Source organism: Rana temporaria, chromosome 2 (assembly GCF_905171775.1).
Source record: "Rana temporaria chromosome 2, aRanTem1.1, whole genome shotgun sequence".
Lineage (NCBI taxonomy): Eukaryota > Metazoa > Chordata > Amphibia > Anura > Ranidae > Rana > Rana temporaria.
In genome coordinates this window covers 520,029,604-520,163,317 of record NC_053490.1, presented here as the reverse complement: position 1 = coordinate 520,163,317, position 133,714 = coordinate 520,029,604, and the positions used below count along the sequence as shown (strand labels likewise).

Sequence of the window (133,714 nt, the reverse complement as noted above, 5' to 3'; positions counted from 1 at the left end):
TAAGAGTCTGGGGTATTATCATCATATCCTCTAATGAAGGTAACACATAAAAGTAGTAGCTTAATTCCTCTTAAGCTTAATTGATAGACACAATCCAGATACTATAAGCATAAATATAGTTTAGGTATTTGCATCAAATAAAGGTAGTAGAAATTACTGGTATTGTAGTATCTCACCGCACACGTATGAATAGTATGAAGTACTCTGCTGTATCTGGTGCTAGTATATAGTAATAAGTATAGAGTCTAGGATATAGTTCAGGCATATACTAGCAATCACTATTAGCAACAAGATGGTATTACATATACTTGCGGTTTAGGAGGTGGTCTGTACCAGGAAAGTCCGCACAGGTGTTGATGGTACCTTATACAGCAGTAATGTGGTTTAGATATACTTGCGGTTTAGGAGGTGGTCTGTACCAGGAAAGTCCGCACAGGTGGTGGTGGTATCTAGCCTGTAGTGAGCAATGGTGGTGAATCTCCAGCAGAAGGTAGTGATGTCTTGGGTCTCTGAACAGGTGCGCTGTGAAGAGAGGTGCTACAGGGACTCTGTAGCTCGTTCTGGGTTCCCAGGTGGCGGCAGGGTCCAACTGGAATATCCGAACACCGAACTGCCGCCATTCCCGGGAGTTTAAATAGCCCGGGCAGTGGCTGAGCTGAGCGCCGCACGTTGGAACGCACTTCCGCGTTCCAACGTGGAGCGCAGACGTCCGCGCACCGGAAGTGACGCGGACGTGTATCTGAATGGAGCGCAACTGTCATAAGTGACAAGTCTGCGCTCCATGTGGAAGGAGTAACGCTGACGGCGTTACATACCCCCCTCCTCAAGGGGGCACCTCCGGAGCGCCCAGTGAGACATGGTTTATCAGGATATTTATGATGAAACTGCTTAATGAGCCGAGGAGCATGAATATTTGAAGAACATTCCCAGGAATCATCTGTGGGAGAATAGCCTTTCCAACGAATCAAATATTGAATAGAGGATCCTCTTTTCCTAGAATCAAGAATCTTCTCTACCTGATATTCAGTTTCACCAAAAACTTGAATTGGAGGAGGAGGTTGTGGATCTCTATTTGGAAAGGGGTTAGATTTATAAGGCTTAATTAGTGAAACATGGAAAGATGGATGAATCTTCCAATCTGGAGGTAGAAGTAATCTAACAGCATTTTTATTTATTACATGAGAAATTGGGAAAGGTCCTGTATATTGACGACCAAGTTTCTTTGAAGGAATATTAAGTCGCAAATTCCGAGTGGATAACCATACCAAATCTCCAATCTTGTATGGAGGTGATATTGTTCTATGAGAGTCGTAATATTTCTTTTGTCTAATTTGAGCAGTCTTTAGATTAGAACGAAGAGTGTTTAAAGTGTTTTTTATGGTTGATAAGAAATTCTCAACAGCCGGAACATTACTTGGAGAAAAAGTAGAAGGTAAACTATTAGGATGAAACCCATAATTTGCGTAAAAGGGTGAAAACTGAGAAGATGAATTGGAAGCATTGTTATATGCAAACTCTGCATGTGGAAGTAAGTCAACCCAGTCATCTTGAAGATGGGTGCAATAACAGCGCAAATATTGCTCAAGAGTTTGGTTAACACGTTCCGTTTGCCCATTTGTTTGGGGATGATAAGCAGTAGATCTACGATGATCTATTTGTAAGGTTTGGCAAAGGGCTCTCCAAAACTTGGAAATAAACTGTGACCCACGATCCGAAATGATTTGGGATGGAAGGCCATGCAATTTAAGAATATTAGATACAAAAGCCCTTGCTGTTTCTTGAGAAGTAGGTAACTTTTTCAAAGGTACAAAATGGGCCATCTTGGTTAATATGTCAACAGTGACCATGATGGTGTTAAATCCATTTGATCTAGGAAGGTCTACTATGAAATCCATGGATATAACATCCCAAGGTCTGTCAGGTATTGGGATGGAGGTTAATAACCCATAAGGTGGTTTCCTCGAATGTTTGTTGATTGCACAAGTGTGGCAAGAACTCACATAGTCATGAACAGTCTTTGTCATATGGGGCCACCAATAATTTCTCTTCAGTAAAAGAATGGTTTTACTCATACCAGGATGACCTGCAAGTGGGGCATCGTGGAGTTGTTTTAATAGTGTGAGTTGTAAACTTGGTGGAACGTAGATCTTGTCGTTGAAAGTTAATAGTCCATTAGCCTGCTGTTGTAGACCTTTAGGGAGTTGAGATTTATCTTTAGAAAGAGTTTGAATGAGCAATTTATCGAATGTCAAAGTTGTTCCAATAATTCGGTTGGAAGGAATAATGGAAAGTGGTGGAATGTCCATGGATTGATCTTCATTCATACGAGATAAAGAATCTGCTTTGATATTTTGAGTACCAGGGAGGTATGAGATGACAAAATCAAAACGATCAAAAAATAAACTCCATCTGACTTGACGGGCAGAAAGAGTTTTACAAGTTTTGAGATGCTGTAAATTACGATGGTCAGTGAGGATAGTGATAGGGTGTGTAGAACCCTCCAGAAGGTGTCTCCAGTTTGCGAGAGCGTCCTTTATTGCTAACAGTTCCTTCTCTCCGATCGGATAGTTCTTTTCAGCTGGTGATAAAGTTCTGGAATAAAAGGCAACAGGATGTAGTGGGTGTGATAATGTGGGTCGTTGGGAAAGTACAGCACCCAAGGCAAAATGTGAAGCATCAACTTCCAACGTAAAATGAAACATTGGATTGGGAAGTTGGAGAATGGGAGCTGAAGAGTAACTAAGCTTAAGTGTTTCAAAGGATTTCTGTGCTTCCTTGGACCAAATGAAAGGTATCTTAGAACTGGTTAGACTAGTAAGTGGTCTCACAATTGATGAGAAATTTTTAATGAATTTTCTATAATAATTAGAAAATCCAAGGAATCTCTGAAGGGCCTTTCTGGACTGGGGAGAAGGCCAAGACAAAATGCAATCCACTTTAGTATGGTCCATCTGAACTCCATCTGGAGTGATTTGATAACCAAGAAAGGAGATAGTAGTCTGACTGAAGACGCACTTCTCAAGTTTCGCATATAGAGAGTGAATTCTGAGTCTCTCCAGAATCCAACGCACATGTTTGTGATGTTCCTCGAGAGTATCAGAATAAATTAATATGTCATCTAAGTAGATAACAACACAAATGTCAAGCAGATCATGAAAAATATCGTTAATAAACCACTGAAAAGTTGCTGGGGCATTACATAAGCCGAAAGGCATTACACAGTACTCGAAAAGCCCGTATCGAGTTTTAAAAGCAGTTTTCCACTCATCTCCAGAGCGGATCCTTATGAGATTATAAGCACCTCTGAGGTCTAGCTTTGTGTAGATCTTAGCTGTTTGTAACCTTTCAATAAGTTCTGGAATGAGTGGTAATGGATATCTATTCTTTATTGTGATGTTATTGAGGGATCGATAATCTATTATCGGTCGAAGTGATCCATCCTTATTTTTTACAAAAAATAGAGCTGCACTGGCAGAAGAAGTGGAGGGCCTTATAAATCCTTTTTTAAGGTTCTCATCCAAGTAAACTTTTAGGTGTATAAGCTCTGGTTGTGAAAGGGGGTAGATCCGAGCGGTAGGGATAGGACTGTCAGGAATTAAGTCAATAGGACAATCGTAAATCCTATGTGGAGGGAGTTTCTCCGCGTTAGTCTTACTGAACACATCAGCAAAATCTTGTAAGTAATCTGGTAAATTAGTAGGATGAATCTCTGAGAAGGAGATGATACATGGAGGATGACAAAATTCTGTACAGTAAGTAGACTGTAAAGAAAGAGATCTTGTGGGCCAAAGAATAGTAGGCTGATGAAGATGCAACCATGGTAGACCTAAAACTATAGGGAAAACTGGAGATGAAATAATATCAAAATTGAGAGTCTCTGTGTGGCCATTGGCACAAGAAACTATTAAAGGAACTGTCTGAGATGTAACTGGACCGAAAGAAGAGTTAGAACCATCAATAAATGTGAGTGACACTGGAATCTGCTTTAACACACTGGGAATTTTATTTGCTTTTACAACATTTGAGTCAATGAAGTTGCCACATGCCCCGCTGTCGACCATTGCTTCAATGGAAATCTTTCCTTGATCCCACTGTAGGGTGAGAGGAACAAAAATATAATGATTAGATATGGTTCCGGGTGAATCTAATTTACTAATGTGGGAGAAATTACCTTCTGAATTCTTCTTGAGAAGAGGGCAGGTGGAAACGATGTGGTCAGGAGCAGAACAATATAGGCAAAGATTGTTAGCTCTGCGACACTGTTTCTCTGCAGAGGTTAAAGGTCCTTTAATAACACTAAGATCCATTGGAGAATCTTTGGGAGGTGATCTAGATCTCCTGAAGGGAGTGACAGAATAGGTAGTGGCACGTTCGGTCTTTCTTTCGCGAAGGCGACGATCAATAGTGACTGAGAGGTGCATAAGATCTTCCAAAGTAGTGGGTAGGTCAACACGAGCTAGCTCATCCTTCATAGCTTCAGATAAACCCAAACGGAACTGGTTTCTGAGAGAAATATCAGACCATTGAGTTTCTCTGCACCAACATTTGAATTCTGAAATAAAATCTTCAACAGGGCGTTTTCCCTGTCTAAGACTCCTGATTGAATTCTCAGCTGTTAACTGTTTGTTGGGATCTTCGTATAACAAAGACATTTCATCAAGAAATGTGTCAAAATCTCCTAGGAGATCTCCGTGTTCTTCTACATAGGTGTCAGCCCATACCCTGGGCTCACCTCTAAGAAAAGAAATTAATGTAAGGATCTTTATCCTATCAGAATGATAAGTACGTGGCTGTAGTTCAAACATCAGTCGACATGAACTAATAAATTGTCTGTAATTTTTTCTATCTCCAAAAAATGGTTCCGGTGAACAGGCCTTTGGTTCAGGTCTTTGCCTGGCTTGTGCCAAATTTTGATCTCTTAAAGCATCATTCTGCATACGTAACTCATTCATGTTGTTAGTAAGATTATCAACTCTTTGAGAGAGTGCAACTAAATGATTTGCAAGGTCAGCTGGATCCATTTAAAAGATATATGTAAATATATCCTTTATCTTTTGGGTTCGGATATTATGTTATGACCCTGAAAATGATAAGACTCTACTTAGTGTTTAGACCGCAGGTGTAGAGGCTTATCAGAAATTAACCACCACTTCACTCTCACTGAACAATAAGAGTCTGGGGTATTATCATCATATCCTCTAATGAAGGTAACACATAAAAGTAGTAGCTTAATTCCTCTTAAGCTTAATTGATAGACACAATCCAGATACTATAAGCATAAATATAGTTTAGGTATTTGCATCAAATAAAGGTAGTAGAAATTACTGGTATTGTAGTATCTCACCGCACACGTATGAATAGTATGAAGTACTCTGCTGTATCTGGTGCTAGTATATAGTAATAAGTATAGAGTCTAGGATATAGTTCAGGCATATACTAGCAATCACTATTAGCAACAAGATGGTATTACATATACTTGCGGTTTAGGAGGTGGTCTGTACCAGGAAAGTCCGCACAGGTGTTGATGGTACCTTATACAGCAGTAATGTGGTTTAGATATACTTGCGGTTTAGGAGGTGGTCTGTACCAGGAAAGTCCGCACAGGTGGTGGTGGTATCTAGCCTGTAGTGAGCAATGGTGGTGAATCTCCAGCAGAAGGTAGTGATGTCTTGGGTCTCTGAACAGGTGCGCTGTGAAGAGAGGTGCTACAGGGACTCTGTAGCTCGTTCTGGGTTCCCAGGTGGCGGCAGGGTCCAACTGGAATATCCGAACACCCTGCCGCCATTCCCGGGAGTTTAAATAGCCCGGGCAGTGGCTGAGCTGAGCGCCGCACGTTGGAACGCACTTCCGCGTTCCAACGTGGAGCGCAGACGTCCGCGCACCGGAAGTGACGCGGACGTGTATCTGAATGGAGCGCAACTGTCATAAGTGACAAGTCTGCGCTCCATGTGGAAGGAGTAACGCTGACGGCGTTACAGGTGATTACTCAGGCTGGGTTCACACTACTACACTACTTTCATCCAACTTTGCTCTGCTACATCGGTCCTACATTTATCCTACATTTATCCTACATTGGTCCTACATCGACATTGAACACAGAGCAAAGTAGGATGAAAGTAGTGTAGTAGTGTGAACCCAGCCTCAGGCTGGGTTCACACTACTACACTACTTTGATCCTACTTTGCTCTGTGTTCAATGTTTCCCTATGAGAGTGTCTTGTAGTGTCCTACACAAGTCGGTCCGACTTTGAAAATGCTCCCTGTACTACTTTTGGTCCTACATTGATCCTACTTCAGGCCCATTGAATATCATTGAAGTCGGACCAAAGTAGTATCCTGTTCATGAAAGTAGGATGGATGTAGGACCAATGTAGGATCAATGTAGGACCAATGTAGCAGATCAAAGTAGGATGAAAGTAGTGTAGTAGTGTGAACCCAGCCTAAGGCAGTGAAACTGATCAAATCACCTGTGCAAAATAATGGAAATCCTGAAAACCTGACCTGTTGGGGGGGCCTGAGGACTGGAATTGAGAAACACTGGCTTAAGTGAATCCACAGCAGCACTCGTGGTCGGCTCCGGTATACTGATATAGCACAGGCCGGCCTTCAACTGTGCAGTTCGCTGCTGCGGATTAATCCGCCCAAAGCTGAAAGTAATGAAATAGTCCGCTTTCTATCCCCCACTGAACACAGGGGGCCCGGAGAAGTTTTTTTTTTTAAAACAGTTGCCTAGTTGAAGATTAGCTTATTGGTGGATAGGGTTTTGGAGTCCCCACCCGTTCTTCCTCCGCTGTCACTGAAACCATCCCACTGAGCCATCGGCCCACCGGGAAACTCCTGGTAGTCCCGATGGCCAGTACATGCCTCCCCTTGCCCTAGGCGCTGAATGGACCTGTCCCGGTACCAAATGAAGACATCACATTTAATTACTTGCTCACTGGGCACTTATACCCTCTTCCTGCCCAGGTCAATTTTTAGCTTTCAGGTCTGTCGCACTTTGAATGACAATTGCGTAGTCATGCAACACTGTACCCATATGACATTTGTACTGGCATACCACACTTTTAAGTACACAATGGGACCAGAGCATGTATGTAAAACGAAAATGTACTTATAGTGAAACAATACCTTTTTTGACTTATAGGGTGTAGTGGGGGGTCAGGGGGTGTAGTGGTGGTGTTAGGAGCTGTAGTTAAGGTCTCAGGGGCTGTAGTGGGGGTGTCAGGGGCACACTGGAACAGGGCGGGCTATGCTTTCTGAGCTTCAGCTCCTTCTATTGTGGCTGCAAAATGTCTGTACAGTGCTTGTAAAGCACTTTACATACACTTGTGGGTATGTCCTTACTCGCGAGTGTATGTAAAGTGAGTGTACTTAAAGCGGGGTATGCCTGTATACATTTTTTCCACACAAATAGAGCTTTCTTTTGGTGGTATTTAACCACTTGCCGCCCGCCCACCGTCAAATGACGGCTGCACGGTGCAGCTCTCACTCTGGGTGGACGCCCCCGGGGGCTCGCAGCGATCGCAGCCGCGCCGTGTTGCTTGGACCAATCACATACGGTCACATGTAAACACGGAGATGCCGGTAATCGGCTCTTCTCACCTCACATTGAAAGAGGAGAGCCGATCAGCGACATCTCCTCACAGGGGATAGAAAGGTATGTAATCAGGGCACTAATCATCAGTGCCCCGATTACAATCAAGTTCCCACCAGAGCCAGCAATCAGTGCCAACCAGTGCCCACAATTGCCACCAATCTGTGCCGAAAAGTGCCAGCAACCAGTGCCCACAAGTGATGGCTATTAGTGCTGCCATCAATGCCCATCACTGCTGCCCATCAATACCCATCACTGCTGCCCATCAATGCTTATCACTGCTGCCCATCAATGCCACCAATCAGTGGCGCCTATCCATGCCGCCTATCTGTGCCCACCAGTGCCGCCTATCTGTGCCCAGTGCCCATCAGTGTCGCCTATCAGTGTCACCTATCAGTGCCCATAAGGCCCCGTACACACGAGAGGATCCATCCGCTGAAAAATCTCAGTGGATCGGTTTCAGCGGATAGATCCCCTGGTGTGTACGTTCCAGCGGATATTTATCCGCGGATATTTCCGAATTCCAGCAGATACAAATTTGTAGACATGTCTACAAATCTATCCGCTGGAATCGGCTCCAGCGGATCGATCCGGTGGTCTGTACAGACTCACCGGATCGATCCGTCCGAACCCATCCCTCGCATGCGTCGTAATGATTTGACGCATGCGTGGATATCCTTATATGACAGCGTCGCGCACGTCGCCACGTCATCATCGCGGCGACGGCGCGACACGTCACCGCGATGGGAATTCGGCGCGGATTTCAATCCGATGGTGAGTACACTCCATCGAATTAAAATCCGCAGAGGATTTATCCGCGGATAAATCCTATCGTGTGTATGGGGCCTAAGTGCGGCATATTCGTGCCTCCTCATCAGTGCCGCCTCATCAGTGCCCATCAGTGAAGGAGAAAAATTACTTGTTTGCAAAATTTACTGACAAACTAAGAAAAACTTTTTTTTCAAAACTTTTGGTCTTTTCTTTGGGGGGGGGGGGAAAAAAAACCTAGGAGTAATTAAATACCACCAAAAGAAAGCTCTGTTTGTGTGAAGAAAATGAGAAAAACATTACATGGTTAGAGTGTTGCATGACTGCGCAATTGTCATTCAAAGTGTGACAGCGCCGAAAGCTGAAAAATGGCCTGGGCAGGAAGGGGGAAATTTTTTTTCCCTAAATAACTTCCTTTACCTTAGTACAGTCCTCCTTCACTTACCTCATCCTTCCATTTTGCTTTTAAATGTCCTTATTTCTTCTGAGAAATCCTTACTTCCTGTTCTTCTGTCTGTAACTCCACACAGTAATGCGAGGCTTTCTCCCTGGTGTGGAGTGTCGTGCTCGAGTCAGGACACTCTCTACGTTGCAGATAGAGAAAGGAGCTGTGTGTTAGTGGGTGTCCTGACTCTCCCGTAGTCCAAGGGAGGGGGCGAGCACGACACTCCACACCAGGGAGAAAGCCTTGCATTACTGTGTGGAGTTACAGACAGAGGAACAGGAAGTGAGGATTTCTCAGAAGAAATAAGGACATTTAAAAGTAAAATGGAAGGATGAGGTAAGTGAAGGAGGACTGCACTAAGGTAAAGGAAGATATTTAGGGGGGAAATTTTTTTATCTTTACAACCCCTTTAAGTGCCCGGTATTGAGGTGGTTAATCATTGCTGGTTTTTTTTTTTTTTGACTGATTTTTTTTTTTTTTTAAATAAATAGTTTTTTATAGTTTGTTATAGAACAGGTAATTTTTTCTCATTCATTGATGTGCGCTGATGAGGCTGCACTCATGGTTACTGATAGGAACAGATAAGGCAACCCTGATAGGCACTAATGAGGTGGCACTGATGAGGCTGCAGTGATAGTTTCCACTGAAGGACACTGATAGGCGGCACCGATAGGAGGCATTGCTAAGCGGCATTCATGGGTACTGATAGGCACTGGTAGGTGGCCCTGATAGGCAGCAACGATGATGAGGCACTGATGGGCACTGGTTGGCAGCATTGATAGGTGGCACTGGTGGGCACTGCTTAGCAGTACTGGTGGGCACTGGTGGGCACTGTTTGGTGGGACTGGTGGGCACTGCTTAGCAGTACTGGTGGGCACTGGTAGGTGGCACTGGTGGGCACTGTTTGGTGGGACTGGTGGGCACTGCTTAGCAGTACTGGTGGGCACTGATAGGTGGCACTGGTGGGCACTGCTTAGCAGTACTGGTGGGCAATGGTAGGTGGCACTGTTTGGTGGGAAGTGGTGGGCACTGCTTAGCAGTACTGGTGGGCACGGATAGGTGGCACTGGTGGGCACTGGTAGGTGGCACTGGTGGGCACTGTTTGGTGGGACTGGTGAGCACTGCTTAGCAGTACTGGTGGGCAGTGATAGGTGGCACTGGTGGGCACTGCTTAGCAGCAGTGGCTTTCACTGTCCACTTACACAAGTTGTTAATCAGCATAAAACAATTTCCTGCTTCTGTTTACATCATGTGAATAGCTGTCATTGGCTGACAGGTGATCACGTGGTAAAGGGTTGGGATCGGGACTTTACTCCGATCTGTGACCCAGGACACGGTGATCACGGAGCAAGTCGCACGAGAGGACGTCCATGTACGCCCTCCCAGCAATTTAAGGCATCTTTTGGCTATTGTGCGGGCATCAAGTGGTTAATGATGGTAAGCTGCCATATATTACATTTTTAGTTTTGGCTGTAATTTTATTGCCATGTCACAAAATGACACTTTATTTAAGTCCACGCACTTAATGACATTGTGACGTGCTGCGGTGACATGAGATGGGTGTTTTTTTTTTTTTTGTGTTTTTATGCTGTACACACCGCTCCTCAACTCAAGGTTATGGGGTAGAGAGGGCACATAGAAAACAATTGTTTCCCTTGTGTTAAGTCTGCATTGATCCCTGCAGATCAATGCAGTGCAATGGTGTGGTGTGAATGGGCGTGGTGTGAATGGACGTGGTGTGAATGGGCACGGTGCGAATGGGCGTGGCGTGAATGGGCGTGGCGTGAATGGGCGTGGTGTGAATGGGCGTGCCGTGAATGGGTGTGGTGTCAATGGGCGTGGTGTGAATGGGCGTGGTGTGAATGGGCGTGGTGCGAATGAGCCCCCAAACCACAGAATCGTACTGTACTGTGTTTCTACTACACAGCCGCCCTGATATCCATCTGCAGCTGATGCAATTTGAGTCATATGCAGCTGTTAAGCTACGGCATGTAAATATCTGTAGATCTATGCAATATAGAACAATAGATGGCATACAAAGCAGCGTCATGATACTTCAGTATCATTGGTTTGCTGGTGCTTTATGTTGCCATACAAGTCCGACAGCATGTAGGTTCCAGTTCTTGTAGTAAAGGGTATGACGTATCATGGAAGGACGATCTGCACAGTCAGGTTTGTTTTTATGATGCTGGGAAAGTACGGGGAATTCCAGGCATTCCATTTCAATTTCAGAATAAAAAAAAAAAAGAAAAGTAATTTCAGTGGATGAATTGTAATTCTATTATTATTAATATTATTATTAATATTATTATTATTATTAATATCATTATTATTATCATTATGAATATTATTATTTTTATTATTATACATGATTTATATAGCACCAATAGTTTGAGCAGCACTTTACAAAATGAAGGGAGACTATACAGCTACAATACAATATAATACAAGAGGACTAAGTGGGCTTGGCTCATAAGAGCTTACAATCTAATAACATAGCTCCCAACTGTCCCTGATTTCAAGGGACTGTCCCTGATTTGGAGCAATGTCCCTCTGTCCCTCTTTCCTCCTAATTTGTTCCTCATTTTGGTCTGATCTGCAGTATATATAAAATGCACTTTTTCTCTTTCAAAATTGTATCCCAGCGTTTAGGCACACTGGGTGCGGGAGGTGCGGTGGTGGTATAGCGGCGCAATTTTTTTTTCTGCAGAGGCGGCATTGCCAGCGGTATTACCGTGGTTTCCCATTGATTTCAAGGCAGATTAGGAAAACATTTTTTTGCAGGATTTTGGTGTATTTTTTTTTTTTTTAGGGTGGAACTCCACTTGATTCACAAAGCACTTGCCTGTAAAGTTGCGGCGTCGTAGCGTAAATCCCTCCAGCGCAAGCCCGCCTAATTCAAATGATCCGGGTAGGGGGCGTGGATCATTTAAATTAGGCGCGTTCCCGCGCCGAACGTACTGCGCATGCTCCGTTTTGAAATTTCCCGCCGTGCTTTGCATCCAAATCTTAAAGCGGTGGTTCCCCTAAAAATAAAATTTTAACATTGCTTTTCCCAAATAAATACGATTAGAATCGGCCGGTTTTATAAAAAAAAAAAAGGTCCGTACATACCGTTTGTTGTTTTCGTTCCCACCGCCACTTCCGGGTACGATGCCGGCGGTGGGCGTTCCTAATTGATGGACAGGCATCCGACCGACGCATACATCGCGTCACGAGATGCCGAAAGAAGCCGAACGTCGGTGCGGCTCTATACGGCGCATGCGCACCGACGTTCGGCTTCTTTCGGCATCTCGTGACGCGATGGATGCGTCGGTCGGATGCCTGTCCATCAATTAGGAACGCCCACCGCCGGCATCGTACCCGGAAGTGGCGGTGGGAACGAGCAATCGCAGGTGCCCGGCGGCGACCACGCCTGCCAGGCACGGGGTCGAGGGCGATCGGGGGGCGCCCCTAGTGGCCTGCACGAGACCCGACGTTATATTACGTGCTCTCGCGCAGGGGAGCCAACCTGCCACCGTAAAACGACGGCGGCAGGTCGGCAAGTGGTTATGAGGCGTGGAAAGGGGGTGTGTCCTATGCCTACATACGTTTGCTAGTAGTTGTCCCTCGTTCCCATCTCAAAATGTTGGGAGGTATGCAGACAGACTTCCAGGTGGCACAGAACCCCGATCACCTGACTCTACCTGAGTATATAGGCTCTCCCAGCAGGCCAAGGGATCCAAGAAAACCCTTGCCCATTGGCTGAGACACCCCATATACTCATAATCTGACCTTGCGTTTCCCTTCTCATATCTAGTATGACCAAGTAACCGGCCACCTAGTGGTAGAAGAGAAAAAGTGCAGCAAGGCCAAACTTAGGGAGAAATCAATAGGGGCCGGATTCAGAAAAGAGATACGCCGGCGTATCTCCTGGTACGCCGTCGTATCTCTGAGTCCGGCCGTCGTATCTATGCGCCTGATTCAGAGAATCAGTTACGCATAGATATGCCTAAGAACCGACAGGTGTAAGTGTCTTACATCGTCGGATCTTAGGCTGCAATTTCACGCTGGCCGCTAGGTGGTGCTTCCGTTTGTTTACACGAGGAATATGCAAATTAGTATTTACGTCGATTCACAAACGAACGACCGCCCTGCGCTTTTTTTTTACGTCATTTGCATTCGGCTTTTTCCGGCGTATAGTTACCCCTGCTATATGAGGGGTATGTGTGGCGTATCCTATGTTAAGTATGGCCGTCGTTCCCGCGCCAAGCTTTGAAATTTTTACGTCGTTTGCGTAAGTCGTTCGCGAATACGGCTGGACGTAATTTACGTTCACGACGAAAGCATGACGAGTTGCCAACGTCATTTGGAGCATGCGCACTGGGATTCAGTCGCGGCTGGCGCATGCGAAGTTTGTTCGACGCGGGGACGTGCATCATTTAAATGATACACGCCCCCAACCCGCCGAATTTGAATTCCGCCGGGTGGATTTACGCTACGCCGCCGCAACTTTACAGGCAAGTCCTTTGTGAATACAGCACTTGCCTGAAAAACTTGCGGCGGCGTAACGTAAATGAGTTACGTTACGCCAGCAGAAAGATCCGCTGATCTTTCTGAATCTGGCCCTAGATCTCGAACAATCAACCAGGATAATTATTCCCGGCAAGAAAATTTGAGGAGCTCCCTGCCTAAACTCCAGGGTGCTACAGAAGATATACAAACCCAAATCTGTTATTTTTTGTAACTGTGATTGTTTTATACCTCCCAACTTTCTGAGATGGGGACAAGGAACACCTATTGGCAAAAGTGTGTAGGCATAGGACACACCCCCTGCCACACCCCATTACCTACTGAAGGGCCAGAAGGTTTTACCCCATTAATGACCAGGCCATTTTTTGCGATATGGCACTGCATTACTTTAACTGACAATTACGCAGTCATGCAATGCTGTACCCACACAAAATCAATGTATTTTTTTCCCACAAATATAACTTTCTTTTGGTGGTATTTGATCACCTCTGTGTTTTTTATTTTTTTGCGCTATAAACAAAAAAAGAGCGACAATTTTGAAAATGAAAAACTATATTTTTTACTTTCTGCTATAAATCATATCCAATAAAAAAAAAAACACAAAAACTAAAATTACAGGTACGTCGTTTCATGCAATTGAGCCGACCTGCCGCTGTATATGTACTGTGGCTGGTCGGCAAGGTGGTTAAAGTGTTACTAAACCCACAACAGTAGAATCAGTCTGTATATTGTTGAATGGGGGAAGAGAGGGGACATTTTTGACACGTGTCATGTGTTATGTCAATAGTCTCCTTCCCAGGCGCTTTGTTCCCAATATACAAGATTTAGGCTTTCTTCATAATTACGAAGTTTATTCTTCAAGAAGGACAAGCAAACAGTCAATGCTTACATAGTTACAGCTGATAACACATGGCATGATGGTAATTCAGAAGGTTTAAGACGGAGGATCTCTGCTGGGTTTCCATAGAGAAAGCTTCCTGCTGGGTGGGCTTCCTACCCCCATCTCCCTGTAGGGTTGGGTGACCCTGAGGTCCTTAGCTAGCTACTCACACCACATGGATTCTTATACTGTTTTAAAAGCCAAGCTAAGCATGTTTACATTTAGAATAGCTCCAAGAAAGGTGGTGAGCTCCTGTCACAAACGTAACACCCACTTGAGTATATTTAAGTAACACATCTCCACCCATTGTCTTGACGTAGATCTCCAAAAATACATGTAATGTGCTGCAACTGACCTTGTCTGTACTCAACAACCCTCAAAACTACCATGTTTAAATATTGATTCTCAGAAACTTTTATCACTATAAAGTAGTGATAAATTCAAAATCTAACAATATGCAGTAAAGCATGCTTGTTATACTCACTGTGGAACCTAAGGGATTAATCCTCTGTATTGTGTAAAAAGGCTGCTTGAGCCTGTCTTCTCTGATCCTCCCCTTCTTCCACTGTCCACAATCCATTTGCTGATAGTACAGAGACGTAAGGGTCATTCTGCACATGCTCAGTTTGGAATGTATTACTAGATTTATTTATTTTTTTTCTTGGGAGGGTGTGCGTGTGATCAGCACAGGACCAATCAGCACTGTCCAGACAGAGGGTCAGGGGTCCTGCAGCCTCATAGGACTGTCAGAGTAGAATGAAAACTCCTCCTACAAGCTTTAAGCAGACACTAATAGAAGTCACAAGACTGTTATATATTGCTGATGAGAAAAAGGCATTTAACAGTTTATATTTACTAAAATAATTGCATTTCCATGTTCTGTGTACTGTGGCATTTTCCGAACTCCAGTCCAGTACCCCCAACAGGTCATTTTTTCAGGCTTTACATTATTTTGCACAGGTGATTTGATCAGTTTCACTACCTTAGTAATTATCACAGCCATTTCATCTAAGGGAAATCCTGAAAACATGACCTGTTGGGGGGGGGGGGGGGGTACTTGAGGACTGGCGTTGAGAGAAACATTGTACTGTCGGAGACCAGATATAGTGAATGCAGGGCTTAGAAACACGTTGACCTGGGCTCAGAGAAAAAAGATTGAATGATGTTGGCCAGCGGCCATCAGACTGAGGACATCTAGTGGCAGAAAAAATGTATTGCAGAAGAAACCTCTGTATTGAAGGTGAGTATTGCATCAATTTTCAATTTTTGTTTATTTTATCTTTTATTTTATCTTTTAATATGTCGTTCATTTTTTTTATCTTTTTATCCCTTTGCCGAGGAAAAGAAAATGTTTATTTAATTAACAGCAAAGATTAAAACGTGTCATTCAAATAAGGAGTGATTTGCCTTTTCCTCCTTAGGACATTAAATCTAAAACCTCCAAATAAATACATGTTTATAGTGTATTTTTATGTTTTCTGACTTTTTTTTTAATATAAACTGATAATGGCTTTGTTTATAGGGGTACCTAGCAGCAGAGACCAGGAATTGGGACCTTCGGTAGCGGAAAGCAAGAATACAGTCTCTCCGTACGTATGACATCATTTCTATATTAAAGCAGAACTAAAGGGATGTTAATACTCACCTTTTCAATGGCTCCTCGATGGTGCCAGCATCTTCTCCTGTGTGCCAGTCTTCGGCCATCTTTATTGGCTGGTGTCGGATGATGTCACTCCTTCCCATGTGCAGAAGGTGGCCGGTCATTCTAGCACACAGAGACAGACCTGGGGCTGTAAGCTGAGCTGCGCATGCCCAGTTCAGTTTATGGCACCGGAGAAAACAGCGGGTAGGAGCAGTAGGCAGGTAGGGGCAATTATTTGCAAGTCTGTTCTGCAATAAAAGCCTCTACTAAGATCGATATATTATAGTGGAGGAGCGTTTGGTCCCTTTTAAGTCACTCCTTGTAACCTTAAAGTGTATCTAAACCCTAAAACCAACATGTAATATATTACAAATCCAGAAAAAAAAACATTGTAAAAGTAGCAGTGACATCACCAGTGTGCTGTACATAGCCTGTGCAGAGCACAGAGCTGTGGGAGGTGCCCATCAAGCTCCACCCACTACAGGCTAACTGCAGAAAACTACAGGAGGAGGTGGGGTCAAGACCAGTCACTCTGGAGGGAGAGCACAGCTGTGGGAAGGACCCATCAAGCTCCACCCACTACAGGCTTCCTGCAGAAAACTCCAGGAGGGGGCAGAGACAAGACCAGTCACCTTGTACAAAGAGAGAGAGAGCAACAGTGAGCGGTCTTTATTACAGGAAGTCTCACACTGGATTACTGCACAGATCTTGAAGAAATATACAAAGCACATCAAGATTCAAGAAGAATACACACAATGAATATATTTAGACATTATTTGCTTAGCATACAGTTCAGCTTTAAACAGTGGGGTGGATTCAGGTAGGGGCGCGCAAAACTGCGGCGGCGTAACGTATGACATTTACGTTACGCGGCCGCAAGTTTTACAGGCAAGTGCTTGATTCACAAAGCACTTGCCTGTAAAGTTGCGGCGGCGTAGCGTAAAAGGGGCCGGCGTAAGCGTGCGTAATTCAAATGATCCCGTAGGGGGTGTGGATCATTTAAATTAGGCGCGTTCCCGCGCCGAACCTACTGCGCATGCGCCGTCCCTAAAATTTTCCGACGTGCATTGCGGTAATTGACGTCGCAAGGACGTCATTGGTATCGACGTGAACGTAAATGGCGTCCAGTGCCATTCACGGACGACTTACGCAAACGACGTAAAATTTTGAAATCGCGACGCGGGAACGAGGTCCATACTTAACATTGGCTGCGCCTCCTAATAGCAGGAGCAGCCTTATGGCGAAAACAACATACGCAAACGACGTAAAAAAACTACCGCCGGGCGCACGTACGTTTGTGAATCGGCGTAAGTATGCAATTTGCATACTCTACGCTGACAACTACGGGTGCGCCACCTAGCGGCCAGCGGCAGAATGCACCCTAAGATACGACGGCATAAAAGACTTATGCCAGTCGTATCTTAGGCTACAGTCGGCGTATCTAGCTTTCTGAATACAGAAAGTAGATACGCCGGCGCTACTTAGCAATTACGCTGCGTATCTATGGATACGACAGGCGTAAGGCTCTTACGCTGTCGGATCTTAAATGCATTTTTTTTTTCGCCGCTAGGTGTCGCCTCCATCGTTTTCCCCGTCGAGTATGCAAATTAGCTAGATACGCAAATTCCCGAACGTACGTGCGGTCGACGCAGTGAAGTTACGATGTTTACGTAAGGTTTGCGCGGCGTAAAGTTGCCCCTGCTATATGAGGGGCAACCAATGTTAAGTATGGCCGTCGTTCCCACGTCGAAATTTAAAAATTTACGTTGTTTGCGTAATTCGTCCGTGAATGGGGCTGGACGCCATTTACGTTTACGTCGAAACCAATGAGGTCCTTGTGACGTCATTTGGAGCAATGCCCCCTGGGATATTTTACGGACAGCTCATGCGCAGTACGTTCGGCACGGGAACGCGCTTAATTTAAATGCCCCACGCCCCCTACCCGGCTAATTTGAATTAGGCAGGCTTGCGCCGGGTGATTTACGCTACGCCGCCGCAACTTTACAGGTAAGTTCTTTGTGAATAAAGCACTTGCCTGTAAAACTTGCGGCGGCGTAACGTAAATGAGATACGTTACGCCCGCTGAGTTTTGCGTGATTCTACAAGAATCTGGGCCTCTATGTAAAGGCAATGAGGACAGAATGAGAAGTTTGTAGTCTAAATCTAGAGAGCAGCCTAGGGTGACAACACGGCTCCTCCATAAAAACAGTGCAGTGAGTGAGCGTTGTCACCCCTACAGGAAGTGTATTACTGGATGGATCACCAACTGCAAAATAAAGTGCCTTGAAAAAGTATTCATACCCCTTGACATTTTCCCAAATTTTGTCATGTTACAACCAAAAACATAAGTCCAAAGCACTCGCATATCAAAGCGAGTTTCCCCATAGAAGTCAATGGAAACAAAGATAATTTGTTCTGCATTGACTTCTATGGCATGCAATACCGCATGTGGCCAGAGGTGGGGGGGGGGGGGGGGCGCCGGAGAGCCACCCTTGAAAAGGTTCTGAAACTCTCAGGAACAAAGTATTTCTGAATATTTCTAAATATTTCCGAACGGCTCCGTGTCAGCGGCGCCCCCGCACCATTGGCCAAATGCGGTACTGCACACCCCATTAGCTTCAATTCTGCTTGTTTTGCGAGACAACACTCGCAAACTGAGTCAGAATTTAAAAAAAAAGTTGCTCGTCTTTCAAAACGCTTGTTAACAGCGTTACTTGTAAATCAATGTTCCGCTGTATTTGATCACCTCTGGGGTTTTTGTTTTTTTTATTATGTAAACTAAAAGTAGCCCTCAAATTAGTCACAGATGGTTCCCTGCCAGCCTGAAAAGGCAGCACAGCACCACCATCAGTTTGATGGACAAACTGCAGCCCAATACCTGTACACCAGCACATATAAATGCAACCCCCCCCCCCCCCCCCCCCCCCCCAGTTCATGGTATTAAAGCAAGAGGGTCAGAATAAGTGCCAAACGAGATTTTGACTATGGCAGACTTCAAATTTCTCAAATTAATTTAACCACTTCCCGCCCGGTCAATAGACAATTGACGTCCGGGAAGTGGTTCTGTAATCCTGACTGGACGTCTATTGACGTCCAGCAGGACAAAATGCCGGCGCGCAGCACGGCGATCGGTGGTGCAAGGTGTCAGTCTGACACCCTGCATCTTCGATCTTGGTAAAGAGCCTCCGGTCGTGATCACGATGTAAACAGGAAGAGCCCTTGACCGGCTCTTCCTCACTCGCGTCTGACAGACGCGAGTAGAGGAGAGCCGATCGGCGGCTCTCCTGACAGGGGGGTATACGCTGATTGTTTATCAGCGTAGCCCCCCTGCGGATGCCCACACTGGACCACCAGGGAAGCCACCAGGACCACCAGGGAAGGGGGCAACGTGGATGGCCAGGTATGTACCACATGGCCAACCAAGGGCCAACCAAGGGCCGTCTTAATAGCATTATGGGCCCTTGGGCAAAGTAATGCTCTGGGGCCCCTACAATGATGACAGTGCAGGTAAACAGACATCAAGTATTTAGAAGGTAGACTGCCTCCCCTGTGTATCTATCACTCCCAGTGCCATCATGGGGCCCACAATTTCGGGGCAGTGTGGGCTCAAGGACCAGTAGCTTTTGGGGAAGTGCAGGGGCCCCCCATGCAGGTGGGGCCCCTGGGCAGTGCCCAGGTGTGCTCTCTCATTAAGACAGCCCTGCCTATGAGTGCCCATCAGTGCCGCCTATGAGTGCCAATCAGTGCCACATACCAGAGCCGCCTATCATCAGTGCCACCTCATTGGTGCCACCTTATCGGTGCCCATCAGTGCCGCCTTATCAGTGCCCATCAGTGCAGCCATATCAGTGCCTGTAATTGAAGAAGAAAATTTTCTTATTTACAAAAAAAAATTACAGAAAAAAATAAAAACATTTTTTTTTTCCGGTGCTTTTTTAGTTGTTGCGCAAAAAATAAAAATTGCAGAGGTGATCAAATACCACCAAAAGAAAGCTCTATTTGTGGGAACAAAATGATAAAAAACTTGTTTGGGTACAGTGTAGCACGACCGCGCAGTTGTCATTCAAATTGCGACAGCGCTGAAAGCTGAAAATTGGCTTGGGCAGGAAGGTGCGTAAGTGCCCGGTATGGAAGTGGTTAATTACAAACACTTTTTGTTCTTTCAGGGAGATTTGTACACTGATGTCTACTGAACATGAGGCAACAACCGGCTAATGATCAATGAATACGATTAATCAAGACACATTAGGACAATTCAGTTTTGTGGTCCTGGCTCTTTGAACGTTTACATTTCGAGAACGTCTTGGGAAACATCAGTTAACGTCCTAAAAGTTGATGCAGCGTAATCCTCCGATTCCATAATACATTTTACAACGTCATAGAGATCCCAGGAAACATTGCAGATATTGGAGCTACACAAATTATAGACCTATCTAGGGAAAAAGAACGTGTTTATGAAAGCCATTCTGCCTCTCTCATTCTGGAAGTGAATGGCGTTTACTCTGAAACATTCTAAACTTGCGTGCTGTACTCTGATGTTTTATTATTTCATAGTTATCAAAAGGGAATTGTACTGTCGTTGGGAAAGCAAGAACAATCTGGCATCTTAACAAGGTCATCAAAAGACGATCCTCAAAACGAGATGTGGTTTTCTAAATTCTCCATCTTTAAACATTTTGGAGCATAGACCCTCCGCGGGTCAAGCAAAGCCGGTTTGCTCACATTTCTTACTTCAAAGGGACCATTTCTAGAGGAGAAGCTGGCATGCATTCATCCCATTCATCTAAACTTCTTCTGTAAAGTTGAAAAGTATTTACTGCTTAACCAAGTGGCTTCTTCGGTATATTTTCACATGTGTCAAGAGGATGACATCCCACAAATTAGCAAAAATGCTCCATTTATGAACAAACAAAACCGTAAGCTAGACATCCGCAATTAATGTTGATAAGCTGGACTTGCAAGAAAATTTCTTAAATTTTTCCTGGAGTGTTTTTGTTCATCTTTATGATTTAGACCCGGGTGAAGGTGTTGTGGAAGCTGCGACCAAAACGAAACATCGTAATGTGCCAAGATAAAAGAAGAGTTCTGGTTGGTTGTTATAGATTGTTGTGTACTGAACATCACTCCATCATTGTTTGAACCTCCTCTACTTATAATGTGAACCAAGGAAAGGGAATGGGCATGGAGCAAGAAAACTGGACAGTTTGGGTTATTCTGATAAAGGGACTTGGTATTAATTTGTCATGGGGCCTGTACATGCCACTACTTGAATAGCACCTTTCTCTCAAACCCAGGGAAGACCTCATAGTAGTGGTTTTGTGAGTTAACCCAACATTTAATTCATTAGACACTGGAAGGCCAGCACTGTGCTAGTGAGCACCTTTTGGCTTTATATTTCCTTATAAATTATTGATCCTACCAAAATATTACACCCTAAACTGCATATGGCCAACAGGTCTAAACAGTACTCAAGGAACCATTGTACAGATAAGTGCCCCAGATAAATCTACTAACCCAAAAAGAATGTTAACCTTTCCCATGGAAAGAGTGTGCTTGAATATTTTTCACAATATACTGTATTTTTAAGCTTACTGGTACTGAAAGTGATTACCCCCTGAAATCAGGGTACGTTTCAGCGTATGTTATAGGCTCAGTGGGTGACCCAATACAACCCCACCCACTATCTCAGCTTTTCTTTGCCCCTATATAATAATTATAATAATAATAATTATTATTATTAATAATAATTATTATTATTATAACAGGGCAAAGTTAAAATCATATATTCTGCTATCTTATATTAGATGCTATTTTGCATTGGTATATTATGGTTGCTATTGTTTGCTTTTTTTAATTACTTTTATACTTATTTTAACTTTAAACCACTTTATTTTTGGTGTTAGGTCCAGCTAAGATCTTTCACTAAGGTTTAGAACAGGGGTGCCCAACCAGTGGCCCGCAGAGCCCTCTGATGTGGCCCGCGACCTCCTGCTCTGGGATGGAATAGAATACTGTTATTAAAGGTCAGTTTATTACTAAAATCACAATGTATATATATGGGCATATCTGTTCTGAAGGGGTTACTGGGCTGCTTTCAAACTGATTTGAAGATTCAGAGCAGCGCACCTGCGGGTTACCTGCACTGAGCCATACACATTCTGAAAAATGCACCAAACATGCATAATATAATAGAAGTCTATTGCAAAGTGCAGGAAAGCCAAAAGGTACACCGAGTTAGTAAATCACAGCGCATCAGTGTGAAAGCAGCCTTGGGCCCCTTTCATTGGGTCAGAATGACCCAATTGGACCCTCCATTCACCTCTAAGGAGTGGCAAATGTAAACCGACTTGTGTTCTACCTCCAATCCGATATGCTAAAAAAGAGTTTAGTGGGCTGTGTCCGTGTCCGCTCTGCATATGCAGAGCAGACATGGGCCTGCCATCCGCCCGCTCCGTTTATTGTGACCCGCGATCGGTTACCAAGTCGCTTAAGTGACCCTCGCACTTCAAAAGATTGGGCACCCCTGGTTTAGAACCTATAAAAGTCTCCTCTTGATGCATTCAGTTTTAACTAGGTCATAAGAGTCACTCATTTCCTGATATCTATAGATAATCATACTATTGTATATTTAATGATCAGACATATAAAATAGATATTATGAAATCTAGTGGTCTGCTACCATTCCAGGTTCTGTTCTCTCCCCCCTTGGGGTTTTGGATCTTTCCATTTCTCCTGTTACATTATTCATATTTTAAAGTTAATCTAGGTGCTCAGGCCACCAGGGGAGGTGAAAAGAACTTGGAATCAAGCAGCACTTCTCACTGGTTTTCCAAACAAAAAAACGTTAGCATTTCCAGTTTTGGGTAGACTCTTTAACTTGTGTCTTTTCAGAATATTATTGTATTTTATATATATAAAAATATGTAAGCTATTTTTTATTACCAAAGCTTCCCCTTGTGTCTTTATTTCTGCCAGTATTCTGGGTAATGTTCTCTTGCATGAATGTTGTAATTATTTGTGACTACAGAATTAGTATCTGGTCATATATTACTGAACAAATGTTGTAACCATTAGTATATGTTTTGAACAAGAACAACAGTATACGTGATCAAACAGCCTAGTATTGAAGCCCATCTCTGGGCAAGTTGTTTCCCCCCAACCCCATAACTCCCGTCCCCTTACCTTTCTAGAGGAAGCCCCATTTTTATTCCTATACCTAACTTGCCTCCAAAGCTGGACATTTTTTAAAAAGTCTGAGTGACATCATCCTATGGCTTTATCTGGCTCAAAGATCTTTCAACTCCAGTAGAGCTGGAGTTAGAAGTTGAGGAGGCCAGTTGATGGTGTTTGACAATGGATGCACAAATAGGATCAGTAGTTAGCGGATCTCCCCACCTTCTTCGCCTGTTGCGTAGACTCATCCCCTTCATCCCAGAAGGAGACAGCAGCAGTAGTTGGAACACTCATCAATTCCCGACTTGACTACGCAAACTCCTTCTAGCTAGGACTTCCCAAATACCAAATTTCACATCTACAAGTCGTCCAGAACACAGCAGACAAACTGGTAACTGGAAAAAAACCATGGGAATCAATTACCCTTTCCCTGAGGACCCTCCATTGGCTAGCCGTGAAGGATCGGGTTATATTTAAGACCCTCTGCCTGACTCACAAATGTACACAAGAAAAAGCCCTGCAATACCTCTGCAACAAAATAAAGTACTACACCCTAGGTCGCTCCCTCGGGTCAACTAACCATACCTTCCCCACATCCCCAAGACCCGCTACAAATCAAAAGGCGAACAAAGGTTTACAGTCCAAGGACCCTGGCTATGGAACGCTCTACCAACGGACATTCGCTCGGAATAAAACCATCTGGCCTTCAGGAAGAAGCTTAAGACCCACCTCTTCTGAAGACACAGGCGGACACTGGCTGAAAAAGCGCCTTGGGGCGATTTCGTTATTTAGTTCACGTTTGTAGCGCTATACAAGTTACTCATTCATTCATTCAACTTCTAACTCCAGCTCTACTTTAGTTGAAAGATCTTCGGGCCAGATGAAGCCAAGGGATGACGTCACGCAGACTTGAAAGAAGATTCCAGCTAGCCGGTTTGGTTGACAGGTCTTCTCAACAAGAAATGCTGCCTCTACAACATTTAGCAGGTGGAATTTTTTAATCATATAATGGTAAAAAAAGTTGGGCACCAATTAAAGAAGTGTCGTGGGGGCACTTGCTTTTAAAAAATACCTTTAAATTGCCAACTTTTTTCCTTTTGCTGTCTTGCTTGTGCACCCTCTCTCTCTCTCTCTCTCTCTCTCTCTCTCTCTCTCTCTCTCTCTCTCTCTCTTCCTCCCTTAAAGTGGAGTTTCCATCCCCAATTTTTTTTTCATTATTGTGCTCATTAGAACTAAAAAAGTAAAAAAAAAAAAAGTTTTTTTTACTCATCTGGAAATGCCTGTTGCTATGCAGTCGAAATCTGCCTTTGAAATCACCTAGGATTCTGACATCATCTCCCTCTAATGCTCCTGGGAAATGTGTGTCATCATTTCCCAGGATGCAGTGCGCTGTCCAATTATCACTCCCCATCCAAGACTTCCAGGAAGTAAGTGCTTGTGGGCTTCACAATGCCCACAAGCAAAATGACAACGGTGTAGACATAGTTTTAGATGAGGAAGGGTTAGCACATCTGCATTTTTTTTTTCTTTCTATGGCTTTCTGAAATGGACCCTGTTTTTTTATAAAAGTTTCACATGGTCATGAAGTGAAAGATAATCTCCCCAGTTGGGGTCACAGGCAGCTCTTTCCCACATTTTTTATTTCATGTAATAGCTTTCCGTTCTATATTCACTATTTTCAGCCATGTACATTTCATTATCTAGCAATATTTTATAATTACTCTGGAATCCATTGAGCTTTTGCTGCACATATTCCCTGAATAGCACTTTACCCATGTGCCAACTTTGAGGCATATCTTGGGGTCATAAAATTTAATCAAAAATGTATTTTTAAGGGATATTAAAGGTTCTTAAAAAAAAAAAAAAATAACTCTCTTGCTTTGTGCACTGGTTTTGCACAGAGCAGCCCGGATCCTCCTCTTCCCCCGTCGGCACTCCTGGCTCTTTCTCCTTGACAAGTGCCCCCAATAGCAAGCTGCTTGCTATGTGGGCACTGGTTTGGGTTTGCTCCTGAGACCTGCTCTATTTGTAGGGTGACCACGTGTCCCGGATTGCCCGGGACAGTCCCGCATTTTACAGGTCTGTCCTGGGCACCTTCATTCCAGGACAATACAATGTCCCGGGATGAAACTGGCGTATCTGGAGATACGTCGTCGTAAGTCCTTTCTGAATCCGGCCCTATATTACCAAAAGTATTGGGACACCTGTCTTTACATGCATGAAATTTAATGGCATCCCAGTCTTAGTCCGTAGAATTCAATATTGAGTAGGCCCACCCTTTGCAGCGATAGCAGCTTCAACACTTCTGGGAAATCTGTCTAGGAGTGTGTCTATGGTAATTTTTGACCATTCCTCCAGAAGTGCATTTGTGAGGTCAGGCACTGATGTTGGACGAGAAGGCCTGGCTCGCAGTCTCCACTCTAATTCATCCCAAAGATGTTTTATCGGGTTGAGGTCAGTCAAGTTCCTTCACCCCAAACCCGCTCATACATGTTTTTATGGACCTTGCTTTGTGTCTTGGTGCGCAGCCATGTTGGAACAGTAAGGGACCGTCCCCAAACTGTTCCCACAAAGTTGGGAGCATGAAATTGTCCAAAATGTCTTGGTGTGTTGACGCCTTAAAGGAGTTTTAAAGGCAGAAGGTTTTTTTATCTTAATGCATGCAAATCAGTTGTAGATTAGCTGGAACTAAACCCATCGATTTAACGGTTTAAAAAAAAACGGTTACATTCCCTGCATTCCAACCACAATGTGTACACCGCTCTGGCAATCAGTAGGTTGCTGACCGCTGCAGGTGCTTCCCCCGGCTCGCCACTGGAAATGCAAATTAAGAAAGGAAGACAGTAGCACACCACAGTTGAGTCAATACCTTTTTTTTTTTTAATTCATTTTTATTGAGTTTTAAAAAATTTGTACAAAACACACACAAACAATAAAAAAAAGAAAAACATGGCTGACACCACAGAGTGGGTGATAAGTGTGAACACTCACCATTCAAATAGTATACAAATAACCCAGCAATATGTTAGACAGATTAATAGGATCAGTAGTACCGTATAGACTCGAGTATAAGTCGACCCGAATATAAGCGGAGGCACCTAATTTTCCCACAAAAAAATGGGAATATTTATTGACTCGAGTATAAGCCTAGGGTGTCCATCTGCATGCCTCACTGTGCCTCACTGTGTCCATTAGGTGGATTCAGAGAGAGTTAGGCCGACGTATCAGTAGATAAACCTAAGTTTCAGTGTATTCTAAAACTGAGATACACTTAAACCTAGCTAAGATACGACAGCCTGCGCCGTCGTATCTTGGGGTGCAATATTTAGGCTGGCCGCTAGGTGGTGCTTCCATTGAGTTTGGCGTAGAATATGTAAATGACTAGATACGCCTATTCACGAACGTACGTGCGCCCGTCGCAGTAAAGATACACCGTTTCCGTAAGAGATACGCCGCCTAAAGATAAACATGCCCCCTAGGTGGCGTAGCCAATGTTAAGTATGGACGTCGTTCCCGCGTCGAAATTTGAAAATTTTACATCGTTTGCGTAAGTCGTCCGTGAATAGGGCTGGACGTAATTTACGTCCACGTCGAAACCAATACGTCCGCGTCGAAACCAATACGTCCGCGTCGAAACCAATACGTCCTTGCGGCGTACTTTGCCGCAATGCACACTGGGATATGTACACGGACGGCGCATGCACCGTTCGTAAAAAACGTCAATCACGTCGGGTCACAGTTAATATGCATAGAACACGCCCCCCACATCCTCATTTGAATTAGGCGCGCTTACGCCGGCCTGTTCACGCTACCCCGCCGTAACTTAGGAGGCAAGTACTTTGTGAATACAGTACTTGCCTCTCTGACTTACGGCGGCGTAGTGTAAATACACTATGCTGCCGCAAAGACGCTACATGACTAGACTGACGTTTAACATGGGAGTCTATGGAAGGGGTTCTCAGCTTTAAAAAATCAGTGCTTCCCAGCCGTAGGTCCCTCAGACAAAAAACTTTGCACACTTGTAAAGAAAGGGTGGGGCTATATGTGTGGCCAGGGGACCTATCACTGGCCGGTACCGAGTCCCCAAAGTCACCGGAGAAATGACCGTTTAACATGGGAGTCTATGGAAGGGGTGCCCGGCTTTGAAAAAACGGTGCTCCCCGGCCGTGGGTCCCCCAGACAACAAACTTTGCACACTTGTAGAGAAAGAGGGTCCCCAAAGTCCGGGAGATCAGGCGCAAAAAGGTGACTCGAGTATAAGCCGAGGGGGGCATTTTCAGTACACAAAAAAATATACTGAAAACTTAGTATATTTATTTATACTCGAGTATATACGGTATTTCAAAACAGCAACAGCAAGTTTTTCGTACATAATAAATGAAACAAACAAGGTTCACCCACCTCCAGTATAGATAGCAACATATTCTTAATATTACAAGAATAGAGAAGTAAAACATTAGAACCATAACATAACCTTGTTACACTCATTCTCACAGCCATGAACCGATGAAAATTTTGCACATACCATTGCTCATTAGGGAGTCAATATCTTAGACGTTCTTCATTGTCACCATGCCAGACAAGAATACAGGAACATAGTTGACGCGTTTCACACAAATCACTTGTGTTAACTCATATGAGTTAGCCCAAGTGATTCGCGTGAAACGCGTCAACTAAGTTCCCATATTCTTGTCTGGCATGGTGACAATAAAGAACGTCTAAGGCCTTGTACTCACGAGCAGACATGTCCGATGAAACCGGTCCGCGGACCGTTTTCATCGGACATGTCTGCCCGGGGACTTCTGTTCGATGGCTGTACACACCATCGAACAGAAGTCCGCACGTAAACAATACGCGGGGCGTGTCCGCGGTGTCGCCGCGTCGATGACGTGGGCGGGCCTGCCTTTTAAATGCTTCCACGCATGCGTCAAAGTCATTCGACGCATGCGAGGGATGGCCGGCGGCCGGACATGTACGGTAGGTCTGTACAGTCGACGGTACATGTCGGGGGGACAGGTTTCCAGCGGACTGTTTTAAAGCAAGTCCAGGAAACAGTTGTCCGCTGGAAACCTGTCCGATCCGCCCGAAAATGGTCCGCTCGGGCCAACACACGGCCAAACATGTCTGCTGAAACTGGTCTGCGGACCAGTTTCAGCAGACATGTTCGGTCGTGTGTACGGGGCCTTAGATATTGACTCCACTGTGGTGTGCCACCATCTTCCTTTCTTCATTTACATTCCCTGCATGCCAGGAATGCCAACTGTCACAGTTGCTTGTGCTCTCGACCAAACTGTCAAATCATCAAATGGCCAGTGTCATAACGGATCACATGTGCAGCATCATGGCAATTGCAGATCAAACGGAGGCCAAGACGGCAGCTTCCTTGCCGGAAAAAAATAGGAGGGTTTAGTTCCACTTTAATATAACTGGAAAAATCCTCTTCATTGTAGACTTGATGATCAAAATAAGGAAATGTGCTTTCGGCATATGAAGTATAAAAATAAAAATATGTATTTCTTTTTTTTACTCGGCAGACGTTGTTGCAATATGTAGTGTTACATATTTTTACCTAATTTCTGTGTATGCGTTTAATTTAATTATGCCTTTGGTTTTTCTTCTGTGTTTGCATTTACATATTTCTTTTTTTTTTTAAATAAATCTATTTATGACTGAAGTTTTGTTTGTGTCTGTTTTTGTAGCCTAAATTAATTGCATTTTGTAAATCACAGGCAGAAAAAAAACTATGCGATATTCAGGTGAAGCATTACAATAAAGCAGAGATTGGAACACTAGAGGGTCTATTTATAAAAAAAAAATTGCTATCGCAAAGTCTAAGTGCAACGGTCAGGGGTTAACGCCGTTTACGATATTCCATTCCACCAACCCAAGACAGCTTATCCGACACTCCACAATCCAGCAGACAGGATCCATATGGATTTTCCCAGAATAACGAGACACAAGCTCTGTTTCTGGTTCCAAACGAATAAACACTTTAATGGCAAACTCAGGCTGGTTATATACAGTTACAAAGCATTCTGCAGTAAGAAAATGACACACTCCACCAACAACGTCACACAAAGGGGTGCTAACGAGTCCCCCTCAATCCACATCTTAGACAGACTTTCTGACTCCACGATAAGTTATTCCCACCTGCTACATAATCCACATTCCTTTAGTAAACATGAGTCAGACGTCTGACCTTTAGAGGATGCCAAGTCACATCACATATTATCATCAATAGAACTTCACACAATACGGTGTCATTAGCATCACACAATGAGAGGTCCTTCAGAAGCCAGACTTAATTAGCACAATAGACAATGAAATATCTTAGGAGCCAGACTCAATTAACACCTCAACAGTATGTGTCCCCACATGAATGAATACTGTCCTATTGACCTGTTGGGGTCAGAATAAACCACTTGTAATATTTCAAGATATCCTGCAATACATGAATTATCATTACTGTCCCATCTCATGTAATCCGAGATATCATTTCTCAGTCATCCTATGCCCCTATTGGACATAGGATGACCCTAGACATAAGAGTCATTGGTGAAGCTGGCACAGGAGTACCCCGCATCCTTCAAAAGTCTCTGGGTATCACGAGCCATTCCGTTACACTAAGCATTCCCACAACCATCATGAATAATCCTTGTGTAATGTGTTTGTTTATGTCCTTTGATGGTCAGCTGGGGATGGGAATCCCTGCGATCGTTTCAGGTATAAAGCGGGGAGATGCTTGTGTGAACAAGCATCTCCCCGCTCTGACTAGTCACAATGACACTGATCTCGGCTCCGTGTACTCGGAGCGGAGATCAGTGTCATGTGACACAGAGCCCATCCCCCCTACAGTAAGAAACACTATGCAGGGAACACTTAACCCCTACAGCGCCACCTAGTGGTTAACCCCTTCACTGCCAGTGACATTTACACAGTGATCAGTGCATTTTTACAGCACTAATCACTGTATAAATGCCAATGGTCCCAAAAATGCGTCAAAAGTGTCCGATGTGTCCGCCATAATGTCGCAGCCCTGATAAAAAAAACGCAGATCGCCACCATTACTAGTAAAAAAAAAATGATAAAAAAAATGCCATAAATCTATCCCGACGCTGTAACTTTTGCTCAAACCAATCAATATACGCTTTTTGCGATTTTTATTACTAAAAATATGTAGAAGAATAAATTTCGGCCTAAACTGAGGAAATAATTCGCTTTTATTTATTTTTTTAATTGGGACTATTTATTACAGCAAAAAGTACAAAATATTGGCCCGGATTCACATACATTGGTGCATATTTATGCCAGCGTAGCGTATCGAATATACGCTACGCCGACGCAGCGCAGAGAGGCAAGCACAGTGGGCCTAATCCTCAAAAACCCGGCGCAACGTAACTTTTGGCATTTAAGTTACACCGCCGCAAAATCTCTACCTAAGTGCCCGATCCACAAAGCACTTACCTAGAAATTTTGAGCGGTGTAACTTAAATCCTGCCGGCGCAAGGCGTTCCTAATTTAATGGGGCGAGTCCCATTTAAATTAGGCGCGCTCCCACGCCGGACGTACTGCGCATGCTCCCGACGTCATTTTCCCGACGTGCTTTGCGCGGTTTTACGTTGCGCCGGGTTTTGAGAATCGCGATGGGTGTAAAAAAAAAGTACGAGTTGCGACGGGAAAAAAAAAAAATTGAAAAAAAAAAAAGACAGCGACGCAGGATAGAAGGGTCTACTTTTACAAGGCCTAAACAGTTTAGGCCTTGTAAAAGCAGCCCTAATATTGCGACGGCAAACTAATACTTACGGAGAAAAAACGAAGCGTAAAAGCTTTGTGGATCTCCGTAAGTGCTAATTTGCATACCCGAAGCGGCATTCCGACGAGAAATGCCCCCAGCGGCGGCTGCGGTACTGCATCCTAAGTCCCTTACACATGTCGGATCTTCTCCCTATCTATGTGAAACTGATTCTGTGGATCAGTTCCATAGATAGAAACAGGGATACGACGGCGTATCCCTTTTGAGGATCAGGCCCAGTATTCACAAAGCACTTGCTTCCAATTGCTCCCAAATCTACGCTGGGTTTCGAAAGCGTAAGCGTAAGTGGAAGTGGGCGTGAGCCATGCTAATGAGGCGTGACCCCATGCAAATGATGGGCCGAGCGCCATGAAGATACGAATAATGAACCGCACATGCGCCGTCCCATGGCCGCATTTCAGTGTGCATGCTCAGAATCATGTCGGAACTACTCCCTAAGATACGACGGATCACTGCCTACGACGTGAACGTAACCTACGCCTAGTCATATTCACGTACAACGTAAACGACATAAGATTTGACGGCTTGCGTTCCCTGGTCCATACCTTTGCATGGGTTGCGCCTCCTATATGGGGAATAACTTTACGCCGGACGTACAACTTACGCAAACCGCGTACATTATGCGCCAGGTGCATGTACGTTCGTGATTCGACGTATCTCCCTCGTTTGCATATGTGCATAGAAAATCAATGGGAGCGGCAAATGCGCCCAATGTAAATATGAGCCCACGATACGACGGCGTAGGCAAGTTACGTCGGTCGTAGGAAGCCTATTTTTAGGCGTATCTCAGATTGTGGGCACGGCGCATAGATACGACGGCGCATAGCTACACTTACGCGGCGTATCTCGAGATACGTTGGCGTAAGTGCTTTGTGAATTCGGGCCATTGTGTTTTTCTCTAAATTGTCGCTCATTTTTGGTTTATAGCGCAAAAAATAAAAAACGCAGAGGTGATCAAATACCACCAAAAGAAAGCTCTATTTGTTGGAACAAAAGGACATACATTTTGTTTGGGTACAAAGTCGCATGACCGCGCAATTGTCAGTTAAAGCGACGCAGTGCCATATCGCAAAAAAACGGCCTGGTCATTGAACAGCCAAATCTTCCGGGGTTGAAGTGGTTAAATTGCCACCCAGTCTGTGTTATTATTTCAAGTAGAAGGATCGAAGTTGACAAATCCTTTAGTTAAGTCATTGTGACAATCTTCTTCACATTCCTAATAGAATCTGGGAATTTCCATCATCAGATAGACTGGCACTGATTTCTCACTTTAGTCCAATTTAGTCAGAAGACTTGAAGAATGGGATTTTCCATGCCTATAGCTGTGCTGCCAGTGTCCCTTATCACGTGTAAACATGATGAACAGAACAGAACACGCCTTAAAATAATAAACAAAAGCAATACAGTAATGGAAATTTTCTTGGAAAGAAACACAGTACAGGTATTGTCATATAAAATGCTGATCCATTTTTTGGGTTCTCATCACCATTACAAACATATTATACTCAAACAGACCTGAAAAAATGATTCAATTAATAAAACATTTTTTTTTTTATGGTTTTTAAGCTTTTAAACTCGTTTTTTTTGATCATATCATTGTTTTACAAATAAACATTTAAAATATGACAAAAGAATTTATTGGTAAATTAACCACTTCAGCCCCAGAAGGATTTACCCCCTTAACCACTTAAGACCCGGACCATTATGCAGGTAAAGGACCTGGCACATTTTTTGCGATTCGGCACTGCACCGCTTTAACTGACAATTGCGCGGTCGTGCGACGTGGCTCCCAAACAAAATTGACGTCCTTTCCCCCCCACAAATAGAGCTTTCTTTTGGTGGTATTTGATCACCTCTGTGGTTTGATTTTTTTGCGCTATAAACAAAAAAAGAGCGACAATTTAAAAAAATATATATATTTTTTACTTTATGCTATAATAAATATTGCCAAAAAATATATACATTTTTTTTTTTTCCCTCAGTTTGGGCCGATACGTATTCTTCTACATATTTTTGGTAAAAAAATCGCAATAAGCCTTTATTGATTGGTTTGCACAAAAATTATAGCGTCTACAAAATGGGGGATAGTTTTATGGCATTTTTATTAATAATTTTTTTTACTAGTAATGGCGGCGATCAGCGATTTTTGGGACCATTGTCAAAAGTGCTATAAAAATGCACTGATTACTGTGAAAATGACACTGGCAGTGAAGGGTTTAACCAGGAGGGGGCGCTGTAGGGGTTAAGTGTGCCCAAAGGGAGTGTTCTTACTGTGGGGGGGGGGGCATGGCTGGATGTATGATGTCACTGAGGCCACGTACACACCGGCAAACATGTACGATGAAACCGGTCCGCCGGACCGTTTTCACCGAACATGTCTGCCCGGGGATTTCTGTACGATGGCTGTACTAACCATCGTACAGAAATCCGCGCGTAAACAATACGCGGGGCGTGTCCGCGCCGTCGCCGCGTCATCGTCGCGGCGACGTGGACGGCCCTGCCAGTTAAATGCTTCCACGCATGCGTCGAAGTCATTCGACGCATGCGAGGGATGGCGGGCGCTCGGACATGTACGGTAGGTCTGTACAGACGACCGAACATGTCCGAGCGGGCAGGATTCCAGCGGGCTGTTTTAAAACAAGTCCAGTAAAATCCCCGCTGAGCCATCGGCTGACAGGGCGGTCCCCACACACTGTGCAGGGACCGCCCTGTCTTTCCTCCGCTCTCCCCTATGGGGGGATCGGATGAACACGGACCGTATGTCCGTGTTCACCCGATCCGATCCGCCAGACGGAAGAAAAATAGGATTTTCTTCCGTCCGGAAAATCGGATCTTTGCGGAGGCGGGTGATTACGGGTGTCAGCGGATGTTCATCCGCTGACACATAGGGACCAATGTATGTCTCGTTTTCATCCGCAACGGATGGATGAAAATGGGGACATACGGTCCGCACATGTGAAAGGGGCCTTACACAGGGAACAAACGATCACTGACAGCCACACTAGGAAGCACGGGGAGGTTTGTTTACACTTACCTCTCCCCGTTCTTCCTCTCTGTGACCCGATCGCGGGACACAGGCGGCGATCGGGTCCGCAGGTCCTGCGGGCGCAGTCACGGAGGACAGGACCGAGTCGCGAGCGTGCCGCCGACGCCGCGCTCGCGACCCACGGCTGGGCTTTTTAAAGTGGGGGTTCACCCAAAAAACAAGTATATAACATTACATTCAGTATACCACAAACAAGAAAAGTATGCCGTTTTTTTTTGGGGGGGGGGGGCGTACATACGGTATTATCGGTATTTTCCTCCCCGGCTTCCGGGTACTCACTCCCGCGGGACTGGCCGTTTCCGTGCAGTGCCGCAACGTCATCTGGGACTTCGCTCATATGACTGATGTGCCTGAGAAAAACTCCCACCGGCGGATAAGGCGTGTCATGACTTTCCGGAAATAGCCGAACTGCGTATGTGCACCCCCCCCCCCCAAAAAAATGCATACTGTACATGTTTGCGGTATACTGAATGTAATGTTATATACCATATTTATCGGGGTATTGCGCGCTCCGGCGTATAGCGCGCACCCCTAAAGTGGACCCGCATTCCTGTAAAAAAAAAAGATTTTAGTACTTACAGTTTTGGTGTCTTGCGCGGCATCCATCGGCGGCCTCGTTGGGTCCGGCGTCCGTCTGCGGCTGGTTTCCCACTCGAACCCCGCTTCCCACGCTGAGTTTGAACTACTGCGCCGGCATATACCGAGCGCAGTACACTTGTGTATAGTCGGGCAGGCTCGGCTTCTTTCGCGGTCACGTCCTGTGCGTCCTGTACGTCCAGGACATGACTGCGAGAGGAGCCGAGCCTGCCCGACTATACACGAGTGTACTGCGCTCGGTATATGCCGGCGCAGTAGTTCAAATTCGGCGCGGGATGCGGGTATCGGCGTATATCGCGCACCCATGATTTTGCCCTGAATTTCAGGGCAAAAAAGTGCGCGGTATACGCCGACAAATACGGTACTTGTTTTTTGGGTGAACCCCCGCTTTAAAGGGGACGTACCTGTTCGTCCATATGCCCAGCCGTGCCATTCTGCCGACGTAAATAGTCGTGCGGCAGTCCCTAAGGGGTTAATGACCAGGCCATTTTTTTACAATACGACACTGCATTATTTTAACTGACCATTGCGCGGCCGTGCGACGTTGTGCCCAAATAAAATTGATGTACTTTTTTCCACACAAATAGAGCTTTCTTTTGGTGGTATTTGATCACACCTGTGGTTTTTATTTTTTGCGCTATAAAGAAAAAAAGAGTGACAATTTTGAAATAAAAAAACATACTTGAGGTGATTGTAAACGTATTAGTGCAATTGTGATAGAGAAAAATTAGTACAGTGGAACCTCAGTTTAAGAGTAACTTGGTTTGAGAGCGTTTTGATTTGCGAGCCACTTTCTTTTTTTTTTAATTCTGACTCGGTTTGCGAGTGTTGACTCGCAAGATGAGCAGAATTAAAGCAAAACAGGCCTGCAGTACCTCATTTGGCCTAAGGTACATGGGCGCAGGAGCCGAGCAGAGCCGAAAATAGGCTGCAGTACCTCATTTGGCCTAAGGTACGGGGGCACAGCAGCCGAGAAAAGCCAAAAATTGGCCTGCAGTACCTCATTTGGCCTGAGGTACAGGGGCGCAGGAATTGAGCCGAAGTGTCTTCGGCCGGTTCTGGCGCTCTCTGGCGCCCCCCACTTCTGGCCGCATTCGGTATTGCATCCAATTGAAGTCAATGCGGAACTAATTATTTTCATTTCCATTGACTTTAATGGGAAAACTCGGTTTGATATGCAAGTACTTTGGATTACGAGCATTCTCCTGGACGGATTATGCTCGTAATCCGAGGTTCAACTGTACTGCCGTGATACTTTTTTTATTTGCACTAACATATCATTTTTCATGGACAAGCTTTCGGGGTGTGTCCCCTTCTTCAAGGTCCAAGCAGTACTGAAAAAAAATATATATATTTTTTACTTTTTGCTAATAAATATCCCCCCCCCAAAAAAAAAATAAAATATATATATATATATATATATATATATATATATATATATATATATATATATAATTGTTTCCTCGGTTTAGGCCGATACGTATTGTTCTACATATTTTTGGTAAAAAAAATTGCAATAAGCGTATATTGATTGGCTTGCACAAAAGTTATAGCGTCTACAAAATAGGGCATAGTTTTATGGCATTTTTATTATTATTTTTTATTAGTAATGGCCGCGATCTGCTATTTTGATTGTGACTGCAACATTATGGCGGACACATCGGACACACCATTTTGGAATCATTGTCATTTTTACAGCGATCGGTGCTATAAAAATGCACTGATTACTAAATGACACTGGCAGTAGGGTTGCCACCTGTCCAGGATTCACCCGGACAGTCCGGGTTTTGAATCATGTGTCCGGGTTTCAGGCGGACTTAAACCCGGACACATTATTCATGCAGGCTTGAGGAAAGAAGATTGGGACAGCCGCACTCCAAAAAAATCCTGGTTTATTAAAAGTTGATCACAAAACAACATGCCACGGCCAAAAAACAGAAAAAAGCTGACGTTTCGCTCTATAACTCAGTGCTTATTCATAGCTAATATACAATCTGGCCATGGCATGTTGTTTTGTGATCAACTTTTAATAAACCAGGATTTTTTTGGAGTGCGGCTGTCCCAATCTTCTTTCCTCAAGCCTGCATTACTATTGCATTGCCTGCACCCAAGGTTCGGATCCAAGGATAGTGGCTCTTCGGTTTCCCTGAGCGGTTATCTTTCTCCGGACACATTATTTAGATTGGGCTGTGGCTCCCCAAGTAACCAAGATAGTCACACACAAATCTGTTGCCGTCCGGGAGCTGTGGGCAGCCGTCTGGGGACAGGTTTGGCATCACTGGGGGGGGGGGGGGGTAATGATGTCAGAAAGAGCAATTTGGCCACACCCTCTGTTCGCTGTGGCACGCTATGCGCACCACATTACTACTCTCCTTGGGGCTCCCAAAGGTGTCCCAGGTTGCTAAAGTGTTCGGGTTTGGCTTGAAGAAAAGGTGGCAACCCTAACTGGCAGGGATGGGGTTAAACACTAGGGGGCGATCAAGTGTATCCTAGGGAGTTTTTTCTAACTGTGGGGGGGATGGGCTACCACTGACATGACAGCGATCACTGCTCCCGATGACAGGGAGCAGTAGATCACTGTCCTGTCACTAGGCAGAACAAGGAAATGCCTTGTTTACATAGGCAGCTCCCCGTTCTGCCGCTCTGTGACACGATCGCGGGACACCGGAGGACATCGAGTCCGCAAGACCCGCAGTCACACTCACAGAGCATGCGGCAGGCGCACGCGCCCACTATGCCGCACTTTAAAGGTACAGTTATATCCCGTTGCGCAGCCGTGCCATTCTGCCGACGTAAATAGTCGTGCAAGCGGTTAACCGGCAGAAAAAAAAAAAAAAAAAATCAGGTCTTCTGGGGCTGTATACCTGTATTGTGTGGCAAAGCTGTGTAAATCTCAAAACTGGATAGACAGAAATACAGATCCAGGTAAAAGAGTTCTCATGTATGGATTACATCTGTATCTTTAGCTAATTGTCTGGAGTCATCTAAATCACCTGATTACCAGGAATCAACTCTAACTTGCAGCCTTTATGGAAAATGAGAATGGGTTTCCCCAGCTACCTATGGAAAACAATGACTTGGTGTCTTATCAATAGTTTTTTATTCTTTGAAGAGAATGACATCATTGAAGAATGATGGGAGGATTCCAAGAATTAGTCGGTAAAGTCTTTTCCTTTCTAATTGCTGGGGGAGGGGGAGGACATCTAGGTGAAGGTTCCAAGGTCTATTGTTGTCCAAATGTTGAAGGTGTCAGAATGGTGCCACCTACAGCATGTTTAATCCTTCCACAACCAGTTCAAAGGCTCAATAAACTTAAAGGGGTTGTAAATGTACAATTTCTCTTTTTCCTAAATAGCTTCCTTTACCTTAGTGCAGTCCTCCTTCACTTACCTCATCCTTCCATTTTGCTTTTAAATGTCCTTATTTCTTCTGAGAAATCCTCACTTCCTGTTCTTCTGTCTGTAACTCCACACAGTAATGCAAGGCTTTCTCCCTGGGGTGGAGTGTCGCGCTCGCCCCCTCCCTTGGAATACAGGAGAGTCAGGACGCCCACTAACACACAGCTCCTTTCTCTATCTCGCAACGTAGAGAGCATCCTGACTCTCCAGTAGTCCAAGGAAGGGGGCGAGCACAACACTCCACACCAGGGAGAAAGCCTCGCATTACTGTGTGGAGTTACAGACAGAAGAACAGGAAGTGAGGATTTCTCAGAAGAAATAAGGAGATTTAAAAGCAAAATGGAAGGATGAGGTAAGTGAAGGAGGACTGCACTAAGGTAAAGGAAGCTATTTAGGAAAAAAAAAAATTGTACCTTTACAACCCCTTTAAACTCATTACTGTACCTATATATTTCCCCCAGTAGGATGTTAACTCCTTTCAAAATCCCAGTTTATAATAAATCAAACAGTTTATGTGTAATACTACTTTAACTGCTTCTCGACCGCCGCACACACTTTTACGTTGACAGAATGGCACTAGTGCGCAAATGGGCGCATATATACGTCCCCTTTAATTTGCGAGCCACGTGGTCGCGCGCGTGCCGCGACCCCGTCACAAGCTTTGTGACCGTGCCTGCAGGACCCGCGGACTCAATGTCCGCCAGTGTCCCGCGATCGGGTCACAGAGCTGAAGAACGGGGAGATGTCAATGTAAACACAACATCTCCCCGTCCTTCCCCTGACACTGTCACTGATCGTCTGTTCCCTGTCATCGGGAACAGCGATCACTGACGTGTCACGGCAAGCCACACCCCCTAAAGGTTAGAATCACTCCCTAGGACACGTTTAACCCCTTCAGCGCCCCTTACAGGTTAACCCCTTCACTGCCAGTGTCATTTACACAGTAATCAGTGCATTTTTATAGCACTGATCGTTGCAAAATGGTGTCAAAAGTGTCCGCCATAATGTCGCAGTCACGATAAAAATCGATGATCGCCGCCATTACTATTAAAAAAAAATATTAATAAAAATGCCATAAAGCTATCCCCTATTTTGTAGACGCTGTCACTTTTGCGCAAACCAATCAATAAATGCTTATAGCGATTTTTTTTAACCACAAAAATGTAGAAGAATACGTATCGGCCTAAACTAAGGAAAAACATTTTTTTTTATATTTTTGGGGGGGATATTTATTATAGCAAAATGTAAAAAATATTGCATTTTTCTCAAAATTGTCGCTCTATTTTTGTTTATAGCGCAAAAACTAAAAACCGCAGAGGTGATCAAATACCACCAAAAGAAAGCTCTATTTGTGGGAGAAAAAGGACGTTAATTTTGTTTGGGTGCCAAGTCTCACGACCGCGCAATTGTCAGTTAAAGCGACGCAGTGCCGAATCGCAAAAAGTGGCCTGGTCTTTAGCCAGAGAAATGGTCCGGGGGTTAAGTGGTTAAATTAGCTGGAAGAGATGAACAATCAGCCGTCTCTTAGTAACTGTTATGGACAACAGAATAATGGGTTTCCCCAGGAGCCGGGGTGTAACAAACCAATCTCTTGACTTTCTTATCAACAGTTCTGGAGTCTAGAAGATGACAAGAAGATTCCAATACATGGCCGGAAAATCGCTTCCTTCTTCACGGGGACTTCCCAGTGTAAGTTCTCAGAAATATAGATAACATGGCCATCCAAGTGTTCAAAGTCCAATTTCAAAAAGTTAAAACTTTGATCTGAATAAGCCCCCTGGTGGTTCTATAGGTCCTAAAAACAACAGATGTATATTATATAATGGAAAATATCAAATGCTTTCCATAATATTTCATTCCTGACTATTTTCATGTCAGCAGAATCACAGTTCAGCTCCTCCTGTGACCCCATAGGACCATTAGCTAACCTAAATAAAAGAGCAACAAGAACACCTTTTGCATTTTGTCCTTGACGCCACGTTAGGCTCCCTCCTCCTACTTTCCCCACCACCAGGCTAATAGGAGAGAGAAGCCGAGCCTCATGCATGCACTTTAGGGTTCCCGGCTTGAAGCCGTAAGGCTACACTGGCTGTGTTCCCGTACCCGCAATGGCGGCGGCAGCCCCCGACAGCTGATGGAATCATCAGCTGCAGGTGACGACATCACCGGACACAACAGCAGTAAATACAGTAAAAGCATTTATTCAAGAAGTGGTGTACATACATGCATGATGATAAACGATAGCATTGCCCATAAAATATTGCACGTGATAAAAGTAACATTGGTACAAGAAGGTATCATAAAGTAGACACAGGCATCAAAGACGTATTTCTCGAGACGTGGCTCGCTTCCTCAGGGGTGGATACAGAGGCGTAGCTTAAAGCTTGTGGGCCCCCTAATGCAAAAGTTGACCTCCCCCCCCGCTCACTACCACCCACCACTTCCACCGTGCATGTAGATGCACCCCCAGCCCGCCAAAATACTCAAAGTGGCTTAAGAGTTTTAAGTTCCCAGAGTTCCTCCTTACAGGGCCGGCCCTATGATGGGACCGGGTGGTACCATGGTACCAGGTGGCACTTTTAGGGGGGCGGCAAACCGACGCCCCTCAGCCAGCTCGTTCCACTGCTGTCTGTGACGAGCCCAGCCAGCGCCGCTGCCTTTGAGGACACTAGCAGCCAGGGGGGAGCAGTCAGGTGCCACTGCCTGCGTGGAGCCCGGCGCCGCTGACGTTAGTGGTGTGTGGCGGGCTGTCAGAACACTTGCAGGGGGGGGCAGTCAGCAAGTGAGGCGCCGCTGCCTGCAAGGACCCCAGCGCCGCTGCTGTTAGTGGTGGGTGGCGGGCGGGCAGAACACTCGCAGCCGGGGGGGGTGGAGTTAGTGAGTGAGCCGGCAGGGGAGCAGAGAGATGATGTTCACTCTGAAACACAGCAAGTGATGATCCGCAACATGTGGCAAGTGACAATCCGCAATGTGTGGCATGTGACGATCCGCAGCGTGTGGCAAGTGACAATCCGCAATGTGTGGCATGTGACAATCCGCAATGTGTGGCAAGTGACAATCCGCAATGTGTGGCAAGTGACAATCCGCAACGTGTGGCAAGTGACAATCCGCAATGTGTGGCATGTGACAATCCGCAACGTGTGGCAGCGGAGGGGGGGGGGCAGCATTTCTTTCTTGGTCCAAGGCAGCACAATGTCTTGGGCCGGCACTGCCTCCTTACAGCAAAGGACAGGGATCGCCGCTGGAGAATCAGAGGACAGGGATTACCCCTGGTAGGTCACTTGGCAGAGCTCCTTTCCTATCCCAGCACTATATACAGCTTCTAAACACACTACACATGGCTGAAATCACATTCCTTTACACACAGTCTTTCAACCTTCAAAGGGTGTATCTGTTTTTTTTTTTTTTGCCGTTCTGACCTGTGAAATTCTCTGGTCAGAACGGCAGTGTAGTCGGAGTTGGCAGATATACCCTGTGCAGATCGTGGCTGACTTGCTGTGTTGTAAAGGAATGTGATTTCAGCCTTGCGGAGGAGGAGCAGTATAGAGTGCTGTAATGCAGTGGGTCTCAACCTGGGGGTCGGGACCCCCTCGGGGGTCAAATGAAGATTTGCCAGGGGTCACCAAATCTTGGGCTGTTCCTGAAGCCTGCACCTCTCACCCAGCCTTTTTTCGGTGGCAAGGCAGAGCTGTCCCTGGAGCCCGCGGCCATGGCCACCCAGCCTCTTTGCGGCCGCCCATTCAGTTCACAGCAAGGCTGGGGGGCAGAGACTAGAGGTCAGATGACTGGTGAGGAATGTAAAGTGGGAGGGGCTGGAGGAGACCCTATCTCCTGATTTCGGTAGAGGTGTCACTGCTACGAGACACCACAAAGTCAGAGACACAGTGAAGCCGGAGACACAGTGAGTAACACTACCTGTGATTATAGTTCCCATTAAAAGTCCCCACTACAGTTCTCAGATCAGCAGATGACCTTGATCAAGAGCACCTAAGTTGGCTGATCAGAACTCCCCGCAGCACTGCCACCGATCCCAACTCCCCACCAGCACTGCCACTCATCCCATTCCCCGCACCCCAATCCACCAAGGAGTAAGAGAAAGAGTAACAATAGAGAATACATGGAAGGGAGAGGAAAAGAGGGGGATGAACAAAGAAAAACGAAGAGAAAGAACGAGAAAGATGGCTAGAGAGAGGAATGGGGGGAAAAAACAAGAAATTAGTATAGAGAGAGATAAAAGGGAAAGAAAGAAGAACAAAGAGAAAGAGGGGTACGTCCTAAAATGTACCATAAGGGGGTTTAATATTGTACAAAAGGAAGGGACTCAGGGAGCGCTAAATGTCAGCGGATTAGGGGCGCAAATTACTTGTCTTGCCTTGGGTGCTGACAACCCACCCTACGAAAATAATTTTACTGTTAGGGGTCCCCACAACTTGGGAAATTTTATCAAAGGGTCACGGCATTTGAAAGGTTGAGAACCACTGCTGTAATGGGAAAGGAGCTCAGCAGCCGGATATAGCATCCAGGGTGGGGGGGGGGCACAACTTAGATCTGGGGGGGGCAAAGCCATGTGACACAAAATCTGGAACCTTCGGCCCTTCAGGGGGTGTTAAGGGATTTCTTTTAGCAATTTCTGAAGGTTTCTCTGTCAGTGTTGGTAGGTGTTGGGGGGAAGGTCACGGAGGTGTATGTCTTCTCCCCAGTTGTCAGGGAAGTGGGGTAAGCGCACATCCCCGGGTGGGGTACAGAGAATCCCAGTTGGTGACTAGGAGACACGGATCGGCGTCTTACCTCACCAGTGACATCAGTCCCATTATGGCTACAGGACGGCACTCTCCTCCTCTTAAATCGCTGAGCTTGGTTATGATTCCATGTTGCCAGCACACAGCACAGACACTTCCCCATCCTGGGCTGTTCTCACCCCGTGCCCCTCCTAGGGTGACCACATGTCCCGGATTGCCCGGGACAGTCCCACAGTGTCCTGGAATGAAACTTATACAGCCATTCCCCGTGCCAATCTGATGCCCCCAAAAAAGGCCACCACATCATCGCTTTACTCACTGACAGTACTTGTCCTGGTCGGCAATGCCTGGAGGAGCACAATCCCCGCCCCCTGCTTGTGATTGGAGAAATCATAAATCCTGCCTCTTATGTCCAGTCATTGTGCTGTGATTCGTTACAGCACAAGCTGATTTTTGGGAAGGGGGTGTCCCTGAATGGTAGTTTGGAAATGTGGTCACCCTAGCCCCTCTTCATTCAGGAAATACCTCACAGCTTCTCCCCAGCCAATGAGAACAGAGGGGTGTGGACTGTGGAAGGCATGTACTGTACAGTACTGGAGTGTGGCTGTGGGGCCCTAGGGCAGATCGGAGCTGGACATTGTGAAGGATATGATCATATGACAGGGAGGCTGCAGTGGCCCCCTGGGGTTTGGGGTGGGGTTGCGATTGTGACCCCTGCAACCCTTTATGCTACACCCATGGGTGGATGCATGTGTGCGATATCTAAATTGAACACGAAGATACAGTGGGGATCGAAAGTTTGGGCACCCCAGGTAAAAATTTGTATTAATGTGCATAACGAAGCCAAGGAAAGATGGAAAAATCTCCAAAAGGCATCAAATTACAGATTAGACATTCTTATAATATGTCAAAAAAAGTTAGATTTTATTTTCATCATTTACACTTTCAAAATTACAGAAAACAAAAAAATGGCGTCTGCAAAAGTTTGGGCACCCTGCAGAATTTATAACATGCACTGCCCCCTTTGGCAAGTATCACAGCTTGTAAACACTTTTTGTAGCCAGCCAAGAGTCTTTCAATTCTTGTTTGAGGTATCTTTGCCCATTCTTCCTTACAAAAGTCTTCCAGTTCTTTGAGATTTCTGGGCTCTCTGTCACGCACTGCTCTTTTAAGGTCGATCCATAGATTTTCAATTATGTTGAGGTCAGGAGATTGTGAAGGCCATGGCAAAACCTTCAGTTTACGCCTCTTGATGTAATCCCCCGTGGATTTTGAGGTGTGTTTAGGATCATTATCCATTTGTAGAAGCCATCCTCTCTTTAACTTCAGCTTTTTCACAGATGGCATCAAGTTACCATCCAAAATTTGCTGAAATTTTATTGAATACATTTTTCCTTCTACACGTGAAATGTTCCCTGTGCCACTGGCTGCAATACAACACCAAAGCATGATTGATCCACCCCCATGCTTCACAGTTGGACAGAGGTTCTTTTCATTAAATTCTGTGCCCTTTCTTCTCCAAACGTACCTTTGCTCATTCCGGCCAAAAAGTTCTATTTGAACCTCATCGGTCAACAGAACTTGTTTCCAAAATGCATCAGGCTTGTCTATATGTTCATTTGCAAAGTTCAAACGCTGATTTTTGTGGTGAGGACGTAGAAGAGGTTTTCTTCTGATGACTCTTCCATGAAGACCATATTTGTACAAGTATCTCTTTATAGTGGAATAGTGTACCACAACTCCAGTGTCTGCCAGATCTTTTTGGAGGGATCGTGCAGTCAAACGTGGGTTTTGAATTGCTTTTCTCACAATCCTGTGAGCTGTTCTGTCTGATATTTTTCTTGGTCTTCCAGATCTTGCTTTAACTTCCACTGTTCCTGATGACTGCCATTTCCTAATTACATTCCGAACAGAGGATATTGACATCTGAAAACGCTTTGCTATCTTCTTATAGCCTCCTTAGCTTTGTGAGCGTCAACTATTTTCAGTTTCAGTTTTCTAGACAACTGCTTAGAAGAAGCCATGGTGCTGATTGTTGGGGCAAGGTCAGATGAGTCTGGGCATTTAAAACCTTTGAGATTGACATCACCTGGTCTTCCCAGAAGATGATTGAGAACAATCCATGACACTGGCAGGTCTCAGCTTTGCAAAGGGGGCAGTGCATGCTATAAATTCTGCAGGGTGCCCAAACTTTTGCAGATGCCATTTTTTTGTTTTCTGTAATTTTGAAAGTGTAAATGATGGAAATAAAATCTAACTTTTTTTGACATATTATAAGAATGTCTAATCTGTAATTTGATTCCTTTTGGAGATTTTTCCATCTTTCCTTGGCTTCGTTATGCACATTAATACAAATTTTTACCTGGGGTGCCCAAACTTTCGATCCCCATTGTATGTGTGACACAGTGATAGATATTATATATAAAAGCAAATGGTGAAAGGGGCTCAGTGGTATAGAACCCCTCTATTGCATTGTAATGTAGGAGAGAAATGTTAGAATTGGTCCGGTAGGCCAGTGGTTAATTTAATGTCTAATTTCAACTTCTTCAGACCCGGGCCATTGTAAAAAGACAGCCACAAGGTGGCTCTATAGGTCCGGGAGGCTGTCTTTTTACAGCCTCGGCTTCTACGGCCACTGGGGGGGCGTGCGCGTGCCTGGCGCATCACTGAGATGCTGATGCACATGCCTGGCGGCCGCAATGTCCACCAAGTACCCGTGATCGGCTGTTACACAGCCAAGGACGTGGATCTCTGTGTGTAAACACAGCGGTCCTGTCAGGGGAGAGAGGAGACAGATGCTGTGTCCCTTGTAAATAGGGACACAGATCGGTCACCTCCCCCAGTCAGTCCCCTCCCCCCACAGTAAGAATCACTCCCAGGAACACATTTAACCCCTTCCTCGCCCCCTAGTGTTAACCCCTATCCTGCCAGCCACATTTATACAGTAATCAGTGCATATTTATAGCACTGTTCGCTGTATAAATGTGAACGGTCCCAAAAATGTGTCAAAAGTGTCCGATGTGTCCGCCATAATATCGCAGTCCTGACAAAAATCACAGATCACCGCCATTACTAGTAAAAAAATAAAAGAAAAAGAAATGTCAGAATTCTATCCCCTATTTGCGCAAAGCAATCGATATACGCTTATTGCAATTTTTTTTTTTTTACCAAAAATATGTAGAAGAATACATATTGGCCTAAACTGAGAAGAAATTGTATTTTATTTTTTTAAATTGGGATATTTATTATAGCAAAAAGTTGTGTTTTTTTCAAAATTGTTATTCTTTTATTGTTTATAGCGCAAAAAATAAAAACCGCAGAGATACCACCAAAAGAAAGCTCTATTTGTGGGGAAAAAAAGGACGTCATTTTTGTTTGGGAGCCATGTCGCACGACCGCGCAATTTTGATTCAAAGTGTGACAGTGCCGAAAGCTAACATTTCGCCTGGGCAGGAAGGTGATATATGTGCTCAGTAAGCAAGTCTCTTTTTTTTTTTTTTTTTAATACAGAGGACCTCAGAGCAGCCAGATACACCTGGTTTATGTTAGTGACCAATAATTCACCACGTTACAATAATATTAGTAACAACAAGGCACACAGGAAATCAGTAACACATAGCACAGGAAGTATCACTTTAAAAATAGAGACATTGGCTGAGACCATTTATTTCTCATCTTGCTCATGAGAACATCTCACCTGCAGACAAGGGCCCGGATTCACAAAGCACTTACGCCGACGTATCTCGAGATACGTTGCGTAAGTGTAAATATGCGCCGTCGTATCTGTGCGCCGTGCCCACAAAACTAGATACGCCTGAAAATAGGCTTCATCCGACCGACGTAACTTGCCTACGCCGGGGTATCGTTGGCGCATATTTACGCTGGCCGCAAGTGGTACTCCCATTGATTTCCTATTCACCTATGCAAATGAGGGAGATACGCCGATTCACGAACGTGCTTGCGCCCGGCGCATAATATACGCACTTTCCGCAAGTCTTACGTCCGGCGTAAAGTTATTCCCCATATAGGAGGCGCAAGTCATGCAAGGGTATGGACCAGGGAACACAGCCGTCGTATTTTACGTCGTTTACGTTGTACGTGAATAGGGTTAGGCGTAGGTTACGTTCACGTCGTAGGCAGTGATTCGACAAATCTTAGGCAGTTGTTTCGACGTGATTCTGAGCATGCGCACTGAGATGCGTCCACGGGACGGCGCATGTGCCGTATGTTTTTTTGTAACTTTATGACGCTCAGTCCTTCATTTACATGGGGTCACGCCTCATTAGCATGGCTCACGCCCACTTCCACCTACGCTGGCTTACGCTGAGGAAACCCAGCGTAGATTTGAGAGCGACTGGGGGCAAGTGCTTTGTGAATACTGTGCTTGCCTCTGTGCGCTGCGCCGGCATAAATATGCGCCAATGTCTGTGAATCCAGGCCTATGTATTTTCTGGCTAACTTCATGCTTCTATACCTGGGTGCAGCGTCCTCAGATGAGAGCTTAAAGCGGTGGTTCCCCCTTAAAAACAACTTTTTTTATTCCACTGCCCCCCCACATTCCATCACGATTAATGCTCTTAATATTTTTTTCCTGCTGTACATACATTAGTACAGCATCTTCATCCGTCCATCCGGGTTGCGAGTCCCGCGGGAGTGGGCGTTCCTCACAGGCTGTTGATTGACGTTTTCCCCAAAAACGAGCTCTCCCCCCGTCGCGTAAGCCGCGTCACGATTGGCGAAGGGAGCTGAACGGCGATGCGCATGCGCAGTATAGCGCCGACTCGATTGGCGAAAGGAGCCGAACGGCGATGCGCATGCGCAGTATAGCGCCGACTCGCCGTTCGGCTCCTTTCGCCAACCGTGACGCGGCTTACGCGACGGGGGGAGAGCTCGTTTTTGGGGAAAACGTCAATCAACAGCCTGTGAGGAACGCCCACTCCCGCGGGACTCGCAACCCGGATGGACTGGTGAAGATGCTGTACTAAGGTATGTACAGCAGGAAAAAAATATTAAGAGCATTAATCGTGATGGAATGTGGGGGGGGCAGTGGAATAAAAAAATTTTGTTTTTAAGGGGGAACCACCGCTTTAATATTGGGGAAGAGGAGGGGGCGGGTGAATTAGAGCTTTCTTTTGGTGGTATTTGATCACCTCTGCGGTTTTTATTTTTTGCGCTATAAACAAAAATAGAGTGACAATTTTGAAACAAACACAATATTTTTTATTTTTTGCTATAATGAATATCCCCAAAAAATCTATAAATTTTTTTTTCCTTTTTTAGGCGGATACGTATTCTTCTACATATTTTTGGTAAAAAAAAAAAAAATATCGCAATAAGTGTATATTGATTGGTTTGCACAAAAGTTATAGTATCTACAAAAGAGGGGATAGATTTATGACATTTTTATTAATATTTTTTTTACTTGTTATGGCGGCGATCTGCGATTTTTATTGTGACTGCGACATTATGGTGGACACATCGGACACTTTTGACACATTTTTGGGACCATTGACATTTATACAGCGATCAGCGCTATAAAAATGCCCTGATTACTGTGTAAATGTGACTGGCAGAGAAGGGGTTAACCAGTAGGGAAGGGGTTATGTGTGTCCTAGGGAGTGATGCTAACTGTTCGGGGGCGTGGCTACAAGTGACACGTCACTGATCACTGCTCCCGATGAGAGGGAACAGATAATCAGTGTCAGTGTCACTAGGGAGATGCTTGTTTACACTTGCCTCTCCCGGTTCTGCAGCTCTGTGACCAGATCGCGGGACTAAAATATACAAGTATTATTTAAAGCGGAGGTTCACTCTAAAAAACAACTTTGTACCATGCCATCCAGCATACTAGCGTCAGCTACAGTATGCCTTTATTTTATTTTTTTGCGCTGTACTTACAGTTTAATCCTTTAGTTTCGTTTCAGACTCCCGCGGGGAAAGGCGTTCCTATGAAGAGGGGAACATGATTGACGGCCGGCTATGGCGCGTCACGCGTTCCGAAAATAGCCGGAAGTAGCACTCGGCTCTTCACAGCGCCTGCGCACAGACTAGGAGCTGACTAGTATGCTGGATGGCATGGTAGACCAAGATTTTTTTTTTTTTAGGGAGAACCCCCGCTTTAAAGCGGAGTTCCGGCCACAATTTCACTTTTTAAATATAAATACCCCTGTAATACACAAGCTTAATGTATTCTAGTAAAGTTAGTCTGTAAACTAAGGTCCGTTTTGTTAGGTTGTTACAGCATTTAGACACTTTATAAAATAGAAATTGACTGGGGCCATCTTAAGTGTGGGCATCATGAAGCCAGACTGTATGACTTCCTGGATTTCAGCCTTGCAAATGTCGCACATGCTCAGTGCTGCACAAGCAGTGTCAGATCAGGTTTCAGCACCTGTGCTGTCCAAGTCACATGATTCTTTGAGACTGGGGAATGCACAGACTCCTGGAAAGTTACACCCACTACATTCCCAGGAGTCTGTGCGGTGTAGGTTAGGAAGCATTAAGCACCTAGGTGCAGGAAGAGGGAAGATTAACTATTCTACCTAGCAACAACACTTTGAAGGCATCTAAAAAAAAATATAAAAAATTCGTAAAGGACTAATGACATTTTTTTAAAACTACTGATGTAATGTTATATTTATGGGTGGAACTCCACTTTAAGTATAAGAACTGTAAATATATCTTGTAATATAGATTTTGCATAGAAATGTATGTTAATATTATCTGAACATTAATCACCATTTATCTCTGATATGTAGAAGTATATCTATTCGTGGACTTCATCCAGACTGGCCTACTTTGACAGGTCTCTCCGGACAACTCGATTCCGAAAAGTACGTCCGCCCGGCGCATTGATTTACGTTGTTTACGTTAGTTTTTTTTCGCCGTAAAGTTACCCCTGCTATATGAGGCGTAGCCAATGTTAGGTATGGACGTCGGGACAGCGTCGAATTTTCTGTCGTTTACGTTGTTTGCGTAAGTCGTACGCGAATAGGGCTGTGCGTAAGTTACGTTCACGCCGAAAGCATTGACTATTTGCGACGTGATTTCGAGCATGCGCACTGGGATACGTTCACGGACGGTGCATGCGCCGTTCATTAGGAGCATCAATTACGTGGGGTCAAGGCTCATTATAATACAACACGCCCACTGCTTGGACAATTTGAATTAGGCGGGCTTACGCCGGCCCATTTACACTACGCCGCCGTAACTTAGGACGCAAGTTCGTTGTGAATACGGTACCTGCCTCACTACGTTATGGCGGCGTAGTGTATCTGAGATGCGCTACGCCCGCCTATAGATAGGCAATTCTATCTGAATCTAGCCCTGCATCTTTTTATGGACTTTCCCACCCTGACCACGAAGCTACAAAGGTAACGTGCAAACCCAAAATTTAACCAGCAGCTCCTACGGGGGTAGTGCTACACGAACATTCAACCTGGAGAGAAAATAGCCTTGTAACATTTGATTTTGTACAACAGTTCACATAAAATGAATGTAAATGCGGTTTTGTAAGACAAAGAGCTCTGCAAAAAAAAAAAAATTCCACAAATTCACCACTTAGTGTAGCAAAAGATATATTTTCTCAAAATAAATGTTTACGTTTTCTTGATGGTTTTGCTGGTGACCACTAATTGTCCACAATGTGTAAGTTCCAAGAACACCATTACACGTACAGGATGTGCGATTCTGTTCATAGCTGTGAGTATCGGTGACACTGTCATAGCACGCTGCTCTTTTTCAGTGTCAACATCTTACCTGCAGACAATGTATCTTCTGGCCGTTTTGCTGCTTCTATACCGGGATGTATCCTCCATAGGTGAGAGCTTTGTATTGGGGGTGAGGAGAGGGGGTGGGGGCAGGGAGGTTACTGTTTTGAAAAGAGAGTTTGCATTTAAAGTGTCTGTAACGCATATCAGTTTTGGACAGTAAGGAAATTGTCCCACCAGGGAGCTCTCCCTTCACTTCCTGTTCCAGAGACCCAACAGGAAGTGAGGGGAATTCTCCCCAAAATGAACAGGAAATCCCCTCTTACATATTTGTCACCAAAACAAGTGTTCCCTATAGATGGTTTTCTCTCATCTTCTGTTCTGGTGACAACCTAAACATTTTAGATTTCCCATCACTTTCTGTACTGGGGAACCGTCAGCAGGACAAATAGAGAGGAGAAATCTTAAAGAAATCTTACAGAAATCTTACAGAAATCTTTTTAGCGGCGCTATACCGCCACTGCGGCTCCCGCTCTCTTCTCTTTTATACTCTGGAGCTCCTGCTGGATTTTGCTTCTAATCCCCTTGTGGAGACTTCCATTTGTGGATGGACATTTTATGGTTACACAACCAATCACATTGCTATAATCTTTTTATATGGACTATAAACTGAAGGACTTATGAATAAATGGTTGTGGAACGAATCATTTGAGTTTCCATTGTTTCCTATGGGGAAATTCGCTTTGATATACAGATGCTTTGGATTACAATCATGTTTCCGGAATAAATTTTTTATTGTGATTCGGAAATTAGAATACATTTGAATCTCCAAATAATAAATTTCTTTTTACGAATTTTGATTTGTAAAGAAATGAATTGCAAATGTCTAGTCAGTCAGGCACCTCTCATTAGCAGATTAAGAATGATAATCTACATTTTTATTCCATGTAAGGTTTCAATATATATGTATATAATTATTAGACAAAATCTATGTGATTAAATGTAAATAGTCCTGGTGATAACAAATGACATTGGATGTCAATGAACATTACACTTAAAAATCTTCTGAATTCCAGATGTTACAGTTGTGGGGAGAAGAGGGAATTCTACAGTTCTACAATGTGGAGGAGATCCTGGAGACCCAATAACGGGAGTTATATGGAAGATCCATCACATGAATAATTCTCGGTGTTTATTCTCATATGCTCCATACAACAGAGGAAGACAGATATACAGCAACTGCAGTACAAGAATTACATTCACCAATAGAACACTGACCATCCACAACACCCAGATCTCTGATGGAGGAAATTATACCTGTGAGATGTCATCTCTCGAAGGGACCTTCATCACTACAACTATTTTACAAGTATTAGGTGAGTAATATCTGATTCCACCATCGTAGGAAAGACAGTTAAATTTAGCACTATTTATGTCCATTGTATACTGTATATGCCTATCACAAACCAAAAAATATATATGTAGCGCCTGGCTATTTTCAGAGCCGGTGCTATTTGAAATTTAGGAGAAAGTTCAGATAAATAGTTGGCTCTGAACTAGTCTAATTGTTTAAATGTGGGTTTCTGCTCTAGCTTGGCTGTGCTGTGTGCTATCCCTTTGTCCAGGGAATCCCGTCACCCCCGGACAGCAGGATGCAGCAGTGGGGTCAAGTGTGTCTGAGTATCACTCCTCAGCAGCCAATCAGGTGTTGGGCCACCTTGCTGTGCATGCTGGGGAGGGGTATTTAGGGGGCAGACGCCATTTCTTCGGGGTTCTTCCTCGTGTGGTGCCCACCATTGGGGTAACCATTCCACCCCTGCAAATGGCCCTCCTGGCCGGGGTGTGCAGGTGTCACAGTTTTCCAGGTTCCGGGACCACGTTGGCCCGGAGCAATTGATCTGCTGTGTGGACCCAGTGATCGAATGGGTCCCGAATCTACAAGGGGTCCTGAACTGTCCGTCCAAAGTAGGAGGAAGCTAGCCGATGAGGAGTCTGTCTGAAGGATACCAAGTACGAGGCTGGTGTTCCAGGAGAGGCCTGTCCATTCATCGGAGGACAACCTTGGTTCTGAGAGGCTGGATGTTGGTCGCCTCTCAGTTGCTAATTCGACCAAAACTAACTGAAGGAGATCCGGGTGCTGAATCTACTGAAAGAGGATTCCGGACCATAATTTTCTTCAACCTCTAGGAGGGTCTGTGGCAGAGACTTAGGCTTCATTCACACCTAGGCGTTTTAACGCCTGAAGCGCGACGCTTCAATACGCCGGAGGGTCGAAATTACATTAGTCTCTATGGACACTGTTCACATCTCAACGCCGAACGCTGAAACGACGATCGCCTGAAGCTCAAACAAGTCCCGGACCCTTTTTTGTCGCGCGTATCGGGCGGTGTGGGCGTATTTGAGCGTTTCCATTACCCATAGAAAGTAATGGAAACGCTCGATTCAAGCGACTTGCGCGACAACGGGCGTTTGCTATGGGCGTTTCGTCGCTTTAATCAATAGAACTTGTCGCCCATGCAGAAGATTAAAAAAATCTACCAACATAGCAACAAGTGATGAAAAGATGATAATTTTTCCTATTGGCTAAAATAAAAAACGTCGAAGTGCAAAACGTCGGAAAACGCTGTATGCAAACGCGCAAATAAGCATGAATACGCGCAACAAAACGCCGGAAAAAAACGCAGAAAAAAACGACCGAACGACCGACGCTCAGGTGTGAATGCAGCCTTAATCCTAAGATCGAGTGACACTCTGGCTGCCAGGCTGGTGAGTAGGGATGAGCCGAACACCCCCCTGTTCGGTTCGCACCAGAACCTGCGAACACACCAAATGTTCGTGTGAACTTTAGAACCCTGTTAAAGTCTATGGGACTCGAACATTTGAAATCTAAAGTGCTAATTTTAAAGGCTAATATGCAAGTTATTGTCCTAAAAAGTGTTTGGGGACCTGGGTCCTGCCCCAGGGGACATGTATCAATGCAAACAAAAGTTTTAAAAACTGCAGTTTTTTTTTGGAACAGTGAATTTAATAATGCTTAAAGTGCAACAATAAAAGTTAAATATTCCTTTAAATTTCGTACCTAGGGGGGTGTAAAGTTAGCATGTGAAATAGCGCATGTTTCTCATACTTAGAACTGTCCCTGCACAAAGTGTCATTTCTGAAAGAAAAAAAGTAATTTAAACCGGACTTGCGGCTATAATGAATTGTCGGCTCCCGGCAATTCAGAGAGAATTCATTCATAAAAAAAAAAGGGTTGGGTCCCCCCAAATTCAATTACCAGGCCCTTCAGGTCTGGTATGGATATTAAGGGGAACCCCGCCGTCAATTTAAAAATAAATGACTTGGGGTTCCCCCCAAATATCCATTCCAGACCCTTCAGGTCTGGTGTGGATTTTAAGGGGTACTCCACCCCAAATTAAAAAAAAATTGCGTGGAGTTCCCCCAAAAATCCATACCAGACCCTTATCCGAGCACGTAACGTGGCCGGCGGCAGAAAAGAGGGGGGACAGAGAGCGCCCCCCCTCTCCTGAACCGTACCAGGCCACATGCCCTCAACATTGGGAGGATGTCCCCATGTTGATGGGGACAAGGGCCTCTTCTCCACAACCCTGGCCGGTGGTTGTGGGGGTCTGCGGGTGGGGGGCTTATCAGAATCTGGAAGACCCCTTTAACAAAGGGGACCCCCAGATCCTGACCCCCCCATGTGAATTGGCAATGGGGTACATTGTACCCCTACCATTTCACGAAGGAGGTGTAAATAGTTGTAAAAAAACACACACATCGTGGAAAAAAGTCCTTTATTAAAAATAAAAAATAAATCCAGCAGTGGTGATCCACTCGGTCATGGCTCCCCGCTCCAACGTTGTCGGTATCCAGCAACGGGTGATCTCCTCTCCGCTCCAGCGATGAAAAGATCGTCTGGGATCCAGAGCTCAGCATCGGAGGCAGCCGGCGAATGACGCTGCTGAAGCTGTGACATTTATTTTATAGGTGAGGCGGGGCCACCCATCACATGACCCCACCCCCTCTGACGCGAGTGGGAAGCCTGGGCTTCCCCAGTGACGTAGCACAGGGTGCATCAGAGAAGGACGGGGTCACGTGATGGGTGGCCCCGCCTCACCTATAAAAGAAATGTCACAGCTTCAGCAGCGTCATTCACAAGGACTTTTTTCCACGGTGTGTGTGTGTGTTTTTTTTATAACTATTTACACTTCCTTCGTGAAATGGTAATGTACCCCATTACCAATTCACATAGGGGGGGCCAGGATCTGGGGGTCCCCTTTGTTAAAGGGGTCTTCCAGATTCTGATAAGCCCCCCCGCCCGCAGACCCCCACAACCAACTGCCAGGGTTGTGGGGATGAAGCCCTTGTCCTCATCAACATGGGGATATCCTCCCCATGTATAGGGCATGTGGCCTGGTACAGTTCAGGAGTGGGGGGGGTCTCTGTCCTCCCCTCTTTTCTGCGGCCGGCCAGGTTACGTGCTTGGATAAGGGGTCTGGTGTGGATTTTTGGGGGAACTCCACGTCATTTTTTTTAAAATTGACGGCGGGGTTCCCCTTAATATCCATACCAGACCTGAAGGGCCTGGTAATTGAATTTGGGGGGACCCCACGCTTTCTTTTTTTTTTTTTTTTATGAATGAATTCTCTCTGAATTGCCGGCAGCCGACAATTCATTATAGCCGTGAGTCCGGTTTTAAATGACTTTTTTTCCTTCCGAAATTACACTTTGTGCAGAGATAGTTCTAAGTGCGGGAAACATGCGATATTTCACATGCTTACTTTACACCCCCCTAGGTACGAAATTTAAAGGAATATTTTACTTTTATTGTTCACTTTAAGCATTATTAAATTCACTGCTCCCGAAAAAACGGCCGTTTTTAAAACTTTTTTTTGCATTGATACATGTCCCCTGGGACAGGACCCAGGTCCCCAAACACTTTTTAGGACAATAACTTGCATGTAAGCCTTTAAAATTAGCACTTTAGATTTCTCCCATAGACTTTAACAGGGTGTTTCGAATTTGCCGCGAACACCCCAAATTGTTCGTTGTTCGCCAAACAGGCGAACAGGCAATGTTCGAGTCGAACATGAGTTCGACTCGAACTCGAAGCTCATCCCTACTGGTGAGAGAGGCCTATCCAGATGCACTATACCCACTCTGGCTGGAGTGGCGAAGTAAAGTTGTCGTTGGGAGCAGGACTGTTTCCCTATCCAGTTACACCTGAATTTGCCATTTCCTTTTCTCCTATCTCTTCACCCATTTTTACTGTTATCGTTTTTACCCAGCTGGGTAATAAAAGCACAGAAAAGACACCTGTCGTGTGGACATTGCCTTTATTGCAACTCTCATCAAATACCCTAGATGGCGGAGATACAGAGGTAAACGTGCCACCCAAAACAAACCAGCAGCTCTTTCGGGAGTAGTGCTACACACAATTGTCCTAATAAATTATGTTTTATTACAGATTGTTTCAAACATAAAACTAAATTCTGATGCCTTTAATACGACATGTAATAATTGAAGCTTTAAATGGAAATATCTATTTAAAACATATCTAAACCAAAAGCAAAAATATATTGCAGATTAAGAATTCTTTGATGTAGTGGCATCATTAAAACGGCCTTGCCTACACACGATCATGAAAAAAAAATGCTCTAGCAAAGCGTGGTGACGTACAACACGTACAACGGCACTATAAAGGGGAAGTTCCATGCGGATGACGCCACCCTTTGGGCTGATTTTGTGTTAGTAAAAGACGATTCGCACTTTTCTGTCTTTTACAGCGTGATGAATGTGCTTACTCCATTACGAACGCTAGTTTTACCAGAACGAGCGCTCCCGTCTCATAACTTGGTTCTGAGCATGCGCTGGTTTTTCACGTCGTTAAAGCCCACACACGATCATTTTTTACAACCCGAAAAAGGACAACGTTTAAAACATCGTGAAAAAATAGAGCATGTTCAAAAAAAAATGTGCCCGTTTTTCAGAACCCGAAAAATGCTCTGAAGTCCACACACGATCGTTTTAAATGACATTTTAAATAAACGTAGTTTTTTACAACCCGAAAAACGATCGTGTGTACGTGGCATTAGATTCACCTTGTGAAGCAAGTCTGTAATTTTTCAACTTCCTTTAACAGACCGAGCTGTACAGCAAAAGTGCCAGTTGGAGACTTCAGACAAACCATTTACCACTGATAGGTGCTTACCATAATCTGTTTTGATTAATTTATAAAAAAAAAAAAAAAGTGTTATCTCAAAAGGAAAAAAAAAAGAATATAGCTTTAAGGCTGGGTTCACACGATTGCGAATTGGATGCGAGTTCCAAGCACATGATATTATTATAATCAATGTTCAGTAGTCCGCACAGTCTCAGTCAAGATGCAGAATACGTGTGCATAATGTGAATATTTCACAGAAGATGTACATCTGATAAACCATTGGCAGCAATAATTTAGTAGTATATGGTTTAGTAATGAGTTAATTTTTTCCCCCAGCTCAGCCCTCTGTGTCTCTGGATATGAACAGCGATGGATCTCCGGAGTGTAGAGCCATTGGTGGATTGCCGGCTGCAGAGATCTCCTGGATCCCACACTCAGATGATATAAACACATCAGAAATGGAAGATTTGGATGATACCTGGACAGTGATCAGCACTTACAACAAGTCTGATGGAGACAACGTGACATGCCTTGTGTCTCATCCCACATTTGGGAATCTCTGGATCCAGTCAATTGTATCACCAGGTAATATCGGAGAGTTTATTTTAAGAATGTTAGATTCCCCTAACACACATAGACATCCAGCCTTCTTACTCTACATTCAAAAGCCGAAATGTTGGAGGATGCCAGTCTATGGACATCAACGTTTTTTCCCCATTGTAGCGCAATCAGACACAGCTCTACGTTAGAGAGGCAACACTGCTCCAAACTCGGAAATGCAACAGCATTGCCACCCTATCACAAGAAGCTGCATCATTTGATTTGATGCAATCTGTTTTTTGCTCATCTGGCACCAATATCCTAATGCCTCGTACACAAGATCGGATTTCCTGTCTGAAAAAAGTTGGATGTTTTTTCCGACGGAATTCCGCTCAAGCTTGTCTTGCATACACACGGTCACACAAAAAGTCTCAAAACCTTTTGAGCGCTAAGAACGTGGTGACGTACAACACTACGATGAGACGAGAAAAAGAAGTTCAATGCTTCCGAGCATGCATCGAATTGTTTCCGAGCATGCGTGATTTTTTTCCCATCGGAATTCCATACAGATGAACACATTTTTTCAGTTGGGAAAATAAAGAACCTACTCTCTATTTTTTCCCAGCAGTTTTTTCGTTGGAAAAAGTCAGATGGAGCATACACACGGTCGGGATTCCCGGCCAAAAGCTCTGTACGGGGCATAAGGTCCCTGAGCAAAACTGTGAGGGCCTCTCTCTGCCTGATGCTTAACCCTTCCTCCTCTTCTCTTGGAGGCTGGGCCCCCTGACAAAAGCTCCCCCTAGGATTCCTACACCCACCTAATTCCTTCCCCGCTCCACTCTCTGGCCCCTAAGGCCCCGTACACACGAGAGGATCGATCAGCTAAAATTGATCCGCGGATCGGTTTCAGCGGATAGATCCGCTGGTGTGTACGATCCAGCGGATATTTATCCGCGGATATTTTTCGGGCCGACCGATTTCCAGTGGATAAAAATTTCCTAACATGCTAAGAAATCTATCCGCTGGAATCAGCTCCAGCGGATCGATCCGGTCGTCTGTACAGACTCACGGGATCGATCCGTCCAAACCCATCCCTCGCATGCGTCGTAATGATTCGACGCGTGCGTGGAATTCCTTATATCACGCATCGCGTACGTCGCCGCGTCATCATTGCGGCGACGGCGCGACGCGTCACCGCAATGGGAATTGGGCGCGGATTTCAATCCGATGGTGTGTACACTCCATCGGATTAAAATCCCCTGAGGATTTATCCACGGATACGGTCCGGCGGACCGTATCCGCGGATAAATCCTATCGTGTGTACCCGGCATAAGTCATCTTGGGTCCCTTCAGTAGACATTGTTGGTCAGGTGCTTCATTAACGCCCCTGTGATTAGCTGTTCTGGGGTTTGTCTGTAGAGTGTTGTAGTATTTTTTTTAATTCCACACTACACGCCATACACCATGAAGTAACACCTACCTTATTGGCCACACCCCCAGGTCCTGGCAGGTGGTGTGATATGTACTATATGTATATCACGGTTCCTCTTATTGAAGTCTCTTTTTGTTGTTTTTATATGTTGAATGTCTGCCTCCTGTTCCCAATGCCTCGTACACACGACCGTTTTTCGTGTTCTAAAAAATTATGTTTTTTTTTATTGTCATTAAAAACGATCGTGTGTAGGCTCCAGAGCATTTTTCACGATCTAAAAAAATGGGCATTAAAAATTTCGAACATGCTCTATTTTTTCATGATGTTTTTAACGTTGTCGTTTTTAAGGTGGTAAAAAATTCTCGTGTGTGGGCTTTAACGACGTGAAAAAAACGTGCATGCTCAGAAGCAAGTTATGAGACGGGAGTGCTCGTTCTGGTGAAAAAAAGCAAATCGTCTTTTACTAACACGATATCAGCAAAAGCAGCCCCAAGGGTGGCGCCATCCGAATGGAACTTCCCCTTTAGAGTGCCGTCGTACGTGTTGTACGTCACTGCGCTTTGCTAGAGCATTTTTTTTTCACGATCGTGTGTATGCAAGGCTGTTTTAATGATCGGGTTGAAAAAAACATAGTTTTTTCTAGACCCTTAAAAACTTAGGCCCGGATTCACATAGCACTACGCCAACCTATCTCTAGTTACGCCGCGTAAGTGCACAGATGCGCCGTCGTATCTATGCGCCGGATTCTTAATGCAAGATACGCCTGAAATTTGGCTTCCTCCGACCGACGTAGGTGTCCTACGCCGTCGTAGCCTGGGCGCATATTTACGCTGGCCGCAAGGGGCGCTCCCATTGATTTACGCGTAGAATATGCAAATGACTGAGATACGCTGATTCACGAACGTACTTGCGCCCGTCGCAGTAATATACGCCGTTTACGTAAGGCGTACGTCTTGCGTAAAGTTATTCCACCTATAGGAGGCGCATCCCATGCAAAGGTATGGACGGCGGAGCAGCCGTAGTATTTTCCGTTGTTTACGTAGTACTACGTGAATAGGGCTGGGCGTAGGTTACGTTCAGTGATTCGACGTATCTTAGGCGTCCTTTCTGACGTGATTCTGAGCATGCGCACTGGGAGCATCCACAGGATGGCGCATGCGCCGTTCGTTCGACCATTCATTTGCATGGGGTCACGCTTCATCTACTTGTATCACGCCCACCTTCCACCTACTTTGAATTAGGCGGGCTTACACCGACAAATTTACGTTACGCCGGCGCAACGTAGGGAGCGAGTGCTTTGTGAATGTTGTTCTTGCCTCTCTGTGTTACATCGGCGTAGCGCATATGAGATGCGCTACGCCGGCAGAAAGATGCGCCGATCTACCTGAATCCGGGCCTTAATTTTATAGAACCCGAAAAACGGCATAAGAGTTGTGGGTTTTAGGCCATCTTACCATTGGATCCCATTCATGTTAGGGACTGGGTCAATAGAGATGGTTGGGAACTCATGCTGCAATGGAAAGGGGTTTCCTGCCGGGGGCACTGCACTGTACAGTGTAAATTGTTTATGTTTCTTTAGATAACATTATTAGATCATTGTCATAACCAACCCAGACAGGATTGTAAATATGATTAAAAAAAGATGACAGTAACCTTCACTGTGCCATTTCCTTTGCCTTTAGGTTGTACTCATTTTTGGAGAATTATTGCCCTCATCATCTTCAGTTGTCTTGTCATAGGAGTCTTTTTATACTGCAGATACAAGTCCAAGGCAATACCTGTGTAGGAATAGAAACATAATCTAAAGTGGAACTCTGGAGAATATTTGTAATCCCAAGAACAAAGTAAAGCAAGCAGAAACAAATGACCAGAGGCCTCTCACCACTCCTGATGATTCAGTGATAGACAATGTCTGTAGACTCCTCTCTGTATCTCTGAAGTCTCTGATGCAGCATTACTGGAACATCAGCCCAGAACAGAAGAACAGCGGGTCCCTGAAATATCTCACAACAGATATTCTCTCCGGACTCAGCACACATTCAGTCTGTTTTCTAGGCAGCATAACCAACCCGCAGCTGCCCGAGGCACTGGACACCCAGCAGCAATCAGTAACCGTACAGCCACATGTTTCTTTCCAGTAGACATGTGCAATTCGTTTTGTTTCTAATTCGTTTTTTGAATTTTCGTATTTACGAATTTTCGTATTTACGAATTTTTTATTCACGAATTTTCGTTTACAAATTTACGAATCTTCGTTTTTCCGAAAATTCCTACTTACGAATTTTCGTATTTCCGTATTTTTTTTACGAATTTCGGAAATTTGGATTTTCGGAAATACGAAAAAATTTCGGGTTTTTCGAATTTTCGAATTTTTCAATTTTCGAATTTTCGAATTTTTCAAGTTTCGAATTTTTCAAGTTTTGAACTTTCGAATTTTTCAAGTTTCGAATTTTCGAATTTTTTATTTTTCAAATTTCGAATTTTTCAAATTTTAAAATTTTCAAATTTCGAATTTCGAAAATTCGAAATTTTGAAAATTGAAAAATGTTTCAAATTTCGAATTTTTCAATTTCCAAATTTCGAATTTTCGTATAAATCGGAAATACGAAAATTCGAAGTTCGAAATTCGAAAAAAAATTTTGTTTTGAAAATTTCGAATTTGAAAATTTCGAAATTTCGAAAATTGAAAAATTCGAAAATCGAAATTTCGAAAATTGAAAAATTCGAAAATCGAAATTTCGAAAATTGAAAAATTCGAAAATCGAAATTTCGAACAATTCGAAAATGGAAAAATTTGAATTTTAGAATTTTTCAAATTTGTAAATTTGAAAAATTCTAAAATTCAAATTTTTCCATTTTAGAATTTTTCGAAATTTCGATTTTAGAATTTTTCAATTTTTTGAAACATTTTTCAATTTTCAAAATTTCGAATTTTCGAAATTCGAAATTTGAAAAATTTAAAATTTGAAAAATTCGAAATTTGAAAAATAAAAAATTCGAAAATTCGAAACTTGAAAAATTCGAAAGTTCAAAACTTGAAAAATTCGAAACTTGAAAAATTCGAAAATTCGAAAATTGAAAAATTCGAAAATTCAGAATTTCGAAAATTCGAAAACCCGAAATTTTGAAAAATTCTAAATCTTCGAAAATTCGTACATTTCTGAATTTCGAATTTCGAAAATTCATTTTTTTTTCGTTTCATTCGTTTTTTTCGTTTCATTCGTTTTTTTTTTTCGTTTCATTTGTTTTTTTTTTTCGTTTCATTCGTTTTTTCCGTTTTTTGCTTTTTCGGAAATCCGAAAATTTCCCGAATTTACGAAAAAAGAAAAAAAACGAATGAAACAAAAACGGGAAAAAATAATTTTTCGAATTTCCCGAATTTACGAAAAAATAAAATAAACGAAAATAACATAAACGAAAACAACAAATTTTTTGGCAGTGCACATGTTTCTTTCCAGCAGCCTAAACTCTGGCATTCCCCCCATACTGTGTTCTGTTCCATCCATTGGTGGGGCGCTTATTCAAGCACCTCCTTGACCTAATATCCAAGTACTGCTTGTATTCACAGTGAAACATACATACATTAAAAAATGTATCTAGTAGAATGTGACTGACACTGGCTATATAGGGTGACCACGTGTCCCGGATTGCCCGTCCATTTTGCAGGTCTGTCCCGGGCACATTCATTCTAGGACAATACAGTGTCCCGGAAGGAAACTGACACAGCCACCCCCCCCCCCTCCCGGGCCAATCTGATGCCCCCAAAAAATGGCCGCCACATTACTTCTTTACTCACTGACAGTACTTGTCCTGGCCGGGAAATGACTGGAGGAGCACAATCCCCACTTCCTGTTTGTGATTGGAGAAATCATAAATCCCGCCTCTTGTGTCCAATCACTGTGCTGATTTTTGGGAAGGGAGGGTGTCCCTGAATGGTAGTTTGGAAATGTGGTCACCCTATGGCTATACCATGACCTGGAAAAAAATAAGAACCTAGGGGTTGATTCACTAATACTGGACAGTGCAAAATCTGGTGCAAAGTCTGGAGAACACCTGCACACTGTCACTGGGACTTTTATGGATTTGGCGCGGGGCACCATGTTACATATTAAATCATAAAAAATAAAATGAGTAGTTATGGACTGATCTGGGATGGGTCCTAAATCTATATGTACATATAATACAAAGGTATGATGTATAGCCACAGCATTAAAGCAATCCATTTTAACCACTTGAGACCCGCGCTATTGACAAAAGACGTCAACAGCGCGGCTCTCAAGTGCCAAGTGGACGTCTTTGGACGTCTTTTTAAAAGCATTACCCGCGCGCGCCACTGGGTGGCGCTCTGCGGGTAAACACTGTCCCGGCGCATCGCTGAAGAGCCGATGCGTGTACCTGGCGGCCGCGATGTCCGCTGGGTACACGCGATCGGCGGTGACACAGCAGGTGACAGCAGGGACGTGGATCTGTGTGTGTAAACACAGAGCTCCACGTGCTGTCAGAGGAGAGGAGACCGATCTGTGTCCCTTGTACATAGAGACACAGCATCGGTTACCTCCCCCAGTCACCCCCCTCCCCCCACACAGTTAGAACACACCCAGGGAATACATTTAACCCCTTCCTCACCCCCTAGTGTTAACCCCTTCCCTGCCAGTCACATTTATACAGTAATGAATGCATTTTTATAGCACTGATCGCTGTATAAATGTGAATGGTCCCAAATTTGTGTCAAAAGTGTCCGCCGCAATATCGCAGTCCCAATAAAAATCGCAGATCGCCGCCATTACTAGTAAAAAAAAAATAATAAAAAAAAATCATAATTCTGTCCCCTATTTTGTAGGTGCTATAACTGTTTTACAAAAATACGTAGAGAAATACGTATCGGCCTTAACTGAGAAAAAAAATAGTTTTTTTTTTTTTTTTAAATGGGATATTTATTATAGCAACAAGTAAAAAATGTATCCATTTTTTTTAAATTGTCGCTCTTTTTTTGTTTATAGCGCAAAAAATAAAAACCGCAGAGGTGATCAAATACCACAAAAATAAAGCTCTATTTGTGGGGAAAAAAGGACGTCAATTTTGTCAGTTAAAGCGACGCAGTGCCGGAAGCTGAAATTTCGCCTGGGCACGAGGGGGTTTATATGCCCAGTAAGCAAGTGGTTAATATACACAAAACATATACACGTAAAGCATAAACCCTCCTCCGTCATATTCAGACACAATTTATAAAGATACCCTTGTGGATGCTTGATCATATCTCATCACCTGGTATATACATTCAAAAAGAGATAGTCCCATATGCATATGGTAATAAAAAATTATTAATTGTACCAAAAATATTGAGCAAAAAAACACGCATGACACGCATGAATTTTGGAGGATCCATTAGTTGTAAACATTGTATCCATTATGGCATGTGTAGTTCCCCTTTGGTGCTGGATGTACATTCTCCATATAGACTGTATCATCCTGGAAGTCTCTAGAAAACTGTAAACTCCGACCATCTAGACCAGTGATGGAGAGCCTTGGCACCCCAGATGTTTTGGAACTACTGTAGCACTACCCCCGAAGGAGCTGCTGGTTTAGATTTGTTCCTTCCGTTACCTTACTGTTCCGTGCGTTCGTCTCTGGGGTCCTCCTTGAAGAAGTGGTTAAAGGAAGAAATGTCTGCCCCAGACACCAAGTGGCAGATTGACAGAGATCGGCGTATCTCTGTGCGGGCGTAACGTATCTCATTTACGTTACGCCGCCGCAAGTTTTTCAGGCAAGTGCTTTATTCACAAAGCACTTGCCTGTAAAGTTGCGGCGGCGTAGCGTAAATCACCCGGCGGAATTCAAATTCGACGGGTAGGGGGTGTGTTTCATTTAAATGAAGCGCGTCCCCACGCCGAACGAACTGCGCATGCGCCGTCCCTAAAATTTCCCGGCGTGCATTGCTCTAAATGACGTCACAAGGACGTCATTGGTTTTGACGTGGATGTAAATTACGTCCAGCACCATTCACGGACGACTTACGCAAACAACGTAATTTTTTTAATTTTCGACGCAGGAACGACGGCCATACTTAACATACTTAACGCCTCATAGACCCAGGGGAAACTTTACGCCGGGAAAAGCCTAACATAAACGTCGCAACTTTACTGCGTCGGCCGCGCGTACGTTCGTGAATTCGCGTATCTAGCTAATTTGCATACTTGATGGGGAAATCAACGGAAACGCCACCTAGCGGGCAAAAAAAAATTGCAGTTAAGATCCGACAGCATAAGAGACTTATGCCTGTCGGATCTAATGAATATCTATGCGTAACTGATTCTTTTTTTTTTTTTTTTTTGCCCATTCAAGCAGCTTTATTTGCCACAATAAATTATCCAGTGAAAGCCAACAATTCACAGATCACGGCAGTTATTCAAAGAACTTGAAGTAACGAAAACATTTGCCCAGGAAAGCTTCCCCTTTCCTTTTCAATCTGCAGCCACTATCATTTTCTGAAAACACAATGCAGTATGGCTACCTGGATTTGTTCTGTGCACAACTCACCAATTTCCCCAGAAGTCTGCACTAGGATACAAGTCAGATTTCAGGCATCCCCTCACAGAAATCACCTCACAGATATCACCTCACAGATATCCCCTCACAGAAATCACCTCACAGATGAGATATCACCTCACAGATATCACCTCACAGATATCACCTCACAGAAATCACCTCACAGAAATCACCTCACAGAAATCACCTCACAGAAATCACCTCACAGATATCACCTCACAGAAATCACCTCACAGAAATCACCTCACAGATATCACCTCACAGAAATCACCTCACAGATATCACCTCACAGATATCCCCTCACAGAAATCACCTCACAGATGAGATATCACCTCACAGATATCACCTCACAGATATCACCTCACAGAAATCACCTCACAGAAATCACCTCACAGAAATCACCTCACAGAAATCACCTCACAGATATCACCTCACAGAAATCACCTCACAGAAATCACCTCACAGAAATCACCTCACAGATATCACCTCACAGATATCACCTCACAGATATCACCTCACAGATATCACCTCACAGATATCACCTCACAGAAATCACCTCACAGAAATCACCTCACAGAAATCACCTCACAGATATCCCCTCACAGATGAGATATCACCTCACAGAAATCACCTCACAGAAATCACCTCGCAGATATTACCTCGCAGATATCACCTCACAGATATCACCTCACAGATATCACCTCACAGAAATCACCTCACAGATATCACCTCACAGATATCACCTCACAGAAATCACCTCACAGATATCACCTCACAGATATCACCTCACAGATATCACCTCACAGATATCACCTCACAGATATTGTGATAGACGTGAAACTAAAATGAAAATTTTATGTTATGATTAGAAATATTAAAGTGTATTTCGGTTAATATTTCTTTAGTATATTGCTTATTTTCCTTGATAAGTTCTATCAGAGATTGTTTTAAAGGGATTTGATGTTTTGTGAAAAGCAGAACTGTTTTCCAAATTAAGAAGCAGAGGCTCGTGTGGACTTTTCAAAGGAAGCTAACCCATTCCCCCCCCCCTGCATTCCTGGAAACTTCACTTTGGATAAGCAATTGTGGATTCTCTATAGGAAACTGACTTTGCCCATCCCCCACATCCTGACTTTTACAGACCCCAGAAGGAGCCTGTGTGACTGTTGGAAGAGCTGAAATGAACTCGTGAGGAGAAACCACCCTTCTATATGAATTGACCAATAAAAGACTCACAAGGGTGATGGGTAGTGTTGCTCACGAATATTCGCATTGCGAATATTCGACTCGAATATAGCATATTCGAGAAATCGCGCTATATTTCGAATTTCGCGGTGAATATTCGCAATTCCAAATATTCGCATTTTTTCAATTTGATTTTTAAAACAGATCACATCCTATCGACGTCTAAAAGCATTGCTGGTATGATTAGAGACCCTGGGCCGAGTAGCTAAGCTGAGGCGATCCTTTTATGTTGCCGAATTGAAAAAAAAAAATTGCGATTTTTCGCTATTGCGAATGCGAAAATGATTGCGAATTTTCGATAACTGTGGTAGGAGAACTCTGATTGTCTCTGATGCAAAAGGGGGGGGCTTTGTGTATGTGTATGTTATGAATATTTGTATGTTTGATATTATTTTTTTTTGTAAGAAGGAAAAAATTGCGCATACCTTAAAAAAGGGGAGAATACAGCAGCAACTCAAAAATGTTATACAACATAAATTAATACAAGACAGAAAATGGAGTCGCTCTACAAGAATAAAAAATATGTCTAGTGACAAGACATGTGGGCAAATTATAAAATAAACAAGCGCAAATAACTTGTGAAATACACAGTGAAACAAATATATAAAGAAATATAGTCCCAATAATAGAAAAATAATCTTTCATAAAAATGTCTTTGATATGTGAAGTGAAAAAAAGTCCAAAGCATGCAGCATGAACGTGTTCAATCTTCAAGGTGTTTGATTGACAAACGGCTGTGACAGATGGATAGAGTAAAGAATCACCACCAATGCAAAACACTTTTTATTTTGTATTGTAAAATATCACGAATATTCTGAGCCAATCAGAGTGCTCCTTCCGCATTTGCCGAATATTCGCAATTATTTTGTATTGTAAAATATCAAGAATATTCTGAGCCAATCAGAGTGCTCCTTCTGCATTTGCCGAATATTCGCAATTATTTTGTATTGTAAAATATCAAGAATATTCTGAGCCAATCAGAGTGCTCCTTCTGCATTTGCCGAATATTCGCAATTATTTTGTATTGTAAAATATCAAGAATATTCTGAGCCAATCAGAGTGCTCCTTCTGCATTTGCCGAATATTCGCAATTATTTTGTATTGTAAAATATTAAGAATATTCTGAGCCAATCAGAGTGCTCCTTCTGCATTTGCCGAATATTCGCAATTATTTTGTATTGTAAAATATCACGAATATTCTGAGCCAATCAGAGTGCTCCTACAGCATTTGTCGAAATTGCGCAATAAATATCGCATTCGCATGTTGCGATATTTCGATAAAATATCACGAATATTCTGAGCCAATCAGAGCGCTCCTCCAGCATTTCTCGAAATTGCGCAATAAATATCGCATTCGCATGTTGCGATATTTCGATAAAATATCATGAATATTCTGAGCCAATCAGAGTGCTCCTACCGCAGTTATCAAAAAATCGCAATTATTTTCGCATTCGCAATAGCGAAAAATCGCAATCATTTACTTTCGATAAAATATCACGAATATTCGAATTTAGCGAATATATCTCGAATATTCGAATATATATTCGAGATATATCGCGAAATCGAATATGGCATATTCTGCTCAACACTAGTGATGGGGAGGGATTGATGGGTGTGTATTTTGTGACATCATGAAGTCAATAAATCTAAGAGGAGAGGGCCGCCTCCCTCTCCTCTTTCATTCTTTTACTACATTCTCTGTGTGTGCATCTGTCTGTTCTGCTCTTCTCTCATCTTCCTGCTGTGCACTTCAGCTCCAGACCACAAGAAGCTGTGTGTGTGTGTGTGTGTGTGTGTTCGTTTGTCTTTGCTTATTTCCACAGATTATACCAGTGAATCATTACAAATCTAAATCAATTGGCGCCCACGTGCTTCTTTTGGACTTCAGGGACGGACTTTGTGGACGCACAAGGAACTGGCTGAGAATTGAGGGACCGTCTACCATTGAAAGGGGCGTCATGAACCCCTAAACACGGTAAGTGCGAGTTTTTTTTGGCGCCCTTACACCGTGTTACAGGCTAGACGGCCTCTATTCCCATCTAGTTTGTCTGCAAATTCCGAGCCTTTGAAACAGACGGAATAATTCTGGTCCAGAAGTGAACCCCGGCTTGTGCTGATTCACTGCTATTAATTTTTTTTGGTGTCTTGCTGTCTGTGAGTAGAAGGGTGCGCTGTAAGGGTGTGAGTAGAAGGGTGCGAGTAGCTTGAGTAGAAGGGTGCGAGTAGCGAGTAGCTTGTGGGTTGTTTGCTGTCTGTTTGTGGGGTGTGTGAAATCGGCTGACTAAGCTAGGTACTGGCTGTTGCAAAGAGATAAAGGTGGTGTGCACGGGGAGTGCATGCTGGCTGGGTTGAGTCTGGGATTCAGCTCTAAGGAAGTTAGCTGCGAAGTTTATATATGGGTTTGTTTTATTTTATGCTTGTGAAAAATATTCCAAACCTAGGTTAATTGGGGAACTGGGATTCTGGGGTTTATTTGAGTATGTCTGTAGTGAGATATTGAGTCAGTTTTTCCACATTTTGTCCTTGCTTTGAATTACGCGGGGGTTTTGTTTACAGAACTTCCCTGTGCTAGTGGGACTGTAGGCCATACACTCCACCCAACAACCATACTCCAGGTACAAACATAAATAAATACACTGACCCATCATTGGCGAATAAAGGCCGCGGTAATTTTATTGGTTTAAACACAAAATAATTTCAAATCATCATATCAATTTTATTCCATAACTTCAACATCAAAAATTGCCATTAATAAAGCAAAACCAAATAAGTGCAACTGCTCAGTTTTTGTCACTCAAGCAGCATTTAACTCATTAATTGACATATCACGTCCCCCCTGGATCCCAAGGTGACGCCTACCACATAAATTTACCGCGACAGGGGAGGAGGGAGGGAGTTCTTCAGCTGCTGCTGCCAGGGGAAAAGAGGGAGATTCCCAGCCCAGCCAAACCTTTTATAGCCTCTGCTGCTCCCAGAAGCTTCCGACACCTTCCATTGGCTGGCTGATGGTCCCAAATTTAAAGGCACAGTACATAGGAATTACAAGGCAAACATTAACCAATTACAAGCTAACTTCAGCACTTAATCACCTATTAACCCCGTGCTGGCCACAATCCCACTCAAGTGGGCTCCTAATGTGCCCCCTTTCTTATGGGACTGTAGGCCATACACTCCACCCAACAACCATACTCCAGGTACAAACATAAATAAATACACTGACCCATCATTGGCGAATAAAGGCCGCGGTAATTTTATTGGTTTAAACACAAAATAATTTCAAATCATCATATCAATTTTATTCCATAACTTCAACATCAAAAATTGCCATTAATAAAGCAAAACCAAATAAGTGCAACTGCTCAGTTTTTGTCACTCAAGCAGCATTTAACTCATTAATTGACATATCACGTCCCACAAGCCGGGCATGAGCATCATGCCCGGCCCCACCCCACCTCCGCGGCCTGCTCAATACCGTACTGCAATCCCAAATTAAATATATCAATCCCCACGTCCGAGAGGTGGACGCCATCCTGCCTGTATAACCTGGTAAAACCCCCTTCTAGATCCACATGTCTGTATGCCAGACCACCCGGCTGGGGCATGAACTTGCTCATGGCCCGATTTATACGCTTCCTCATCTTCTCCATGGCCCTCCTCTGAGTAGAGGAGAGCCAAGAGAGGCGCGGAACGATTTCTGAGAAAATCAAAATTGTACCTGGAGAGGCTAGTGAAAACCGCTGCAAATCCCTTTGAATCATAAATAACAAATCCAAAGTCCTTACTTTACCCAAATCATTCCCACCTGCGTGAATTAATAATACATCCGGCTTAGGCCATCGCTGACTAAGCCCACTTAAGTGAAAATAAAGTTGATGCCACTGAAGTCCCCGCACACCTTTCCAATAAACCTGGAATGATTCCGGACGAAAAGATAAATTAGTTGAATACCTACGCAAGGCCGCTCTCTCATGCGCCCAGTGAATATAGGAGTGTCCCAGAATCCAAACTGTGCGGGGCTGACCTGAAAAATTTAAATAAACAGGTTAGGGCGAACGTAAATCCTAAAACAATTTGATTTCCACCTCCCCATCTCTTTAATGGCCGATTCACACACCCCTCTGCGGGCCGCCTCTGATGCAGCGCCTATCCTAAATGAGTGGGAGGATATACGCATGTTCTGCAAACCCAAATTTTTTAGACACTTATGCAGCACTGCATCAAATTGGTATTTGGTAAGTGGCCCTCCATCCTGGTGGATTAAGAACAAACCCGGAACCGGGGGCCTAATGCTTAAAAATTGAGACACCGTGTCCACGGGGCAAATCGACTTATCGTTGTTCGCCGCCAACCGAATCCCAACGCCTTTACCCAACGCGTCGGTCTTGGAGCGACTTAACCACAACTGAATTCCCGTGGGGTCTACCCTTACGTGATCGACTAAAATTCCCGACCCACCCCGTTTAGATTTTGGGAGTAGCTCTGATATCCGTAAAGCCCCATGAAAAGCGAGCACGAACGCCGTTCTAAAAAGCAGGGATTCAAAACCCGAAAAGCAAACGGACGACGCTATCTCGCACAGTTTACCCAAAAGATCCAGTGAAATCGGCCTTCTGTCATCTGGAACGAAATGAGCCCTCTTGTACCCTTTTAAGGCCTGTTTCACTGAAAAGTAAGCCGTGCACGGCGGAAAACCCCGCAGCCGGCAAAAAAAAAGGATATTCCCGCCAAGGTTTTTGAGATATGGCTAAAAGAAAAACTTTGCTCCATAAGGGAAGCCACAAACGCCAATAATGACCCCTCGGAAGGGCGGCCATCACTAACTCCTAACCCTTCTGCAAAGGACAACCAGCTCTTCCAAGAAGCAGCATAGCACAACCATGTCTTGGGTGCCACCGAACCCTGTATTGCTCTTGAAACTATGTCCAGATTAGGTCCCACAGATATTCCGGGCAACGAATCCCTTCCACATCCGCATCTGGCAGCAGCTGGCGAAAACGGTCCATCTGAAACCGAGATAACGCATCGGCAAGATTATTTTGCACTCCCGGCGTGTGCTTGGCTTTCAGCCACACATTAAAGTGTAAACAAAGAAACACAACCTGCCGTAAGATCTTGACCACCAGCAAAGACTTTGATGAAAGGCAATTTATGGCAAAGAGGACCCCTTTATTGTCTGTTTCCACCAGAATCCTTTTGTTTGCAAACTGAGCTCCCCACAAAGTTAACGCCACTAATATCGGGAACAGCTCTAACAGAACGATGTTTCTTGTAACCTCCTGAACCACCCAAGATTCTGGCCATGCTGCGCAGCACCAGTGCGTTCCCCATATTGCAGCAAAGCCCTTGGACCCCGCCGCGTCCGTGAATAACCTGAAATCCGGCGCCGCCACAAACTCCTCCTGAAAAAACGATCTCCCGTTATACGTCTCGAGGAAACGTGCCCAGACCAACAAATCCGCCTTAATCGAACTAGTCAGCCTAACGTGGGCAAACGGCGACTTTAAACCCGCTATTGCCAAGTACAGACGACGCGAAAAAATCCGCCCAACGGGCATAATCCTGCCAGCAAACGCCAGGACGCCCAACAGTGACTGCATCTCCTTGAGCAGCACTTTCTTTCTTGACAGAAAGGAAGATATTAATGAATTTAATTTCACCAGTTTTGCCTCCGGCAAACGAAACTCCATCCTACATGTGTCTATGCAAATGCCTAAGAACTCGAGCGATGTCACCGGGGTACATGTCTTCTCCTCCGCCAGCGGAACGCCAAACTGCGCCGCCGTTTCCTGGAAAGCCTGCAATAGCTCCTGACAACACAACGAATCCCGAGGTCCTAAAAACAAAAAGTCATCCAGGTAGTGGACTATCTTGTCACTACCTGACTGAAAACCAACCACCCAATGCAGGAAAGACGAAAACGCCTCGAAGTACGAGCATGATACTGAACACCCCATAGGCAGACATCTGTCAAAAAAGTAGGCCCCGTCAAAATAAAAACCTAAAGAATTAAATGCCTCAGGGGCTATGGGCAACAGTCTAAAAGCCGATTTTATATCGGCTTTTGCCAGCAACGCACCGGGACCACACTGCCGCACTTTAACGATCGCCTCCTCAAAAGTCGCATACGTGACCGAGCAAAGCTCCCCATTAATCTCGTCGTTCAGCGAATCCCCTTTAGGGAATGATAGGTGCTGTATAATCCTATAAGCATTCTGCTCCCTCTTGGGCACCACCCCTAGGGGCGATATGCGGAAATTATCAAACGGGGGGTGCTCAAAGGGACCAGCAATGCGCCCTTCTGCAATTTCTTTGCCAACCTTCTCCCTCACGATCTGTGGAAACTGACTGACTGATTTTAAATTACCCACAATTGTGCATCCCGCCCCCGAGAATGAAGGGAGGGGGAAACCAAATTCAAAACCTCTACTGAGGAATTGCGCCGTCACCTGGTCTGGATACATTTCCAGCCATGGGCGCATACTTTCCAGCCTCACTGGCGTGCAGGCTTTTTGGAAAAATATCCCTAGAGCTCGAGCTAGCCCCGGCATTCGCCGACTTCTTTAAACACTTGGCCGCAGGGTGAGCCCCTGCGCAGTACGAACATTCGTGTCTGTATTTACAAGCCGCATTCCAGCGGCACTGGCTATCGTTGAACGCGAAACAGCTCCCTTTCCTGAAAACTGCGCCGGAATTGGAAACCGCAGCTGGCTTTGGCATGGCAGACCTCTGCGGAGCCAGCAGATTTAGCCACAGGCCAACGTCTTTCATACCCCAGCGCAACGAGGGGTGGACCGCCAATTTCTGCCTAAAAGACTCGTCGTAGTAAAACCAACCGAGTCCGCCAAAACTCTTGTAAGCCTCCAGAATGTGATCCACATGCTGGAACAAACCACTACTGCGTTCCGGGTACTTGTCCGTCATGACACCTGCAAAAACGCAAAACGCTTGCAACCAGTTATTAAATGACCTCGGTATGGGTCTGCGTCTGTCGTCCTCATGTTTGTCGTTTTTCTCTGATTTAGCCATAAAATCCTTCTGTGAGGGTAACAGGGATAGAATGTCCATAAATTCCCCCCTCCAAATTTTTTCCTTCACTGACGTGCTTAGGTGATACCCCAGGGGAGACATTTCGCAGGGCATAACTTCCTTCATGCATGCCTCTGGCATGCTAACCCTCCCGGGGGAATTAACTTCCCCCGCCAAAGCCCCCGGGGCCATAACCACGTTGGGGGTTTGAATCACTGGAGCAATAGCAGAATGTGTGCTATGTATAGTATTACTGTTCAAATGTGACACAGGACTTGCAGACACAGCACCAGCAGGGGTCAGTGTTCTAACCAGGGAAGACAGTGAATCCATAATAGCATTTAAAGTCTGCAGCTGCACACACTCACCCACTGCTGGAGGCTGTGCATTGATGGCTGGACCAGGCTTCTCTCTCAGCATGCCTGCTGCAGGCTCCTGCCTGATAGGTGAGATGTGCTGCTCCTGTCCCCAGACGGAGACCTGTGGCTGCCTAGGTGAACGTGGGGGGAGCGGACGCCCCCTCCCCACTCTTGCTGCGGGCTGCACCTCTCTTCCTCTCCTGGCGTTTCCCCTAGCAGGGGACTGGGACATGTTCCTCTTCTGCCGTACCGAACGGCGCACGTTTGTGGGACCGCCCCCGCCATCTTCCTCCTCACACGCGCCGCGCCTTCTCTCCGCCTCCTCAGCTTGCTGGGATTCCCCTGCATGCTCCGGAGGCTGGCTCCTCCGCGCTCTGACAGGGGAAACCCCACTCACTGACGCGCTCTCCCTCAGCTGTTCTGAGGGAGACACAGACCCAAAGCCTGTAGCCCTTTCAGCTGGCTGGTCTGCAGGGACAATGTCCCCCATAACTAAGCAGCGCTTCAGCCACTCTTCACCCCCCTCACTGCCTGCCTTCTCCAAAAGCTTCTTAAAAGAGACTCCATACTTTACCAAGAGAAGGGGGGCAGCAGGAACCAAAAGTCCTAGTTCTTCAGCTGCTGCTGCCAGGGGAAAAGAGGGAGATTCCCAGCCCAGCCAAACCTTTTATAGCCTCTGCTGCTCCCAGAAGCTTCCGACACCTTCCATTGGCTGGCTGATGGTCCCAAATTTAAAGGCACAGTACATAGGAATTACAAGGCAAACATTAACCAATTACAAGCTAACTTCAGCACTTAATCACCTATTAACCCCGTGCTGGCCACAATCCCACTCAAGTGGGCTCCTAATGTGCCCCCTTTCTTAGAAAGGTGGGGGCTGAGCTGGAGGAGGTTGTTTTTGTGTGGCTTCTGCTAGCTGGCTATCTGTGTATATTTTTGTGTCTTAAATTGCTTTTTCCCTTACACTTCTGCCTTTTGTCAACAGCTGCATACTAATTAAGGGTTTTCTAACCAGCATACTTAACTCTTTCGTCTCTGGCTTTCTGCTAATGTGTGCCTGAAACCTTTTGCCTTTTGTCACAGCTGCATACTACTTAAGGGTTTTCTAACCAGCATACTTAGCTCTTTCGTCTCTGGCTTTTTGTTAATGTGTGCCTGAAACCTTCTGCCTTTTGTCACGGCTGGACAGCAACTAACTCTAGAGTCTTTCTAAACTATTATATTTATCCCTTTGCTGTCTAAAAAGAAAACCTTTTTCATTTTTGTGCCTTTCCATTTCTTAGTTAATTTTATATATATATATATATGCTTATGGGGTTTTTGCTGGAAAGCACTGTGTTGGTACAGGAATAGAACGAACCCTTTCCTTGCCAGTCTGAAAGGACCGCATGGTTAAGCAATTACTTGTTTCTGATAAGCATAGATATATCTGGCTTTCTTGTTTTATATATCAACCAGTTGACATTGATTTCTGTTTTTAATATCTGGCTGAAGGTTGAATTTTTCTATTTCCTTCTCTCCTTGCTTTGTTTTTATTTTTTTTCCTTAATTCCTGATCCCCCCCCCTCCGCCATCTTCTTCTTAGCTCCTCCCTTTCTTCTCCAAATCCTTGCCGCTTTTTTTTCATAGCTCCTCCCCTCTCCACCATTTTCTTCTTAGATCCTCCCGTCTTCTCCAAATCTTTGCCGCTCTTTTTCATAGCTCCTCCCCCCTCCGCCATCTTCTTCTTAGCTCCTCCCTTTCTTCTCCAAATCCTTGCCGCTTTTTTTTCATAGCTCCTCCCCTCTCCGCCATTTTCTTCTTAGATCCTCCCGTCTTCTCCAAATCTTTGCCGCTCTTTTTCATAGCTCCTCCCCTCTCCACCATTTTCTTCTTAGATCCTCCCGTCCAACCCTTTCTTTGCTGCCTACTACACAGCCCCCTATCTTCCCCTCCCTCTATGTAGCATGCTGATTGTACTGACTGTGCTAGAAGTGATTTGATTGCGTCTAATGGTACATTGTGTCTGTAACATATAACTTATGGTGTCTTTCTTTGCATGCACTTTTCGTTTGGGTTCTCAACTCTGTGCTGGAATCGAACTCTTTCTTTCTTATTTCTTTCTCCTTTCTTCAACCCTTTTTTTCTTCTTCCCATTGAAATTCATTGATCCCTTTTCCCAATTCCTTGTTGGCAAGTGGTGAATGAATTCTTCTTCTTATTATTATTTTTGCTGGTTTTTTTTATATTTCTGGGATGCCTCCCTGATATAATATATACTCCTGCCCCTCCCTGGTGGGGGGATAGAACTGGGTGTGTGAGGAATGTGGGCGGTCCAGACCCCTGCATCCTGCCCGCCCTGAGCTCTGCCACATTTGCAAGTTGGAGGATAGCCCCCTCTTCCCCCCCCCCAGGGACGACAACCTAGGAGACAGTTTTTTTTGTAACACAGAGTTTTTTTAACAAAAGGTTGACTTGGGATATTGCACTGTCTATGTCTGTTAGAGTCTACGATTTCAGTTGCTTTGTCGCAATTAATAAACGGTAATCAGTAAATAATGGGATATTTCTCCTGAGGTTTAAAAAATATGGAACAGACATCTGATGCACATAATAAGCAATTGTTAAGTCTTTATTTTACAGTTAAAATCTTCTACAGAGAATTAATTTAGGTGAATTATTTCGTCCCGTTTTTTTATCCTTTTAATCGGATAGATTGAATGCGTGTTCTGTGGGGACCTGTCCCATCTGGGTTGCCCACTTACACTTACACTGACGATGCCATGCACTGTATTTTGACTTGATACATAGAGGGCTTTTTGCCAGTTTGGTTGTTGTAATGTGATACCCAGGGCCTGTTATTGTCTTAATTTCCCTCATGTTCTGCCCACGATGCCTCCTGGAAGCATGGGCCCCGCCCGACTGCTTGAGGCCGTGCCCCTTCCTTCCCCTCACGTTCTGCCCAACTGTATGCCCGGCTGGAGGAAGCATGGGCCTGCCCGGATGCTCTTCCCTGCTGAAGGCTTTGCCTCGTTCTGAACGCATATGGTGTCGCCTCCTGCCCGCTGCCCGCTGCCCATACTGGATTCTGTGCCCTCCGGCCCACGGGCCTTCTTCTTCATGCCCTCCTTAGTCTGTCCAGGGGGGGGTAACTACAATGCCACTTCGCTGGACAGACACGTAAGGGAGGAGAATGATGTAGATGGGAGTGGCAGACCTACCTGAAGGTAGAATCCGCTCATATGCTGTCATGTGTGCCCCGACCTCAATGCCTTGACCTCATGGGGTGCCCAAAAGCGGTAGAGAGAGTGTGTAAATCCTGGCGTTCATGACTACAGAAGCTGTGTTCACAAGTCACAAATGAGGGATGAGGATATTCTGGGTATCACATTGGAACAGTAGAACATTTTACATAGTACATTTAAATGGTTTTATTCCACATGCTGTGCTATGCCATCCTCAGGGTTAAGTGGGTAAGTGGCCCCAAGGGGGGAGCATTCAATACATTATCCCTTTCTGAAATCTTGTTTGAGACAGTCTCTAGATTAGATTGTTATGAGCTATGATTATGTGACCACTTTTGAAAATAGGTAACTAATATTCGTGTACGAGTTTTTTTTCTCACATTTCTGATGTAGGTACCGATAATTACCAATATCCCCTGGGTGATGATTAAAAGGTTCCTTCGAAAATATTCTCTGGAGATGAGTGATATGATGGACTGTGCCCACAAATCTGAATTAAATTATATATCTTTTTTCAAATACATGGGATTGTGACCACTGGGGTTTGTGGGTTGGAATATCTCAAAGGGGGGTCCCGGTTACATGGGGTAATTAGTTAAATAATGTCAGAGTGTAAAGAAGTTCTCTAATGAGATAATTAAGTTTAATTCTGCCTGTAAATGTTTATGAATATGTTTACCCCAACAACTGAAAATGTATTATGACATGTCAAAACATGCATGGGATTAGAACAAAGGTTTAATGGGAAAATTGTTGATTGAGATTGTGTGAAGAATTGTATACAATTCAGTAAATGGTAAACAACATGGTATTTTATGTTTAACTGAAATCCTACAGATCTGGTTGTAAGAATTAATAAGTAGAGGTTTGAGCAATGTTTACAACAGATTCTAAACTTGGGTTTGGTTTATTATAAGGTTCCCCAGGAAAAATATTAAAATATGAAAGTTATGTTCAATCTAAAAACTTTATAAAAAAATATTATTATAAAAATTGTAAAAATAAAATTAAAAAATAAACAAGTGTTAAAAGTTATTATAAAATGACATTTCTGATAAAATATAGATTGTGAGTAATTATGAGTGACATTATCGAAAGAAAACAATGGTCGGTTCATGCGCAGGGACTGGTCAGTGGATTTCATGAGATTTGTCCTCTAAGCGATCTTTTTTTCGTTATTATAGTTGGGAAATGTCGTTGTATAATGTGATGTACATGATTTTTGGCAGATGTACAAACCAAATATGTTTTAAAATTTTTGAAAAAGAGTTAAAAATGAGAAAAACGATGCAATTCGATTGGATTGTATATGGTCTAAAACTTGTACAATCTGCTCCAAGCATGGGGGGGGGAACAGATGTTTCCTCTTAAGAGCTTGTTTAAGTGATTTTCCCTAAGAATATGCTGGAGATCAGATTACATGGTCTGACACCCAGTGTAAACATCCTCAACTTTGCCTAGTTTGAAGGGAAAAATAAATAAATATCAGAGTTTATGTTAAGTAAACTATGGAAGCGTATTATGAGGGTAAATCTTTCTTTAATAATAAAAGGTAATTTGTACACAATCATTAGAAGATCTGAAAGAAAGCCCTTATTAATAAAGTATTATTTTTCTCTTTCTTTTCCTTTCTTTCTTTTTCTCTCTCTCTCTTTCTTTTGCTCTTTCTTTCTTTCTCTCTCATTCTTTCTTTCTCTCATATGTTACTAAACTGTGGGTTTTTGCACCATTTGGTTTGAAGAATACCTTACTTTGAGGGTGTCATTTTAAAGAGAATGATAATGGTGTTAATCTGCATAGCTTAACCACTTAAGCCCCGGACCAATATGCAGCCTAAAGACCCAAGGTGTTTTTACAGTTCGGGACTGCGTCGCTTTAACAGACAATTGCGCGGTCGTGCGACGTGGCTCCCAAACAAAATTGGCGTCCTTTTTTCCCCACAAATAGAGCTTTCTTTTGGTGGTATTTGATCACATCTGCGGTTTTTAGTTTTTGCGCTATAAACAAAAATAGAGCGACAATTTTGAAAAAAAAGCAATATTTTTTACTTTTTGCTGTAATAAATATCCCCCAAAAACATATATAAAAACATTTTTTTTCCTCAGTTTAGGCCGATACGTATTCTTCTACCTATTTTTAGTAAAAAAAATCGCAATAAGCGTTTATTGATTGGTTTGCGCAAAATTTATAGTGTTTACAAAATAGGGGATAGTTTTATTGCATTTTTATTTTTTATTTTTTTTTTACTACTAATGGCGGCGATCAGCAATTTTTTTCGTGACTGCGACATTATGGCGGACACTTCGGACACATTTTTGGGACCATTGTCATTTTCACAGCAAAAAATGCATTTAAATTGCATTCTTTATTGTGAAAATGACAGTTGCAGTTTGGGAGTTAACCACAGGTGGCGCTGTAGGAGTTAGGGTGCACCTAGTATGTGTTTACAACTGTTTGGGGGTGTGGCTGTAGGAATGACGTCATCGATCGTGTCTTCCCTATAAAGGGAATGACGCGATCGATGCGCCGCCATAGTGAAGGACGGGGAAGCCGTGTTTACACACGGCTCTCCTCGTTCTTCAGCTCCGGGGAGCGATCGCGACGGAGCGGCTATAAACAAATAGCCGCGCCGTGGTCCCGGATCGCTCCCCGAGCGGACCCGACCTCCGCATGTAGCGGGGGGGGTCCCGATCGGACCCCCCACCCGCTAATAGGCGAGGACGTACCTATACGCCCATGTGCCTGTACGTGCCATATTGTGGACGTATATGTACATGCGGTGGTCCTTAAGTGGTTAAGAAAGTCAGTTAAAATAGTTTAAAAATAAAAATACAATATGGATAGATGATGCAGATGATGATGATTTATGGATTAAAATGTCACTTTCTAGGCTTCAGATTGACGAATGTATTAATGGAAGAATAATTGATCTCTTATATTTGGATCCATGTAGGGGAACAATGAAACTTCTGTATGTTCGTTTATGCTGAAGGCTGCTATGTTTGTTTAAACAGACATGCGACAAGAATATTCATGCTGCATGATCAGTCCTGAAAACTAGTGTAATGTAATAAAGTTTCTTTAGGAAATAAAATATTTAGGACAGAGCCCAATATAAAATTAAAATGCTAATGAAGGGAAATATAGTAATTTGGTGGGAACGGATGCTTTTATGAAATTTAACTTAGTAATGTAAATGTAGATTGGATAAATTCTGGTTGCTATGGTCAATAGAGGTTTGTTAACTATAAACAAGGATGCATTCCAGTATATTACTGAACACCTAGAGGCCACTTCACAAATGACTTTGTATAAAATTATGGCCTTATACAGGATATTAGGTGAACAAGGGGGGGCATTTAGAATGTCACCTGCGGACAATATTTTGGGTGATAACACATTTGTACTCAAATAGGTATAGCAATTCTGTTTATATTGGTTATGATAATGTTTTGTTATATGGACCGTGTCCTCCATTACCGTCCTTGTCTGTTAAGAAATAACAAAGAGAATAAACTGATAAAATATTCATTTCAAGGGGGGGCTGTGATAGACGTGAAACTAAAATGAAAATTTTATGTTATGATTAGAAATATTAAAGTGTATTTCGGTTAATATTTCTTTAGTATATTGCTTATTTTCCTTGATAAGTTCTATCAGAGATTGTTTTAAAGGGATTTGATGTTTTGTGAAAAGCAGAACTGTTTTCCAAATTAAGAAGCAGAGGCTCGTGTGGACTTTTCAAAGGAAGCTAACCCATTCCCCCCCCCCCTGCATTCCTGGAAACTTCACTTTGGATAAGCAATTGTGGATTCTCTATAGGAAACTGACTTTGCCCATCCCCCACATCCTGACTTTTACAGACCCCAGAAGGAGCCTGTGTGACTGTTGGAAGAGCTGAAATGAACTCGTGAGGAGAAACCACCCTTCTATATGAATTGACCAATAAAAGACTCACAAGGGTGATGGGGAGGGATTGATGGTGTGTATTTTGTGACATCATGAAGTCAATAAATCTAAGAGCAGAGGGCCGCCTCCCTCTCCTCTTTCATTCTTTTACTACATTCTCTGTGTGTGCATCTGTCTGTTCTTTCTGCTCTCATTTCTCTACTGCATCTCCTGTGTCTGTCTGCTTTGTGCTTCAGCTCCAGCCCAACAGAAGCTGTGTGTGAGTGTGTGTGAGTGTGTCTCTGTTTGTTTCTGCTTATTTTAACAGATCATACCAGTGGATCACTGCAAGCCATCCCTGTTTTGAGGCAGGAAAAGATCTAAATCAATATCACCTCACAGAAATCACCTCACAGATATCACCTCACAGATATCACCTCACAGATATCACCTCACAGAATCAGTCGCATAGATACGACGGCCCAGATTAGGACTTACGACGGCGTACATGGCGCTGCGCCGTCGTAAGCCCTTTGAGAATCTGGGCCCAAGTCTCTTTTTCTCTCCCTGCAGAGAGTTTTTTTTTTCTTAAAGTCAACTTCAGAAAAGAGGGTTGGAGGTTTAGGGGAGATTCAGGCATCTGACTTGCAAACCACAGATACTCTTTATAGGTCCAGAGGAACAGCCATTTCCACGCTGGACTCAGCGACCAGGGATAGGCCCACTCTCACTGATCTAGCAGCCGGTGCAAAGCTCGATCAAAGGATAGTCTTTGCCACAGACTTGGTGAATTGTAAAACTCAGCTCTCAGTGCCAGGATCTTTCAGCCGTTCCGGCAGCACTGTGAGGTAAACTTTGAGATCCGGACATATCCTCCAATTGAGTCCTCAATTGCTCGGTCCCTTCCAGCAGGTAAGGCAACACAGGATCATCCCTGGATCAGTAGACCCCAGCAGCTCCTGGGCCCACATCTCAGTTGTGAGGCCTCAGGCCAACGTGGCCCTGAGGCGGTAACTGCCAATACTTTCCTGAGGCCAGGAGGGCCCTCAGGGTGGGATCGGAAGACGAACCCCACAAAATGGTGTCTGCCCCTTAAGTACCCTCTCCCAGAATGCACAGCGGGTTGACCACGCCCTCTGGGCCGCTTCTGGGAAAGAGATACCTAATGCATCCAGCCTGTTGCCTTTCCAACTCTGACCAGCAGCGACAGCCTGTTGCTTTTCCAACTCTGACCCACCGTCCGAGGGAAAATCGTGCAACCAGCTAAACTGGAACAGAGCCATGAATTTGAACAAAATCTCTCTGGGCCAAGCTACTGCCCAGGCAACTAAAATTTCAACATATAGTGCCCACTCATTGGGAGCAGGGTGCTACACTACATTTCCCATGATGCTCATGCACTCTGCAGTGTAGTTGAGCATCATGGGAAATGTAGTTCCAAAACATCTGGGGTGTCAAGGTTCACCATCACTGATCTAGACATTTGTTGACTGATATTTAAGATGAGAACTAATGCTCTTAATACAGTGTGTTCCAGAGGAGGACTTGATATCAAAATGTCACATGGGTATGTTTCCGCCTCCCTTGCACCCTGTTATGCCGCGTACAGACGATCGGACATTACAACAACAAAGCCATGGATTTTTTTCCAACAGATGTTGGCTCAAACTTGTCTTGCATACACACGGTCACACAAATGTTGTCGGAAAGTCAAGAACGCAGTGACGTACAATGGCACTAAAAAAAGAGAAGTTCAATACCAGTTGTGTTACTAGAAGTTTGGTGAGAGACGGTTCGCGCTTTTCAGCCTTGTGCGTTTCAGTCCGTTACAGCGTGACAAATGTGCCATCTCCATTACGAGCGCTAGTTTTACCAGACCGAGCGATTCCGTCTCGTACTTGATTCAGAGCATGCGTGGAATTTTGTGCGTCAGAATTGTCCACACGATCGGAATTTGCGAGAATGGATTTTGTTGTCAGAAAATTTGAGAACCAGTTCTCAAATTTTTGTTGTCGGAAATTCCAGGGTGGGGATGGAGACAGGGGTTGTTGGTGGCACCGCAGAGGGGGATGGAGGCAGGAGATGATGGAGGCAGGGGGTGATTGGAGGCCGGGGGCTTGGGGGAAATTGGAGGCAGGGGGTGATGGTGGCTGTGGTGGCACTGCAGAGGGGGATGGAGGCAGGGGGAGATTGGAGGCAGAGGGAGATTGGAGACAGATGGAGATTGGAGGCAGAGGGAGATTGTGGCACTGCTGAGGGGGGTGAAGGCAGGGGGTGTTGGTGGAAGAGGGGAATAGAGCCAGGGGTGATGTGCTAAATAATTTGCCCTTATTATATCGAAAATAACAAAAATATGTTTTTTTAGTTTAATATCTACCTTAAATCACATTGTTATTTGCCTAGTGTACTTGTTTGTAGCCTAAGGGCCAGATCCACAGATAATTAGATGGGCGCAGCGTATCAGAGATACACTACGCCCCCGTACCTTACCTGGCGGATCTTCGAATCCTCAAAGAATTTGCGCCTTAAGTTACGGCGGTGTAGTGTATTTCTGGCGGCGGAATTCAAATCGGCGGGTAGGGGGCGTGATTCATTTAAATGAAGCGTGTCCCCGCGACGAATGAACTGCGCATGCGTCGTTCCGAAATTTCCCGCCGTGCATTGCGCTAAATGACGTCGCTAGGACGTCATTTTTTTAACTTAGACGTGAGTTACGTCCATCCCTATTCACGGGCGACTTACGAAAAAAAAAATTCTAATTTCGACACGGGAACGACGGCCATACTTTTAACATGGCAAGTCTATCTATACGCCGCAAAATACCAGCTTTAACTATACGGCGGAAAAAGCAGACTACAGACGACGTTAGAAAATGCGACGGCCGCGCGTACGTTCGTGGATCGTCGTAAATCGCTAATTTGCATACCCGACGCGGAAAACGACGCAAACTCCACCCAGCGGGCGCCGAAGTATTGCATCTAAGATCCGAAGGCGTACGAAGCCGTACGCCTGTCGGATCTTACCCAGATGCCGTCGTATCTTGGTTTGAGGATTCAAACTAAAGATACGACGCGGGAAATTGGAAAGTGGATCTGCCCCAAAATACTGAAATGTGCACCTAAAAATGTAATTTAGTAACTTTTGTGAAGTGCCGGTAAAAAAGTGGCTGTGTCAATAAATTTCGGGTGTCATGCCAGTAAATTTCAATCTGGTAGGTTAGCAACACTGGATACAGCCAAAGCAAACTATTCAATCCCACATGTGGGTTGTTCCCATAAAAGTCATGCAATAAATATCAGGTAAGAATGGCAGTATCACTTAAATTAAACTACTGTAGAAAAATAGAAGAAAAAAAAGAAAAAAGGCGGGACTTTAGATGAGACAAAATGGGCACAAGGGAATAAGTTAGATGTAAAAAGCTTTTTTAATTGGTTCAAAATAAAATATATTTATATAATTACATTCTTTGCATTTTGCTATAAGTCAATATTTTCATTTCATCCAGACCAAGTATTGCATGATGTTCAGCAATAGATAAATATTCCAATAAGGATACATATTTACACATACATGGAATACTGTAGTTGATACATATTTTTCATACATTACAGTTGATACCTGTACAAATTAGTAGGTATTTAAAATAAAAAAGTAGAGGTAGATTAGAAATACCGTATTTATCGCGGTATAGCGCGCTCCCGCGTATACCGCGCACCCCTAAAGTTGCCCCCGAAATTCCTGTAAAAAAAATGTTATATGATTTTATTTATCGGCGTATATCGCACACTTTTTTGCCCTGAAAATCAGGGCAAAATCGCGGGTGCGCGATATACGCCAATACCCGCTTTCCCGCGCCGAGTTTTGAATACTGCGCCGACATATACCGAGCGCAGTACACTCGGGTATAGTCGGCCAGTCTCGGCTTCTTCCGCGGTCACGTCCTGGACGTACAGGACGTACAGGACGTGAGCGCGACAGTTGCCGAGCCTGCCCGAGTGTACTGCGCTCGGTATATGCTGGCGCAGTATTCAAAACTCGGCGCGGGAAACGAGCGGGGAGGACGCGAGCACGCCGGACCCGACGAAGAGGACACCCGAAGCCGCAGACGGACGCCGGATTCGCCGATGGACGCCGCGCAAGACACCAAAACTGTAAGTACAAAAAACTATTTTTTTCCACAGGAATGGGGGCAACTTTAGGGGTGCGTGCTATACGCGGGAGCGCGCTATACCTCGATAAATACGGTACTTACAGTTTTGGTGTCTTTCCAGCGTCCATCGTCCGGTCCGGCGTCCGTCTGCGGCCTCGGTGGTGTCCTCCCGGCTTCTCCAGCGCGCGCCTCAAGTCGAGTCCCCGCTTCCCGCGCTCAGTTCGAACGCCTCGGCCGACATATACCGAGTGCAGTACACTCAGGTACATTCGGCAAGGCTCGGCTTCGCTTGCGCTCACGCTCTGTGACGTTTATGCGTGAGCACGAGCGAAGCCGAGCCTAGCCGAATGTACCCGAGTGTACTGCACTCAGTATATGTCGGCGCAGGAATTCAAACTGAGCGCGGGAAGCAGCTATCGGCTTGTATATCGCGCACCCACGATTTTCCCCTTATTTTAAGGGGAAAAAAGTGCGCGATATACGCCGATAAATACGGTAACTTTCAAGGAACGTCCATAAAAGATTGATGAATGTATACACTTATCTGTAGATATTAGCTCTATGCATTTCAGGCCTTTAGGGCCACTCATCAGGAGCAAAACCGAAGTGATCATCTAAAATGAAAAATATGAATTTTATAGGTGAGGAAAGTGGGCCAACATAAAATTAAGAGAGATCCTCCCCCCGCCTAAATGCCTGACCCACATACCTTACAGGTGCGTCTGCACAGTGGCGGTGCAGCCATGAAAATCGCAGACCAGCCAAGAAAGTCGCATCCGGGAGCTGAGGAGGCATGGCAAGGTGACAACAACCGTCACAGAAAGCGCCCCCAGGGGTTGAAATGTGTAAATGCCAAACTGGTGTGAGCTATGCGAGATGATCCCTGACACACGGGACCCCTGTACATGAGTGAGAAATACAAGGAAATAAGATACAATAAATAACACAGGGAAAACCAGATAATGCTATGAAGTGATGAAGAAGTGCAAAAGTGAGGTGTGTGAGCATATTGATAGCTAGATTCAGGTAGGGCGACGCATCTTTCAGGCGGCGTAGCGTATCGTATTTACGCTACGCCGCCGTAAGTCAGAGAGGCAAGTGCTGTATTCACAAAGCACTTGCCTCCTAAGTTACGGCGGCGTAGCGTAAATGGGGCTGGTGTAAGCGCGCCTAATTCAAATGAAGATGAGGGGGGCGTGTTTTATGTAAATGATTGGTGACCCGACGTAATTGACATTTTTTACGCATGCGCCGTCCGTGTACATATCCCAGTGTGCATTGCTCCAAAGTACGCCGCAAGGACGTATTGGTTTTGACGTGAACGTAAATTACGTCCAGCCCCATTCACGGACGATGTAAAAATTTCAAATTTCGACGCGGGAACGACGGCCATACTTAACATTGACTAGGCCAGCTATTTGTTCGACTGACTTTACGCCGGAAAAAGCCGCACGTAAACGTCGTAAACAAAATGCGCCGGGCGCACGTATGTTTCTGAATCGGCGTATCTAGTCATTTGCATATTCTACGCCGAACTCAACGGAAGCGCCACCTAGCGGCTAGCGTAAATATTGCACCCTAAGATACGACGGCGTAGGAGACTTATGCCGCTCGTATCTTAGCCTAATTTAAGCATATCTGGTTTCCAGAATACGCTTAAATTAAAGCGGTGGTTCCCCCTTAAAAACAACTTTTTTTTATTCCACTGCCCCCCCCACATTACAATACGATTAAGGCTCTTAATATTTTTTTCCTGCTGTACATACCTTAGTACAGCATATTCACCCGTGCATCCGGGTTGCGAGTCCCGCGGGAGTGGGCGTTCCTCACATGCTGTTGATTGACGTTTTCCCCAAAAACGAGCTCTCCCCCCGTCGCGTAAGCCGCGTCACGGTTGGCGAAAGGAGCCGAACGGCGAGTCGGCGCTATACTGTGCATGCGCATCGCCGTTCGGCTCCTTTCGCCAATCGTGACGCGGCTTACGCGACGGGGAAAGAGCTTGTTTTTGGGCAAAACGTCAATCAACAGCCTGTGAGGAACGCCCACTCCCGCGGGACTCGCAACCCGGATGCACGGGTGAATATGCTGTACTAAGGTATGTACAGCAGGAAAAAAATATTAAGAGCCTTAATCGTGATGGAATGTGGGGGGGCAGTGGAATAAAAAAAAGTTGTTTTTAAGGGGGAACCACCGCTTTAAGGACGGCGTAGATTCAGAGTTACCTCGGCGTATCTACTGATACGCCGGCGTAAAGCTATCTGAATCCAGCTAAGAGTGTGTATGGGTTGAAACAAAGTGTAGAGTATAGAAAAAAGAAATAAAAAGGCAAAACGAGAAGAAAAACAAGAGGTACTCGGAAGAGAAAAGAAAACAAAAGGTGGAAAGAAAAAGTGATGAGTGAATTGAATAAGGAGTCAAGGTGTACCTGTTTAAAATGTGGGAGGACAGATGTATGTGTGGTGCGTGGTGTTCCAAATGAGAAACATTTCCATATGAGTCATGGTAGCCAGATGAATACTTATCACTCCAGTACTTCCACCCAAATCTGCATCTAGGCTGAGCTTTGATGGAGGAATAACTCCATCCTGACCTGACCTGTTTCGCAAGTTCTCCTCAGAGGTGTAACCTGTAAAATTTGCAAAAGGTGGAGTCAGCCTTTAAATGACTCTCTATACTATTCCTCGTTGCTCGTGCCTCTTCTAGCTGTTGCTATTGGCCAATAGTCCTGCATTGTACATAAGGATGCTGAGGGACTGCCCACAAGCTGGAGAGTAAGGGAAGAATATATATATGAGTGAGCGCTATCTCAGTTTGGTGTGCAGCCATCCGGACTTTCGTTTTATTATTGCTTCAGCTAAAACCGGGGCGAGCACCCTGCAGTGAGGAGCCGGCTCACCTGTGAGCAGCGTGGACCTCTTGTTAGCTGCCGAAGGAGTGAGGAATGAGGTATGTAAAAGAATTGACAAACAAATTGAAAAAAAAACATAAATTGCAGCTACTGTGCCCATCAAACGCAGCTACTGTGCCCATCAAACGCAGCTACTGTGCCCATCAAACGCAGCTACTGTGCCCATCAAACGCAGCTACTGTGCCCATCAATGCCTGACGTTTCAGCCAATCAGGTGACAGGTAACAGACCCGAGCACCTGATTGGCTGAGAGGCGGTTCAGTGTTAGCAAAGCAAATTCCTTTGCTTTGCTAACACAACGCTGAGTGAACAGTGAAGGCACAGCATTGTGCCCGCTGTTCACCTTTTTGGGCGCCTTTTAGAGCCTATTAGGTGCTTCCAAAAAACACCCCCGCCGTAAATCAGGTGCCTGAAAATGGGCCGGACACCTGAATAGGGGGAGTCAGCGGCGACCATAGATAGATTCATGCAATGCATGAATCTATCTATGGTGATAGAGCGATGCCAGGAGAGAGGGGGTGGCGCCCATGAGCCCCTTATGGATGCACCGCCACTGGTTAAAGGCATAAATGAGTGTAGCGCTACCCCCGAAGGAGCCGCTGGTTGATTTGGGATCTACTCTCTTTTGGCTCAGCTCACCCCTATCAACTAGCTCGAACCCTCCCTTGACACATCAGAAGCCTGGTGGTTGAGATATTGTGACCTCTAGTGGGCTGGGGTCACAATAGCAGTAACGGTATAACAATGGAATTACCTGCTGTTAAGGATGGCTCCTCCAGGCAAGAAAATACACTCTACACAGTGAATATATATTTAAATGCAAATAGTAAGTTTACTTCATGGAAACTTAAGGGAACAAGCATAGGTTTGAATTATGAATACAAATGGTAAGCAATGACTCAGTATGATTCGCAAGGGCCCTTGCAGGAATCAGCAATTAATGACAGTAAGAAAGACTTAACTAAGAAATGGTACCACTCATTTAAACTCAGGTAGATAGTCTATACTCGCGAGCGCCCTCTAGCGGGCAATTCTGCAGAACAATCAATGTCCACGTCGCGGCCGGTTGGTGCACGTGAGAAATTGTACTCCAAGGTGGCAATAGATGAGGGAACTTAGACAACAGAATGTCTGGGACAGCAACGTTGGTGAACTAACACTCGTCAGTGTCAGTCACTACTATGAACACTCAAACAGTTAACTGGGCTTCTGAGTTTCGGTTTGAGGCCGAAAACGTGTCTCCGGCCTGTGGGGTGGCTCTAGGTGTCTGTGTAAATGGAGAGTCAGAAGTTGAGCAAGTGCTCTCTCACCCGACAGGCCGATCCGCCTGAGTTCTCCTCAGAAGACACGCTGGTAAATCCAGGATCCCGGACGAGGGTGCTCCACTGGTTCAGTTGACAGCTGGATTGCCTCTACGATCTCCGGGTGCACGGGCTGGGTGCTGGAGTCTTGATTCCACGGCTGGTCCCTCAGTGGATTTAGGCCCAGGCTTCTGGCCTAACCGCACGGCTGTACTCTGTCAGCAGCTCCGCAGAGGAGAGAGGTGCAGGTCCAGAGAGAGCGAAAACAGCCGCGCCCTTTCTTTAAGTAACCTCCCCCATAAGTCTGTGCGGAGGTGTCAGGTGTTCCAATAACACAGGGCATTGTGGGAAGTGTAGTCTGTTTCTCCTAAGAGTCAATGGAGTCCTTATCTCCCGCTACTTGCAGTCCCACAATGCATAACTTCATAACAGTGTCTAACATATTTACAGATGTGGATAAAGTTCCAGCGGGAGTGACCTGTCGTAAGGCTCTGACAGGATGACCCCGCTACACACTCCCCCCACTTGAAATCTTTGGTCCCCAAAGAGGACAAAGTATGGATCCTGATACATGCTTTCAAAATACAAGCGGAGAAAGGGGTGTTAGAACATGCAAGGAAATAAAGTCTGTGCATCATTTCTTACTCTGCTCAGAGCTAAACAACTCATTGACTGGCATAAATTGGACAGGGGAACCTCCCACCAACCGTTGGGGGATGGGCAGGCTGTCCTGTCCATCATTTACTAACACTAAGGTGCTAGATTCAGATGTGTCAGGGGGTGAGCAGGGGTTGATCTCCACTAAATTGGCAGCTGGAGGATCACTCAAAACATTAGATCTTTTGGAGGTGAGGTTAGCTTCTTCAGAACACTATCCCAATTGGCTATAGGTCAGTCACTTCGGAGGATTTATGACTCTTCTTTCCTTTGGTTCTTCCTGTATTTGAGAGCTAGGAAGAATAAAGTCTATTTCATTGTTCTGAAGAGCAGGATCATCCTCTGTGTCTGACACTACTGATTCCTCAACTTCTGAAGCATTTAAAGCTCTATGTAATGGGCTTGAGGCCTCCATGAATTCTTCTGCAGAGTACAGATCAACATCATCCTCCAATCCTTCATTAAGCTCAAACTGTGCCCATCCCCCCCTAACAGTTAGTACACATCCCTAGGACACACTTAACCCCTTCAGCGCCCCCTCCTGCTTAACCCCTTTACTGCCAGTCACATTTACACAGTAATCAATGCATTTTTATAGCACGGATCTCTCTGTAAATGTGAATGGTCCCAAAATAGCGCCAAAAGTGTCCGATGTGTCCGCCATAATAAAAATCGCTGATCGCCGCCATTACTAGTAAAAAAAATTATTAATAAACATGCCATAAAACTATCTCCTATTTTGTAGAACATATACCAGTAACTTTTGCGCAAACCAATCAATAAACATTTGTAACGTTTTCTTGATGGTTTTGCTGGTGACCATCAAGTCACCACATTATGTAAGTTCCGAGAATTCCATTACACGTACAGGATGTGTGATTCTGGTAATAGCTGTGAGAATCTGAGACATTGTCATAGCACACGTCTCCTTTTCAGTGTCAACATCTTACCTTCAATGTACCTTCTGGCTGTCCTGCTGCTTCTATACCGGGATGTATCCTCCGCAGGTAAGAGCTTTATATTGGGGGTGAGGAGAGGGGGTGGGGGTAGGGAGATTACTGCTATAAAAAGAAAGTTTGTATTTAAAGCCTATGTAAAAGCAAAGTTTTATTTTTAGTTTTGGACAGAGTATGAAACACGTCCCGTCAGGGAGATTTCCCTTCACTTCCTGTCCCAGAGACACAACAGGAAGTAAGAGGAAATCCTCTCTTATAGATTTGTCTTTAAAGCAGGTATTCCCTATAGAAGATGTCCGCTCTCACCTTCTGTTCTGGTGACAACTCCAACATTTTGGGTTTCCTATCACTTTCTGTACTGGGGACAATGGTCAGCAGGACAAATAGAGCAGTGTTAATTTTGTTTTTAGTCAACTAACTTAAAGCGGATGGCCCAGGCAATCTCACTTCACACATTCCCATCTGATGAGAGGCTCCATGTATCCACACTCACTGGTAATTGATTTTTCCTACATAGGACCCATACCCCAGTACCCCATAGTGATTGACAACCTTATTCATTCACTTTTTTTCCTTTACCAGTACTCAAATGTGTGCCCCATGTGCACCCGCCTCACCCTTTGGCATTGTGCTGTGGCTGCTTTTGCCTCATCGGACTGATGTCCCACGTCTCTCTGTCCTTGGCTCTCCTCAATGGCTGGTCTGTCCTTGGACTAAGGGGGAGGTGTCCCCGCTTCAACTCCGGGGGAGACATTTCATTCCAGGACCATCATCCCACTCCTTAGTTTGGAACGATAGGGTTATTCCACTTTTTCCACTTTTGGCCCAACATAAAGGTAATATACCATACAATCAAACTCGCTTATGCTGCTACCATGATTCTAATGACACAGATTGCACCTACTCACCTGTATGTTTATCCCTCCCCCTCCTTTTTCTCTCTAGCTTATTGCTATGCACCCCACTCCTGATGACTGGCTTTAAACGCCAAGAAACGCGTCGAGTCTATGCTCAGGGATGCCAAGATCAAGCTTGCCCAATTATGTGTTTTATCACCATTTTTTTTTCATCTACCCATTTTATTGGATAATCATGTCTACTGTATCTATATGTCAATTTACTGTGATTGCTTTTAATGGTCATGTCCTGGATTTTGAATATTTTCTATATCAAAGTTATTATGACTACATGTATTATGCCTTTGTATGCATGATCTCTGTATTATATATTATGATACATATTACATTATTAAGTTTACATTTTGACTCCTTCAATTTCTTTCTCGGATTGATCACTAAGCAATTTCTTTTGACCACAGAGATTTCCCTTGATGGGACTGTGATAGATCTTTTACTGTTGATATCCTTAACAATTTTACAAACCCGTCCAGGCCCCATTTAAAGTCCCATGACCCAATTTTTCTTGTTCTAACTTAAAGCGGAGGTTCCGCGGGTTTTGCTTTTTTTTTTGTTAAATGTAAAAGGTACTACTCACCTGCTAGCCGCTCGTACGTCCGCTCTGTTTTCATAAAAAAGAACTTATAAAAAATATTCCTGTGCTTTTCCATCTCGCTTGTGGGCATTTTGAATCCCACAAGCAAACACTTCCTGGACTCCTTGACACATGACGCGCTTCGCGAGTCATGTGACCCGCTTCCTGCATCATGTGACCCGCTTTCCGCGTCACGTGACACTCGAGCTAGTGCAAGAATACACGCCTAGCTATTCCGAATGGTCTCCTGTGAGTGTTGAAACGTCACTCCCAGGAGACCTTGCGACCATTACGCCTCGAGTCATCGGGTAAAAGGAGCGACACGCCCACTCCCCGCAGGGAAGAAGACCCGGAAGTGCGGCTGAATACAGGTAAGGGTACCAATTTGAAAAAATTTTTACAGCGCTAGAGGCATTTATTAAGGCTGCATAAATGATAGTTAGAAAGTTCAGTTTGAGGGTGAACCTCCGCTTTAATACCATTTTAAAACTAAAACAATTGAGAGGACTAAAATACAACTAAAACTAAAATGCCATTTTAGTCAAAAGACTAATAGGTAGATTCAGGTAGGGGCGCAAATCTAAGGCGGCGTAGCCTAGCGTGTTTACACTACACCGCCTTAAGTAAGAGAGGCAAGTACTGTGGGCCAAATCCACAAAAGAGATACTCCGGCGTAAGCCGTCGTATCTCTGGTTCTAACTTTGGAACTGATCCTCAGAAGCAGTTTTCCTAAGTTAGGCAGAAGATCCGACATCTGTAAGGGACTTACACTGCCGGATCTTAGGATGCAGTACCGCATCCGCCACTGGGGGCATTTCGAGTCGAAATGCCTCTTCTGGTATGCAAATTAGCACTTAGGGCGATCCTCAAAGCTTTTGTGCTTCGTTTTTTCGTTTTTTCGCCGTAAGTTTTAGTTTGCCAAGTGTAAAACTAGGGCTGCTTTTACAAAGTGTAAACTTAGTCACACCTTGTAAAGGCCCATTCAAGCGACGGCATTTGGTATGCATTCCCGGGTTTTTAAAATCATTTATTATTCTGCTCCGGAGGCCCCCCCTGTCTTCTTTATTAGCTCTATTACCAGGGGGGGCTTCTTCTTCCACTCTCCGGGGGTCTTTTCCGCTCTCCGGGGGGGGTTTCTTCTTCCGCTCTCCGGGGGGGGGGGCTTCTCCGCTCTCCGGGGGTCTTCTTCTATCTTCTCCCCTCTTCCGGAGAGCGGAAGAAGAAACCCCCCCCGGAGAGCGGAGAAGACCCCCGGAGAGTGGAAGAAGAAGCCCCCCCTGGTAATTGAGCTAATAAAGAAGACAGGGGGGCCTCCGGAGCAGAATAATAAATTATTTTAAAAACCCTTGTGTTGTGTGTTTACTAACTTTTACTTTTTGCCTCCAGGTGAATGGATAGGGGTACGATGTACCCCATATCCATTCACTTAGGGTGGGGGGCCGGTATCTGGGGACCCCCTTATTAAAGGGGACTCCCAGATTCCGATAAGCCCCCCGCCCGCAGACCCCGACAACCAACGGCAAGGGTTGTCGGGAAGAGGTCCTGTCCTCATCAACATGGGGACAGGGTGCTCTGGGGTGGGGGGGCCCGCAGTGTGCCCCCCTGCCCCAGAGCACCCAACCCCCCCATGTTGAGGGCATGCGGCCTGGCACGGCTCAGGAGGGGGGGGCGCTCGCTCGTCCCCACTCCCTTCCTGACCGGCCGGGTAGCGTGCTTTGGATACGGGCCTGGTATGCTCCTTGGGGGGAACCTATGCCGGTTTTTTCTTTGAAAATTAGCATGGAGTTCTCCCTCTCAGGAATGCATGCTGAGCGACGTTATCATTTTTTTTTATAATTATTTGTTTTCCCGGCGCGTATATTTTTTTTCACCCGTCGCAACTTTAGTGTCCCGTCGCAATCCACAAAGCCGCCCGGCGTCAATTACGTTCGCGCGCTGCACGTCGGGAAAATGACGTCACACGCATGCGCAGTACGGCCGGCGCGGGAGCGCGCCTCATTTAAATTATAAACGCCCCCTGGAGAGGAGGACCGCCTTACGACGGCGGCACTTAAGTTACACGGCCTGAAATTTCTAGGTAAGTGCTTTGTGGATCAGGCACTTAGGTAGAAACTTTAAGTCAGTGTAACTTAACTGCTGAAAGTTAAGTTACGCCGCCTGGCTGAGGATTTGGCCCTGTATTCTCAAAGTACTTGCCTCCTTACTTAGGGCGGCGTAGCGTAAATGCGGCGGGCGTAAGGGCGCCTAATTCAAATGTGTTGGAGGGGGGCGTGTTTGATGGTAATGAGGCTTGACCTCACGTTTTTGACGTTTTACTGTTACTGCGCATGCGCCGGGCGCCTACATTTCCCAGTGTGCATTGCGGCTAAGTACGCCGCACGGGCCTATTGATTTCGACGTGGACGTAAACAACTTAATCCCGATTCGCGGACGACTTACGCAAACGACGTAAAAAATTCGAATCTCGCGGCGGGAACGGCGGCCATACTTTAACATTGTTATTCCACCTAATAGATGGAATAACTTTAGGCCTGCTAATGCCTTACGGAAACGGCTTAAATCGACTGCGGCGTTCACGTTTGTGAATCAGCGTATCAACTCATTTACATATTCTACGCCGACCGCAATGGAAGCGCCACCTAGCGGCCATCCGAAAAATTGCAACCTAAGATAGGACGGCGCAAGCCGTCTTATCTTAGATATGTTTAAGCGTATCTCTGTTTGAGCATACACTTAAACATAAATCGGCATAGATTCTGAGTTAGGTCGGCGTATCTACTGATAAGTCGGCCTAACTCTTACTGAATCTACCTATTAGGCCGCGTACACATTCCATCGGTTAACCGATGAAGCTGACTGATGGTCAGTCGCGCCTACACACCATCGGTTAAAAAACCGATCGTGTCAGAACGCGGACACCTAAACCACGTACGACGGCACTATAAAGGGGAAGGTCAAATCCAATGGCGCCACCCTTGGGGCTGCTTTAGCTGATTTTGTGTTAGTAAAAGACGATTTGCGCTTTTCTGTCTGTTACAGCGTGATGAATGTGTTATCTCCATTACAAAGAGTAGTTTTACCAGAACGAGCGCTCCCGTCCCCTAATTTAGTCTGAGAATGCGTGGATTTTTAACCGATGGTCGTGCCTACAAACGATCGTTTTTTTGCTATCGGTTAGGTATCCATCGGTTAAATTTAAAACAAGTTTGCTTTTTTTTAACCAATGGATAAATAACCGATGGCGCCCACACACGATCGGTTTGGTCAGATCAAAACGGTCCATCAGATCGCTCTCATCGGTTTGACCGATCGTGTGTACGCGGCCTAAGACTAAAAATAAATAGAAATTTGATATCACCGCTGACATCCATTGCTCCATAGACAAGCATGGAGCGCCCGTTCAGGTCCACCAAAAAAACTGAACGGTCCACCCGTGTGAAAGGGGCCTAAGACTAAAACTGAATTGAAGTTTGCTGCCAAAATTAACACTGGAACAGAGAGGGGAAATCTTACCAGCGAGGACACAAATGGCAATAAAACCTGACAGGGGTCTAACACTTCCTTACTCTATCCAAAACTACTAAAAACATTTTGGCTTTACATACACCTTAACCATTTAAGGACCACCGCACGACGATATATGTCGACAGAATGGCACGGCTGGTCATATGGGCGTACAGGTATGTCCCCTTTAAGATCCCAGCCGTGGGTCGTGCGCACCCGCCGGTGGCGTGCTCGCGACCCAGTCGGAAGCTCCGTGACCACACCCGCGGGACCCGTGGACCCGATCACCGCCGGTGTCCCGCGATCGGGTCACAGAGCTGAAGAACTGGGAGAGGTGAGTGTAAACAAACCTTTCCCTGTTCTTCCTAGTGGCTTGTCACTAATCGTCTGTTCCCTGTCATAGGGAACGACGATCAGTGACGTCACACGCCCAGCCACGTCCCCTACAGTAAGAATCACACTCTAGGGCACACTTAAAGCGGGAGTTCAACCAATTCCTTTTTTTTTTTCCCCTTCGCTTCGTGCTCGTTTTGTCTAGGGGAATTGGCTATTTGTTTTAAAATATGATCCGTACTTACCCGTTTTCGAGATGCATCTTCTTCCGTCGCTTCCGGGTATGGGTCTTCGGGAGCGGGCGTTCCTTCTTGATTGACAGGCTTCCGACAGGCTTCCGACAGTCGCATCCATCACGTCACTCGTAGCCGAAAGAAGCCGAACGTCGGTGCGGCTCTATACTGCGCCTGCGCACCGACGTTCGGCTTCTTTCGGAAAATTGTGACGCGATGGATGCGACCGTCGGAAGCCTCTCGGAAGACTGTCAATCAAGAAGGAATGCCCATTCCCGAAGCCCATACCCGGAAGCGACGGAGAAGATGCATCTCGTAAAAGGGGAAGTACGGATCATATTTTAAAACAAATAGCCGATTCCCCTAGACAAAACGAGCAGGAAGCGAAGGGGAAAATGTGTAAGGTATGGGTGAACCTCCGCTTTAACCCCTACAGAACCCCCTAGAAGTTAACCCCTTCACTGCCAGTGTCATTTTCACAGCAATCAGTGCATTTTTATAGTCACAATAAAAATCGCTGATCGCCGTCATTAGTAGTAAAAAAAAAAAAAAGCGCCATAAAACTATCCCCTATTTTGTAGACGCTATAACTTTTGCGCAAACCAATCAATAAACGCTTATTGCAATTTTTTACCAAGAATATGTAGAAGAATATGTAATGGACTAAACTGAGAGAAAAATAAATTATATCTTTTTTGGGGGATATTTATTATAGCAAAAAGTAAAAAATATAGAATTTTTTTCAAAAGTGTCGCTCTATTTTTGTTTATAGCGCAAAAAATAAAAACCGCAGAGGTGATCAAATACCACCAAAAGATTCTCTATTTGTGGGAAAAAAAGGACGTCAATTTTGTTTGGGAGCCACGTCGCACGACCACGCAATTGTCAGTCAAAGCGGTGCAGTGCCGAATCACAAAAACTGGAGTGGTCCTTTAGCTGCTTAGGTGGTTAAAGTGACTAAAGAGAGAGATTAAACTCCATAATTAAAAAAAAAAAAAAATGATATTGAAGTTTGAATTCTTAACACAGATTCTACAAATTTTGTCTGTTTTTTGACAACTGTCCCTGATTTGGAACAATGTCCCTCTGTCCCTCTTTCCTCCTCATTTGTCCCTCATTTTGGTCTGATCCATATAGGTGTAGCGCTAAACATTTCATCTGATTTCTAAATGGCTGCATTCGTAAGTTTCAAAAGCCAATATAAAGGAATGACTGACAGGCTGACCCCCCACCCCTTCAACCTCTGCAGCAATGCTGGCAGCACTCATACGTCTATTTCTCAAAGACAATCTCTGGATATGACGCTGACCATGTGACCTCAACTTCTTTGGTGGACCATGGCGAGGCCTCTTCTGAGTGGAACCTGTCTTGTTAAACCGCTGTATGCAGTGGCGTATCTAGGGTATGGCAGCCACGGCAAGTGCAATGGGCGCCATGGGGAGGGGGGGCGACAAAAAGCCACCCCCTGCATGAAAAAAACCCCACCTGTCCTCCCACGGCCGCCTCCAGCACTAATGTAGCTCCCGGGGGCTGCGCCCACCCTGCTGAAGCACAACGTCGGCACAGCAATTGCTCATATTTCTCCTCATGCCTGAGGAAGGGAGTGATATGTGCACCCAAGATGGCCGAAGACTGGCCAGACCGGATCCACATAGGGTAGTGGCTGCGTTTGATGGGCATAGTGGCTTAAATTTATGTGTTTTTTTTTTCAGTTTGTTTGCGCCCCCCGAAAAAAAATTGGTACCGGCCGCCAGTGGTCCCCAGTGTCTTTCTCTGTCCCCGCCGTGTCCCTGGTTATCTGAAAGATGGGTTTAAATGTTTTGACAAGGGTGCAGTTTCAGTGCTTGCCATAGGCGCCATTTTTACTAGATACGCCTCTGGCTGTAGGGTCTTGGCCACCGTGCTGCAGCTCAGTCTCAGGGTCTTGGCAATCTTCTTACAGCCTAGGCCATCTTTATGTAGAGCAGCAAATTTTTTTTTTCAGATCCTCAGAGAGTTCTTTGCCATGAGGTGCCATGTTGAAGTTCCAGAGACCAGTATGAGAGAGTGAGAGCGATAACACCAAATTTCACACACCTGCTCCCCATTCACACCTGAGACCTTGTAATACTAAGGGCTCTTCACACATGCAGTCCGTTTTCTGAATTTCAGATGTTACAGTTGTGGGGAGAAGAGGGAATTCTACAGTTCTACAATGTGGAGAGGATCCTGGAGGAGAAATAGCGGGAGTTATATGGAAGATCCATCACATGAATAATTCTCGGTGTTTATTCTCATATGGTAACTATGACAAAAGAGGACCCCAGATATACAGCAACTGCAGTACAAGAATGACACTCACCAATATAGCACTGACCATCCACAACACCCAGATCTCTGATGGAGGAAATTATACCTGTGAATTTTCATCATCTAAAGGAATCTTCATCACTACAACTATTTTACAAGTATTAGGTGAGTAATATCTAATTCCACCACTGTGATAAAGTCAATCCAATTTAGCACTATTATTTCTGTCTTCCATATTGAATAAAAGCATACAGGTATCACAAACCCAAATAATATAATTATCCCTATAAAGTATGTTTGGTTATTGTTTTTCTCTCATAAAAAAAAAAAAACAGATCCTATTTATTTATACATATTTATTTATTTATTTTTAATATTTATACATTTATTATGACATGCAATAATCTAAGATATAAACAGAAATTTATATTTAAAGCGGAGTTCCAGCCACAATTTCACGTTTTAAATATAAATACCCCTGTAATACACAAGCTTAATGTATTCTAGTAAAGTTAGTCTGTAAACTAAGGTCCGTTTTGTTAGGTTGTTACAGCATTTAGACACTTTATAAAATAGAAATTGACTGGGGCCATCTTAAGTGTGGGCATCATGAAGCCAGACTGTATGACTTCCTGGATTTCAGCCTTGCAGATCTCGCACATGCTCAGTGCTGCACAAGCAGTGTAATAGGTTTCAGATGAGGTTTCAGCACCTGTACTGTCCAAGTCACATGATTCTTCAAGACTGGGGAGTGCACAGACTCCTGGAAAGTTACACCCACTACATTCCCAGGAGTCTGTGCGGTGTAGGTTAGGAAGCATTAAGCACCTAGGTGCAGGAAGTGGGAAGATTAACTATTCTGCCTAGCAACAACACTTTGAAGGCATCTAAAAAAAAAAAAAAATTCTCAAAGGACTAATGACATTTTTTTAAAACTACTGATGTAATGTTATATTTATGGGTGGAACTCCACTTTAAAGTATATATAAAATCAAAAGCAAAAATATAATATATTGTAGCTTACTAATTCTTGCTTTTTTTGGGGTGTTTTTTTTTTTTTTAGGCTTTTTTGTCGTCTGGTGATTCGGCCAGTAATTCTGTTATTTTTCAACTGCCTTTACTAAACCAAACTGTCCAGCAAAAATGGCAGCTAGACAGGGGCGGATTGACAACTCCCGGTTAAAAGGAGATTATGGGGCCCCCGGGCAATAGGAGATTATGGGGCCCCCGGGCAATAGGAGATTATGGGGCCCCCGGGCAATAGGAGATTATGGGGCCCCCCAGGCAATAGATTATGGGGCCACACAGTATATACACACACACACATACAGTATACATACACAGGGCCAGATCCACAAACGAATTACGCCGGCGTATCTATTGATTCGCCGCGTAATTTCAAAGTTCTGCGTCGTATCTTTGTTTTGTATCTACAAAACAAGATACGACAGCATCTGGGCTCGATCCGACAGGCGTACGTCTTAGTACGCCGTCGGATCTAAGGTGCATTTTTCCGATGGCCGCTAGGTGGCATTTCCGTCGAATTCCGCGTCGAGTATGCAAATTAGCTAGATACGGCGATCCACAAACGCACGTCGGCCTTTACGTTTCTTTTTTTTACGTTGTCTGCGTTCGGCTTTTTCCGGCGTATAGTTACCCCTGCTATATGAGGCGTACTCAATGTTAAGTATGGCCGTCGTTCCCGCGTCAAATTTTTAATTTTTTACGTAGTTTGCGTAATAGTGATTTGCATAGAATGACGTCACCGTCGTAAGCATTGGCTTGTTGTGGGTTAATGTCGAGCATGCACACTGGGATACCCCCACGGACGGCGCATGTCCGTTAAAAAAACCCGTCATTTACGTCGGGTCACAACGTATTTACATAAAACACGCCCCCATCACATTGATTTGAATTGCGCGCCCTTACGCCGCCAAAGATACACTACCCTGCCCTAACTTACGGCGCAAATTCTTTGAGGATAAGGAAATTACGCTGTAAGTTACGACGGCGTAGCGTATCAGAGATACGCTACGCCGGCCGCAACAATGCGCCGATGTACGTGGATCTGCCCCACAGTATACACACACAATATACACACACAGTATACACACACACACAATATACACACACAGTATACACACACACATACAGTATACACACACTGAAAAGGCACTGGAGAGGTGGGGCAGCTATAATCTTGTGATTTTTTTAAAAACACAGATTTTTACATACTGTCCCTGGTTTTACTAAGGCTGGCAACCCTGATGGGGCCCCCTAGTGGCACGGGGCCCTCGGGCAGTGCCCAAATGGTCGGTCCGCCCCTGCAGCTAGAGGGTTGAGATGAGGCATTTACAGGGGTGCTTACAATGATCAGCTACAATGATCAGGAGTGCTTACAATGATCCTTTATGTAGAACATTCACCCCAAAAGGAAAAAAATAACTTCTGCTGTAACTGCTTGAAAAAGTGTTCAGCTTTACATGACCCCCTGCGTGGGTGACCCCTGCATTGTATTTCCTTGTGTTTCCCTATGTTTATGTAGTTGGTCCAGAAATTCGAACCCAGAAGCTAGTGGAGACCACTGAAGTAGTGGTGTGTCTACTACACTGATTTCCAGCTTCTATAGGGATCAAACAGATATATAGCTGGATTCAGAGACGCCGCTGCAACTTTAAGGCGGCGTAGCGTATCGTATTTACGTTACGCCGCCTTAAGTCAGAGAGGCAAGTACTGTATTCACAAAGTACTTGCCTCCTAACTGACGGCAGCGTAGCGTAAACAGGGCCGGCGTAAGAACGCCTAATTCAAATTAGGATGAGGGGGTGTGTTTTATGTTAATGGTGGGTGACCCGACGTGATTGACGTTTTTACGAACGGCGCATGCGCCGTCCGTGTACATATCCCAGTATGCATTGTGCCAAAGTACGCCGCAAGGACGTATTGGTTTCGACGTGAACGTAAATTACGTCCAGCCCTATTCACGGACGACTTACGCAAACAACGTAAAAAAAAATCAAATTTGCGCTGTCGTATCTTAGCTAGGTTTAAGTGTATCTCAGTTTGAGAATACACTTAAACTTAGGACGGCGCAGATTGATTTGATTTGATTATCTGTTAAGCGCCAAATACAGTTCAAGAACTGCGCCTAAGCGAAAGACAGACCAAATACATATACTGATAATCAAAAAAAATAAGCATAGCAGATATCACATACAGAATAGATTAGTAATAAATAACAACTGAAATAACATAAGGAGGATCATCTAAACGCCGGCCTAACTCTCTCTGAATCTAGCTAATAGAATATACATACTTACATTGGTCCAATCTGGACAAGTGTAACTATATAAAAAATATCCAAACCTGACATCTTCTTTAACCACTTCAGCCCCGGAAGAATTTATCCCCTTCCTTACCAGAGCATTTTTTGCGATTCGGCATTGCGTCGCTTTAACTGACAATTGCACGGTCGTGTGACGTGGCTCCCAAACAAAATTGATATCTTTTTACAGCTTTCTTTTGGTGGTATTTGATCACCTCTGCAGTTTTTATTTTTTGTGCTATAAACAAAAAAAAGAGCGTAAATTTTGAAAAAAAATATATATTTTTTACTTTTTGCTGTAATAAATATCCCCAAAAATATATATATATAAAAAAAAAATGTTTTCCCTCAGTTTAGGCCGATACGTATTATTCTACATATTTTTGTTAAAAAAAAAAAAAAAAAAATCGCAATAAGCATTTAAAAAAGTTATACATTCTACAAAATAGGGGATCGTTTTATGGCATTTTTATTCATTGTTTTTTTTTTTTTACTAGTAATGGCGGCGATCAGCGATTCTTATCGTGACTACGACATTATGGCAGACACATCGGACACTTCTGGCGCTATTTTGGGACCATTCACATTTACACAGCGACAGGGGCGGACTGACAACTCATGGGGCCCCTGGGCAATAGAAGATTATGGGGCCCCTGGGCTTGCAGATGGCCACCACGCCAGGAGGCAGTGCAGAGGCGGGGCAGCTAAAATCTCGGGATTTTCACATCAAAAGCATGTCGGTATCGGACATATCAGGGACAGATGTAAAAAAAAACATAGATTTTTACATACTGTCCCTGGTTTTGCTGAGCCTGGCAACCCTGATAGGGCCCCCTAGTGGCATGGGGCCCTCGGGCAGTGCCCGAGTGACTCAATGGTCAGTCCGCCCCTGCACAGCGATCAGTGCTATAAAAATGCACTGATTACGTATTCTTCTACATATTTTTGGTTAAAAAAAAATCGCAATAAGCGTATATTGATCGGTTTGCACAAAAGTTATAGCATCTACAAAATAGGGGATAGTTTTATTGCATTTTTATTTCATACAGCGATTAGTGCTATAAAAATGCACTGATAAACTGTATAAATGTGACTGTCAGGGAAGGGGTTAACACTAGGGGCCGCTGAAGGGGTTAAAGGGGTTGTAAAGGAAAAGATTTTTTTCCATTAAAATAACAAACATGTTATACTTACCTCCACTGTGCAGTTCGTTTTGCACAGAGTGGCCCCGATCCACGTCTTCTGGGGTCCCTCGGCGGCTGTCTCTGGTCCTCCCCGCAAGTACTGACCACAGTCATGCGAGAGAGCTTGCATTGGTGGTGAGTAATTGCGGGCACGCTCCCGTGATACCATAGCCATACCTGCTCACTGTATCACTCGGCCTCGCCCCTCGGCGCGCCGCGTCACTGGATGTGATTGACAGCAATCAAAGGCTCTAGCCAATCAGCGGCCAGGCTGAGCGGCGAAGAGGATCTCGGGACCGCGCGGGACTTTCGACAGGTCAGGTAAGTAAAACGGGGGCTCGGGGGGGAGGGGGGGGCAACATCAGATGTTTTTTCACCTTAATGCATAGATTGCATTAAGGTGAAAACATTTTTTCATTTACAACTCCTTTAAATATGTTCCTTAATGTGTGATTTTAACTGCAGGGGGGATGGGACTCACAAGGGGAGGAGACCGATGTGTGTTCCTCACACACATCGGTCTCCTCACCTGATAGGACCGTGGATCTGTGTTTTTACACACACGGATCCACAGTCCTGCCGTGATTGCGGGCAATCGCGGGTGCCCGGAGGACATTGCGACTGCTAGACAGCCGGGAAGCCCAGGACGTCATATGTCTATGGGGGGGTAGGGAAGTAGTTAATATATATTAAAACAAATTTCCTACTCCTGATATGCATATTTCAAAGAAGATTTTATCCATCTGTACATCTGATAAGCCATTGGCAACAATTAGTTCGTAATTTATGGTTTAGTAATGCGTTCTTCTTTATTCCTTCAGCTCAGCCCTCTGTGTCTCTGGATATAAACAGTGATGGATCTCCGGAGTGTAGAGCCATTGGTGGATTCCCGGCTGCAGAGATCTCCTGGATCCCACCTTCAGATGATATAAACACAACAGAAATTAAAGATTTGGATGATACCTGGACAGTGATCAGCACATACAAGTCTGATGGAGACATGGTGACATGCCTTGTGTCTCATCCCACATTTGTGAATCTCTGGAGCCAGTCAATTGCATCACCACCAGATACAATTGGTGAGTGTATGTGAAGTATGTTAGATTCCCCTAATGGTATACAGAAAAATACCGCGCTGCACTATAGGTTAGCCGCTAACACTGCAAATAGACAAATAGCAAAAAAACGTGAAAACAAAAAAGTGTAGCGCTAATTAAGTTAGGTTGGCATAAAACTTCAAATTACAAATATGACAATAAAAGTAAAGTGAAAATGTCCACAAAAATACATAAATATATAAATACATGTCCAAAAATACGCCGCCGTACCTTACCTGGCGTTCTTTCCAATCCTCAAAGATTATTTTTTTTAACTTAGACGGGACTTACGTACATTCCGATTCACGGACGACTTACGCAAAAAAAAAAAAAAAATCAAATTTCGACGGGGGAACGACGGCCATACTTAACATGGCAAGTCTAACTATACGCCGCAAAATAGCAGCTTTACCTATACGCCGGAAAAAGCCCACTAGAGACGACGTAAAGGAATGCGCCGGCCGCTCGTACGTTCGTGGATCGTCGGAAATAGCTAATTTGCATACCCGACGCGGAAAACGACGTGAACGCCACCCAGTGGACGCCAAAGTATTGCATCTTAGATCCGAAAGGCGTACGAGGACGTATACCTGTCGGATCTAACCCAGATGCCGTCATATCTTGGTTTGAGGATTCAAACCAAAGATACGACGCGGGTAATTTTAAAGTACGCCGGCGTATCAGTAGATACGCCGGCGTACTCAGGGGTAAGTGCGGCGTATCCTATGTTAAGTATGGCCGTCGTTCCCGCGCCGAGTTTTGAATTTTTTACGTCGTTTACGTAAGTCGTTCGCGAATACGGCCGGACGTAAGTTAACGTCAAAACCAATAACGTCCTTGCGACGTCATTTGGAGCAATGCATGCTGGGAAAATTTGCGGACGGCGCATGCGCTGTTGGATCGGCGCAGGGACGCGCCTGATTTAAATAGTACACTCCCCCTAGCCGCGGAATTTGAATTTCGCCGGGGGATTTACGATACGCCACCACAAGTTTTGAGGTAAGTGCTTTCTGAATTAAGCACTCACCTCAAAAACTTGCGGCGGCGGATCGTAAATCAGATAGGTTACGCGGATCTAAAGATCCGCTAACCTATCTGAATCCGGCCCCAAATGTTGGAGGATCCCACTCTATGGACCTCAAAGTTCTTTTCCATATAGCTCAAGCAGACACAGCCTACATGATAGTGGCAACTCTGCTTCAAATTCAGAAGTGCAACAGCGTTACCAACCCATCACTAGAAGTGGAATTAGGTGGACTTCACTGTCAGACCCAATGGGTATTTATGGACTTTGTAGGATGGCTAATGCACTGTGCCCACGATCGTTTTTTCCGAACGGGATAAACTCTGACGGAATTTTTTGTCGGAATTCCGTTGAAGCTGTCTTGCATACACACTGTTACACCAAATTCCGCAGTGACGTACAACACTACGACGAGCAGAGAAGAATGAAGATAGGAATTTGCACTTTTTTCATTGGAAAAAAATAGAACATGTTCTATTTCTAAATTCTGACGGAAAAAAGTCTGATGGGGCACACACAGTCGGAATATCCGATGAAAAAATTCCGTCTGACTTTTTCCATCGGAAATTCCGATCGTGTGTACAAGGCATTAGAGAAAACTGTATATGTATAAATGTCCTTATAATTTTAAAAGTGCTGCAGTACATATTTACTTCACTGGGCGGCCATAGTTCTACTTTGAATACCCCATTGGTAGGATATTCCCTTACAGGTTGGTTATGAAAATTTTTCTTTTTCCTAGAAGTAATTTCTAGTAAATTCTAGGAATTTCTCCTCTTTGTTTTTATGAGTGGACCCTTTTTTTTGCTCTGCTGGCACAAATATTTGATATGTGTCATCATTAACGTGTATGTGAACCCTAACGCTGAACTTTTCTGATTTGCTCCCTTTTGGTTTATGAAATATACCGTTGCAAGTGTTTTATCTGTTTAATAATTTGAAAAAAAAAAACTGTTCTTTCTGCCTATGCTGCACTGTTACATTATTCTGAGGACTACAGAACCATGCCCATTCAAACGGAAAAAAAAGAAAAGAAAAAATGCAGCCTCACTGTGCCATTAATTGTCACCACTGTGCCATGCCATCAAACGCAGCCACTGTGCCATCAATTGTCACTACTGTGCCATGCCATCAAACGCAGCCGCTGTGCCATCAATTGTCACCACTGTGCCATGCCATCAGACGCAGCCACTGTGCCATGCCATCAAACGCAGCCACTGTGCCATCAATTGTCACCACTGTGCCATGCCATCAAACGCAGCCACTGTGCCATCAATTGTCACCACTGTGCCATGCCATCAAACGCAGTCACTATGCCATGCCATCAAACACAGCCACTGTGATATCAATTGTCACCACTGTGCCATGCCATCAAACGCAGCCACTGTGCCCCTCAATTGTCGCCACTGTGCCAATTGTCACCACTGTGCCCTTTAATTGTCACCACTGTTCCCATTGTTGCCACTGTGCATGTCACTGTGCCCTTTAATTGTTGCCACTGTGCCCATTGTCACCACTGTGCCCATTGATGCCACTGTGCCCTTTGTCACCACTGTGCCCATTGATGCCACTGTGCCCTTTGTCACCACTGTGCCCTTTGTCACCACTGTGCCCATTGATGCCACTGTGCCCTTTCTCACCACTGTACCCATTGATGCCACTGTGCCCTTTGTCGCCACTGTGCCCTTTGTCGCCACTGTGCCCTTTGTCACCACTGTACCCATTGTCGCCTCTGTGCCCATTGTCGCCGCTGTGCCCTGTAAAATACCCCCCCGCCCGGCACTTACCTTTCTCCTTCCACATCCCTCGATGTCTTTTCCCACCCTCGATGACCCTTCAGCCAATCAGGTTACCGATAACCAGAATCGGTGAACCTGATTGGCTGAGACGGCTGTCAGTCTTATCCAAGGAACGCACCTCCCGTACGTCCCGAGGATAAGCTTCCGTGAGCTGAGGGCTGTACTCGGAAAGCCTATCAGAGCCGCTGGCAACAATAACATAGATTCATGCAATGCATGAATCTATGTTACTCAGTGGCGGTGCGAGAGCCAGAGGGGGCGGCGCTCCAGCGCCCTCTATAGACGCACCGCCACTGCCCCAGAACCTTCCAATCGTTTCCTTCAGTGGAATCACCATGAGCCCCTTACTGGAGACCTCCAGCCTGGCTTGTCACTAACCCCTTCCTGCCTCTAGATATCCTATGTAGTAGAACTTTGAAGGCTCTTCTCTGCCTGATGCTTAATTAACCACTTCCTCCTCTTCTCTTGGGGCCTGAGTCTCCCCCTAGGGCTCTCACACCCAGCTCTACTCTATTCCCTGCCCTCTCTACTCTACTTTGAGTCACCTTGGGGCCCTTTAGTGGACATTGATGCCTCATTAATGCCTTTGCCATTAGCTGTTCAGGGGTTTGTCTGTAGAGTGTTGGGGGATTTTTTATTACTACGCTACAAGCCATACACCATGAAGCCTCACCCACCTTATTGGCCACACCTTCAGTGGTGCGCTATGTGCTACATTATTATTATTATTATTAGACATGATTTATATAGCTCCAACAGTTTACACAGCCCTTTACAATGTATAGGGTGGACAACACAATTACAGTACAGTTCAATACAAAAGGTACAGGAGAGCCCTGCTCGTAGAGCTTACATTCTAAAGGGAGGGGTGGTGGTACAAAAGGTAATAGATGCAGAGAATTTGATGGGGGTGGCTCAGGGATAGTTGTTAGGTGAGTGTGGGATAGGCCTCCCTGAATAGATGAGTTTTCATGGATATCCTAAAGGTGGACAGGGTAGGGGCTGATCGGACATACTGGGGCAGGGAGTTCCAGAGGATGGGAGAGGCTCTGGAGAAGTCCTGAAGGCGAGCATGGGAGGAGGTAACAAGGGAGCTAGAAAGCAGACGGTCCTAGGAGGAGTGGAGGGGACGATTTGTGCGATATCTGCATATGAGGTTGGTGATGTAAATGGGGACAATGTTGTGAATGGCCTTGTATGTAATGCTACATGAATAATGCCTCTTATTGAAGTCTGTTTATATTGCTAAGACTTGTGGGTTTAAGTGTTTTAAATGGGGGGCATGATTATGTGGGTGTAACGGCTACCCGGACTAGTGAGAGGGTCTCAGCCGTTGGAGACGTCCTTTCCCCTGGCAAGCTGCAATATGCAAGTACCGCCGGTATATCCCATCGAACGCCCTTTCAAGAAATGAGACGGGCTACGTTTGCAGAGTCAAGCAGGACTGACTTTTAATGCCACATTTTACCTCCTTATATCTGGTTACAAACTGTACAGAAACAAATGACACTCCCCCCCCACCCAGGGGGGGCTTCAATACACATACTTTGAAATAATAACATTCCCTTGAGCCAATCAGTCGCTAGACGTTTTGGCTCCTAAACTTAGCTTGATCAGACAATAGAATTCAATTAACCTTTAAAGCAATTATCACTCACACATAATCCCCATCAGCATACACCTCACAGGAGGCTGTTACCTACACAAAAGAGAGTTCATTAGCTATGCAAAGGGAACATTAGCATTCAGCAGTGAAAGAGACCCTTGTCCAATTAACCCTTTGAGCTCAGAATACAATGTGGTACATCCAATTGTGACAAGCCATGCAGTTCCTTGTAGTCCTCCCTGCATGAAGATTATCGATGTCCAGGCAGCATGCATATGTCCGTTACACTACTCCCCTTTTGTGGAACACTCCGGCAGACCCGGATTGATCCTTTTCGGGTCAACTTGGGGATGTCCGGTCTGCTGTTAGGGTAAAAGTTACGTTTGCCTGGACAGTCCGTCAGCCTTCCTATTGGCTTACCAGGTCGGTAGCTGATGGTGACGGTGAATAATAGCATTCAGTTCTGGAACAGTCACTTGCTTTGCTCTCTCAATGGCTCCCAAAACCTGTTGCTGATGCTCTTGGGACAGATACGGCACCACCTGGATGCAAATCCCATTTAATCTTTTGACAATTTCCGCCTGTTTGTGTATTTCAATGTTCAAGCCACGGGACATCTCATAATACATGACATAGTGTCGTTGCATCTCTGATTTCTCGCTGGCCAACTTGTCACTAGTGTTGCTCACGAATATTCGCATTGCGAATATTCGACTCGAATATAGCATATTCGAGAAATCGCGCTATATTTCGAAATTCGCGGTGAATATTCGCAATTCCGAATATTCGATTTTTTACAATTTTTTTTTTTAATCAGATCACATCCTAGATATCTCCATCGACGTCTAAAAGCATTGCTGGTATCATTAGAGACCCTGGGCCGAGTAGCTGAAGCGTTCATTGAATTTTCCAGAAAGATCGCAATGCGATTATTCGGCAAACGCAATATCGCGCGATTATTTTCCTCGCCCCGATCTTCCGCATCAGAGCGATTTTTACAGTTTCATTTTTAAAACAGATCACATCCTAGTGATCTCCATAGACGTCTGAAAGCATTGCTGGTATGATTAGAGCCATTGGGCCGAGTAGCTGAAGCGATCATTTTATATTGCCGAATATTCGCAATGCGAATATTCGGCAATAGGAATATTGCGCGATTATTTGCTCCGCCCTTTTGCATCAGAGCCAATCAGAGTTCTCCTTCCACACTCGTCACAGGTTAGCAACCAATAGGAACCTGCCTGCATGGACATTATATAAGCTCACTCCCAGCACCATTTCATTGCAGATTCAGAAGCTGGCTATAGAGTGTGGAGGCTGTTTCTGTGTTCCTGGTTTCCTGTGTCTTTGTTCTTGATTGATTTAGATCATCACCAGCATTGCTATTTAGTGATTCCAGTGGATCTTTTCCAGTATATCAACTGCTTTTTTCAAAGCAATAGACCCAAGAGCTTTTTTCAAAGCTACGTTTTGTGCTGTTTTGTGCTGTTTTTTTCATTTGTGTTACTGTTTGATCCTGCAATCCTCCCTGTTCAGTTATATTTGCAAGAGATTTCAGAACACATTTTGCTGAGCTTTATAAAAGAGCTTTTCTAAAAGCTAAGTTTTGTTCATCTTGTGTTACTGTTAGATCTTGCAGGTTCGCTGTTCAGTGATATTTGATAGGCATCTCAGTTCAAATTTTGTTTAGTTTTCCCTAAAGAGCTTTTATAAAAGCTAAGTTTTGTGTTCAGTTTAGTTAAATTTTGTGTAGTAAGTGTACACACTGTTAGTGTACATTTATTTCATCTAGCTTAGCTTAGTGTGTGTTTAGTGTCTGTGTTTTGTGTTTAAAAAAAAAAAAAAAAAAAAAAGTTAGTGTTTGTTTAGTGCTTTTTTTTTTTTTCTTTAATTTTGTAGTCCTTGTCTGGTGTACTACTTTTCTTATAGTTTAGTAGCTGTCTGTGTACGTCTTTGTCTGCGTGCCTGTCTTGTAAAAAAAACACAAAAACACATTTTGTTCACATTTTCCCCCCCCAATAAAGTTTACCCCCCCCACACACATATCAGCAATAACGAGCGGCATCCGTGGCCGTGGCAGCAGGGGTAGGGGAGTTACTCCCAGTGCTGGATCGCTGCCAGCACGGGGTACCTCTCGTGCCCCTACTAGTGGTAGAGGATCGGGTGCAAGGGGAGTACGCCTGATCCGGGAGTTCTTCCCATCGGGCAGCCGCCCGATATTGCCATCTCAGGCTCAAGTAGTGGTGGACTACATGGGGCACAGCAGTGCCACTGAGTCGTCGGTCCCGACTCACAGTAGTACCACCATTACACCGTTGCCTGTACTACCCCCCCCAGCCCCCAAGAGTCCAGCATCTTACTGTTCGACAGCGACAGTGATAGGGATCTCTTGGGGGAGGCCATGCATCAGGCAGACCTCCAGCTCTGTCCTGATGGTCAGGACCTTTTTGAAGGGATGGATGAGGAGGATGGGATACCTGCTGGCAGTATCCCAGAGACATCCCTTCAAACTGGTGCTGCTGTTTTGGTGCAGGAAACAGCAGCACCTAGTCAGACCCAGGCGTGGGTGAGGGGACAGCGGAGCCAGGCTAGAGGCTCCATGTCACGTGGTTCCCTCAGACCAACACATCTCAGCCCTTGGTCTGACATCTCTGGGGGCGAAGAGGGTGACCCATCATGGTTGCCATCTGACGCGTCGGCTCACTACGTCAGTGACGACGGGGAAGGTAGGCACCCTGGTGAAACGGTGCGCCAGGTCACCACCAGGGAGACCATCGTCAGGGTCTCCACTGGTGATGGCAGCAGGAGGTGTCAGGAGGAGGAGCAGCAGCAGCAGCAGCAGCAGCAGGCAGCTCCACCTGTGCGCACCGAATCCCAGCAGGTGCAAGTAAGCGTCACCCCATCTGACAGGAGGGCGGTGCTGAAGTCACCTGTCTGGAATTTCTTTACCCTGGTGGCAGACAACCCTACCGTGGCCATCTGCCGGATTTGTAAAGTGAGGGTGAAGAGAGGGAAGTGTTTGGCTCGGGTGGGTACCACAGCCCTGAACCAGCACCTGAGGATAAACCACTGGGCGTTGTATGACGAGATGAAGCGTGGTGGTGGTAGCAGCGCCACCACCACAAGTGAGCAGGGTACAGCAGCCCCTGCCACATCTTCATCTGTTTCCAGCAGGTCATGCCCCCCCGCTCCCTCTAGTAGAGGTACTGGTACCGGCAGCCAGACCTCTACTTCCACGTCTGTGTCCCGCACTGCCGTCCGGCGCCAGGCGTCGATTTCAGACGCCTTTGACCGCACCACTCCCTTCCCCCCTGGAGACCGACGTGTGCGTTCCCTCAATGGGCTCCTGGCAAGGGTTATTGCCCAACATCTGCTGCCCTTCAACATAGTTGACAGCAACCCCTTCAGGCAGATGTTGGAGCAGGCCCAACCCCAATGGCGTGTCCCCAGCCGCCATTTCTTTGCCAGGACTGGTGTCCCTGCCCTACACCAGCACATTGTGCAGAATGTAACCCTGTCGCTGGATCACGCTGTCAGCGACAGGGTTCATCTGACAATGGATGGCTGGACCAGCAGGCATGGGCAGGGACGCTACATCAGCTTCACGGCCCATTGGGTTTCCCTCCGAGGCGTCGGTGAGGGATCGTCGGCAACCGATCTTGTGGTGCCGCCCCGGGGTGTCCAGGGGAGAACTGCTGGTCTCCCTCAAGCCACTGTCTCCGCAGCTGCTGAGCCTCCCAGCAAGCGCCCCCGTAGCTACTCAAGTGTGGGGCACGTGCGCTGTCAGGCCGTGCTCCAGCTTGTTAGTTTAGGGGACCGGAGACACACTGCAGAAGAAGTGCTGAAAGCACTTCAAGCTCAGGTCCAGAAGTGGCTGACACCCCGAAGGCTCCAGCCAGGTATGGTTGTCTGCGATAACGGCAGCAACCTACTCGCCGCCCTCCATGCTGGCAGTCTGACGCACGTGCCCTGTCTGGCACATGTCCTCAACCTGGTGGTGCAGAAGTTCCTGCGCACTTATCCAGGGTTGAGTGACATTGTGGCAAAGGCGCGTAGGATTGCCAGCCACTTCAGGCGCTCACCAACCGCTACCGCGTCCCTGTCCAAATTGCAGCGGAAGTACAATCTGCCCCTTCACAGGCTGATTGTGGACAGTGTGACGCGGTGGAACTCCACCCTCCACATGCTGAAGAGGTTGTGGGAGCAGCAAAGGGCGGTGAGGGAGTACCTGATGGAACTAGGCACTGAGAGGGCTTCACCACAACTCCCTTTCATCGCCTGTGCGCAGTGGGGGCAGATAAACCAGGTCTGCCAAGTGTTGTCCTCCTTCGAGCAGGCGACCAAGATGGTCAGCAGTGAGCAAATTGGCCTCAATAGCGTGCTGCCAATACTGTTCATGCTGGAGAGGACACTAGATCGCCTGCTCGAGGCTGGGGAGAGTGCCTTGGTGGAGCAGGAGGAGTCAGCAATGCTCCACCGAGACCAGGGCCAGGACCAGGAGGAGGAGGAGGAGGAGGAGGATGATGATGAAGAGGAGGAGGAGGTGGTTGCTGGTGTCGTCCCGGAGTCAGGGCCTGGTCAGGAGGGAGAGCCGGTGTTGGGGGCACCGATAGTCCGGGGGTTGGGCATGTCTGAGTTTGACCAGCAGCGCCTCAGGGATGAAGAGTCGCACCTCATTCACCTGGCCAGCATTGAGGAGTCACAGCGGGCTGTGCTCTTCCCCATGGCTGCCCACATGCTGAGATGCCTCAGGAGGGACCCCCGGGTTAAGACCATCAAGACGAGGGATGATTTCTGGATGGCCACCCTTTTGGATCCCAGGTGCAAGGGGAAACTGGAGCAGTTCATCCCAGCCAGCCGGAGGCAGCACCGGATGGAGGAACTGCAGGCAGCCATTGTCAGACGGTTGGAGCAGGCAACTCCCCGGCCTCCAGTTGTCCCCCCTCACCTCACCCAGCAGGTGGCTGCACCCAGCTGCAGCCGAGCAGGGGACCTAATGGAAGAGATGAGGATGTTCTTCCAAACCGAGCGACCCAGTACCACCACCAGCAGCAGCAGCAGCAGTCACCACCAGCGGCTGGCCCACATGGTGGCAGACTACATGGCGTCCGTCGGTGCTTCTGACAGTATGAGCACCGACGACCCCATGGAGTACTGGGTTGCCAGATTGGACACCTGCCGCGAGCTCGCTCAGTATGCGCTGGAGTTATTGTCTTGCCCCCCCTCCAGCGTACTATCTGAGCGGACATTCAGCGCGGCAGGTGGGGTGGTCACGGACAAGAGGACCCGTCTGTCCACAGACTCCGTGGACAGACTCACATTCATAAAGATGAATGAGTCCTGGATCGGCGGTGACTTTCTGGCACCCGTCGTCGGTTCAGGGCGCTGAAGGGTCCCTTGCCATGCATTCCCTGATGAAGCCCCGGACCTGATGTATTTACAGTGCTGAATATAACTATTTCAACATCAGAGAAAATCAATGTTAATATTTGGTACAGTAGGCTTTCTTTGCAATTACAGCGGTCAAACATTTCTTGTAGTTTTACACCAGCTTTGCACACACTGGAGGAGGGATTTTGGCCCACTCCTCCACACAGATCTTCTCTACATCAGTCATGTTTCTGGGCTATCGCTGAGAAACACGGAGTTTGAGCTCCCTCCAAAGATTCTCTATTGGGTTTAGGTCTGGAGACTGGCTAGGCCACGCCAGAACCTTGATATGCTCCTTACAGAGCCAATCCTTGGTTATCCTGGCTGTGTGCTTTGGGTCATTCTCATGTTGGAAGACCCAGCCTCGACCCATCTTCAAAGCTCTAACTCAGGGAAGGAGGTTGTTGCCCAAAATCTTGCAATACATGGCCCCGGTCATCCTCTCCTTAATACAGTGCAGTCACCCTGTCCCATGTGCAGAAAAACACCACCAAAGCATGATGCTACCACCCCCATGCTTCACATTAGGGATGGCGTTCTTGGCATGTTACTCATCATTATTCTTCCTCCGAACACGGTTAGTGAAATTATGATCAAAAAATTATATTATAGTCTCATCTGACCACATGATTTTCTCCCATGACTCCTTTGGATCAGTCAAGACAATTATGTCAGAAGTTATTTCACACCCTATATACTCTAATTAAGACTGCTGTACATCATGGCAACTCCTGCCCATGTGATATGACTCTGTATCAACTACTACTGTTAATACTACTACTGCTGCTTCAGCTGCTGCTGCCGCCCAGTCAATACACCTATGTCAGCAGTTGTTTAACACTCTATATACTCTTATTCCTACTGCTGTTCATCATGGCACCTCCTGCCCATGTGATATGACTCTGTATCAACTACTACTGTTAATACTACTACTACTGCTGCTTCTGCTGCTGCTGCTGCCGCCCAGTCAATACACCTATCTCAGCAGTTATTTCACACTCTATATACTCTTATTAAGACTGCTGTACATCATGGCAACTCCTGCCCATGTGATATGACTCTGTATCAACTACTACTGTTAATACTACTACTGCTGCTTCAGCTGCTGCTGCCGCCCAGTCAATACACCTATGTCAGCAGTTGTTTAACACTCTATATACTCTTATTAAGACTGCTGTACTTCATGGCAACTCCTGCCCATGTGATATGACTCTGTATCAACTACTACTGTTAATACTACTACTGCTGCTTCTGCTGCTGCTGCCGCCCAGTCAATACACCTATGTCAGCAGTTATTTCACACTCTATATACTCTTATTAAGACTGCTGTACATCATGGCAACTCCAGCCCATGTGATATGACTCTGTATCAACTACTACTGTTAATACTACTACTGCTGCTTCAGCTGCTGCTGCCGCCCAGTCAATACACCTATGTCAGCAGTTGTTTAACACTCTATATACTCTTATTAAGACTGCTGTACTTCATGGCAACTCCTGCCCATGTGATATGACTCTGTATCAACTACTACTGTTAATACTACTACTGCTGCTTCTGCTGCTGCTGCCGCCCAGTCAATACACCTATGTCAGCAGTTATTTCACACTCTATATACTCTTATTAAGACTGCTGTACATCATGGCAACTCCAGCCCATGTGATATGACTCTGTATCAACTACTACTGTTAATACTACTACTGCTGCTTCAGCTGCTGCTGCCGCCCAGTCAATACACCTATGTCAGCAGTTATTTCACACTCTATATACTCTTATTAAGACTGCTGTACATCATGGCAACTCCAGCCCATGTGATATGACTCTGTATCAACTACTACTGTTAATACTACTGCTGCTGCTTCTGCTGCTGCTGCTGCCCAGTCAAGACACCTATGTCAGCAGTTATTTGACACTCTATATACTCTTATTCCTACTGCTGTTCATCATGGCACCTCCTGCCCATGTGATATGACTCTGTATCAACTACTACTGTTAATACTACTGCTGCTTCTGCTGCTGCTGCCCAGTCAAGACACCTATGTCAGCAGTTATTTGACACTCTATATACTCCTATTCCTACTGCTGTTCATCATGGCACCTCCTGCCCATGTGATATGACTCTGTATCAACTACTACTGTTAATACTACTACTGCTGCTTCTGCTGCCCAGTCAAGACACCTATGTCAGCAGTTATTTCACACCCTATATACTCTTATTAAGACTGCTGTTCATCATGGCACCTCTTGCCCGAGTGATTTGACACTGTATTGTCAATGTCTACTACTACTATTACAGCTCAGTCAAGACACCTGTGTCCCAATTTTTTGGTACACTATTGACTACTATGACCACTACTGATGCTGTAAAGTATTCCCCAAGTGTTTTTATGCTATGTATTACTATTACCACTACTGCTTGTAAATCATGCCTGTGTGATACTTAGTGGGAATGCTTTAATAAGCATTCCTAGTATGGATACCCGTAAATGTATTAATCTTAATTAGTGTGAATGCTTTAATAAACATTTCCAGTATTGATATCCGTAAATTTAGTAATCTTATTATTCCTTACGTTTTTTGGTTCTGCGTAACTTCGGCATACTTTCAGCTATTGAGACCATTCAACTGTAAAAATGTTCGTCTCTTTCAGCAAATGATGGGACTTGTTCAAGTTTTTTCCTACTTTTTACACTTTTATAAATTTTTAGCTTTTAAGACCGTTTTTTTAACAATGAAGTCAATGAGAACATCCTTTTCCCCTTTGAATTCACATGCCCTGCCAAAAGTTTCAGCTACTTCATACTTTCACTTACAGACACTGAAAAAACTGTAAAGCGGTCACAAAATATTTAGCTATCCGGCTATGACTTTTCAGATCGTTATCGTTTACAATTTTTTGGTGAAAACGCAATTTACGTTTTGCGAATTTTTCACAAAAATGCGATAGGTTATAATGTAATCCTATGGAGGGGATTTAGAGTCTGTCATGTGACCTTAACATTCTAGATCTTTGTAATTAAAAATATCTTTACAAAAAGGGGAAACAAATTGGTCTCACGCCCACAAGATCTACTTTTCATACACAATTTTTATATCAAAACGTAGCTATGCTTGTCTGGTTTATGGCAATGTGATCAAGTCTGCGATACGTATTTTAGTTTTAGTTATTGGAGCAACAGCCAGAAATTATGTCTCATAGACTCTCATGTTAAATTATCTAAAAAATGTTGCTGCAGAACTCACAAAGACGCTCTTTTCTAAATCGCAGACATGGCCACATTTTTAAGTTTATCTACATAAATTTCATATCGATGCGTTTACAAGGGCCGTGTATTTCAAACGGTGTAGTCGTTGTATCAATTGCATGTACGTTTGAGGATTTATTAAGCTTTGTTTGGAGGCTTAAATCATGTATTAGATCTGTGAATTAAAAGCGTTTGTAATGTTATTTCTTTCTATAAATCACTTTCCTGACCTCAGTGCAATATTCCTCCTCACTGACCTGGGGGGGAGGGGAAACCTATTGAGGGGGGAGGGGCGACCAGGAAGTCAGCATACGCTATACTTTGCAGATAGAGAAAGAAGCTGTGTGTCCTAAAGATAGTGTAGTGGTTATGGTGAATGTCTTTGGCAAGGGGCTCACCAATTAAGCTATTCAGCATTCCCACTCGCATTTTCCTCAGGAAATGCATTGTCTAGTTATATTATATTTTAATACTCCTGCTGCTGCCTCCATGCTGAGTAAAGCTTCATGACCTCTCTGGCACAGCGGATCCACCAACAGCCTCCGCTACAAGCTACCAGACCGGATCTAAACAGCAAGTGTAACTATAACAATGAACCTTATGTTAAACACTGTTTTGCGGCATTTATACTGCAACCATTGGGCTGTCTGCAAGAGCTCATCTGCATTCTCTCTCTTTCTTGCTCTCCCTCTCTCTCTCTTTGTATATATATATATATTGTTGCTTTTGTTATGTTCATTTTTCAACTGTTTATTTTGTGTTCGTCGTGTCTGTGTCGTGTGCTTTAGTTTGTCCTAGGTTACTGTTAAATAAAATAATAGTATAAAATGTTTTTGCTTATTATGAAGTTAAATGTGTTGATGTTGATTTGTTTGATGTTAAGTTAGATGTGTTGAAAAACCTACAAATCTATCTCAAAAAGAAATGAAACATTTCCAAAAAATAATATTTATTAATAAAAACATAATTTCAGATATAACTCTGATTGAGCTTCTGAAGGCGCTCCAGCTTCTCTATATTTTTTAATTGCTGCTGCTCCAGCAGCACATTTTGCTGAATAAGGTAGCGGATCTGGCGCTGATTTGCCTGGATCCTCTGGTGGGTTGTCTTTATGAGCGCGGTCTGCCTCCTCATCTTTCCTGATACTGTTAGGATATAATAAAAAAAAAATTTGGATTTAAAATAACGTTACCAAATAAATAAAAAAATTTTTTTGCTTATTAATCAATCATTATCATGTGTATACACTTGTTATGTGTCTAACACATCCCGGGAGTGCAGAATTATTAGGCAAATGAGTATTTGGACCACATCATCCTCTTTATGCATGTTGTCTTACTCCAAGTTGTATAGGCTCGAAAGCCTACTACAGATTAGGCATATTAGGTAATGTACAACTCTGTAATGAGAAGGTGTGTGGTCTAATGACATCAACACTCTATATCAGGTGTGCATAATTATTAGTCAATTTCCTTTTCTTTGTCAAAATGGGCCAAAAGAAGGATTTGACAGACTCTGAAAAGTCCAAAATAGAGAGATATCTAGCAGAGGGATGCAGCACTCTTAAAGTTGCAAAGCTTCTGAAGCGTGATCATCAAACAAAAGAAGCGTGTGGAAAAACAAAGGTGCAAAATAACTGCCCATGAACTGAGAAAAGTTAAGCGTGCAGCTGCCAAGATGCCACTTGCCACAAGATTGGCCATATTTCAGAGCTGCAACATCACTGGGGTGCCCAAAAGCACAAGGTGTGCAATACCCAGAGACATGGCCAAGGTAAGAAAGGCTGAAAGACGATGACCACTGAACAAGACACACAAGCTGCAACGTCAAGACTGTGCCAATAAATATCTCAAGAAAGATTTTTCTAAGGTTTTATGGACTGCTGAAATGAGAGTGAGTCTTGATGGGCCAGATGGAAGAGCCCGTGGCTGGATTGGTAAAGTGCAGGGAGCTCCAGTCCGACTCAGACGCCAGCAAGGTGGTGGTGGAGTACTGGTTTGGGCTGGTATCATCAAAGATGAGCTTGTGGGGCCTTTTCGGATTGAGGATGGAGTCAAGCTCAATTCCCAGTCCTACTGCCAGATTATGGAAGAGACCTTCTTCAAGCAGTGGTACAGGAAAAAGTCACCATCCTTCAAGAAAAACATGATTTTCATGCAGGACAATGCTCCATCACACGTGTCAAAGTACTCCACAGCGTGGCTGGCAAGAAAGGGTATTAAATAAAAAAAAGTAATGACATGGCCTCCTTGTTCACCTGATCTGAACCCCATTGAGAACCTGTGGTCCATCATCAAATGTGGGATTTACAAGGAGGGAAAACAGTACACCTCTCTGAACAGTGTCTGGGAGGCTGTGGTTGCTGCTGCACGCAATGTTGATGGTGAACAGATCAAAACACTGACAGAATCCATGGATGTTAGGCTTTCGAGTGTCCTTGCAAAGAAAGGTGGCTATATTGGTCACTGATTTGTTTTAGTTTTGTTTTTAAATGTCAGAAATGTGTATTTGTGAATGTTGAGATGTTATATTGGTTTCACTTTTAAAAATAAATCATTGAAATGGGTATATATTTATTTTTTGGTTAAGTTGCCTAAAAATTCTGCACAGTAATAGTAGTCACCTGCACACACAGATATCCCCCGAAAATAACTAACACTAAAAACAAACTAAAAAATACTTCCAAAAAAATTCAGCTTTGATATTAATGAGTTTTTGGGGTTCATTGAGAACATGGTTGTTGTTCAATAATAAAATGAATCCTCAAAAATACAACTTGCCTAATAATTATGCACTACCTGTATACTTCTAGCATCAATACCATATTATGGTTCTACAATCTGACAGGTGCGCTTTATGTGTTGTCCATTTTTATATCTACATTTTATTGTTGAAATGTTATTAATCATTGTGCACATATTTACCTTCCTGAACGAGGCTCACAGGACCGCTCTCTTCCTCCTGCTCTTCTGCTTGAGAAGTTGGGGTGGTGGGGGGGGGAAGCTCCTCAGCTTGCTCCTCAGCAGGAGCTGGGGTTGGGGAGTGGGAGGGCCCTGGCTGCTCCTCTTCATCCATCTCCTCCTCTGCCGCATCCTCCTCTGCCGCATCCTCCTCCTCCTCCTCATCGGCCTGGCGCCTTCTGCGCTTGGCGCGGATAACTGGCATTGGAGCTCCTATAATAACACAATGTTCATATATTATAAAAATGTTTTCTAATGACGTATGCAAATTCTGTGTACTCTGCTGTATTGTATATGAATACAAATTGATTTATATAGACAGTTAACCAATGGGACAATGTTATATTAAAGGGTCTTGTGGGCACTACAGGGGACTGAGCGTGAGCTGGGATGCAACCATGTTAAAATGAGCTGTTTTTGTCTCCTTTGTTTTGTTCAGACCATCTCATGTTAAAAAAAGGGCCTGATGGAGCACACGGGATTACTATAACAACCCCACTCCTAACACAGGAATTTAGTGGTAATCTATATATATAAAACTCAACGTGTGTGTGTGCATAAATGTATGTATGTATGTATGTATGTATGTATGTATGTTCCAGCATCACGTACAAACGGCTAAAGATATTTATATGAAACTTGGCACACAGGTTACTTATATGTCAGCCACAAACATAGGATAGGTGGTTTAAACCTTACCCACCCCCACTTGCCATGGTCGGGGTTTTTCTTTAAAGTCCCATGCAAAGCAATGGGAAAATTATGTTCCCACATAACTTCTGTGTTCCTGTCTGCTGTCCCATGTCTTTTTTCAACAGTACTATGAATACCTTGGCCGGTGGTGATATATGTTAGCACAACATGGCATCTTGGTTAACAACATCTGACCTTACATGAATTACATATGACCTTACATAACTGTCACCAAAGGAGCTGCGGTGGCTCCACACGATTGCCACTGCACTGACAAGTGATTCACCTCTGCAGCTAGGGGTTCGGATCCCGCTCTCGGCTACCTGTGAATTGAGTTTGGTGGTCTCAGCCCCGCCCCTGGTGGGTGTGCTATGCGAGGTTGGGTTGGGAGGACCCCCTCACACCCGCCATTGCCAACCGGGGCATGGAGAAAGGTGGCAGATTGCCTCTGGGGGAGGCCTCCCAACTCCTGCAGGCCGGCTCCTCTCTCTTTCGAGTTCACGCACAAAATACACTTTTTAAAAAAAAAACATAACTGTCAACAATAACTTACCTGGATGATATTTAGCCCGAAGACGTCTGACCTGAACCATTTGGCGCCTCTTCAGGTCAGACCACTTCTTAACAATTGCCTTGTGGTCATGTTGGCCGCCAAAGTCAGCGATTAGGGCGCTGACCACAGCCCTTTTCTCTGGCTGCCTCCGCAGCTCATCGTATCCTGTTTCCAGGAACTTCTGCAAGATGAAGAACAAAGTATATTGTAATACTTCTGTTGACAGCCTTATGGATATATGACGTAAATGTATGCTATTCAACAATTGGAAGCATTCTCGCCTTATTAATCAATGACAGGGGTAACATGAAAGATTTTATATCCTGCCATTTCGGTCGCCACCTTTTTTGCATAAATATAGCAGCCATTATCATTTGCATAATTATGAATATATTATTAACAACACAGGATACACGTATAGGGGAGATATGCGTTGCTAACTCTTTTCCCTGTCAGGAGCCTAACGCCCCGGGGGGTCAGAGACGGGACCTTTTTCGGAGGACCACTGACGTATGTACCCGTCGCAGTTTTTTGTGATGTCACTCTTTAGGTGTGTGCACATTTTTCACTGCATCCGGGTGGAGTTTTTGGGTTGTGTTTTGCACGCCACAGGCTTTTCAACAGGAAAAAAACAGCTGGAGGCAGAATGGTTGCAAAACACTACGGGTTTGTTACTTAACTCTGGGTTTCAAGACCAGTCCACCTCCAGCTGTTGCAAAACTACTACTCCCATCAGCCACGGTCTGTCAGTGCATGCTAAGAATTTTACTTTTGCTGCATCTAGGGTGCCACAGTTTAGAGACCCGTGCATAAAGGCCTGAAAAATGGGGGCCTGCAGAACTTACAATACTAGAAGTGCCAGCATTCCCAGGCATGCTGGAAGTTGTAGTTCTGCAACATCTAAAGGGCAATATGTATTCGAACGTCCTTGGGCCTTGAGGACACTGAAGTCAGGACGTTCGCATACGTCCTATGTCCAAAAAATTTTTAAATTCATTATGCTAAATAACAAGGAAAAGTGCCTAAATACACATTTGCCAACCAGGGTGTCTGCAGCTGTCCAGGCATGCTGGGACTTGTAGTTTTGTAAAAGCAGGAGACACATTTTTTGTGAAATACTAATATATGATCATATATACTAACTTTTAAACTAGACTAAAATGCTGGGCTGGGCTGGGACTTGTAGTTTTGTAAAAGCAGGAGACACATTTTTGGTTAAATACTAATATCTGATCATATATACTAACTTTTAAACTAGACTTAAATGCAGTTGAAGATGATGAAATAACAGTGGTCAAAATACTTACACAAATCAGCAACTTTTCCTCAGACTTAGTGAAATTGCTTCCAACCATGTTGCTGTGTGATTGCGCTGCGATCATAAGTTGGAAACTGGCAAGGCTCCAGGAAATGGTCGCGTGTTGTTCGCGTGTTGATTGCGCTGCTTGGACCGAGATGGGTCCATATGGCTTCGGCTGTATGGACCACAGTAACTCTTTTCCCTGTCAGGAGCCTAGGAGCCTAACGCCCCGGGGGGTCAGAGACGGGACCTTTTCGGAGGACCACTGACGTATGCAACCGTCGCAGTTTTTTGTGATGTCACTCTTTAGGTGTGTGCAAATTTTTCCTTGCACCGGGTGGAGTTTTTGGGTTGTGTTTTGCACGCCACAGGCTTTTCAACAGAAAATAACCAGCTGGAGGCAGAATGGTTGCAAAACACTACGGGTTTGTTACCTAACTCTGGGTTTCAAGACCAGTCCACCTCCAGCTGTTGCAAAACTACTACTCCCATCAGCCACGGTCTGTCAGTGCATGCTAAGAATTTTACTTTTGCTGCATCTAGGGTGCCACAGTTTAGAGACCCGTGCATAAAGGCCTGAAAAATGGGGGCCTGCAGAACTTACAATACTAGAAGTGCCAGCATTCCCAGGCATGCTGGAAGTTGTAGTTCTGCAACATCTAAAGGGCAATATGTATTCGAACGTCCTTGGGCCTTGAGGACACTGAAGTCAGGACATTCGCATACGTCCTATGTCCAAAAAATTTTTAAATTCATTATGCTAAATAACAAGGAAAAGTGCCTAAATACACATTTGCCAACCAGGGTGTCTGCAGCTGTCCAGGCATGCTGGGACTTGTAGTTTTGTAAAAGCAGGAGACACATTTTTTGTGAAATACTAATATATGATCATATATACTAACTTTTAAACTAGACTAAAATGCTGGGCTGGGCTGGGACTTGTAGTTTTGTAAAAGCAGGAGACACATTTTTGGTTAAATACTAATATCTGATCATATATACTAACTTTTAAACTAGACTTAAATGCAGTTGAAGATGATGAAATAACAGTGGTCAAAATACTTACACAAATCAGCAACTTTTCCTCAGACTTAGTGAAATTGCTTCCAACCATGTTGCTGTAATATTGCGCTGCGATCATAAGTTGGAAACTGGCAAGGCTCCAGGAAATGGTCGCGTGTTGTTCGCGCAATTGCGCATGCGCGATCGAAAAATCGCAATCGCAATATGTATTTCGGTTAAAATATCATACATATTCGATTTCAGAGTGCTGCTACAGCAGTTTTCGAAATATCTGCAATCAATTTCGCATTCGCATGTTGCGATATTTCGATAAAATATCAGGAATATTCTGAGCCAATCAGAGCGCTCCTCCAGCATATCTCGAAATTGCGCAATAAATATCGCATTCGCATGTTGCGATATTTCGATAAAATATCACGAATATTCTGAGCCAATCAGAGAACTCCTCAAGCATATCTCGAAATTCCGCAATAAATATCGCATTCGCATGTTGCGATATTTCGATAAAATATCACGAATATTCTGAGCCAATCAGAGAACTCCTCAAGCTTATCTCGAAATTCCGCAATAAATATCGCATTCGCATGTTGCGATATTTCGATAAAATATCACGAATATTCTAAGCCAATCAGAGCGCTCATACCGCAGTTATTAAAAAAAAAATCGCAATTATTTTCGCATTCGCAATAGCGAAAAATCGCAATCAATTAATTTCGCTAAAATATCACGAATATTCGAATTTAGCGAATATATCTCGAATATTCGAATATATATTCGAGATATATCGCGAAATCGAATATGGCATATTCTGCTCAACACTACTTGTCACATTCCCATTTTAGACTTTGATATTGTGCCGGATCTACAGTACATGTCGGGGAAGGTAGTCTTACCCGGTTCTCAGCAGCAAGCGGGTTGATTCCAGCAACGCGGGTGGTCCCGGGACAAGCAGCAGCAGGTGTAGGTAAATAAGCCGAAGTCAGAGGGCCAATGTCGTTGCCCAGCACCACCTCAGCAGGTAGGTTGTCCATGATACCAACTGTGGTCTTTCCTGACCCGGCTCCCCAGTCTAAGTGCACCTGGGCAGTGGGTACGCGAAATACAGAACCCCCTGCGATCCGGACGGCAACTGTGCGAGTGGACACGTTCTCTGGCTTTACCAGATGTTTTTGAATCAGAGTGATAGTAGTCCCGGAATCTCTTAGGCCTTGTGCTACTTGTCCATTCACCCGTACCTCTTGACGGTGATGCTGACAGTTATCCGGAGAGGCAGCTTGTATTGGGTCTGCCTCATACCAAATTCCCAGACATTCCTCAGGGCCCCCCTCGGTCTCCAGGCAGTGGGCCGCAGAGGGACGTGATGGAGTGACCTCTGTGTTGGGTGTTGCGCGTCTCCAGTTGGTAGTTGTAGCTCTCAAAGGGCAATAACGAGCAATATGTCCCGTGTCGCTGCAGTGATGGCACGTCACCCTAGGCGAATCCCGGGGGTAGTTGCTAGGCCCCTGAGGACGTGGTGGGACTGGAGCCCGAAACTCTGGGCGTGGGGTGACGGTTGGAGTACGCGGTTCTACCTTCTGAGCCAGCCGCGTAGTACCCTGGCTTACTTTTCTTGTCTCCGCGTACTCATCTGCTAGCCGAGCCGCCTCGTTTAAGTTAGCGGGACGGCGATCTCGTACCCAGTCTTGTATGTCTGCGGCCAGGTCTTGGAAGAAATGTTCCATTAGGAACAGCTGCAATACTTCCTCCCCGGTGTTGGCCTTGCACCCTTGGACCCAAAGGGATGCCACCCTTTGTAACTGGTTGGCCCATTCCATGTGGGAGTCCACAGCCATCTTCTTGGACTCCCGGAAGCGCCGGCGGTAGGCTTCTGGCGTTACGGCATATCGGGTTAGCAGCGCCTTTTTAACTTGCTGATATTGTAAAATATCCTCTGGAGCGAGAGCCCGAAAGGCTTCATTGGCTTTGCCCGACAATTTCACCGACAAAATAGTGACCCATTGGTCTGGTGGTACCTGGTGTAGTGAGCACTGCCTCTCAAAATCCACCAAATATCCATCGATTTCCTCCTCACTTTCTACAAAAGCTTTAAATGCAGTGAACGGTATTTTCTTTCCTGTAGCCGCGGGTGGGGGGGGGGTAGGAACTGCATGTGTAATGGGCTGTCTCGCTCTTACCAGTTCCAGTTCTTGTCCCCTCTTCGTTTGTATCTCCTCCCTTGCTTCCCGGAACAGCTGGTTGATTAGTTCCACGGACGTTTCTGGATACAAGGATAATCTCCGCTGTACAATCCCAGTAATTACATCTTCTTCGCTGACCGGTACAAGGGGCTCCGTTCCTTCCATGGATCCATCCATTTCGTCCAGCTCCAGCAGGTCAACTATCATCTCCCTCCGTGGTCTGTTGCTGGCGCTCCTACCACGACTCTCCAATAGATCTTTTAGTGTGGATCTTTTCAGCCTGGCGTACTGCGACTCCATTCCGCACTTGCTCTTTGGATAAAAGGACCATCCCGCTGCTGCCAACCAATGTAACGGCTACCCGGACTAGTGAGAGGGTCTCAGCCGTTGGAGACGTCCTTTCCCCTGGCAAGCTGCGATATGCAAGTACCGCCGGTATATCCCATCGAACGCCCTTTCAAGAAACGAGGCGGGCTACGTTTGCAGAGTCAAGCAGGACTGACTTTTAATGCCACATTTTACCTCCTTATATCTGGTTACAAACTGTACAGAAACAAATGACACCCCCCCCCACCCAGGGGGGGCTTCAATACACATACTTTGAAATAATGACATTCCCTTGAGCCAATCAGTCGCTAGACGTTTTGGCTCCTAAACTTAGCTTGATCAGACAATAGAATTCAATTAACCTTTAAAACAATTATCACTCACACATAATCCCCATCAGCATACACCTCACAGGAGGCTGTTACCTACACAAAAGAGAGTTCATTAGCTATGCAAAGGGAACATTAGCATTCAGCAGTGAAAGAGACCCTTGTCCAATTAACCCTTTGAGCTCAGAATACAATGTGGTACATCCAATTGTGACAAGCCATGCAGTTCCTTGTAGTCCTCCCTGCATGAAGATTATCGATGTCCAGGCAGCATGCATATGTCCGTTACAGTGGGTGTGGCTACAAATGGGGATATGATGTTTTGGAAGGTGGAGTTATAAATAAGATGATCCCAGATTTAATTTTGAAAATGTGGTCAACTTATCATCCCATTCATACTTGGGACTTGGTGTCAATAGAGAAGGTGGGAAACTCATACTGCAATGGGAAAGGGGGCTTCCTGCAGGGGTCACTGCACTGTGCAATGTAAACTGTATGGGGCAGATTCACATACAATTGCATGGGCGCAGCGTATGTGAGATACGCTACGCCGCTGTAACTTATTTTTGGAAGCTTTGAATCCTGAAAGAATTTGCGCCGTAAGTTACGGCGGCGTAGTGTATCTCTTGCGGCGTAACGGCGCTTAATTCAAATCGGCGAGTAGGGGGCGTGTTTCATTTAAATGAAGCGCGTCCCCACGCCGAACGAACTGCGCATGCACCGTTCCTAAATTTCCCGCCGTGCATTGCGCTAAATGACATCGCAAGGACGTCATTGTTTTGACGTGGATGTAAATTACGTCCAGCCCCATTCACGGACGACTTAAGCAAACAAAAAAAAATATTTTCAAATTCGACGCAGGAACGACGGCCATACTTAACATTGCGTACGCCACCAAATAGCAGCTTTAACTATACGCCGAAAAAAGCCGAACGGAAACGACGTAAAAGATTGCGACGGCCGCTCGTACATTCGTGGATCGTCGGAAATAGCTAATTTGCATACTCGACGCGGAATACGACGGGAACGCCACCCGAACGCCACCCGAAGACGTACGCCTGTCGGATCTAACCCAGATGCCGTCGTATCTTGTTTTGAGGATTCAAAACAAAGATACAACGCAGGAAATTTGAAAGTACGCCGGCGTATCAGTAGATACGCCGGCGTACTTCCTTTGTGGATCTGCCCCTATGTGTTTCTTTAGATAACATTATTAGATCATTAATATACCCAACCCAGACAAGATTGTACCTATGATTATAAACGATGACAGTAACCTTCACTGTGCCATTTCTTTTGTCTTTAGGTGCTACCCATTATTTTTGGAGAATTGTTGCCCTCGTCATCTTCAGTTGTCTTGTCATAGGAGTCTTTTTATACTGCAGATACAAGTCCAAGGCAATACCTATGTAGGAATAGAGACATAATCTAAAGTGGAACTCTGGAGGGTATTTGTAATCCAAAGGATCAAGTAAATCAAGCACACATGACCAGAGGCCTCTCACCATTCCTGATGGTTCAATGATGGACAATGTCTGTAGCCTCCTTCCAGTATCTCCGAAATCTTTGATGCAGCATTACTGGGACAGCAGCCTAGAATAGAACAGCGGCTCCCAGGAACAACAGCTCAGTTTACTGGTAGAGCCAGCAGCCTTGGCATAAGGCACAAAGCTTAGTCCTAAATCACAAGACCCTCTGGTGGCACCTTACCCCAGTGTAGTGATTCTCCTTTGAATCCTCAAAACAAGATACGACGGCATCTGGTTTAGATCCGACAGGTTACGTCTTCGTACGCCTTCGGATCTTAGATGCAATACTTCGGCGTCCGTTCCCGTGGTTTTCCGCGTCGAGTATGCAAATTAGCTATTTCCGACGATCCACGAACGTACAAGCCGCCGTCGCATTCTTTTACGTCGTCTTTAGTCGGCTTTTTTCGGCGTATAGTTAAAGCTGCTATTTGGTGGCATACGCAATGTTAAGTATGGCCGTCGTTCCCGCGTATAATTAAAATTTTTTTTTTTCGTTTGCGTAAGTTGTCCGTGAATCTGGATGGACGTAATTTACGTCCACGTCAAAACAATGACGTCCTTGCGACGTCATTTAGCGCAATGCACGGCGGGAAATTTAGGGACGGCGCATGCGCAGTTCGTTCGGCACGGGGACGCGCTTCATTTAAATGAAACACGCCCCCTACTCGCCGATTTTAATTACGCGCCATTACGCCGCGAGAGATAGACTACGCCGCCGTAACTTACGGCGCAAATTCTTTCTGGATTCGAAGCAAACAAAAGTAAGTCGCGGCGTAGCGTATCTCAGATACGCTGCGCCGGGGCAGATCTTTGTGGATCTGCCCCAAAGGATTTAAAGACAATAGTGTAAAATAAAATTACATTCTTAATTAGGGACAATACAAGGATATACAAATATATAAAGACTAGAAACAAAAGTAAAGATTGGGCAGTGAATATCACACTTCAGAATTGAATTTTTTTGTCAATCCTTTTCTTTTTTTTTTGTCTTTTTTTTTGTATGCTGTTAATATATTATTGGACTTTATCAGCTTCTGCCCCAGAAGATTTTACCCCCTTCCTGACCTGAGCACTTTTTACAATTTAACCACTAGCCGACCGCGCACCGTCATTATACGGCGGCAGGTCGGCTCTTCTGGGCGAGAGCCCGTAGCTATACGGCGGCTCTTTGAGCCGCCACTAGGGGGCGCGTGCGCGCGCCCCCGCTCGGCCCCGGCTCCCGTGCGTGTGCACGGCGGGCGTGATCGCCGCCGGGCACACGCGATCGCTCGTTACAGAGCGGGGACCGGGAGCTGTGTGTGTAAACACACAGCTCTCGGTCCTGTCAGCAGGGGAAATGCTGATCTTCGGTTCATACAATGTATGAACCGAGGATCAGTGTTTCCCCTAGTGAGGCCACCCCCCCCCCCCCACAGTAAGAACACACCCAGGCATACTTAACCCCTTCCCCGCCCCCTAGTGTTAACCCCTTCACTGCCAGTGGCATTTTTATAGTAATCCAATGCATTTTTATAGCACGGATCGCTATAAAAATGCCAATGGTCCCAAAAATGTGTCAAAAGTGTCCGAAGTGTCCGCCATAATGTCGCAGTACCGAAAAAAAAATCGCTGATCGCCGCCATTACTAGTAAAAAAATATATTAATAAAAATACCATAAAAATACCCCCTATTTTGTAAACGCTATAACTTTTGCGCGAACCAATCAATAAACGTTTATTGCGATTTTTTTTTACGAAAAATATGTAGAAGAATACGTATCGGCCTAAACTGAGGGAAAAAAAAGTTTTTTTATATATTTTTGGGGGATATTTATTATAGCAAAAAGTAAAAAATATTCATTTTTTTTCAAAATTGTCGCTCTATTTTTGTTTATAGCGCAAAAAATAAAAACCGCAGAGGTGATCAAATACCACCAAAAGAAAGCTCTATTTGTGGGAAAAAAAGGACGCCAATTTTGCAGGTTTCTGCACAGATGTCAATGTAAATCGCGGGCTGAAATTGCAAAAATTTGTACAGAAACTACTTTTTTAAATCGGTGCAGAGCCGCACCGATTAGGATGGTGCCATTGTCAGCAATTTCCGGCAAATACCGCCGTTTTGACATGCGATTTGACATGTCAAATCGCATGTCAAAACGCACAAGTGTGAACCAGGGCTCAAACACATTTACAATTTTGGTTATAATAACATTACAAAATGTGGATAATATCAAGGGGTATGAATATTTTTTCAAGGCACTGTAAAAACATGTATAGATGTGTAGATTAAGAGGTCTATTTCTAAAACCTTTGGGGTATATTCACGTACAGCGGCGCATTTATGCGCCGGGCGTATCGTATCTAAGATACACTACGCCGCCGTAACTTATTTATTTTTTTCAAATCTACAAAGAATCCGCGCCGTTAGTTACGGCGGCGTAGTGTATCTTTGGCGGCGTAATGGCGCGGAATTCAAATGGCTGTGATGGGGGCGTGTTTTATGTAAATACGTTGTGACCCGACGTAAACAACGTTTTTTTTTAACTGCGCATGCGCCGTCCGTGGGGGTATCCCAGTGCGCATGCTTGAAATTAAACCGGAACAAGCCAATGCTTCCGACGGTGACGTCATTCTACGCAAATCCCTATTCGCAAACGACTTACGCAAACGACGTAATAATTTCAAATTTCTAGGCAGGAAGGACGGCCATACTCAACATTGAGTACGCCTCATAACAGCAGCTTTAACTATAAGCCAGAAAAAGTCGAACGCAAACGATGTAAAAAAATGCGCCGGGCGGACGTACGTTCGTGGATCGCCGTAACTAGCTAATTTGCATACTCAACGCGGATTTAGACGGAAACACCACCTATCGGCCGCCGAAAAATTGCAGCTTAGATCCGACGGCGTACTAAGATGTACGCCTGTCGGATCTAGCCGAGATGGCGTCGTATCTTGTTTTGTGGATACAAAACAAAGATACGACGCGGGAAATTTAAAATTACGCCGGCGTATCAATATATACGCCGGCGTAATTGTTTTGTGGATCTGGCCCTCTATATTTAAATTTTTTTAAAAATAAAATGTATTTAAAAAAAAATGTGTAAAAAAATAAAAAGGGATTTATCATTTTTTTTCCCACGGAAAAAAACTATATTTTGAGTTTCCATATAAATAAATAAAAAGTGTATATAAAATTTGTAGTTTAACCGCTTAGGGACCCCTTTACGCCGATATACGTCGGCAGAAGGGCACGGCTGGGCACAAGCACGTACCTGAACGTCGCCTTCAAGAGCCCGGACTTAGGTCTGCGGCGCGTTCGCCACCTGGTCCTATTCTCCGTGATCACGCCTGCGGGACCCGATCGCCGCCGGTGTCCCGTGATCGGGTCACAGAGTTGAAGAACAGGGAGAGGTAAGTGTAAACAAACCTTTCCCGTTCTTCCTAGTGTGACTGCCACTGATCATGTTTCCTGTCATAGGGAACGACGATCAGTGCTGTCACACGCCAAACCACGCCCCCACACAGTAGTAATCACTCCCTAGGAAACACTTAACCCCTTCAGCAACCCCTACAGGTTAACCCCTTCACTGCCAGTGTAATTTTCACAGTAATTAGTGCATTTTTATAGCACTTTTCACTGTAAAAATGACAATGTCCTCAAAATAGTGTCAAAAGTGTCCGATGTGTCCGCCATAATGTCGCAGTCAAAATAAAAATCGCTGATCGCCGCCATAACTAGTAAAAAAAAATTACTAATAAAAATGCAATTTTTTTTGGCCCGCTAGGTGGCGCTTCCGTGGATTTCCGCGTCGAGTATGCAAATTATCTAGATACGCAAATTCACGAACAACCGCGCGGCCGACGCAGTAAAGTTACAACGTTTACGTTAGGCTTTTCCCGGCGTAAAGTTGCCCCTGGGTCTATGAGGCGCAGCCAATGTTAAGTATGGCCGTCGTTCCCGCGTCGAAAATTAAAAAATTTACGCTGTTTGCGTAAGTCGTCCATGAATGGGGCTGGACGTCATTTACATTCACGTTGAAACCAATGACGTCCTTGCGACGTCATTTGGAGCAATGCACACTGGGATATTTTAGGGACGGCGCATGTGCAGTTCGTTCGGCGCGGGGACGCGCTTCATTTAAATGAAACACGCCCCTTACCCGCGAATTTGAATTCTGCCGGGTGATTTACGATACGCCACCGCAACTTTACAGGCAAATGCTTTGTGGATAAAGCACTTGCCTGAAAAACTTGCGGCGGCGTAACGTAAATGAGATACGTTACGCCCGCACAATTTTCCGCCCATCTACGTGAATCTGGGCCTATGGCCGGGATTCACATACATCGGCGCATATTTATGCCGCCGTAGCGTATCTTTTTTACACTACGCCGGCGCAGCGCGGAGAGGCATGCACTGCATTCAAAAAGCCATTACTCACCAAGATGCGCCAGCGCAATGTATTTTCGAAAAGGCGTAGGTAAGTGTAAGTGGGCGTGACCCCATGCAAATGATGGCCTGAGCGCGTCGCAGTGGTTTACGTCGGGTGTATCTTAAATGGCGCATGCCGTGACGTGGACATATGCCCTGCTCCCCTCTGCGCATGCTCACAACTAAGCCCGGCGTAACCCCTAAGATACGCCGGCCCACCGCCTACGCCCAGTGCATAAATACGCCCAGACATGCGCCCGTCGAGTGCAAAAGTACACCAGCAGCTTTTGGTGTAGGTACTTTTGTTTTCAGAGCCATGTCTGCTCCAGTGACTGGGAAGGAGAGGAGGAAAAATAACTTTACATCTGAGGAGAAGGCAATTGTCATGAATGCCATGTCAAGGTACGACGTCTACCTCCATGGGGCACAGAGTGTCACCACCAGCAAGGTCAAGAAGGAGGAGATCCTCCAGAAGATCACAATGCAGGTCAATGCCCTTGGCCATGAGCGTCGTCTGGTCAGAGACAAGCTGGCCGGGATGAGGAGGCACGCCAGGGGCACGGGAGGTGGACCAGCCACTACCATCAGGCTCAGTGCCGAGGAGCAGGTGATTGCCCGATGCCCGATGCCTGGAGAGGGATCAGGTGGAGGGCCTGGAAGGCTATGACTCCATTGATCAGGCCTTGAGGACAGGTAAGTGTGTTTTATCTTCTATCCGGTGTGTAGCACCGGACAGAACCCTGGACAGAGGCGTGGCTGTGGACGTGATATATTTGGATTTTGCAAAAGCGTTCGATACAGTTCCGCACACACGGCTCATGTGTAAGGTAAGGTCTACAGGATTGGATATATCAGTTTGTAAATGGATAGAAAATTGGTTGAAAGACAGAATTCAGAGAGTCGTGGTTAATGATTCTTACTCTGAATGGTCCAATGTTATCAGTGGTGTACCCCAAGGTTCAGTGCTGGGACCCTTACTTTTCAATATATTTATAAATGATATTGGGTCTGGGATCAAAAGTAAAATTTCTGTCTTTGCAGATGACACCAAGCTATGCAGTGGAATAACGTCCTTGCAGGATGTCGCCAATTTACAAGCCGACCTCAATGCTCTGTCTAATTGGGCGACTGAGTGGCAGAT

General features: G+C 44.9%; 1 protein-coding gene across 1 annotated transcript; it reads left to right on the top strand.

Annotated features, from left to right (window-relative positions):
- The first annotated feature begins 39,477 nt into the window (after positions 1–39,477).
- LOC120928012 (cell surface glycoprotein CD200 receptor 1-B-like) lies at positions 39,478–128,432 on the top strand. The gene is made up of 5 exons (XM_040339070.1): positions 39,478–39,556; positions 50,351–50,425; positions 51,392–51,691; positions 103,894–104,151; positions 127,940–128,432. Exons 2-5 carry the CDS (start codon positions 50,374–50,376, stop codon positions 128,044–128,046), a joined length of 717 nt encoding a protein of 238 aa, XP_040195004.1. The 5' UTR covers positions 39,478–39,556; positions 50,351–50,373; the 3' UTR covers positions 128,047–128,432.
- Positions 128,433–133,714: the final 5,282 nt, after the last annotated feature.

Bases quoted from the DNA above. Each gene is read 5' to 3' on its own strand.
- LOC120928012 (XM_040339070.1), top strand. From the start codon at position 50,374: ATGTATCTTCTGGCCGTTTTGCTGCTTCTATACCGGGATGTATCCTCC. The intron at 50,426-51,391 runs GTGAGAGCTTTG...TCTGAATTCCAG, and splicing joins CCGGGATGTATCCTCCATAG to ATGTTACAGTTGTGGGGAGA. The intron at 51,692-103,893 runs GTGAGTAATATC...TTATTCCTTCAG, and splicing joins AACTATTTTACAAGTATTAG to CTCAGCCCTCTGTGTCTCTG.